Source organism: Homo sapiens, chromosome 2 (assembly GCF_000001405.40).
Source record: "Homo sapiens chromosome 2, GRCh38.p14 Primary Assembly".
Classification (NCBI taxonomy): Eukaryota; Metazoa; Chordata; class Mammalia; order Primates; family Hominidae; genus Homo; species Homo sapiens.
Window position 1 is genome coordinate 216,815 of NC_000002.12, and position 141,439 is coordinate 358,253.

At 42.1% G+C, this 141,439-nt stretch overlaps 3 protein-coding genes and 3 long non-coding RNA genes across 51 annotated transcripts, besides 9 other annotated features; 3 read left to right on the plus strand and 3 right to left on the minus strand.

Annotated features, from left to right (window-relative positions):
- Window positions 1-1,321: 1,321 nt before the first annotated feature.
- On the minus strand, window positions 1,322-48,010 carry SH3YL1 (SH3 and SYLF domain containing 1). 9 transcript variants are annotated; one of them, NR_104223.2, is made up of 12 exons: window positions 47,889-47,929; window positions 45,387-45,972; window positions 43,271-44,316; window positions 36,191-36,301; window positions 32,917-33,030; window positions 30,724-30,788; window positions 17,346-17,458; window positions 16,287-16,415; window positions 14,209-14,377; window positions 13,152-13,230; window positions 8,050-8,106; window positions 1,330-2,187 (listed from the first exon to the last, which is right to left on the minus strand). NR_104223.2 is itself a non-coding variant. In NM_001282687.2 (12 exons), the coding sequence occupies exons 6-12, from the start codon at window positions 25,984-25,986 to the stop codon at window positions 1,997-1,999; spliced, it is 741 nt and encodes a 246-aa protein (NP_001269616.1). In that variant the 5' UTR covers window positions 25,987-26,057; window positions 26,689-26,748; window positions 30,724-30,788; window positions 32,917-33,030; window positions 36,191-36,301; window positions 39,393-39,526; the 3' UTR covers window positions 1,330-1,996. The 9 variants fall into 9 exon arrangements, 4 of the variants coding, with proteins under 4 accessions (NP_001269616.1, NP_001269611.1, NP_056492.2 ...); NM_001282687.2 differs by lacking the exons at window positions 43,271-44,316; window positions 45,387-45,972; window positions 47,889-47,929 and adding exons at window positions 25,984-26,057; window positions 26,689-26,748; window positions 39,393-39,526; NR_104226.1 differs by lacking the exons at window positions 8,050-8,106; window positions 47,889-47,929 and adding an exon at window positions 26,689-26,748 and having other exon boundaries at window positions 1,322-2,187; window positions 43,271-43,888; window positions 45,817-45,972.
- Window positions 21,102-21,302: a silencer, noted in NCBI's record as "peak3578 fragment used in MPRA reporter construct". NCBI's record gives its function as "represses an SCP1 promoter by STARR-seq MPRAs in K562 erythroleukemia cells {active_cell/tissue: K562}" and the evidence as "EXISTENCE:reporter gene assay evidence [ECO:0000049][PMID:32103011]".
- Window positions 36,361-36,561: a silencer, noted in NCBI's record as "peak3579 fragment used in MPRA reporter construct". NCBI's record gives its function as "represses an SCP1 promoter by STARR-seq MPRAs in K562 erythroleukemia cells {active_cell/tissue: K562}" and the evidence as "EXISTENCE:reporter gene assay evidence [ECO:0000049][PMID:32103011]".
- Window positions 47,114-47,693: a silencer, noted in NCBI's record as "silent region_11098". NCBI's record gives its function as "represses an Ori minimal core promoter by ATAC-STARR-seq in GM12878 lymphoblastoid cells {active_cell/tissue: GM12878}" and the evidence as "EXISTENCE:reporter gene assay evidence [ECO:0000049][PMID:35858748]".
- Window positions 47,764-47,843: a silencer, noted in NCBI's record as "silent region_11099". NCBI's record gives its function as "represses an Ori minimal core promoter by ATAC-STARR-seq in GM12878 lymphoblastoid cells {active_cell/tissue: GM12878}" and the evidence as "EXISTENCE:reporter gene assay evidence [ECO:0000049][PMID:35858748]".
- On the plus strand, window positions 48,133-61,469 carry ACP1 (acid phosphatase 1). 4 transcript variants are annotated; one of them, NR_024080.2, is made up of 7 exons: window positions 48,133-48,193; window positions 55,052-55,125; window positions 55,223-55,251; window positions 55,378-55,491; window positions 58,326-58,387; window positions 60,166-60,271; window positions 60,413-61,469. NR_024080.2 is itself a non-coding variant. In NM_004300.4 (6 exons), the coding sequence occupies exons 1-6, from the start codon at window positions 48,151-48,153 to the stop codon at window positions 60,488-60,490; spliced, it is 477 nt and encodes a 158-aa protein (NP_004291.1). In that variant the 5' UTR covers window positions 48,133-48,150; the 3' UTR covers window positions 60,491-61,469. The 4 variants fall into 4 exon arrangements, 3 of the variants coding, with proteins under 3 accessions (NP_004291.1, NP_009030.1, NP_001035739.1); NM_004300.4 differs by lacking the exon at window positions 55,378-55,491 and having other exon boundaries at window positions 55,223-55,336; NM_007099.4 differs by lacking the exon at window positions 55,223-55,251.
- Window positions 48,194-48,243: an enhancer, noted in NCBI's record as "active region_15215". NCBI's record gives its function as "activates an Ori minimal core promoter by ATAC-STARR-seq in GM12878 lymphoblastoid cells {active_cell/tissue: GM12878}" and the evidence as "EXISTENCE:reporter gene assay evidence [ECO:0000049][PMID:35858748]".
- On the minus strand, window positions 62,744-71,277 carry ALKAL2 (ALK and LTK ligand 2). Of its 4 annotated transcripts, none has more exons than XM_047443980.1 (6): window positions 71,199-71,277; window positions 70,769-71,078; window positions 69,476-69,529; window positions 69,309-69,389; window positions 66,297-66,361; window positions 62,744-63,335 (listed from the first exon to the last, which is right to left on the minus strand). In XM_047443980.1, the coding sequence occupies exons 2-6, from the start codon at window positions 71,019-71,021 to the stop codon at window positions 63,333-63,335; spliced, it is 456 nt and encodes a 151-aa protein (XP_047299936.1). In that variant the 5' UTR covers window positions 71,022-71,078; window positions 71,199-71,277; the 3' UTR covers window positions 62,744-63,332. The 4 variants fall into 4 exon arrangements, with proteins under 4 accessions (XP_047299936.1, NP_001002919.2, XP_047299938.1 ...); NM_001002919.3 differs by having other exon boundaries at window positions 62,744-63,338; XM_047443982.1 differs by lacking the exon at window positions 69,309-69,389.
- Window positions 67,852-69,051: an enhancer, noted in NCBI's record as "CDK7 strongly-dependent group 2 enhancer chr2:284666-285865 (GRCh37/hg19 assembly coordinates)". NCBI's record gives its function as "activates an origin of replication core promoter dependent on BRD2, BRD4, P300/CBP, MED14 and CDK7 cofactors, with strong dependence on CDK7, by STARR-seq in HCT116 cells {active_cell/tissue: HCT116}" and the evidence as "EXISTENCE:reporter gene assay evidence [ECO:0000049][PMID:35650434]".
- Window positions 69,115-80,017, plus strand: LOC101927262 (uncharacterized). 7 transcript variants are annotated; one of them, XR_007085889.1, is made up of 4 exons: window positions 69,115-69,810; window positions 73,864-73,937; window positions 74,171-74,402; window positions 75,334-80,017. It is a non-coding gene; the product is annotated as an uncharacterized LOC101927262 (long non-coding RNA). The 7 variants fall into 7 exon arrangements; XR_007085917.1 differs by lacking the exon at window positions 74,171-74,402; XR_007085954.1 differs by lacking the exons at window positions 69,115-69,810; window positions 74,171-74,402 and adding an exon at window positions 71,151-71,228.
- Window positions 70,792-70,841: a silencer, noted in NCBI's record as "silent region_11100". NCBI's record gives its function as "represses an Ori minimal core promoter by ATAC-STARR-seq in GM12878 lymphoblastoid cells {active_cell/tissue: GM12878}" and the evidence as "EXISTENCE:reporter gene assay evidence [ECO:0000049][PMID:35858748]".
- LOC105373346 (uncharacterized) lies at window positions 74,127-97,561 on the minus strand. 26 transcript variants are annotated; one of them, NR_189069.1, is made up of 7 exons: window positions 97,429-97,561; window positions 96,143-96,343; window positions 94,674-94,845; window positions 93,401-93,579; window positions 92,156-92,535; window positions 89,257-89,426; window positions 74,127-74,306 (listed from the first exon to the last, which is right to left on the minus strand). It is a non-coding gene; the product is annotated as an uncharacterized LOC105373346 (long non-coding RNA). The 26 variants fall into 26 exon arrangements; NR_189070.1 differs by having other exon boundaries at window positions 93,401-93,685; NR_189078.1 differs by lacking the exon at window positions 96,143-96,343 and having other exon boundaries at window positions 92,158-92,535.
- Window positions 92,553-93,445: an enhancer, noted in NCBI's record as "NANOG-H3K27ac-H3K4me1 hESC enhancer chr2:309367-310259 (GRCh37/hg19 assembly coordinates)". NCBI's record gives its function as "activates a minimal SCP1, AML or CMV promoter by ChIP-STARR-seq in naive H9 embryonic stem cells {active_cell/tissue: H9 hESC(naive)}" and the evidence as "EXISTENCE:reporter gene assay evidence [ECO:0000049][PMID:30033119]".
- Window positions 97,861-98,430: an enhancer, noted in NCBI's record as "H3K27ac-H3K4me1 hESC enhancer chr2:314675-315244 (GRCh37/hg19 assembly coordinates)". NCBI's record gives its function as "activates a minimal SCP1, AML or CMV promoter by ChIP-STARR-seq in primed H9 embryonic stem cells {active_cell/tissue: H9 hESC(primed)}" and the evidence as "EXISTENCE:reporter gene assay evidence [ECO:0000049][PMID:30033119]".
- LINC01865 (long intergenic non-protein coding RNA 1865) lies at window positions 99,470-120,240 on the plus strand. The gene is made up of 4 exons (NR_146953.1): window positions 99,470-99,931; window positions 101,029-101,249; window positions 104,868-105,002; window positions 118,959-120,240. It is a non-coding gene; the product is annotated as a long intergenic non-protein coding RNA 1865 (long non-coding RNA).
- Window positions 120,241-141,439: the final 21,199 nt, after the last annotated feature.

Sequence of the window (141,439 nt, forward strand, 5' to 3'; positions counted from 1 at the left end):
TATTCTGCTTGTTCATAGTATTCTGCTTGTTCATGTGTTTATTCTGTTTGTTCATAGTAATTCTGAAATCTGTAGCTCAACGTCTTTTTAAAGTTTTGGAATATGCTCTGGCATTCTATCTTCATGTAGAGCATCTGCCTGATTTTTCTCTCCACTTTTTGACCAGAACCTTCGCTACTCATTTTCTGTACCTTCTTGCCTTATCCCAGTTTCTTTTGGTTTTTCTAGTATTTTCAGTCAACTCTCAGTCTGGATGTATGTTTCTGATCTGCTTTCAGGTCAATGATTCTTTTTTCTGCTGTGTCTAAATGATTGTTAAATCCATTTATTATCTTCTTAAGTTTATTTTACTTTTCAGTCTCATGTTTTTCATTTAGTTCCCTCTTATAGTGTCAAATTTCTGCTGAAGTTCTCCACCTTTTAATTCGTTGAACGTATAGAGCATAGTTTCTTTACAATAAGTCCATTGTAAATGAGTGAATTTATTGTATCTTCTATAAGTTTAAAACTTTAAATTTTGTAAGTTTAAATGCATGGAAGGAAATACCATATAGTGCTTAAGGACACAAACATACGTAGTAAAAATGTAAAGAAAATTATGGAATTAAAAACAGCAGACTCAGGGTGATGATTCCCTTTGAGACAGCAGTGATTGGAAAGGGCTTAGAAAGTAGGAAATAACTGTTTTGCTTCTCTCTGGGTGAAGATAACATGTGTCTTCATTCTCCTTCTCCATGTCTTAAGAAGGTATAATCAATAAAAAGGCAAATGCACGGGTGTGTGTATGACGTAAGGCAGTGAGGAGCAAATAGCAGGACAAACAGTGCAATGTGCACCTGCTCCTCTCAGGAGGGTTTGCTGGGTGAAGCCAGGGCTGAAGCAAGGAGTCTACGCGGGAGCTGGGGCTGAGCGGGCAGCTCGCTTCAGGGTGGGCATGGGGGAGCGCAAATATTGGGTCAGCGAGTGTCTGAAAGGCAACAGAATCTCTGGTGGATTTAATAGAGGGCATGAGATAGAAGAACGAAAGTTGGCTCTGAAGTCACCCTGAGGACCAAGGAAATCCAAGGATGGAATTTCCATTTACTGAAGAGGAACACTGTGGGAGGGGCAGGCTAAGTGAGGAGAAAGAAGAGCTTGGATTTGAGCCCGTGAAGGCTGAGGTGTTGTTCCTTGTCCAAACGGAGCTGTAAAGTGCATAGCTGGAGAGGGGAGTCTAGAGTTCAGGAAGGAGCTCAGGCAGCCCAGAACGGAGGTGGATTTCACCCTGCATATGAGACATAGGACTTCTGCCTACCTTACAAAAAAAATAAGAAAAACAAAATTGAAATATTAACTTAGTAAACATTTAAAAATTTTATTTAGAGACAAGTCTACCATGTCACCGTAAGTTTATGCTACTGCTGGAAATGAACAAATGTAGCCCCATAAGGAAGAAAAGTTGAGAGATGCCATATGTTTAAAGACATGGTAGTCAGACTTCTTTGTAATCACATTTCTATGATAAATGCATAGTATAATTTTTGAAGGTATAAAGACAATTTCTAAGGATTTATATTCTAGTTAATACCTACGACTCTAAACATTACTTAATACCTCATTTAAGCTGATTTCTTTTTCTCTAGTCACTTTGCAAATGGAAATGTAAGAATTGAAATTTGTGGCTCTACCCTCAAGATTCTCAAATTAAAACACAGCTACCATATACATGGCCAGATCAAATGCTTAGCGATGTTTGAAGTGTTCACAAGAGAACTATGAGCGTATAAACTGTATGATATTCTATGACACAGTAAGTGTGATAAAGTTAGTACAAAGTATTTAAAGATATGTCAGTCAGCTCTTTTTATATAGAAAAACAAAATCTTTTACATACGGAATGGAAATTTTGTAGAACAGAAGTTTTTTAAAATTTATATTAAACATTGCTTAACTAGTAAATCCTGTCAGTGTAGAAATAATTTTTTTGTAATTCTCAAAGAAGAAAATAGTATACGCTTTAATTCATGGTTACGTAGTTGGCTGGAAAAATGCCAGTTTGACCTCGAAGTTTTCCTTCCCACCAATCAAAATGTGAATCTGTTTTTGATATAACTGTGATTCTGTCTCCAGCTTGAAAATTCAAATCCCCAGGCTGCTGTCCTTCAAATGAATACAGCGCTGTCACTTCTATGGGTTGATTCAAATTGCCTGAAACAAGAAAAAAGTATTCACGTTTATGTTCTTTAAGGGAGAAATTGGGGGTATCTGCTGGTAAGATAAAAATTAACCACTTAGGGCTTGGCATGCTGATGTCTTGGAGGCTGGCAGAAACCACAACAGTCTGTGTAATTTTCATCACATTATTAAACTTATTTTTCTCTGCACATTCTATACCTAAGGATTTAGCACATGCTTCTGGTTACAATCGTCTAAATTTTGAATAATCTATGAGATAATACAACTTACATTTTTTCTATTTTAATATAGTCATTGCTGTGGTCTGAATGTCTGTGTCCCCCTGAGATTCAAGTGTTGAAATCCTCAACCCCAAGGTGATGGTGTTAGAAGTGGGGTCTCTGGGGGCTGATTAGGTCATTACGTTTCCCCCTCATGAATGGGATCAGTGTCTTACAGACAGAGCCTGAGGGGAGCTTCTTGCACCTTCCTCCTTGTGAGGACACAGCCAGATGGCACCATCTCTGAGGCAGAAACCGAGACCTTGCCAGACACTGAGTCTCCTGGAACCTTGATCTTGGAATCCAGCCTCCAGAAGCGTGAGAAATAAAATTCCATTGTCTATGAGCTGCCCAGACTATGGTGTTTTGTTACAGCAGCTGGAAGGGGCCAAGATAGTGTGACAGTTTCATGGATGGCAGATGCTGGAGAAAGGCAGATATGTGAGCTTATATCAAACCCTAGGAGATTCAACTTTAAAACCTGGCTCTTTACTCACTGGGCTTGAAGATTGCAGCCCAGTTATATTTTGCTGTTTCCTCAGCAGACATTTCTTCTCCCTGGGCTTTGTGGCTGTTTACATTTCTGTGCTTAATTGATCCATCCTCTCAATATCAGAGATAAGTTGGAATTAGCACAGGTAGGAGCATTTCTACATGTTTCACAAGTACTTCAATGCAATGTGTATATCCATGTATTGCAGAAGGAAGAAAATACTTTGAGAACTGAGCAGTTAACATGAATAAAGGACATTAAATATTATAAACCACATAACATCATAAAAATATAATTAAACAGTTTTTGAGCACTCAGCTACATGGAGTCTGATGCTTCTATGCTTCATATAATTCTGTGCATAAATTAGGCAACTAGATGTACAGACATACAGAAAACATCAATAACCAGACTCTAGAGCCAGGTCCTATTTGAACCCATAATACAATAATAATAATAATAATAATAATAAAGTGAATTTGGTCCACCCATAAGAAATAAAAATAGTCAACACTTTAAACTACTCTGACTAAAACACTGAATTTGTAGCTCTCACAAGATGGTGCTACCATTCTTTCTTTAAAGTATGTGCCATTTAGTTGAGTTCTAAAGAAATAATCCTAATAATAATTACACTAGAGATAATACTGGTATAACTACTTTTTTCTATAATAAAAAGAATTTCTGTATATTTTATTTTGTCCTATATTTACTTTTAGTTAACAATTTTAAGGAATAAGGATAAAAGAATGTCACCAAAATAAAATTTTGACATAGTCTAGAAACAACAGAAGTTAAGTTAAACGTTCTAAGTACACGATTAAATTCTACACGTTAATGAGCAGTCGCTGCCATGCACTGTGAAAGGAGCTGTGCTCTGCCCTGGGTGGGGTACCGGGCAGGCGCTCACGCCGTGCTTCCCTGTCATCAGATCAGGATGCAAGCTAATGCTAAAGAAAAATCCATCCTGGAAATCTCTTATTCATGATTATATTTAGGATATCCACATATAAAGCTGAATCTTAATTAACCAGAACAAATCAGTGAAGAACCTCCAGGAACTCTGTTCTCCTCCCTCTTGTCTCCCAGACACGTTAGATAATAGGAAGAAGTGAATTAAAAGAGTGCTTGTGAACATCAGGGAATGTTCTGGGAGCCACAGCCATCTTAGCTACCATGCATTTATACACTTGCAGTCTCATTTATAAAATCAAAAATGCATAATAAGGACGACAACAATGATAACAGCAATCGATGTGCATCTGGGAAGAGCAGCCACCGCGAACTGCTCAGGCACACACATGTGCTCCTCTTACACCGCCCACTGCAATGAGCCAGCTACTCCTATCCCACATCACAGAATTTGAAACTGAGCTTCAGAGATAACAAGTAATTTGTCCAAGGTCAGGAATGAAGCTTGTCTCCAGGTCATCCAAGACCCTCAACAACCTCATAAATATGAAATTGTGCTCAACAGACCAAACTGACATTTATCGGAGCATTTTACTTTTATGAGGCAAATGTTCAAGGGGGATTAATGTGGTGACCTGCCTCACTGGGTTTCCAGACTGTACAAATAACAGCATCTGATGCTATGGTTCTGGGTAATCCCTGATAACTGAATTGGTTCTAAGCAGTTTCAGGAATATATTTTATGAGGAATAATTAGAGAAATAAATATATTATGAACTAAGAAAGAGAAAGAAGGCGAGATCACACACCTGGTTTGGTCCCTGCCCTCACAATCAGGTGTTGGTCTAATTTTCTCTGAATTGCAGATTCCAAATGAAATGAGGATAAAGCAGAGTGAGAGAGGAGGGTAGAGGAGCAACGTGGGTGGTTTTCAGGTGCAGCTGAAGGGAAGGCCACCACTGAAGGTCTGAGGGGGCCGGGATCTCACATTTCTCCTTTACTGAGGCTAAGATGTGTGTTGACTGTTCCTTGTGCCCAATTCCTCACCCAATTGACCACAAATGCCTCTGCCTCCTGGGGAGGAGTACAAGAGAGTCAGGAGTTGAGCTGTTGTTGGAGAAACTCCATCCACATGAAAATCACAAGAGTGAGGCCAGCAGATCCAGGAGCCTATCTGCTTTCTCAGATAACAATCCACAAGCCAGTTAGTGCTGTGCCCTGTTAGTTTTTTTCTTTGAAAAACTCCAAATGACTTAAAGTTCCTCTTTAATGTAAATATTAGAGATAATTTTCACAAGGAGAAGTTTAATGCCCACAAAGAATTCACCAATAAAAGGTGAGTCAAGTAATGATTCCTTCCATGAAGAAAAACCTTCCTGGTTACCGGGAAGCAAACCCCACTGAGTTACTAAAAAGCTAGGCATTCACAGATGCCTTTCCTTCTGCACAGCATATGCCTTTCAGCCTTATACTCATGTACTTAAAAAATCGGAAGGATCTTTGAGGGAATTGGCCATTTCCTTTATAATATTCAAGTTTAGTTGAAGTAGGGGTTATTTTTCCCAAACAGGAAGCAGAATTAGATCACAGTCAGCATTGGTGACTGGCAGCTGCCCTGAGGCCCATGATTAGAAAGGCTGGTCTGTGGATGTCCCTGTTTCACTTCCAGTCCACTTTCTCATGGAGCCTGCATGAGGCAGACCCTGTGCAGCCAGCACCCCTGGCCTGACTGTTTCAGGAAAAAAATCACAGCCTTGGGAAGGTCACAACTAGGAGAACACAGCCTTTGCTAAGCACCCTATGAGGCACAAGATAGCCCCTACAACAAAGTGTTATCCAGCCTAAATTGTGTGTAGTGCCCAGGTTGAGAAACCCCATCCCAGACAACTATGGGATGGGTAAGAGGACGGGGAAGAATGCTGACGCTGGAGGGTCCAAGCTTTTGATTATGAAACCATTCCTTCCAGAGTCCCTAGAGGGAAGATCAGAAAATTGGACTGTGCATTTGCAAGCCTTGTCTCTCTCAGAGGCCCAAGAACTACACAGCTGGACCTTCCAAAGGGCAAAGCCAAAAGATGGTGGGAGGAAAGTACAGGTGATGTAGCTGATCATCACACCCAGCAGCCCCTCCGTGGGGCTGAGACAGATTCAGGAGCTCGCACGTGGAGGACTCAGTGTCCTGCTTCATCAGGTTTTCAATTTAAGGCTCGGGCCCTGGGGCCATGTAACTGTGACTTTTCTCTGCAGCGATGGTAAGCAAACATGAGGAAATCCTTGGTAAGAGGTTAATGCCTTCACAGCTGCGTTTAAAAAAATTCCGTAACGTAAAGTGAGTTTTATTTAAAAAGTGGACTGTAAATCTTCCCTTTTAATTTTTTCTTCAAGAACCTCTTTGGAGAATGGGCTAAAGGAATATTAACTCAGTTGTAACTGAGTTACCATTTACCTTGTCCTGTCCTCAAATACAAACACAGAAGCAACGGAGAAACCAACCATGGCAAGTGATGTTCCCTTTGGGTCCCACAGCTGGTAAGTGAAAGTACGGGGGTTCGAACTGGAATCTCTGTCTCCACAGCCCACTTAGAGTTTAATTTCTTATCAGGAAACGTTTTTCCTTGGTGCTGTTTATAGGAAGTTTCTAATAGAGAAAGGAACTCTAGTTCCCAATGTCACATTACCAAGGCATTCTTTGGGGGATCTGTGGCCTCAGCTCTTTTTCAGCCAGCTTCCCTCAGCTCTGTCTCTCTGTAGGGATCCCCTCCCTTCCCAAGCAAGTGCAGCCAGTCAGCTGACCTTGTCAAGTTTAGGAGCACTTTAACAACCAGATACCTAAGTCTAAGTCTAATCTTGAGTCTTTAAAAGTAAGAGGCTGTGTAAGATAAAAATCTAGGTGTTTACGCTGTCTTGGTGTCAACATTTATACCTTAACCACTTTTGCTTCTACAGGATGTGTATCCAAAGGCCAAACTTTTCATGTCTCTTTAAATCAGCCTGTAATGTGGGTGTGAACTTGATGTCTCTTTAACATGGCCTGTAACATGGGTGTGAACCACAAAGGGTGAAACACATTTTTAAAACCTCTCAGAGCTTTCTCTGCATACCTAAGACCATGGCACAGCATCTTCTGTAGGTGAGCCCCCGACCATCGCACCTGCTCTCCATACAGGACTCTAGGAGCAGATGCTCAACCCCCTCGGAGGAGAAACATCTGGGAAAAACACTGGAGTGGGCTCCCAGAAGGGGAGGCCAGGGTGAAAAGAAAGGTCACCAACCCTAAATCCATCAGGAACATGCTGACCTCTCTTCAGGGGATGCTGCTTAAGAGACCTTTTCAACATATTTTTATCTGCATGATATAAATTTTTAAAATATGCTTGAGTACCTAATTTTTGGTATTTTATTTACATGAAATGTTTAATTCTCCGACAGTTTTATATCCAGCAGCATATAGCTTTGTGACTCCAATGACGAAAGTATTCAATGTGAAAAAATAAACAGGCTATTTTATGATTGTTTAACTTTGCCCTCAATTTGTGTACCACTCACATTTGCAAATAATTGCTCAATTCTCTTCAGGGAAACCTCTGAAGAATATTTAAGTAAGACAGATTGAAGGACCATTTTTACTATGGTAAATCTTAACAAGTTTTATAAAGTAGTTTCCAGTAATAACAAAACATTTGAATGTGAAAAATAAAATTCTTAGAAATATAAAATTTATGGTGCTAAAACACAGAGAAAATGGAATAAGGATGAAATTGTAATTCAGAATTAGCAAACTTTCTCATTTTATCTCCATTGTAAATTCAAAAGCTTCCAGACAGCAAATGTGGAGGAGATCACATGCTCCTCAGATGATGCCATGGCTCCCGGGGCTCAGCAGCCCTGTCCCCAGCACACACTCCCTACACAGATAACACTGACGGTTAGCTCCTATCCGGGGCTTAGCAGCGCTGTCCCCAGCACACACTCCCTACACAGACAACACTGACTGTCAGCTTCCTATCACCCTCATTACCTTAAAGGCAAGTAAGATAACAAAAGCATAGCATTTTCTAAATGAAGTACTTCTCAAAAGAATGTGAATATTCTATAAATTAAAGGGCTGAACACTTCCCAGAGATTTTCATAACCTGTCAGATTAATTAGGAAGTTTGTGATCACAAAATGAATATGAATCATTTATAACATATAGATTTACTGATTTACCAACTCTCTCATGATAGCTGGAAAGTCCAGGATAGAGCTTATATTCATTTCTGTTACCTGCCAAAAAAGAGGAGAGTGGTGATTTTGAAAACTGATTAGTATATATCATACAAAATACACAAAATTGCCAGATCCTGCCCTTGCTGAGCAAATATTTTAAATCACTAAGTTGATAGGATCATCATCATTTGATTGCGCTTTAAATCACAAGGTATACCTGAATAAAGCCAGAAGATACATGAAGTATAAGGTAGATGATAAATACCTGACATCTGTATGACACAGAAGTACACACACTATTCTCATTATAAATTCAGATGACAATTCTATTAGGTTCTTCTTCAATTGCATTGAAGGCAAAGAAACAGAAATCACTGATTCATGGAAGGATTTACACTGCATAAGAGCCATTCACTAACTGCATCCACATTTCACACTGGATTCCCGTTCTGACGCTCTGGGGTGATGTAGTGTAGAAAGAGGCAGAACGGTCTGGGGGTTTGCTTTTCTTCTTCAACTGCAGAAAAACTGATTCTAACAGTACAGAAGACGAAGAGCACACCTTGCACATCATGTTCAGCTTTAAAAAGAACTTATCCAGGAGCTGGAGATCTGGAGATGGTGTCTCTTAAGTGGCCTGTGCCCACACCCCCTTTTGCAGTCTCTGCGTACTCCTAAAGACAGGCACACACCAGTGTGAAGGCCACTGGCCTAAGACATTTATGAAAGTCAGAATTTAGAAATAAAGTTTGGTGGGATGGGAAAAGGATACAAATATCCTCTGAGAATCTATTTTTAAAAACTGACTAGAAATAGTTTTGAGCAAGTGACGAGATATAAGACAAACAAAATATATGCAAATTAAGATTTCCTTCACTGTGAAAATTGGTACTTAAGTAGAAATAGAAAAGTGCATTCCATTCACCTTAGCAGATCAAAATCTCAAAGTACTTGGGAACAAATTTAACACAAAAGGCACAGAAATTACAAAGTCTTATTGAAAGACATAAAATCTCAACAAATGGAAAGCATGAAATGGTAAAATTATTATATCTCAAAGTAATAAATGTATACATGTAATGTTACCATAATTAGCATTGAAAAATTATAGAATGGATACAAGTACATCATACTGTTTCAACTAGAATTGTATATTGGGGAGGAGGGGAAAATTAGGAAAATGAGCTCAAATTATGTGAAGACTAAGTATCCAGTAAATGCAAAGATAAAAAAATCACAAGAAAATCTAGGAGACTATGAACATACTCTTGTGTAGGAGGTGGGAAGACCTTAATCATGACCAAAGTATCCAAATCTATAAAAACTAAATGATAGACTTATTTTTAGATAAAATTTAAAACTTTCATGGAGTAAAATTATGAAAAACAAGATCAAAAGAAAAATGGTAAGTGTAGAAATATGCTGCAATCCAAATGACCAACAAAACCTATAATATAGATAACATTTCCATAAATTGAGAAAGCAACAAATATCCCAATAGGAAAAATAGACCAATGAAATGAAGAGACTTTTCAGATAAGATTAAATCCAAAACACCAGCAATTTATATGAAGAGATGTTTACATTCACTAATAGGAATAAATACAATCCAATTAACAAGGAGATGTGACAAGCCTTGACTGGCAAAATCTTCTAGATGCTTCCGCACTAATAGTGGTGGGGAAGGTATATGCTGAAGAATGTCATAATGGATGTAATAGTTGAAAATGCACTTGGTGGGGAATGTAGATGGTGGAGAATGTATATAGTGAGGAATGCATACAGTGGGGAAGATATATGGTTGAGAATGAAAATGGACAGTGGGGAATGTGTATAGTGGGAATGTCTGGTGGGAAGCCTATATAATGAAGACTTGGGAATGTTATTGGGGAGTGTATATATGGTGGGGAGTGTATATATGGTGGGGAGTGTACATATACTGGGGAGAATACATATACTGGGGAGTATATATGGTTAGGATTGCACATGGTCGGTAGTATACACGGTACAGAATATGGTGGGCAGCATAAATGGTGGATAATTCATATGGTGGAGAATGCATATGGTGGATAGTAACCATGGTGAAAAATGCACATGGTGGGTGGTACACATGTTGGGGAATGCATATGGTGGGTAGCATACATGATGGAGAATGCATATGGTGTCTAGTGGGAAATGTGCATGGTAGGAAATGCCTATGGCGGGAAGCAACTATAGTGGGGACTATTATGGTGGGAAGGTTATGGGGAGTGTATATATGGTGGGGAGTATATATGGTTAGGATTGTACATGGTGGATGGTATACATGGTGGGGAATGCATGTGCTGGTGAATGTTACGGTGGGGAAATGGTTGATGAGACTCTAAGTAGTAAAAACTTTTGAAAAGTAATCTGCTAAATCTGTTAAAACTTTAAAAATATATTATTTGACCTATTATGTCCACTCCTGGTAACTATCTCAAAAAAAATAAAAGTGCCAGTATATATAAATATTAATTTAGAAGTATATCAATTGTGACACTGTTTGGCATGGAAAAAAATCTGAAATAAAGTTAATATACATCAATAGGAGAGTGAATGAGTAAACTATATACATTTGTGCCATGGATACTGAATAATTATTAAAAAGAAGCAAACAGAACTATACCAGTTGACTTAGGGATTTCTACGCGGAGTTGTTGAGCAAAACAAACCAACAAATAACAAATAAATAAATAAATATAAAGAAGATATAGTAAAGCACGTATAAGATGATAGCATTTTTATGAGACAAAAATATTCTGGCCATGTTTATGTATATGTTTGTACATGCCATGTGTAGGACTACACAAGAATGGAGAAAACAACGTGAAAGTTCATAATTTATGTTGTGAACGTGGGTTTCCTGAAATCAGGGTAGAGGAAGGTATCTTGAAAGTGAAAACATAGGTGAAATGGGAAAAGGAAGCAACACAACAAAGGAAAAGAAAAAAAATACTGCCTTCACAGACCCTCCATATGAGCATACGTGCATTTCCATAAAATTATGTGTGTGTGTGTGTGTGTGTAAGGATATGTAAATAAATTGAAAATACTTAGTTTTTAAATAAAGAACTTAAGAAAAGGTCAGATTTAACATAAAACATTAAAAGTAGTCACTAGTTTTAAATTTTTAGTTTACTGAATTAAAAACTGATATTCAAAACTTGAGAGATACAGCACATGAGAAATGATGGTATCGCATGGAAAAACTGTAGTGGCCTAGCCACAAAGGATGAAGCTGAAAAGGTGGAGGGAGGAGGAGTGTTCACGAGTGTGTCGAGTGAGGCTGAGGCTGCAGAAATGTGGCCAGGCTAACCTGTCCACCGGCAGGGACACAGCTGTGGCTGTGCAAAATGGGGAGGGCACTGCCCATCTCCCCAAGAAAGGGTTCGGGGAACACACGTGGTCACCGTGGGAAACAGATCCGCAAGCTGGCACAGGCAAAGGGCCTGTTTTTAGAAAGCTCACACAAGGGGGTTATATGGCAGAAACAACCTTCAGAGCTTTTCAATTATTAACGGAAAGGAATTTTTTGAGGTAAGGTCCACAGTCATTTTTAAATCCGCACTGATAAGGACCTGATACTAAGAGGACTAGAATTTTTATAAATGAGAGGATTTCATACATGCATATGCAGGTATCCATTCTCAGTGAGGACATTTTATATATTTTAAAACATACATATGGGTCAAATTCTATATAATCACTCAGATCTAAAATAAAAATAAATTCAGTGCTCATATCTCATTAGTCACTGCAAATATGAGTTTCAGTAAATCAATCATCTGAACATGAATCAGCAGTGGACCACGGCTTATCCCAGAAGAACAGGAGACAGACGCAGGGGCAGGAGGCAGGTTGGTAATGAGGAATAGGCCTGGTTCCTGAGCATCTTCCTGGGAGGGTTACATTTAGACCAGTCAAAGGCACAGCCAAGAATCATATGAGGGACTTGGGCTCAAAACTGGGGAAAATGATTACAGAAAATTAAGGAGGAGGCCGAGGATGCGCTTCCCGCCTTCTGCAGAGCTTTACTATTTACTCCCCGCAAAACTTATATGCCTTCTCCCACTAACAGCAGTTATGTTTCTACATGTAATCTCTCTCCTCTTGTTCTGAAAGTCCTCTAAAGGCAAGATCTACGTTAAAGTCACCTTTGTGCACCCAAAGCCACAGCACAATGACTCTTGTATAACAGTCAATCATCACATGAAAGTCCCTACTTCAATGTATTCCTATTTACTGGTAACCTCCATATACGAAAAACAGAAACACAAGTGATTCACAAAAATGAATGATAGAGAGAAAGATAAAGACCAAAACCTGGTGCTTTATAAATGTCATCTAGTTTAAAAACCACCTTATGAGATCCTGAGCTCCAAAGAACATATGTCAAAACTGATATTCAGAATTATAAATATGAGTATGATAAGAAAAAAACAGGCTTATTTTGTTCTCATTTCAAATCAGAAGGATAACGGTTTTTGGAAGAAATGGCACAGAAAATAAATGAGAAAACCTTTGAAGATAAATATCTTTGTAGATTTAAGAAAGTGTCTTATGGGCCGGGCACGGTGGCTCACGCCTGTAATCCCAGCACTTTGGGAGGCCGAGGCGGGCAGATCACGAGGTCAGGAGATCGAGACCATCCCGGCTAAAACGGTGAAACCCCGTCTCTACTAAAAATACAAAAAATTAGCCGGGCGTAGTGGCGGGCGCCTGTAGTCCCAGCTACTTGGGAGGCTGAGGCAGGAGAATGGCGTGAACCCGGGAGGCGGAGCTTGCAGTGAGCCGAGATCCCGCCACTGCACTCCAGCCTGGGCGACAGAGCGAGACTCCGTCTCAAAAAAAAAAAAAAAAAAAAAGAAAGTGTCTTATGAATAGAAAGAGAAGTTTTCATAAATTATAGCAATGACAATTTGTCTCATGTATTTAGAAGAGGCTGAGCACTTATTTTACTCTTAAATATGTTAGTTCTTCTATTTAACTCTAAAGTTTAACAATGTATCTTGATTTCTTAATGATAACATTTAATAATTACTTAATTACAACTGTATTTGAATTGCAACAAAAATATTTACTTTGAGAGCCAGAGTTCAGCTGGACTGGTGCAGATGACTGCTGTGGTCTTGACAATGGCTTTGGAGGTAATTCTTTAGCCTGGGAGAAACAAAAAGATAAATACACATAATTTTAAAATCTTGTTTTTACTTAGGCACATATAACTCTTTTCTAATGAGGTTATGTAGCAAACTTTTATCATGTGTGCTTATTAATGTGGCACTCTCAAAGCTCACATGCACCCCTCTGGACTCTATGTAATTGAACTGGATGACAAGACTCAGATGTGGACAGGGTGTGCTCTTCTCATGCCTGGAAGCTAACCTCCCCCAGGCACCTCTGACCACCTGTGCAAGGTCTTAGGGAGCTGCAGGGACGGTGGTGTAGTAATTGGTTTAGCAAGCAACTGGCAGAGGCAGTGACAGACAAACTCTAGGCTTCAGTTTTTATTCCATGAAACAGGCATCATACCAACTCTGAAAGGTGCTGTGGAACATCATGAACAATGCACACAAATCCCTCGGTGCCCCAAGGCCTGACATACAAAGGCGTCAGTATCTGCAACTATTATTCATATATTATTATTGAGATAAGGTCTTACTCTGTTGCCTAGGCTGAGTGCAATGGCATGATCTTGGCTCAGTGCAACCTCATGGGCTCAAGCGATCCTCCTGTTTCAGCCTCCTGAGTAGCTGAGATTATGGGCACACGCCACCATGCCCAGCTAATGTTTCTATTTTTATGGTAGAGAGGGGGTTTTGCCATGTTGGCCAGGCTGGTCTGAAACTCCTGATCTCAAGTGCTCCACCTGCCTCAGCCTCCCACATATTATTTGTATTATTGATACAACAAAGTTCCATCCTTGGAGAAATGCAATCACAGAGGACAAATTATGTTTTTCCCTGAAATCTGTACAGAGGAAATGTCAAGGTAGCATGACCTTTTCACAAGAATGTGAAGTCAGTGAAACTACGAAGGAGGCTTAGTAGGTTCTTAGGAACCTGATATCAGGGACAGAATGTTCTACAGAAAGAGATTTTCTGAGAATACTGAGTGAAACATAAAACCAAACGGTACAGAAGACTTCCTCTGCTCCCTTGCTGCTTTTCTTGCATTGATTCGTTGTCCTTCATTTTCATACTTTTCAGTAAAGGAATCAAGAATTTCATAAAGATCTTCGGCTTGAGCAGGCCGCGGTGTATCTCCAAATAAAATGTCATAAGCTCGGATATCTTGACAATAAAATCTAATGGGAAATATAAAATTAAAAACATTTTAATATACACAAATCTTTTCTAGAGTTAAACATAGCATGTGCGCACACACGGTGTGTATATATAATCATTCATACATAGCACTTCATATACACTACTTTTTAAACACTAACTTTAAGCAATATCCCATGTTCAAGTCTTAAATGTACCCCAAAGTTCACTTCTACAGGCAACTACCATAAATATCCTTATATGTATCCTTTCTTTATTAATATAAAAAGCACATCCACATTATCATGGAAATACTTATACTTGCCCATATATATACATACACATATTCATATATAAACACATATAAATATACACACAAGCACATACATTTTTATAGGTTTTTACTTTTTAAATTTCTTTAAAAAATGGTACCTATAACTGTGGCTTTGTAATTTCCTTAAAATATTTATTTTTATCAAGATTAAATAAACATTTGCCTTACATGCTTGGAGGTCCTGCCATTCATTAAGCAACATATTTGTTTTAGTTTATCCAGGGTTTAGTTGAACTTTAGTGGGAAGGCCTGCCAACGGGCTCGAACCAGAAGTTTCTAAAAGCATTCTTTTGTTAACTGTTCTCAAATTAATAAAGCCAGGAGTTAACACATCACTTTTGATTTTATAAGATGAATAGTTCTGAAAACCTTATTTTTCCCCATCCCTCCTATTTTCTACCTCTTGTGGTTTATATTTAGCTTTATTAAATAGTGCTGTTCAGTTCCTGAATGACTCGGTGGGGTAAACACTGGATGCTTTGTCTCGGATAGTGGCGGGTCTGTCTGCCACGCGTGGCGAATTTGAATGGCCAATGCCAGCAGTGCCAGCCGATCAAGCTGGCAATGATGGAACTTCTGCAGGTTCTGGAAGAAGTCCTGCTGTCAGTCTTAGCTCTTTATCTCTTTCTGGGCCTTTACACATATTTTAGTGGCAATTTGTAAGAGCCACTTAATTTGCATCTTTGGGAAAAATCAGCCAGATGCCAATTTAAAGTAGAAGTTTCCCTTTACCTTTTAGGATACTTCCAGATTCTTTTTTTTTTTTTAAATCAAACTGTATTTTAAATTGCTCTCTATTTGACATGAGAAAAGACAAAGGTGGAGTGTAGAACAGGAAACCTCACAACAAGGAATACTGACTGACACATGAGTTGTAACTGGTGTGCCTTCCACAAACATCTGAAAATCACTGAAATCGGTGCATCCAACTAAGAGTATTACTAACTTATGTTTAAGTTTCTTTTTTTTTTAATATACTTTAAGTTCTGGGGTACATGTGCACAATGTGCAGGTTTGTTGCATAGGTATACATATGCCATGTTGGTGTGCTGCACCCATCAACTCGTCATCTACATTAGGTATTTCTCCTAATATTATCCTTCCCCCAGCCCCCAACCCCCTGAAAGGCCCCAGTGTGTGATGTTCCCCTCCCTGTGTCCAAGTGTTCTCATTGTTCAATTCCCACCTGTGAATGAGAACATGTGGTGTTTGGTTTTCTGTCCTTGTGATAGTTTGCTGAGAATGATGGTTTCCAGCTATCTTAAAATGCGAAGTGGAAAAAACAGCATTTACAACTGAATATATATGGTGATTATCATCATATATGGCAAAACAAAAAAAATTATGCTTAGGAAAATGTTGGAAGGCAGTAAAGCAAAATGTGAATTGTGTTAGTCTTTTAAAGGGATCGAGTTTTTTTTATTTCTTTTTCATGTGTCTTCTGCATTTTCTACGAGCATATATTATTTGTATATTTAATTTTTAAATGTAAGATACACACTTAAAACCACATGTTGTAAAAAGAATATATAAATGTACTCTGCAAATTATATCAACTTTTGAAGTACTATTTTCTCATCACACTTTCAATTAAAATCACTTTAACTTGAACTGACTTTCTATTAGTTTCTTTCCTTTCAATCAAACAGCTCCCTTCTAAAGACACGCCTGCAAAGAGTCCCCTTGACTTGCAGTACGTGAAGACGGCAGCGGAGCTTCTCAGGGCCACGTTTCCTTCCAAGTTCCTGCAAAGCACAAGATTTTGCATCACAAAGCTGTGAGCAGCTCCAAGCCGAGGATCACTATTTAAATAGCACTCCTTCTAGCTCAAATGAATTATTTTGTTCTGTACCTTCTTCAGCTGTTTCTATGTTTTACTTACTGTAGGCCTAAATTAGATGTTTTAATGTGGCCTAGAGGAAAAACAGGCCGGGGGAAGAACATACATGAAATTATTACAGAAGGCTCTGGTAACATAGAACTGTGTTGAAAAAGAATACAGTGCAGCATGTGTAAATATATTTTAAAAATTTGTAAATCTGACATTTTCCAACCGGATCTTCCTCTCTTAAAACTGGGAAATACATCTCAAGAGTGCTAAAGAATTTGGATTATTTTTGCATTGAGTATTTTCATGGAACCAAGAAACATTTTTAGATGATTTTACTGTGTAACTTCTATAAATAGTGTGGGTATAAAATATCTCTACATTGCACAATTAATCCAAGACTAGCATTTCATTAATAGAGAAGAAAAATACACTTTAAGTACTGTAAACACGGCTCAAAAAAAACACATCCATATCCAATTTTTATGATTTACTTTGAAAAAAGCTCTTTCTTTCCTAATCGAAGCTTAACTTTATCATAAAATCTGACTTGTGTTTGGCTCTCTCAAAGCTTAAGGTGGATTTTATGTTCAAGTCTGACAGATACAATGGCCTATGCTTCCAAAACATTTCATTATTTCTTGTGTGTTCTGGTTTCAGATTTTCTAGCTTATCTCACTGGCTGTGTTTTGTGAATTTCCTATTTGTGATGACCTCAAATCTTTCGGGCATGTATAAATCTGGGGATGTACAAATCTGTTCATTTTAATTCAAGTTTCCTATTAATGCAAAATAAAATATGCAGTTGTTAAACCTTTACTGTCTAACATCTATTTAAAGAACTCACCTTCCCAAGGGCCCAACCGCCACAGTCAAGTTCCCTCCGAGGGTCAGATTTCCGCCTTTTGCAAAAGCTTCTACAGCACGGTCATAATTCAGAATTATCACCAAGTCTGATACCTAAAGTGTAGAAACCCATGGATTTAAAAATCGTTAAGACTAAATATCATTTAAAATTCATCTTGACTAACACTCAACTACACCATATGCACTGTAGCAAAACATCAATAGAGACAGGAAAGAACGTGAGACAAGAGCCATATTTTTATTTTGAGCTGATGAATTATGAAGCCAATATTGCCACAGGTAATTACAACAAACCTCAGCGAGCATTTACTGTGCACCATGTGTATACTATGAGGTTTACCTGCATCATGTCCTTCAATCTTCCACACAACCTGGTCATGTAGGTGGTGATCCTAAGGTTTAGTGGGGTTAGGTAAACCGTCAGTGCTAACAAGTCAAACAAAGGTTGTTGGAAGGGATCCAACATGCTCTCTGATCTCATCAGACTAAACTTTGTAAAAGCCAAGCCCGAAGAGCACAGCACCAGGGACGATGGTGCTGAAGGTCCTGAGAGCCTTTCTACACTCTCCTCCTGGCCAGGGGTGTGCTCCTTACCAGGAAGCTGTGAACCTGGGCCACTTCACTATAGGTCACAGAAGCTCAACACACCAGAAAGCAAAGCAGTTTCCATTAGGAATGCCTATTTCCATGACTTAATTTTTCTTTTTTTTTCCTTGAGAAAGAGTTTCACTCTTGTTGCCTAGGCTGGAGTGCAGTGGCGTGATCTGAGCTCACTGCAACCTCCGCCTCCCGGGTTCAAGTGATTCTCCTGTCTCAGCCTCCTGAGTAGCTGGGATTACAGGCACGTCACCATGTCCGGCTAATTTTTTGTATTTTTAGTAGAGATGGGGTTTCGCCATGTTGGCCAGGCTAGTTTTGAACTCCTGACCTCAGGTGATCCACCCACCTCGGCCTCCCAAAGTGCTGGATTACAGGCGTGAGCCACTGAGCCCAGCTGACTTAATTTTTCTCTAAATAAAAGAAGAAACTACAATGAGATTCAACTGAATGCTCAAGGCAGGTCAACACAGTGAAAGCATTTGTTACTCAAATTAATCACTGCAATGTGGAAGTCCAAAGTTAGAACTGAAAAATAATATGACCCATCAAATGAGAGGCAGCATGGGTCAGGGGAGGCAGCATGGGCCAGGGGAGGCAGCAGCATGGGCCAGGGGAGGCAGCATGGGCCAGGGGAGGCAGCATGGGTCAGGGGAGGCAGCATGGGCCAGGGGAGGCAACAGCATGGGCCAGGGGAGGCAGCAGCACGGGCCAGGGGAGGCAGCATGGGCCAGGGGAGGCAGCATGGGTCAGGGGAGGCAGCATGGGCCAGGGGAGGCAACAGCATGGGCCAGGGGAGGCAGCAGCACGGGCCAGGGGAGGCAGCATGGGCCAGGGGAGGCAGCATGGGTCAGGGGAGGCAGCAGCATGGGCCAGGGGAGGCAGCAGCACGGGCCAGGGGAGGCAGCATGGGCCAGGGGAGGCAGCAGCATGGGCCAGGGGAGGCAGCATGGGTCAGGGGAGGCAGCAGCATGGGTCAGGGGAGGCAGCAGCATGGGTCAGGGGAGGCAGCATGGGCCAGGGGAGGCAGCATGGGCCAGGGGAGGCAGCATGGGCCAGGGGAGGCAGCAGCACGGGCCAGGGGAGGCAGCAGCATGGGTCAGGGGAGGCAGCAGCATGGGTCAGGGGAGGCAGCATGGGCCAGGGGAGGCAGCAGCACGGGCCAGGGGAGGCAGCAGCATGGGTCAGGGGAGGCAGCAGCATGGGTCAGGGGAGGCAGCATGGGCCAGGGGAGGCAGCATGGGCCAGGGGAGGCAGCATGGGTCAGGGGAGGCAGCAGCATGGGCCAGGGGAGGCAGCATGGGCCAGGGGAGGCAGCATGGGTCAGGGGAGGCAGCAGCATGGGCCAGGGGAGGCAGCAGCATGGGCCAGGGGAGGCAGCATGGGCCAGGGGAGGCAGCAGCACGGGCCAGGGGAGGCAGCAGCATGGGTCAGGGGAGGCAGCAGCATGGGCCAGGGGAGGCAGCAGCATGGGCCAGGGGAGGCAGCATGGGCCAGGGCACCCCTGGGTGTGAAGAACCAATGTCCATCCCAGCTCCGCTTCTCGAGAGCTGTGGACTTTGGGGTCTTTTAACCAGTCTTTGTGTCTCTGACTGTTCTGTGTTTAAAATTTGCTTACTAGGACCTACACCTCATGGAACTACTGTGAGAATCAGATATAGGCGTCAAGTGTACCTGGGAAGTTGAAACAGTGCTGGCATGGGGCTAAGAATTTGGGCTCAAAATTAAAAATAGTTAGGTGGGAACTCCATTACTCCCTTTTGCATGCTGTGCGACCTTGGGCAAATCACTGAGCTGCTGAAAGCTGCAATTTCCTTCTCTGGAAAATGGGTGTAATAATAGTGGCACACATTCAAGGCTGTTTACGGATGAATTGAAATCAGTTCAATAAAACATGCAAAGGTCAAGCAGACTCGTGCTTAAAATATGCCTTCATTATACAGTTATTCACATTTTTTAATCAAATCAATGCTCTCAAGTCAACATTTTTATATGAGTGACAGAAAAATCCTGTTATAACCAAATGAGATTATACTTGAAAGGCCCTAAGAGAGTTCCTGATGCAAGTATGTTCTTAATAATGTTCAATTTGAATCATTTTATGAAATAAAATACACTTCAGATCTGTAGGTCAAACTAAATCTACCAGAGAGCTGACCCACACAAGATGCTTCAGCTTGACGCTTGCCAACTGTTCATTTTATTTTACATATAGACAATTTCTGAGGGTTATGGTGCTGAATGGCAGATAATTATTTAGCTTTTCTTATGCAAAGTTAAGCATTTTCACCAGTGATTGTATAACCTGTATCTTGTATGTATTTTTAGATAACAAATTTGCCTTCCATAATGCTTCCCACATTTCCCACTCGGAAAATACAAAGTACTACCCATGACCTTGTAGCTACACTGGTTCTTATGTTCCGCTTCTGCTTGGTACATCGTGGTACAGTTAAGTAAGGCCAAGCTATGAGAGGCAGCTGAAGGAAAAACAAAGTCTTTTGATTTTTTTTGGTCTGATCTCTCTTTAGTTCTTTTGAAATAAGAATAAGAGAATATTGTGTTTTTTGGTGACACTACCAATTAGCCCGAGAACCAGGTCAAAAGCTCTGCAGACAGCTTGGCGAGCATGTGAGCAGCAATGGCCCTCAGTTTATTTCCACAGCTTAGAAGAAGGAGCAAGACAGATTTCCTGCAGGAATCTGGAGGAGCTGAACAACACATTGGGACGGCACTCTCAGAAAACCCTGTAAGCATTTGATAAGACTTCTTTAGAAGTCTGCATTAAAACTCAACTACATAACAGTCTGATCGAAGAAATAAGACTTGTGTTTTATTTATAAGATCAGTAGGGTGAGTATGGTTCACAATAATCTATTGACTATTTCAAAATAGCTAGAAGAGAACTTGAATGCTTCCAGCCTAAAGAAATGACAAATATTTAAGGTGACAGATACCCCAATCAGACTGATTTGATCTTTACAAATTGTATGCATGTATTAAATTATTACAAGTACCAGGAAAATATGTAGTCCACTATAAATCAAAAAAAAAATTAAAAAATAAAACTGAATAACTCAGATGCAAGTGTTTCAATTAAATAAATTCTTAAACATTAGAATGTGAAAAACCACAGCTGCCATGCAGGGGAAGCTGCGGGAGAGAAATGTCCCTCTTCTCTGCGACTGAATTTCCTGAAAGCAGCTGCTGAGAGGGTACCACCCCATCTCCCTCTTGTGTGGTCAGCCTGCTTCACACCCACACAGCTGAGTCCCGGGCTGTTGTCCTGTCAGAGCATCACCCCCTTCTGGATGATTGACTGCTGTCAGCCTTCAAGCCCCACATCTGGACAACCCGCTAAGAAAGCTGGGCTTCCTCCTCCACCCTGCCGTTCTCTCACGCCACTCTTGGGCTGGCCTTGGAGCCTGCCCCAATCTCCCTAAAAGCCTCACTACATGGGGAATAAACCTTTTCCTCCCTCCTTGTGTGTGTGTGTGTGTGTGTGTGTGTGTGTGTGTGTGTGTGTGGCATGGCCAGTCTCAATATGTAAACCAAGCTTAAGTGGAGCGTCCTTCCAGCAACAACACCCCCTCCATTCCTCAGACCAACAGATCTTTTCCTTACATCCCATTCTTAGGGGGCTTAGAAACTGGACTCTGATCTCTAACAATAATTTATCCTCAACTTAAACCCAAATACCTTCCTCTTCAGTAAAGTGAAAGGGCCCATGTAAATTCTCCCTGGAAAAAGCAGTCGTTTTTGTTTTTTCAAATTCCAATCTTGAGTAAAAGCCAGACTGCTCTGGCTTGATGACCCAGTGTGAGCTCTAGCTCTGGAAACACAGCAAAGGACTGTACATGTCCAAAGCCAAGCCAGCAGCAGGACTTTCTGAGCTTTGGGCTTTGCTACAACTGTCATCCAAAAAGAAACCGTTAGTGGTATTTAAAGCAAATGTAGCATTGTCTTTCCTCAGACCACTGACTTTCACGACTTCACTTCTCACAATCTCAACTCTCTTTACTAATCTCTCTCTCTTTACCACAAAAACTTCCCCCTCCCCCAAATTAATCCCTAATCCAGATACACGTATTCAGTCACTAATTTAGACAATTATTCAGTACCTCTGATGTTCCAAGAACCAGGGAACTCTCCACCCTGTAGAATCTGGGAGTCTAAAGGTTGAGATTGTCGAACATAAATTAACCCCACGCCGGCCTTCTGGCTAAGCTTAGGGTCACTTACACTTATGCCCCTGGAAGAATGAGTCTGACATTCACTCTCCAGTGAAACCACAGCACGATGCAATAAGCTATCCAGGAGCAGCCTCAGACAGCAGTGGCTGTTAAGCAGCATCCTTTGCACAACTAGACCTTGTTAGTTAAGAGAACTGACCTTAAGAACAGGCCATTAATGAACACACAATTAAGACTGCAATCTTTTTCCACCAGGATTCTCTAGGAGAATTAAGCACGAATGTCCTAAGGCATCCATTGCAACTAATAGGTTAGCATCTCCCCAGATATTCTAGAATAATAGTACAAATAATTAAGAAGGTGGTACTCCAATCCCTTTCTGTGTTTGGAAGGTCAGATGAAGAACCTGGAGCAAATGTAACATTTTTGCAGCACTGGATACACCACGTGGAAGGTACGGGAGATGTCCGGAGAAAAACTGAGACTGACCCAGGCAAAAAACAATGCGCCACAACTTTAGCCCAGAACAGGCAAGCTTTGTTGCCAGTCACAAATATCAGAAGTGAAAGGGGGTATTTAAGGACCATTTTATTCAACTTAAAAATTTTTTATTTTACAGATTTGATTCAGGAAGATTAAGTACTTTGTTCACTGTTCTATAACTAACAAAAGAAGAGCTAAAACTTAACAATTACAGTTGAATCTCCATCCCACTGTAGAATGTATCTACAAATCAGAATGACACTGCAGTGGTGGCATAAAGAGGCCACAGACCCTCTCCACAGCAAAATAACCGTAACTGGTAAAAATTATTTTAAAAATTAACACTTCTGGAAATTGTCCTAAGGGCATATGGCAAGTGAAGAAAATGAAGACACATTGATTCAATGAACACTATTAAATATTGGTAAGGAAGAGAGAGTTGGTGACATTTGAGCTATAACCTGTGCCCCGCTGCAGGTCAGCCTGATGGAAGCTCCTCTTGGGGAAGGGGGTTTGCAAGAACACAGACTTCCTTCCCCCAGCCCCTGGTCAGGGCTGCAGTATATCCACAGGAGAGGCTTCTGCCAGCATTTCTCTTCCCACAGCTCCTTGTACAGAAGCTCCATTCCAGGCAAGAGCAGCTGAGAGGTCTGGAGCTTCCTTCCTCCACCCAGAACCCATGTGTAAGTGAAGGCTCCAGCCTAGCACAACAGTCCAGGAGCACCAGGACCCCACTCACTCTTGCCCCAGTTCACCTGTGGGGCAAAAGCTCCACCCTGACAGAGGCAAGCCAAGCTACTACACCACCCAAGGCTGCAGGGATGTCACTCCAAGAGAAGGGAGCCACTGCCCCAGCCTCCAGCTCTGGAGCAACGGCACAGAGATCTTGGGCAGACAGAGAGACAGGCTGCAAGAGCAGAGAGCTCCAAAGCTCTCCCCAAGGGAAGTGAAAGCTTTTGGAACACAGGGTGGGGAAGTTCAAAGGTGCTGTCAAAAATGATGCTTTTGGTGATAAACAGGTAAGATGAGGTATTTAGCTCCATGACAGCAACAAGCTAAACCATTGGTGGTCTAGAAAATTATCAGGGAGAACCAGGGACAGAGATAGCTAAGAAGAGCCCTCCTGAAATAGAAATGAGCCTCAAAGACTACCTGTGCACAGGAGCACAATTTTAACTGGATCAAACTGTGGAGCAATTTATGTCCCCAGGGCATTGTTGGAAACAATGGAGCAATCAGCAGGCAATTAGTGGAGGCTAACAACAGTGTGTAATACCAATGGAGACAAACAGCTTAACAGACAGGTCACGGACAGGGACAGTCAGAACACCTGTCATCTCAGGAAAACTATATGCATGCCCATAGACAACATTGGAGGCTTCACAGTAGTGGGGCACAGAATTCATTCAAACAGTCCAGCCATATCTCTAAACAAACAGCAAGCAAACAATAAGAGGCTCCTAGGGGGAGAGGTTGAGCACCCAGAGTTGATACAATATAATATCTAAAATTTCTGATTCTCAACCAAAAATAATAAGACAAAGAAGTGGGAGAGTGTGACCCATACATAGAAAAAAAATTTAAAAAGGAAGCAGACGAGAATGACTGCTGTTCAGATGGTCCAGCTATCAGATTTAGCAGACAAAGACTTTAAAACAGCTGTCATAAATATGTTCAAAGAATTAAAGAAAACTATGGTTAAGAAGTAGAAAAACGTACAATGAGAATATCTTATTGAATAGAGAATATTGATAAAAACATAAAATTATATAAAAGAACCAAATGGAAATTCTGGAGGTAAAAAGTACATTAAGCAACATGAACAATTTACTAGAGAAGTTTAACGGTAGATCTGAGCACGCAAAATAAAGAACTGGTAAATTTGAATAATAGAAAGTCTTAAAAACTAAGAGAAAGAGAATGAAGAAAAATTGACAGAAACACAAGAAACCTGGGACACCATTAGGTGCACCAACATATGTGTGATGTAAGTACTAGAAGGCAAGGAAAAAGAGAAAGAAGCAGAAAATTTTCTCAAAGAAATAATGGCTGAAAATTCTCAATCTGATGAAAAACATGGATCTACACTCAAGAAGCTCAACAAATTCTGAGTAGAATAAATGTAAAAAGATAACACTCTGGATAGATAATTGTAAAAAATCTTAAAATGCAAGAGAAAATCTGGAAAGGAGCAAGAGAAAAATGACTCATCACATAAAAGGAACCCCAATTAGAATAATAGATAGATTTCTCTTCAAAAACAGTAGACTTCAGAAAACAGTAGGATGACAAAATGCTGAAAGAAAGAACTGGTCAACTTAGAATCTTATAATCAGCAAAAGTATATTTCAAAAATGAAGGGGATATGAAGACATTCCCAGATTAAAAATTTTTTTTTAAGTTGAGAGAATTTGTTGCTAGTAGAACCATTTTACAAGAAATATTATAAATTCTAAACAAAGTCCTTCAGGCTGAAAGCAAGTGACTCTAGAGAGTAATTTAAATCCACACTTTAAAAAATCACCAGTAAAGATAATTATCTAACCATAAATAATAGTATAAATGCATAGTTCTTCTCTTTTCTCTTAATTGGTTTAAAAATAAATTTTTTCTATATTTTAAGTCTGTAACTATAGAAATATTATATACTAGACAATAACCGTACAAAAGAGTCAGGTGGGAGCAAAGTTGTCTTGGAGTAAGGAAATGACACCAGATGGTAACCTGAATGAACAGAAACAATGGAACAGAACAAAAAATGGGAAATAAAAAAGGTTAATATAGCAAGTTCAATGAGTAAATACTTGCTCTCAATTATTCTCTGAGTTTCTCTAAAAGACATAAAATTATATACATTATTAACTATAATCATGAATTGCTGAGTGTGTATCATATATAGATTTAATATGTATAACAGTAATAGCACAAAAAAGGAGAAAAAAAACTAGAACCATATGAGAGTAATGTTTTTGTATCTTATTAAATCAAGTTCCCATAAATTAGAAATAGTTAAGACATATTGTAAGCTCTGGAACAACCATTAAGAAAATGACTCAAAAATAGAGTTAAAAAATCATAAAAGGAATCAAAATGCCATAGTACAAAATGTTCACTTAATTGAAAACAGTAAAGTGGAAACAGAGGGACAAAAACGGCATGAGATATAGAAAAAAGTAAAATGGCTGATATAAATCCAATGATATCAATAATCTATTAAATGTGAATGAATTAAACAACCAAATAAAAAGGCAGAGATTATTAGCATGGATAAAACAACAATAACAACAACAACAACAACATCCAATTATATGCTCCATAGGAGACACGCTTTAGATTCAAAGTTACCATTAGATTGACAGTAAAAGGATGGAGAAAGATGTGTCATGCAGATGGCAACCTAAGAAAGCTGGAGTGGCACTCTTTATATCAAACAACAAAAAATGTAATTAGGATTAAACAGGGACATATTATAATGATAAAATGGTCAATCAACCAAAGAGATATAACAATTATAAACATAGTAATACACATATATTTATACAAGCACATAATATCGGAGACCCAAATACATGAATCAAAAACTGACAATCTAGAAGGAAGACATAGACAATTTAACAAAAATAGCTCGATGTGTCAATAACCCACTTTTAATAATGAAGAGAACAATTAGTCATAAGATTATCAAGGATATGGAACAACTAAACAACCATGTAAACCAACTAGACCCAATGGACTCCTGGAGAACACTTTACCCAATAACACAGAACACACATTCTTCTCCAGCACACATGGAACATTGTACAGGACAAAAGTCTATATTTGAGGCCATAAAAGAAGCCTTAACCCATTTAAAAGGACTGAAATTATACAAAATGTTTTCTTTGACCCCAATGGAATGAAATTTGAAATCAAGGACAAGATAAATTTGGGAAATTTATAAATATGTGGACATTAAGCAACACACTCTTAAATAACAAATGGCTCAAAGAAGAAATCACATGAGAAATTAGATAATATTTTGAGATTAAGGAAAATGAAGACACAACATACCCACACTTATGGAAGGCAGCCAGGGCAATGCTCAGAGGGAATATGTAGCTGTAAATGTGTCTATTAAAAAAAAAACAGACCTCGAGTCGGTAACCTGAACTACCTATCAACATGGACGAAGAAGAGTTTAACTAAACTTTAAGCAACAGCCTTGCTTGGACCTTTCCCCTTCTTTCCCTTAGTACCTTAAGTTTCTTCCCCGGAAGAACATTTGCTCAGTATATCACATGCACTTGAACTGGTATCAGGCTCCGCTTCTAGTGAACCATATCTGACAACCACACACTAGCTGTGTGATCTTAGGTAAGACACTAATGTCTCTGTATATTGAAAATAATGTGTGTTTTGCCTACCTTGTATAGTGCCCTAAAAACAGTGGCTTGTTATTCAGAAGAATGTTACAGTGAGGTGGGCTTTACCACCCAAGCACCTGTGAAACCAAGAACAAGTAACTTTCCTGAACCTTTCTTTTTTCCCTATTGAGGGATGTGCAGACAAGACAGACTACAGGGAACTCTGTCTTTCGAATAACATGCTGCCTGGATGTGGGAGCAGACGCTTCCCAATCTGCCCCTCTCTGGCTGCCTCCTACTGGAGAATTCTCCTGGCTTAGCTATTTTACGGATAAAATGAGAGCGATGACAACCACCTTCCATGGCTATGAAAATGATTCCATAATAGCATGTGTACAAGTTTTGTAAAAAAAAAAAATGGCCTGGAGCGGTGGCTCACGCCTTTAATCCCAGCACTTTGGGAGGCCGAGGCAGGCGGATCACGAGGTCAGGAGATCGAGACTATCCTGGCTGACACAGTGAAACCCCATCTCTACTAAAAATACAAAAAATTAGCCGAGCATGGTGGCGGGCGCCTGTAGTCCCAGCTACTTAGGAGGCTGAGGCAGGAGAATCACTTGAACCCAGGAGGCAGAGGTTGCAGTGAGCTGAGATTGCTCCACTGCACTCCAGCCTGGGCGACAGAGCAAGACTCTGCCTCAAAAGAAAGAAAGAAAGAAAGAAAGAAAAGAAAAAGAAAGAAAGAACGAAAGAAAGAAAAGAAAAGAAAAGAAAAAGAAAGAAAGAAAGGCAGATAGTTAAATTATTCAACAAATATTGGATAGTACTAACCGATTACGTGTGTGCCATCTATGTGCTTGAAAGGAAAACCCTGTGTGGTTACAGGTCCTGTCATTGTCCCATTTTACAGAAAAGGAAGCATTCATGGGTGTCTCGTCAGTCTCTGTGGACGTAGGTGTGAAGTTTGAGAAAGTCTCGGCCTTCCCGGTACTCACAGTGCACTTGAGGGCTGGTCCTTACTATTTGTGGCTGCTAGGACATGGTAGGGGCAAGTTCCCAGAGAAGCCAGGTCCAAAGGGGATGCTCAGCTCAGCCAGTGACCTGAGTCAGAAGTGCCCTCAGAGGTTGGTCCCTTCAGGAAGGACGTGTCTACCCTCCAGCCCCTCCGTGGTCTCAGTGGGCACCAGATCTGCTGTGATGAGAACAGCCTGAGGGAACCACTCTGGATACCCCATGCTCCCGTTCTGACTCCCTCCCTCATTAAGACAGCAGGCGGGAGTGCTCTGTTAGGATGGAGGCTCAGACAGAATCAGAGAGTGCTTCATGGAGAGCAAACAGTGCTTTCTGTTAACATTGAAAAATAGCCGACTGCTGTGACATCACTGCACACTCACAATTACACGCAGAGACTTATCTGTGGGGCTCTGAGAAGCAAAGTCAGATCATGGTTAAGAAGTTTAAAACTCATGTCTCCAATCCCTAGGAGATGCTTCTTATCTCTGTTTGAAATTGACATTTAAAAGTTAATAGTTATGTTATTTAAATGAAATTCCATAGTTAATTTCCATACTGTCATGAAGACAGGCTTTGCAATAAAAAGTTTCTGTAAATGGCAAGCCTAAATAAGCTGCAAAGATGAAGAAGATATTAAAAATAAAATTATATTTTGTGTCATTTCAAGGGCTTTTACTGTATAAATCCATATTTAATCATCAATATAAGCCCAGAGACTCATATAAGGCTATCTTTAACTGTGTTTTGCAGATGTAGAAGCTGAGGTGTGGAGAAGAAAAGCTACTTCCTAACATCACAGACTGGAAGCACCCAGGTCAGAATTGGAGCCAGAATGGTCTGACCCAGTCTTCTCTCTTACAGCTCACCACTGTCTCGTATTGTCTTTTAAAAATAATACTGGTTTGAGAGGAGAAGATTGATTATTTATGTGTAAAGTAGTCACCCCATGGCCCAGGATGGTCTTATTTTGTCAAAAATATGAACAGCAATTCCACTGTGCAGCGCACCAGTCTTGAGAATTGTTAACAAAACAATAAACTATTGAATCATCACAACTAAAAAAAAATAAAAATAAAAATAAAATAATACTGTGTATCAGTCTAAGGCCCAGCACGGTGGCTCATGCCTGTAATCCCAGCACTTTAGGAGGCCGAGGTGGGCGGATCACCTGAGGTCAGGAGTTTCAGACCAGCCTGACCAACATGGTGAAACCCCATCTCTACTAAAAATACAAAATTAGCTGGGTGTGGTGGTGCACGCCTGTAGTCCCAGCTACTCGGGAGGCTGAGGCAGGAGAATCGCTTGAAACTGGGAGGTGGAGGTTGCAGTGAGCTGAGTCCATGCCATTGCACTCCAGCCTGGGTAACAAGAGTGAAACTCCATCTCAAAAAAAAAAAGAGAAAAAAGAAAAAAAATACTATGTATCAGTCTATAAAATGCTTAAAGTCTTTCTATTTCATTTACTGGATGAAGGGACTACATTTTACTTGCTCTTGTTTTTCAGGGCTTCTAATGTGCCCTATGGCTAAAAGTCCAAAATTTTCAAAGAATTACCATGGAAACTCTCAATTTTTGGTCTCTAATATATTGAAATTTAATACAGACATCATTTCTGAGTCTCTCATCATTTTTGAAATAAATGCTCAAAGCATGCCCCCAGCCTCACAAGGAGCCAGAGGGTTGTGGGAAGAACAGGTTGTGACTTAGCACAGTTTAGCAGCATGATCTATTGAGAGAAAAAGGCCCTTCTACAAGGAGGGCCAGGGGACTGGGTGGAGGTGGGGAAAGGGGAAGAGAGGGGAGGGAGGGAAGGGAGGAGGAAGGGGAGGGAAGCCACAATCACTGATGAAAATGCACTTTCCACCAGAGGGCGATATTTTTGAAAGCTTTGATTTGGTTGCACATGGTACAAAAATGCAGTCATGATAAGCAAAACTAAAATATGTTCCTTTTATACTACAAATTTATACAGCAGTGAGTAAGAAAGATTGAATAAAGATGAAAAAAGAGTTAGAAATACTTCCTCCTAATAAGGCTGAGGGAATTTACAACTATGTCAACAGGGCAAATCTACAAAGGATAGCTTAGGAAGAAATGGACTGAAATTTGAGAAGAAAATGAGTTGAGCATACCAGGAGATTCAATTTCCAGGCCCTTGCAAAACGACAGACTGAAGATGAGCATCAGCCCTAAGAGGATCCCCGTGTAGGAGGCCTCTGTGAGTGTGCATGTCTGCCCGACAGACGCCACAATCCCAGGAGCAACATTATAAACTGAAATAACGTGAAGTTCTTCTTTACTTAAAGAATGTGGAGGGATTTGAATATCATATGTTACAAAACTGGATTTTGCCACAAATGATGATGCACTGCCCACGTAATTTCAATGCCCACTGAAGGAGAACAGTGGCTTTGCCATGAGCAGTCCATAAACTGCCAATGACAGCTGGCCAGGTGTTGGGATGTGCCTGTTATACAAATGTGCATGAGACAGAAGCAGATAAAATGGCGAATGAAAGAAATCCTACTACTAAGGAAAGAAAAGGAAAGTAAATGGGAACCATCAGATAGCTTTAGTTAGACATTCATCGAGAAAATAAAGGAAACAATTTTTCCTAAGTGCCAATGGTAACAATAAGAACGCTAGGAAACCTCTCAGTTTTCACAGGTTGCATCTTAGGTGTCTTCAGAGGATATGGCAGTTGTATGGACGTGCACAAGCTACTTACCTCAATTCCTATTTCAAATCCTCCACCAAGGCCAGCTATCCCAATGGCTGAGGGTGCAGACCATTCTAATAAAAAAACAAACGAACGTTATCCTAACATTAAAACACCCTCGACATGTAAATATAGGAAGGAAAAATGCTAAAATCTAAAGAGTGCTTCTATTGAAAATAATGAGACTTGGTATTTCCCCTGATTTTAAAGTGATCTTCAAAAAGAATATGTAATTTTTAAAAAGTTAAAAATATTTTTAAAGTATTAGATATTCATTATGAGTCTCATAGCCTCACAAGCCCATGTCCTCTAATCTTTCTCTACCAACATGCATAAGACCACCAACTACTGGTTCCCTAACCATTAGCCATACAGAGCACTTGGTAACTTCAACTGTCAATATTTTTATAGAACAACTTAGCTGTAGGTCTAGTCTTCAGCTAGAATTTTGTCACAGATTTAAGAGATCAGAAGGATTCGAGAGAGTTGATTATCTAACGGTAACATAATAATTGTTTCCATTGTAAATTTCTGAGGGCAAAAACTGTTTTAACACCTCTCGTGCTTAAGCAGAATAAATAGGCTATAAATTCAAGGTTATTAAAATTCTAACAAGATAAATCACATTTAGAAACTAAGTACAGTAATTCCATTTGCCATGATACGGCACATTTTAGGATTACTATATGCTTATTTTTCTTGATATAGAAACTCATGTTAAACAAGTCTAGAAAAATGTATTTTCAATTTGGTGGGGGGATGGTCTGGCCAAAGCACTTTTTGAAAATGGTTGCTACCATGCATGCTAGATACTAGAATATTGCTGAAATATATCCAGAACTATCCTACCCAGGCTTAGAGAAGTTTGGCTTACAGAAATTAGTGTCTGATAATTTTTCGTTCCCTATGTTAGGAACTGTCCCTGTGTTAAGATGGCTGGTCTTGGCCAGGATCCTGGGGAACATGTTGTGTCTTATTTGGACAGTTTTTAAATTACTCTCAGCAGAGTCAGCAGCTGCAGCTCAGGAAGAAGGGAGAGAAATGTAGGTTTTAAAACCAGTAGAAAGGTTTGCTGGGGCTCTGAGAGGAGCCCAGGGCTTGGTATTGACTGTCCCTACCCTTGGTCAGCAAGTCACCCCATCAATGGAGCAGTTGGGGACCTGAGACATGCAGGGACTTTCTCACAGACTCTGAGTCCCATCTGACAATGGGCTCCCTTGGAATGTGCCTCTACTTTGTTTGGTTTTACTGCTGAGAAGTCTGCTCATGGAAATTTGGATAATGCTTGAGAAAAAGAGAATTATTTTCTTCTCATTTTCAAAGCCACACATTGAGCTATGAAAACTGATCCACATAATAAGGAAGAGGTTTTTGTTGACTGCGGGGATACCTTGGTAAGAAATGGTGAATCTGCTGACTGCTATTTCAAGGCCATATATTTCACAAATGTATATATTGTATATTTATTGTCTGTAAGTGTCCCATGCTCTCTCAAAATAAAATAAAATTATGCTAAAAAACTGCTACTAATAGAAAAACGTGTTCACTGAACAGCAAATGTTAAATTGGTATAAAAAACATTTTAGTTAGTTTTGACACACCTGTGTCCATTTTAAATACTACTATAAATGTTAGTACTTGGGATTCATGGCAAATATTTTGATTTCATCTCTAAAGAATCAAGTAGTAGATTTCATCCCAGAAAGTAAAACTCGATGATACTGCTCTTGATATGATTCTGCCTTGGGGAAAACTCTTCAAATGTCACAGTTTTTATGATCTACCACAGAAACAAAGAAATTCACATATGGCCCCTTATTTTCATATCAATTTCCATAAAACAAAAGAAAGCAGCTACACCATGAAGTTGAGGAATAAGAATTCATATTAAACAAAAGAAATGCACATACTGCCATGTTTCAATATTTGCTCCACGGAAGAATTACAAAATGCATGCAAAACAAAGTTATATCTACCTGTCTTGTCTTCTCTAATATTTTGAGGACAGAGAGAGACGGAAAGGCTGGTTCCTGTGGCTTGTTCACTGACACCAAACTGCACGTTCAGTCGAGTAGCCCTTATTACATAAGTTTTAGTTGATATGCAGGAAACCTGTCCTACTCGCTATGCAATGTGTTCACATGAAAACAGACAGAACAAAGAATGAAGACTCTCTACTCCAGTGAACAGACGCCAACTTACTTCCATCTGGAAGGCGCGCCACTACAATCCCGCTGCCTCCTCTGGCAGTCACCAGGAACCCGGCTTTGATCACAGACAGAATTGCAAGGCCTTTAGCCTTCGCAATTACGTGAGCTGTTAACGTGGAAAACAATGGGAAGGTAAGCATTTTGATCTATGTGCCTGGATAGACGAGCAAGTGTTAAACAGAGTCAGTGTACACAGAGGTTATCTCTAGGAATTCGGGGCACACAGGAGCAATGAACAAAAGTCAGTCACTCAACAGATGGGCACGAGGCCTCTCTATTCCCATGAATGTTTTTTGTGTTTGCTATTTTTGCAGTGCTAAACACAACATCATAAATATCCTCACATCCTGTAACTGACAAAATAAATTAGATATTTGAAAGAGATTTTATTGCTATCTATTAGCAGGGCAAATATTTTGGCAATTTCAATTAATTTAGGATATAGTACATAAAAGATAAAAGCTACATTTTCAAAGAAATTAAGATCCATATAGTATTAAGGAGAAACTTTAAAAATTACAAAAAGGCAGCATGAATTAGAACTTTGATCTTAAAGCCACGTAGCTAAATTAACCTTGTATTAATATAAAAATTTGGATTCAAAAACAGAAAAATTAAGTAATTTTCCAATGTTAAAACATTTTCAACTTTATAAAATGATCTGCTATAGCATTTGAGTACCACTTAACTATTAGTACACTGATAATATAATTCCATTTAAAAATATTGGTTTATTCACATGTCAGAGATGTTCATTACATAAAATGAGGGTTATTGGTATATGTATCCACTGAATATAGTGCCACACGATTCTGTGAATTTACGACACAATAACACCTCATTCAAACTAACGAGGGAAGCCTAACATATAACTTTAAGGTAGTTTAACTTATTATTATTTTTATCAAATATTCTGCCAAGGAAGTGAAGTCAGACATGGGGCTCTAGTACACAGAGCAAAAGCTTTGCAGATGACCCAAGAGAACACTAAAATTCTCATGTAATTATGCCACCATTTCAAAGTTTAAATTAAGAACCGACTCTTGGAAATAATTCATCCAACACCATGAAGTTTGCATGCAGAACATTTGTGGAGCTGTTCTTAATAAGAAAGCTACAGAAAATAAGGTTGCATCCTGGATGGCTGTCTACTAAGTGTACTTTATTTTTGTATTTTAAAAGGTTATAATTATATTGTAACAAGATTGAAAGCTGTATTATATGTTGTGCAGATTTATTTTTACAGCCACCTGTTGGCAGAATGTCTTCCTCACATTCTGTTCTCGATGCTTCTAGAGTTGCTATTGCCCCTATTGGGAATATTAGATATTAACAAAAGCACATTTTAAAATGGACATATTCCACATGTCAATTATATTTTTACAGATTTCCACTCAAATTCAGGGACACTAACATATTAATAATCCCTGAATAATCTGCCAATTAGCTTTTGATTTATAACATAGAATGTACCAATTATAGATTTAATTGCTAAATTAAGTTTCACCTACTTCTTAGAATCCTAACATTAGAGGAGGCCAAACACACCACTGGGAAGGTTTTAAGATCTAGATGTCTTGTTTAAATATTTTGTAGATGCAACTGTTTATCCTATGAAATAGCATCTTTGTTTTAATGTAAACATAATGCCCCCCACCAGACTCCCAGGAGAAGTGGGCCTGGATCTCTGTTGGCTGTGGAACTTCCATCGTTGCCACACCCATGCTTTGGGGCAATCTCTTACTTAGACTAACATGCAAACAGAATTTCTTTTTCTGAGCTTCACCCACTGAGACGGGCTCCTTCAGAATACTGATACTGAAAATCTAGTTTTTCTTGTTGAGTTTTCTTTAAGCTCTAAAGCAGCGCTTCTGAAACTAGTGTGTGTGTGCACCTCACTGGGACCTTGGGAGGAATGCAGACTGATTTGTGACGTCTGAGCAGATTTCTCACAAGCTCCCAGGGGATGCCAAGCTGCAGATTCAGACTATACCTGGAGCAGTAAGGCTCTAACAAGCACCGTTTCCTCAAGACAGGAGAAGTCACCGGGCCAATGCAACAACAATTAATATCATGATTAAGATTATTAAAACAACAACAAATTTTTAAAGCATTAAAGTTCTATTAAATAACTTTAGATATCTGGCTTAGAAAAATTAACTTTATCTCTTTAATGCAGGACCCAGAGTCATGCACTCTGATTAACTAAGAGGGAGGCTGGTCTGTAACACTGTCCAGGCTAACTGGCATGAGACAAGTATGCTATGAACACCCTTTGGAAATAACTAGAAGTGGTGATGAACAGATAGTGGTTTTCAAAGGCTCCCCTCTGGACTGATCTTATGTGTCACTGACTACTTAAGAATTACATGAGAAACATGTTTAAAACATGCATTCCTGGACACACTGCACTAAAAGTCTGATTCAGCAGGTTTGGAGTGAGGTTTAAGAACTGTGCCTTTATGGTCTAGGGGATACTGATGCACATCTGTGTTAGGAATTACTGATTAATGTCTTAAACCGCTAGAGAATGTAAATGTCTTATGTGGAAGGAGGAAACACAAAATTAAAATTTATGTATGAGATTAGCTGGTGAGTTTGCGAGGTTAGCTTGCAGAGTTCTTAGCACGCGATGCAAAGGACAGGCGAGGCTGCAGAGAGCTCAAGTGGAGCAGGAACATGTGGTGTTTAGGGCGCTGGCACCCTGGGATGGGAGGCAGGAGAAAAAGCCTATGCAAAAGGGAGAGACAGGGAGGGAAGAGGCCCTGCTGGTTTGCCTGGTCTGCAGCTGGCCCTGTCCAGACCCCTTCCACCTGGAGTAGCAAGGCCTTATGATGACTGTTTTCTCATGATGGGAGAAGTGGCAGGAATGCAACAATAATTAATATCATTATTTTATCATTATTAAGATTATTCTATCAATAACAAATTTTTAAAACAGAGCTCAGAGTCACGTGCTGTGATTAATTAAGAGGGAGGTTGGTCTGTAACATTGCCAAAGTTAATTGGCATTTGGATCTCCTTTGCATGAAACAAGTTATGCTGTGAACACCCTTTGGAAATAACCAGAAGTTGTAATGAACAGGTAGTAGTTTCCAAAGCATCCCTGGATCAGTCATGAGAAAAAAGGTGGTGGAACAAAAGGTGGCTGAACTACTTGTTGGCATTGATGGAGGCTTCTGCCTGAAATGGAGTGTCGAACAATGCAAAAAACAACTTAGGAAAAAGACATTTAGAGACAAACAGCACTCATCCTATTTACCTACCAGGAATGATCTTATCAGGTCCATTTCTGGAAGTTATTTCTGTGAATTCTCTTAATATTTTGGCAGCCTTTTTTGCTTCTGATTTCAAATTGGAAGGTATAGGGTTATTCACTGAAACATAACAAAAGATATTTTAATGAAAAATTCTGCTAAATAGAAGTGAGAAATTTATTATTATTTCATTCTTCTCATATACAATTGTCAGAGGTGTTCAAACCAGAGGGACTCCATTTTGAATAGGAGCTGGGTGAAATAAGGCTGAGACCTACTGGGCTGCATTCCCAGAAGGTTAGGCATTCCAAGTCACAGGATGAGACAGGAGGTCCGCACAAGATACAGGTAACGAAGACCTTGCTGATAAAACAGCATGCAGTAAAGGAGCTGGCCAAATCCACCAAAACCAAGAAGGCAATGAACGTGACCTCTGGTCATCTTCACTGCTCATTATACACTAATTCTAATGCGTTAGCTGCCAAAAGACACTCCCACCAGCGCCATGACAGTTTACAAATGCCATGGCAACATCAGGAAGTTACCCTATATGGTCTAAAAAGGAGAGGACCTCTCAGTTCCGGGAATTGCCCACCCCTTTTCCAGAAAACTCACGAATAATCCACTCCGTGTTTAGCATATAATTGAAAAACAATTGTAAGTATCCTTAGTTGAGCAGCCCATGCCACTACTCCACCTATTGAGTAGCCCTTCTTTATTCCTTTACTTTCTTAATAAACTTGCTTTTACTTTATGGACTTGCCCTGAGTTCTTTCTAGCACCAGGTCCAAGAACCCTTTCTTGGGGTCTGGATCGGGACCCCTTTTTGGTAACACAATGAAGCATTACCACAGCATAGCCTATCAAAGGAAATGACTGGAAATCCTCATTGACAGTATCATCTCTATTTCTCCTAATAAATCAAATCTATGCTGAGAGTCAGAAACTCTAAACTCTCATCTCAGAAATTATAAAATCCTTGGGCCCCAAAGGATGTTAAACAAAACCTGGCCAAACCTCCCTGTTATGTATCTTCTTCCTGCAATTAACAGACTTCAATACTAATTTAAAATAAGAATTTAAAATTTAAAAATATATTTTGTAACTATCTATAATATATAGTATAAATTTAATATATTTTGTTGTTCTTGCCAAAAATGTTGGAACTGGCTGCCTGTAGACTTTCTGATGAGTAAAACTCTAGGAAGACTTGGGAATTGAGCCTACAAGTAACGCCGGCCTGCATTTCTATGGCACTTTACGTTTACAGTGTTGCCTGGACATTCATACACTCATCAGAGGGCTTGTCATAACAAAGCTCACATAATTCTTCCAGCTCTGAAGTATATCGAGAAGATAGACTATTCTCTTGTTACTGGACGAGGGATCAGCAGAGCGAAGAAGCTGAATAGCTTCAGTGTAGGACCACAAGTGCCCTGAGGCTGAGAAGTTCTTGTCTCACTGTCTACAATTAGGAGGCACATGCGTGACTGACTGCAGGATGCCAGGATCTGGAAGGTTGAAGGCATTCATTTCCACTGTTTCGCCTCAGTAATTTACAGAACAGAGATGAAGTACGCTAATGGAAGCTTGCTTTTGTAAAAGGAAAATAAATCTCAGGACCCCAGAATCACTGAGCCAAGGGAAAAGTCAAGCTGGGAACTCTGTGAGGCAAACCTGCCTCCCATTTTATTCCTAAAAAGATAGCTACAAAGGTAAGAAGCTACACACCTCCCTCACAATTTGATCACAAGGAAATTCCCTGTGGACAACAGATGGAACTCAGACTCATCCCTCTGCTCACGTGAGACAAATGCATATCTGATTGTTTCCTTTGCCCTGTTGTTTCACTAAGCCAGACTACAGCCTAAGTGACTATTCCTGTAAATCACAAAGGCTAATCAGACACTCAAAAGAATGCAACTGTTTGTCTTCTATCTATTTATGATCAGGAAGCCCCCTACCCACTTCAAGTTGTCCCGCCTTTCTGGATCTAATCAATCTTACATATATTGATTGATGTCTCATGTCTCCCTAAAATTTATAAAACCAAACTATACTCAAATCGCCTTGAGCACGTCATCAGGACCTCCTGAGGCTGTGTCATGGGCTGTCCTTAACCTTGACAAAATAAACTTTTAAAATTGATTAAAACCTGTGTCAGAGCTCATGTATAAACTCATGGTTTATTCTTTCGACAGATCAAATGCTGAAACAGCAGAGAAAAAAATCCCTTTCTTTTATTCAGCAAAATATAAATATCTCCAATAAAATGTGATATATTTTGGTGCCTGGAATGTTTGAAACATGTAATTTATCTTAAAAGTGAAAACTGGCTGGGTACTCCCAGCACTTTGGGAGGCCAAGGGAGGAGGATCACTTGAGGCCAGGAGTTCGAGACCAGCCTGGGCAACATAGTGAGACCCCCATCTCTACCAATAAAATGATTTAAAAAATTAGCCAGTCATGGTCCTTGCTGAAGTCCTTGCTACCCAGGAGGCGGAGGCAGGAAGATCACTTGAACTCAGGAGATCAAGGCTGCAGTGAGCTATGACTGGGCTACTGCACTCCAGCCTGGGCAACAGGGCAAAGCCCTGCCTCAAAATAAAATAAAATTTTAAAAAGTGAAAACTGACTTAGGGTCATTTTGGAGTTCTATTTAAATTTCTTTAAAAGATGTCAGTATCAGTTCTTTGTGGCTCAACACAGGAGTATTAACAAGATCCAGACCAGGAAAAAAATCCATCCCAAGATTCATCAATGGTATTAAGTCAGATAGAGGAAGGTATTTCCACAGATACTTTATGCAAAATTAAGTGTGCATGATGCATGTGTGTAGCTCTTTACTCCTTTTAAAAACAAGTGGCATCACAGCATTAGTGTATTTTGGCATGTTGCATTTTTTAATCAATGTTATCTCAGAATAGTTAAAATACTGCCTCTCAGTGTAGGCTTTTCAAATCAACTTCATGAGATACAATTTACAAAATGAAATCTACCTGTTACAGGTATAGCTCAGTGTGCATGGACAGAGGTAGAGACCACTCCTGATCACAGCATCCGTGCCCTCTGTAGTGGTCACTCCTATACCCAGCCCCTGCCTCAGGTTAGTGCCAATCTGATTTCTGTCATTAAGTATGAATTTTGTCTGTGCCAGAACTTCATATAGTCATCAGTGTGTGTTCTTTTCTGTCTAGCTTATTTTACTCACCATGAAATTACTGAGACTCAAATTGCTGCACAGATCAGCTCTTCCTTTTTGACTGCCAACTGGTATTCTAATGTGTGGACATAGCACAATTTGTCCTTCCAGTCACTGTTGATAGACAATTGGGTTGTTTCCAGCTTTTGGCTATTACAAATAAAACTGCTATAAATATTCCTTTGTAAGCCTTTTGTAAAAAAATGTTTTATGGCCGGACACGGTGGCTCACACCTGTAATCCCAGCAATTTGGGAGGCCGAGGTGGGGGGATCACCTGAGGTCAGGAGTTCAAGACCAGCCTGGCTAACATGGTGAAACCCCATTTCTACTAAAAATACAAAAAATTAGCCAGATGTGGTGACGTGCGCCTGTAATCCCAGCTACTCAGGAGCCTGAGGCAGGAGAATCACTTGAACCTGGAAGGTGGAGGTTGCAGTGAGCCGAGATGGCGCCATTGCACTCCAGCTTGGGCAGCAAGAACGAAACTCCATCTCAAAAAAAAGAAAAAGAAAAAATGTTTTATTTCTCTTGGGTAATTACCTAGGATAGGAATTGCCAGTTCATGTGGTAAATGTGTATTTAACAATGTAAGGAGCCACCTAAGAGTTCTCTAAAGTGATTACACATTTCAGGCTTCCACCAGAAACTTTTATAAGAGTTCTGGTTATTCCATATCCTCACCAACACTTGCAATGTCCAGTTTTTAAAATTTTAGTTATTTTAGTGGTACACAGTGGCCTTTCACTGTGGATTTAATTTTCGTTTCTCAGATGACTAATGATGTTGAACACTTTTTCCTATTTCTATATCTTGTAAAGTGTCTGCTTAAATCTTTTGTCCACGTCCTTTAACCACTTATTATTATTATTATACTTTAACGGAGTTGTTTTTTTGCTTGTTAATTTGTTTAAATTTCTTATAGATTCTGAATATTAGGCCTTTGTTGGATGTAGAGCTTACAAATATTTTCTTCTATTCTGTAGGTTGTTTTCTCTGTTGATAGTTTCTTTTGCTGTTCAGAAGCTCTTTAGTTTAAGTAGGTCCCATTTGTCAATTTTTGTTTTTGTTGTAATTGCTTTTGGCATCTTTATCATAAAATCTTTGCCAGCGATTATGTCCACAATGGAATTTCCTAGCTTATCTTCCAGAGTTTTTACAGCTTTAGGTTTTACATTGTTAAAACAGGCTAAATGTGACCTGAGAAGAACTCCATACTTCAATATTTGAGTCCTTGTAGATGAACTGCCACCTAACTTAATATGTAGACAAGATTGAGAACTTAACTTAGGAGTATGCATCTGTAACAATAGCTCAGTCTTGGCCAATCCCAGCAGCCATACTTCAACCACTCATACACTGCTAAGTGTTCACATAAGGAAAATGATGAGCTGTAACCAATCCAGTTGTTTCTGTACTTCATTTCTGATTTCTGTACGTCACTTCCCCTTTTTTGGTCTATAAATTTGTTCTGACCACGAGGCATCCCTGGAGTCTCTCTGAATCTGCTGTGATTCTGGGGGCTGCCCGACTTGCATATCATTCATTGCTCAATTAAACTCCTTAAAATTTAATTTGGCTTAAGTTTTTAACAACATTCAAGTCTTTAATCCATCTTGAATTGTTTTTTTGCATATGGTATAAGGAAGGGGTCCTGTTTCAGTCTTCTGTGTATGGCTGGCCAGGTATTCCAGCACCATTTATTGAATATGGAGTCCTTTCCCCATTGCTTATTTTTGTTGACTTTGTCAAATATCAGATGATTGTAGCTGTGTAGCATGAATTCTGGGCTCTCGATTCTGTTCATTGTTCTATGAGTCTGTTTTTGTACCATTACCATGCTGTTTTCATTACTGTAGCTTTGTAGTATAGTTTGAAGTCGGGTAGCATGATTCCTCCAGCTGTTCTTTTTGCTTAGGATTGCCTTGGCTATTTGGGCTCTTTCTTGGTTCCATATGAATTTTAAAATAGTTTTGTTTTCTAATTCTGTGAAGAATGATATTGGTAGTATAATAGGAATAGTATTGAATCTATAAATTGCTCTAGGCAGTATGGCAATTTTAATAATGTTGATTCTTCCTATCCTTGAACAAGGAATGTTTTTCCATGTTTGTGCCATCTCTGATTTCTTTCAGCAGTGCTTTGTAATTCTTGTTGTAGAGATCTTTCACCTCCTTGGTTAGCTGTATTCTTAGGTATTTTATTCTTTTTGTGTAAAATAGGTGTTTTAAATTGTATAATCTGCCATTTCTCGATCTGTTTTTGACTGATTCTTCTTCCAGCTATGGGTTATGTTTTCCTGTTTTTACTCCTTTCTAGTAAAACAGGATTGTAGATATTACCATGTTGAGTGCCTAGATTTCATTGCTTCCCTTAAAAGTGTTAACACTTGTGTTAGCAGGCAGTGAGTTACTTGTAGATCAGCTTGATCACTTGTTGGCTTGTTGTTGTGTTCTGTTTGTGTGTCTAGAGTAGCCTTTAGAACTATTTTATCCATCAAGGTGTGTCCCTTCTGGGCTCTCTCCTGGGTGCCCTGGTTGTTTAATAAGCTGTCTCCATTGTGGCTGTTTCGAATGGCTGTCCCCAGCCTGATGCAAGCACTGTGAATAGTTCACCTCAAAGCTTCATGGCAGTTGTTCTTGCCTGCTTTGCAAATTTCACCCTACACAGCTAGCACTTAATATTCAGCAGAAGGCTCAGGGGGATCCCTCTGCAGATTTCTGGAGCTCTTTCTCTCAGCCGTCCCTCATTGCTAGTAACATGCTCTGCAAATTCCAGTTACCTCAGCCTCTTCAGACTCAATTTCTGCCTCTTCTTTTAAGCAGGAGCCTGGGCTCTGGGTGCCCCCTCCTTGTCCTGCAGTTTAGGAAGTGCTCCAGGCAGAAAACGGTCACTAATGGAGTTCACCTCCTGTTCCCCTTATCTTGTGGATCTCAGACATGTCCACCATGTGCAAAAAGTGCTCTACACACAGCTGTCCAGTTTCCTAGCTGTTTACCATGTGTGAGTAGCAGGAGCCATTTCGCTGCCCTGGCCAGTAGCTCTCAGTGCATTTTCCATTTGTTCTTTTATGATGAGCAATGCTGACCACATTTCACTCTCTCTATCAAAGGTTTCTCATGCACCTTGTTATTTACAGGGGGTTTCTCTCTGTTTCTTATTAATTTATACATTAAAAATTAATATTTTTTTGGAATATGAGTTAAAAACATTGACTCTCTGTTACTTGTCTTTTGAATTTGCTTTTTTTTCTGTTTTTTCTTAATGAAATCAAATCTGTCTTCTATCTTACAAGGGTCTTTTAATAAAACACAGTAATTTTGAAGTTCAAATGGGAAAATAAACAAGCAAGAAGAGCTAGGAAAAAATATGTAATAGGAGAACAATGACAGCCCAGCCTTGACAGAACCTGTGACACATTACAAAGCCTCAATAATTAATACATAATAGCAGATGCAAATATAGGAGAAAAATCAATTCACAAAGAAGAAAATTCAGAAATTAACCCAAATATATTTACAAATTTAGTATATAATAAAAATGACACCTCAATTCTATGTTGAAATGATGTATTGCATACTAGATAATGTTCATTTGGGGAGAAAAACAAAAATTCATTCACAGCTTTGTGTTACAGAAAGATAAACTCCAAATTCATTGAAGATTTAGAGTGTCAAATATCAAATTATAAAAGAACCAGGAATTATAGAATTTTTTTTCAATTTCATAGTGGAAAAGACCCAAGTATGGCAACAAAATTTCTATATTTCTATATTTTTACATGATCAGCAATTATTTGTACAACGTACAAATACATTGTAAAATACAGGAAAAAGTACAGATATGAAAATATGAAGGATAAAAAGCATCTATAACATTAATACTCACCAATACTACTGTCTGCATTTTGATGTATGCTTCAATTGATTCCTATTGCGAAACATGTAGACTGATTCCACTTTTAGCTTTTATAGCCATTACTATCAGGTGGTAATTATCTTGGGAGAGATGCTCTAGATGCTCAATATGTTTTAATTACATTTATACATATATCTAGATGCTGGATACATTTGAATTAGTTCACTGGAGTGGAAACTTGTTCTTTCTGCTGCTGAATATTTCATCTACTTTATTTCAGAGGCAGCACAACTTGTCTGCTTACATTGATGCTGCAGCCATAGTATCTGGAGTGGATTGGGTGACCCGAGGCTGCTGTATCAGGACGACATTCCTTTTGGTGCCACAGCAGGGCTTTATAACCAAAGCTGGTCCAATACCAGCATCTGATGGGGGACTTGTATAGGAGCTGCCAGAATAACTTTTTCCAAGGCACTTCTGTTTCCACTTGCTGTGGGATTTTTGTCTCCACAAGGGGAGAGTCTGAGAGCAAAGCCTTCATAGGGGAACCTGGCAGAAGGTGGAGAGAGCACCTGGGCTCTGCAAAGCCAGACTGAAGTCACAAGCCGCTCTGGACTTCTTCGTCAAATGGACCAGCAACATCTTTTTCTGTTAAAGCAATTTAGACTAGATTTTCTGATACATGCAACTGAAGCACTGTAAATAATACATGAATCTTATCCCCTCAGAAGACTTTCTACTTTGAACTCTCTCAACCAAGCAGTATTAGAGCAAATAAGCAAATTCCTCAGTTGAGAGTTAATCTTGCAAACATCCTGCTGTAGGGAAAGGTCATGGCCTGATCTGTAAACACGGGAAGAGAGCCATTGGACTTGGGAATCAGATGCAGCCTCACACGGCTGCAGACCGCAAGACTCATCCTAGACACAGCTTATGTCACTGTGATCCAGCTGTTGACAAGGCTGGTCACAGTGAGGACATCTTCAGTGTGTCAGCTGAACTACAGAAAATGTTACAGATTCTAATCAACTTCTGATAAAATCATGCGTGGTCATAGTTACATGCAGTGAATTTCTCTGTCAGAACAAAAAGAATATGCAAATAAAAATTTAGACATAAGCCTCAAATCCCATCCTCAGCATCAAATGATGGCTCACCCATTTTTCCTCTGCTGTACCATAAGGCATATAGAGCATGACCTGATCAGAGTGCTGATGTCCCATTCTATCATACTGATGAAGACACAGGTCATTACTAATGAAGCCTCTTAAACCTCACATCATGGTTAGCATCTGCACTCTCATAAACGTCTTAAGTCCCTTGAATCAGGCAAAATCTCTATAAATATTTAAGTTTTTTCTAAAAAAAGAGTGGCTGCCAAACCTCAAGCTAAGAAACTTTCAAATAAAGTTTTCTTTAAAACAAAAGTTAAAATGTTTTAAATTTTCATAGTAACACATTTTTTTTTTAAATTAGAAGGTCTTATAAAATACCGGAAAGACAATTTTTACTTTGGAAACCTCAAAAGCATAAATCAGCTTAAGATCTGGAAATAATTTTAGGTATTGATCGCAGTTCTATAAACTCAATGCTAGAGTCACTGGGGACAAACAGGGACATGAGAATCCTACTCGGAGTAAATTGCCACCTGAGGTGACAAAGCTGACTACGGTTTCCAATCTAGTTGTACACGGAGGGTCAGGAATGAAAGCAAGAAGACCCAAGGGCCCCTCTCCACCACTTTCCTTACCAGAGTTCAGATTCCCAAACTTTTGCTTCCCTTATATTATTTTCTTCAATGGACTCTAATTATGAAAGGAATACTTACAGGAAAGCAAGCTTACTAAATTTGGTTTTCCAAGTTCTTACTGATTACATATTAATCAAATTATTAAACCTTATACTTTATGTGAAATGGAGGTTAACTCATTAAACTGATAAAATTCCATCTAAGATCAAAGGAACTTGAATGCTGCTAAAGGTATATTTAGAATAAACTAAAGAAATCTTAGCCAAAAGAAAGTGTATGTATCTAATCTTTAGAGAGGCTTTCAAATGTTGCTTTAAGCTACTTTTATTAACAAAACTGCATTTTGAACTCCACTGCTTGACAACTATGGCCTTTGTTTCTTAAGTCAATTCTTACCTTTCTGGGGCCTTGGTTTAACTACTTCCTTTGTTTTAAGGACACAAAGCTTGTCAGTTCTCAAAATAAAAACCTGTCTCTCTGGTCAGATCATTAACTCCCTAGTCAAACTTTCAGACTACCGTCTGAACATCAAGTGCTAGCCTGAGCTTGTTTCCAGTCCCCCAACCCCAGGCTGTGGCTGGGGAAGGAAGAGGACAGCGAAAGCTTTCTCTGCTCCCTCGGGAGACAGGAAAGCCCTTTATTTATTCCTGCCCTTCCTCTTCTCCAACTGAAGAGTGTGATCTTGGTACAGAGCAGTTCCACACATGCCACACTGGTCTGATCTTTTAGAGTAAAAAATGGGATCTTCTCAGAGAAAATTTTTTTAAAAACTTCATGTGCTTAGGTCTCAGAGCAGAGAATTTTGTCTTATCATGACGCCACTCACTGGCAAACAAGCTGGCGTGCACAGGGACTTGTGAGGCTCTCAGCAGAGTCAGGGTAGCAGTTATTTCCCTTTGACTGCCTCAACTTCCTATGTTTGTGTTGACATGCCAGATCCTTATTTCTGCGGAATGAGAAATCTCTTGAGAATAAAGTTTTCCTAAACAGAACAAAAGTATCAAATCACTTTTGATGAGCAAACATTATTTTAAACTTTTTTTTAACTTACAAAAGATGAGGGGTAACATTTACTAGTTTTACAGAAATTTTCTTTAAACAGAACATTAGTGAACCAAATAACCAATTCTCCTCAAACATGATAGACAGGATGGAGGTTATCACTTTGATCATTTTAACCTCCAACATAGTAATTTGTAAACATCAGTCGCTGCACAAGTATTTTAATAACAGGCCAGCCCACGGGAGTAAACAGCACCTTAGCCTCGAGACCTGTTCTCTCAACTGTGTGTACAGATTTTCTAAGTCGTTATGAATTCAGATATTCCCTACATCTCAATAAAAACACCTAGGAGAACAAGAAATCAGGACATGCATCTCCTGTAAGCAGAAGAGAAACCGAGCACCTGCTCTCTTGCGGGGGGGCAGCTTCGTGTCACTTTCCAACTCAGCCTCCACAGGAGCATGGGCATATTGGTTCAAATGAAGTGTAAAGGACACATCTCTGTCCACAGTGTAAATCCTATTTCCTTAAGGTGGTCAACCGATTGAGACCAGTTCCACACTTCCTTAAAGAAGGAAAAACTCAGCAGCCAGCGCCAAGGCCCAGCGATCAGAGAGGACCCGTGCTCGCCGCGACCCCGCGCTCGCCCTGTGGCCCCGCGACCCCGGCGCCAGGTGTTGGGGGGACCGGCCCTTCCCTTCCGGGTGTGAGGGGCTGGCCCTTCTCTTCCAGGTTGGGGGGCTGGCAAACTCGAACCTCGCCGGCGCCCTAGCCAAGGCCTCCTCCCCGCGCCTGCCGCGGGTTCCACGCACATTCCAAGCGCGCGCATTCGACCCAAACTTCAGAGACGCTTCTGTGGAACGGAAGGATGGTCGCTGACACCTCGCCGTTCAAATATCAGGAAGTTAAAAATAACACGACCATCGTCATCATTCCAAACTTCGGAATAGCTTTTCTAAAAATGGAAAAGACGGTGGCTAAACTTCAATCAAAATCGCTGTGGTCAAGAAAGTCCTGGAAGCTGCTCTATCTTAACTTTGGGCGGTTTGCGGTTAACAGACGCGCGACCTAGAAACCCCAGAGGCATCGCCGGTTTTCCCGTCCTCCTCCTCCCACCACCGCCCAGCTCTTGAGAGGGGAGGGTGCTGCCGGACAGGTGGGTCCCCGGGTACTCACTGCTGCCCGCCCGGCCGCGGCGCCCCGTCCCGAGGCTGCCCAGGAAGAGGAAGGCGCGCTGCCCCGCCCCGCGGACAAGGAGGCCCCAGCGAGGGCGTACCTGCGGCAGGTGACGAAGGAGGCGGCGCAAAACACCCGCCGTGTACGTTTCGCGGGACAAAAACCACGCGCCCGCCGGGCCGCGCTCAGGCCTTCGCCCTCAGGGACTTCGGAACCGCCCCGTCCTCAAGATCGAAAAGCCCAGAGCCCCGCGGCGGCTCCAAGCACGGTGTTGGGGGTGGGGGTCTCAGGGAGCGCCCAGGCCCAAGGCCGCCCTGGTCCGGCGTGGACCCCGCGGGGCTCAAGGCAGGTTCCCCGCGTGACCCGCCCAGCCCCTCTATGCGAACTCGAACGACAGGCACCACAGCCCGCCACGTGCGCGAGACTCGCGCTGTGCCCCAACCCAGGTGGGCGGCCCGCGGAGCCGCGAGGCCTGAGCCCGCCCTGCAGGTGACCCGCGGCCCTTCCTCCTCCAGGTACCCCTCTCCTGCGGCCCCGTCCCCTATAGGTAACCTTTACCTCCCGCGGCTCCTTCCCCTCCAAGCGACCCGCAGCCCCGCCCCCTCCAGGTGACTCCCCCCCGCCAACCCCCGCCACCACACACACACACCCCCTCGCCTTCCGCGGCCCTACTCCCTCCAGGTGACCCCACCCCCGCAGCTCCTCCTCCTCCGGACAACCTGCAGCCCCGCCCCTGCAGGTGAACGGCGGCCCAGTCCCTGCAGGTGACCCGCGGACCCTCCCCGCCCGTCCTACTACCGTCATAGGACCGCCTCCGCAGGCGCACTGGAGCCGATTGCGCAGGCGTGGCTCTCACACGCGCTGCCCTGTTGGCGTTGGTGCGGGACTGCGCAGGCGCGCGGGGCAAGAGGGTGGCAGTGCGCCTGCGCCGCGTCGGCGTGCGGAACGCCGCGGTGTCTCGGCGCCTCTGCGCGCGGGAAGATGGCGGAACAGGCTACCAAGTCCGTGCTGTTTGTGTGTCTGGGTAAGAGGGCGCCGACTTACTCATGTTCTGACGTCCTCTGGAGAGTTGGATCGGGCTTGTGCGCTGTAGGTTGTGCCGCCGGCCTAGGAACCATGAGGGGGAGGAGGCCAGGGACTGGGAGGCCTAGGGTGTTCTAGGAGTGTGCCGCAGCGCCCCTGTTCCCCATCCGCCCCGTGCACCCGCCCAGCCTGCCCGCTAAACCTGGGTCCCCTCGCGCCTGCCATATATCCGGGGCTCTTGGCATCTGCAGCCACAGCCCCTACAAGCCAAGGTACTTTCTTTGCGACTACTAGAATCCCTCTCGTTCCCCTCCAATGGGCCCAGGTAGGCCTGGAGGTTGTCGGACTGATGTGGTCTCTTAGGGGCCTCCTGAGTCCTATGACAACATTGTTTTGTTTGCTAGTTTCCTTAGCCCATGCTTAGATAGGGATCTGAGTTAAAGGGAGATGAAGTTTTACGGTTTCGGGTTTCTTGATTGTAAAAGCCAAGCAAAGGAGACCTGGAGGTCCCTATATAACTTTGGCCCATGAAAAATGAAAGTGTATTTTATTAATGGCTTTTCAGGAACTTTCCAGCTTAAATTATTTTCACTCCTAGAATTTCAACACTTAGCTTGCCTTACTTCAAACATAATTTATTTTCCGTTTGGTCTTCAGGGATCTTCCTTTGGTGTAGCACTACAAGGTTATATTCCTCGGTGCCTCCACCCTGAGAGGAAGGCCTAAATTGTCAGTAGTCCGGTTACTTAAAACCTTCTGTGAGTTTGCATTTCCTGCAGTTTCTGTTTATTTTTACAGACTCCTCACTTTATCTCCTGTACCTTTTCCTGCTCACACCCTCGGGACACTGCCTTCCAGAACCTTTCGTTGTTCGGTAGCACTTCACATGCTTACTGAGCCTTCATCGCTGGGTGCCCATTATGCATTTTGCCTGGAAAGCCTTTTTATTTTATAAAGTCAAACCTAAATATTTCCTCCTTTGCTTTCCCAGATCATGAGTTGCTTCCTTATCGACATCTTTTATTACACAAATTTTACTATAATTTGTGTAATATAGTAAAAGATGTAATACAGAAAAGGTGTGATTCCTTATCGACATCTTTTATTACACAAATTTTACTATAATTATTTGATAGTCTGTTGAAATCCCAGCTGAGTTTAATTTTGTCGATGGCAATAACTGTGGCTTATTTTTCATTTTGTTTTCAGCTTTAGGACAATATATGATAAACGCTGACTAGGTTTTGTAGAAGTTAACTTCTGTGAAAGACGAATTAGAAGGCTTACCTTGTTTCACATTGGTAGTGGGCATCATTTGATTTTTAAGACTCATTGAAGGCTGAATGATGAAATCAATAAGTTTATTAAACAGTAGTTTGGTTAAGGATGGTTACTAAATAATATTCCATTCCCTTGTATAGTTTTGGTTGGTATTGTCGATTATGCTGGCATAATGCATCATGGTTGCTGTTAATGGGGAAGTGTATCCTTGCATATACAGTAGTCCCACTTTAGCTGTAGGGGATACATTCCAAGACTCCCCAGTGGATCCCGAAACTGTGGGTAGTACCAAACCCAATTGCTGTCAATTGGAACATGTGTCTGCTCGTTTCTTACACCCACAAATGTAATACCGTTGCCACCTTAACTAAGCATTTAAAACTGTGGTCGCAACTTTTGCAGTTTGAGGCAAGACAGCAGACGATCAGGAATTTCTTTTTCCTTGTTTACATTTTCATGGATAGAAGATTTGTTCGTACTGTAGATCTTAGTAACCTCGGTATAAGTTTTTTTTTTCTTTCCATAAGAAGTCAAAAACTTTCACCTTTTTACTTAAGGGTAGTGCTTATGGCTTCTCTTTGCCGTATCTGAATTGCTAGCTTCACTACTCTTATGATTTCGGGCCATTATTAGTAAACTAAGGGTGACTCGAACTCAGGCACTGTGATAGCATCACAATGGATCTGATAAGCTAGAGGGCAATAGGTGGATAGACAGCATGGATATGCTGGACAAAGACGTGTTTCACTTCTGGGGCAGGACGGAATGGGATGGCATGAGAATTTATCCTGCTACTCAGAACAGTGCACAATTTAAAACTTAGGAATTATTTGTGGAATTCTTCATTTAATATTTTCCAACTGAAGCTGACCATGGGGTAACCATGGAAAGCAAAACCTTGGAAAAGAGGGGACTATTGTATTTCAATACAATTCAGTGATTTTTTGTTGTTGTTGAGCATCTACTATATGGCATGCATTCCTCTAAGTGGTGTGGTGAACACAACAGACAAAAATCCCAGCCTCTCTGGAGCTCACGTTCTCTCAGTCACCAGCAAGTATTAATTGATGTGCTCAATCGGTTGATGTGAAGATTAAGAAAAATAGAGCAGAAAAGGGGAATGGGAGTGGAGTGCAGTTTTGAGTGGGATGGTCAGGGAAGGCCCCACCTGATAGATGACTTTTGAGTAAAGACTTGAAGGAGGTGAGGAAGCAAGCCTAGGATATTTTGGAGAAGCATCCTGAACCCAGAGGAAAGCAGGTAAAAGTTTTGAAGGGAGAATACTGGCCATGGTCATGAACCGCAGGGAAGCTGCAGTGGCTGGGCCTAGTGGCCAGATAGTTTTTCTCAGTCAGGATTCCTCATCTATACCTGAAAATTTAGCAGATAATTTGAGCGCCTGTTTTCTCAGTGCTTCCATTGTAGATGTATAGGGAGAAGTTAATTCCTTATATACACTGGTCCTTTAGGGCAGGAGTCTGCAAACTCTTTGTTTAAAGAACCAGATTATAATTATTTTAGATTGGCTTCACATGACATACAGAAAGGGTGTAGCACAAAGTAGCCATCCATATGATGAACCTGGCTGTGTTCTAGTGGATCTTCATTTGTGGACATCAGAATTGGATGGAACTCTGTATAATTTTCACATGTCACAAGGTACTCTACTTTTAGATTTTTTCCAACTACTCAACAATGTAAAAATTATTCTTACCGCTGTGGGCTGTACATAAAGGCAGTGGACCATGAGCCGATTTTCAGACCCCTGTTTTAGGTCCAGATCTTGGGAGGCCATGTGAAGACTTGGGCTTACTCTGAATAAACATTGGAGGGTTTTGAGCAGAGGTGGGAAGTGATCAAATTTAAGTTTAAAAAAGAAGAGTTTCAGCTGTTGTTTTGAGATGAAACTGGAGGTGGAGCATGCCTTTACTGGTTGCATTCTGAGGGAATTTGAGCGGTAAATGGCATTTTACTTGGTAGCCATATAGAGGACAGTAAGAGTTGTATGCTTTTGAAATGTAAAAAACTTTGTTCATTCAAAGCATTTGTTTGGACCCTATTGAGATTGAAGTGTAGAAAAGCATCAGAGGTTTTTCATTGGTGAAGCTAATGATGGAAAATAATTGAGCTCCTTACTACAGCACAATTATGAAGGGTGCTTTATGTTTTTGCAATAGAGACTTATTAGTGAAGATGATGCAGGAGCCATGACCCAGCCAGCATGGTTGGTGGAGATAGCACATGCTGGTGGAGTCACTTTACTTCTGGGCTACACCCATACTGGGTGCTGGGTCTCTTACCAGGTATAGCAGACACAGCCCCACCCTCCCAGAGCCTATCTGCCTTTTATGAGTCTCCATCCTTGAATTGAAGATGCTGAAGAAGGGTATAAAATAGTCTGCCTAATTTGGAAAAGACAAACTTGAGACTTTACAGATTGAAACATTTTTTAAAGGCATTTGAAGATGGAATGTTCTGTTTTTAGAACTTGTTTGATAGGCGAAACCTGAAGTACATGCAGTGTTTCACTGATGACCGGGGTGCTCCATTTTTTCATAACAAAATTTGGTGGCATCAACTTTCGAAATCAACAGGGCAAGCTACTGCTAGCCTTTAGGACAGTTAATAATGCAAGTTTTCATATTGTTGTGGGGAAAGTAAGCTGTTATTTTACAGTTAAAGATAATTATTTGTAAACGTGTGGGGCTAGTCTTTATTATATTTTTAGATGCTGAGATACTAGGCATCTGTTGTTCTACAGATCCAAAATAATAATTGTCTTAATTTGGAATACAATGTTTGCTGTTAAAAATATTCCCAGGGTATATGGTGACAAGTAAAAGAGTTACACACCCATGGGAAGCCTTTCAATAATTAAAATAGTGCTGATGACAATACCTGTTTAGAAAACTAAACAAAATTTAGAATGTCGAAAGGAAAAACTTCACAACACAAATTAGCATATAGAGGGTATTCAAGGCTAATTTGTTGTCTTTCCCTTTATGGTTTGTAGGTAAGATTTTTTACTGCTGTGGAAACTACAGTCTCTGTGGGAAAAAAGTACGTAATATGCTTAGGTCTTACAATGTAGAAACTGAAGGCTGTAGTAAGGCAGTGAGTTGGTTTTCTGAACTAGGGAATTAGCTGTGTTTTACAACACTAGAAGATCCTCATTGTATTTGTTTATCATAAACAGAAGACCCTAATAGTGATAAAGAGTAAACTCTTAGTTAGTGCTGCCTATTCTCACAGTTCCTCTTTTTCGTATCTGTTTCCTAAATTCAGCTCCTAATGTCTGGACTCAGTGTGGTGCTTTGGCATTAAGGAGACTGGAAGGCCTCAGAGCAGCCCCAGAAGCAAGGTCGTAGAAACCATCATTTATCTTCCCCAGCGCAGATCATAGAAACTAGAACTCCTCTCCTGCAAAGCAAGCCATAAAACCTAGAAAGATCACTCTCTCCCTTTTGCCTTCTCTTGAAGACAGCATTTCAGAGGGGCCCTGCCTCATTCCTGGGGGAGGAAATGCTGTGGCCCTGCTGGGTTTCCCTCAGTCTGCTACCATTGGATCATTTCCTTTTGTCCAGTGCCATTTCTACACAGCTGTGCATTGGTCATCTAAGCATCAAAACCGTTTCCCTGGGTCTTTGGGTCTTCATTTCTGAAGGCTCTTGTTAACCTGTCTTTTGTTACAGGAGTATCTTCCATGACCTTTATGATGGGTGAGGAAAGCTGCCACACCTTTCCACTCTGACACTGTCTTGTATTTGCTCCTTCATACGAGCCTCTTACAAGGTCTCTCCAATTCAGTCATGTGCTCTTCTAGTGTTTCCTTAGCTGTGCCGGTAATTTTGGTAACTTGTAGGAAGGGTCTGTGTTTTAAACAACTTTCTGTCTTCAGGTTAGGGCACAGTGCTTGGCACATAGAGTTGGCATACAAAATATGTTTGTTGAATAAGTCATATTACCCTTTTCCATAGGACTTTCTATTTCTCCTCATAGTGGCTACGCAAAGTTCAAATGTTGGCCCAGTGTTTTAGGGCTCCTGTATACCAGCCCGTCAGTTTCCAGACACTGGCTCTCTGTACCTGAAGCATCGCAGCCTCACCTGCTTAGTGCCACAATCCCTCTGAGTTAAATGCCTTTCCCTTCCTCTGTCCATTAAGATCCTGATCATCCTTTTAATATCATCTCTAATCTTTCTTTTTTCTGGTAAGAAATTTTCTTATATCTTGTTTTTGCTTTGTAGCATCGTTCTTTTTCTGTGCTGCTGTAGTGTATTGTTTATCAGCATTCATTTTCCCACTTTTATTATAATAAATATAATAAATAAAGTGGAGATAGAGTTCAGCTGAATGGCCAGTGATTCAACCCATTGTGTCTCCCTCCGAAAACCCCAATAAAACCTCAGAGCACTATGGCTCTGAGGAGCTTCCTGGGTTGGCAGTGCTCTTTGAATATTGTCTCATGTTGATGACAGGAGAGTAAGGTGTCCCAGAGGACAGTGGAGCTACCTGTTAGGGAACCTCCCAGAATGTGCCCTATAGGTCACTTGCTTTGGCTGTTTTGTTTGTTTGTTTGTTTTTGTTTTTGTTGCTGTTACTATAATGAAATTGTAATGGTAAGTGTTCTGCTTTCCTGAGTTTGGGGAGTAATTCTAGGGAATTATCAAACCTGAGGGAGCCCTGGGGAACCTGGATTTCTCACTTGCTGGTCTAAAGTAAGGATGGCCCTGATGTCGACATCGTGGTCTGGAGAGTGGTGTCCCTGACCTTGGGCTGCTAATGCCTGGATCTGTATCCCTGGGCTCAGGGCTTTGCATGTGATCGCTCAGTAAATGTTGGTGTTGAATCGCTGTTTATGCTTAAATGCATGTTTGTGTGTTTGTGTATTGTTTTGTGAAACAGTAGTCATCCTTATGTGTGATATACTTGAAAATACATACAGTTGACCCTTCAGCCACAGGGGTTTGAACTTTGAAGGATTTATTCGAGGAATTTTTTTAATCAAGCACAGATGGAAAATACCGTGTTGTCTGAATGAGAAACCCATCTGTATGGAGGGCTGACTTTTCCTATACTTGGGCTCCACATTCTCAGGGGCCAACTATAGGACCTGAGTATGCACGTTTTGGTATACTGGGTAGGGGTGGGAGGGTGTCCTGAACCAGCTCCTGAGTCTACTGAGGGACAGACCACTGTATTTTATTTTTATTCTGTTGTATTTCATTTTAAAATAAGCTGGTTGCAACCCACTTCATTTTCGTGATTCACTCCTGGATCATTAGTAGCAACTCTTTAAACAATAATTTTTGTTGAAATTGTTTTTCTGATATCTTTGTCATCTGTACTTGGAGTACTTGGCTGGTTGGTGTCAAATCACTGAACTTGAGCCTGATAGGCTGTTCTCCAGCAGGGTCTACCCTCACTGGTTGGACAAAGGCGTCAAAGGATAGTGTTGGCCTTTGTTTTTCCTGAGGGATAGCACAGCCCCCGTGTGTCAGGTGTGTAAAGAAGGGGAGCTGGCATGTGCCCTTCCATCCAACCTAACCCTGTTTCCCCACCCCTCCCTTTTTTTAAAGGTAACATTTGTCGATCACCCATTGCAGAAGCAGTTTTCAGGAAACTTGTAACCGATCAAAACATCTCAGAGAATGTAAGTACCATTCATTATCTTAAAGAGGCCAACCTGAACTCCTCTGGGCAGGAAATTGCAAAAAAAAAAAAAAAATTCCATGTTTCTTCCCCTGCAGTGGAGGGTAGACAGCGCGGCAACTTCCGGGTATGAGATAGGGAACCCCCCTGACTACCGAGGGCAGAGCTGCATGAAGAGGCACGGCATTCCCATGAGCCACGTTGCCCGGCAGGTACCGTCCTTGGACTTGAAGTTGTGTGTTTTGTGTTTCAGTGGGTCATTGACAGCGGTGCTGTTTCTGACTGGAACGTGGGCCGGTCCCCAGACCCAAGAGCTGTGAGCTGCCTAAGAAATCATGGCATTCACACAGCCCATAAAGCAAGACAGGTAGACAAGCTCTTGTTCAATTTCTAATATATAGAGTCCAGTAACTTGAGAAGTAGCGAAAGGATTAACCAGACTTGTATATTAATGAATGTGTTTATTTAGGGTGAGCTTAACCAGCTATGGTGTGTCCATTTTGTTTCACTTCTGGTTGCACGGTGTTGAAAGACTTGCCTGACTTTGGAATTTACTTATTAAAATGCACATAAAAGCTAGGTAATTTATAATGAGAGAGCCTGACTGTGAGCTGGGGCTGAGCGGTGCTCTGTCTTCTGTTCCTTCCTGCATAATTTTTATTAAACATTTAGGCCATAGTAATCATCCTGCTGATATTGCAAGTTTGTTGCTAGAATGAGGTTATATAATATATACAAAAACATTTTTTCAACTGTAAAGTGCCTTAGTAATATAGGGTAATACCAGCAACATTATGGATATATAATTATAGTCTATTGGGCCACACTTAAGTTTGGAGTCTAATAAAGTCACAATCAAATTCTGCAATTTCAATTGAAGATAACCTTGTCTTTATATTATGAATTAGAAGCTAAAGTTGATTTTTCTAAGAGTTCTTTATTTAAATGAAGTACTCTGGGACTGACCTTTTCGGAAATGGAATCTTCATTGGTCAGGTGATTCAACATTTTTATACAATTTATCCATCCTCATCTCTTCAGGATTTGCATACCTTGCCAGTTTCTACTGGCCATTGTTGAAAATACATTTATTTGGAGAAGTCCAAAGCCAAGGGGCTCATGGGGCTGTGAAGTCCTTCTTGCTGCATCGTCCTGTGGTAGAAGGTGGAGGAGTCAAGAGAGTGCCCCAGAGTGAGTGAGAGCGAGAACTAGAAAAACGGGAAGAGGGAAACAGAGGAGAGAGAGAGAGAGGACCCATCAGTGTCAGGAGCCCACTCCCAAGATAGTGGCATTAATAAAGATCCTGCGTCTCACTATTGTTGCATTGGGGATGAAGTTTCCAACAAAGGAACTTTGGGGGACACATCCAAACCATAACATAGGATTTAAATAATTTTACAGAGTTCAAGAGTTCTGCTACTGAACCGTTTGAGATCCCTGTTCTGAGGTCTCATCACTTTCCAGTTTTAGCAGGAAGAGAAGTGGCAAGTGGCAGGAGTCTGCAGATTGGGGCCTGCACCTTTTTTTGAGGCACCTTTTTTATGAACAGTGTTTGTTGGAACACAGCCAGACTCACTCATTCACCTGTAGTTCGCGGCTGCTTTTGTGCTAGAGCAGCACAGCCAGAGCGGCCTGGTGGCCACAAAGCCCGACTGTCTCTGCAGCACTGGTTTTTTATATGGCGTTTCTAGTTGTTTTTAGTAGTAGGGGTGATTTGCCACAAGCTGTTTCATTTATAGCTGCAAGTGGAAATCCTTTATTGTGCATTTGTTACATAAGTTATAGCTGTTTCTTTCTCAATTATTGTAACATCTAAAAATTATGTAACAGTTACTAAGTCTTTTTTTATGAAAAATTTACAATTAGTCCAGAATTTAAAACAAGTTTAGTATTAAATCCTAGGGAATTTCTCACATAACTAATTTGGAGAAATAATATAATACTGTTCAGGCATGGTGGCTCACACTTATAATCCTAATAACACTTTGGGAGGCTCAACATTGCTTGAGCCTAGGAGGTCAAGACCAGCCTGAGCAACATAGTGAGACCCATCTCTACCAAAAAAATTTTAAAAATTAGCTGGGTGCTATGACATATGCCTGTAGTCCCAGCTGTTTGGGAGGCTGAGGTAGGAGGTTGGCTTGAACTCAAGAAGTTGAGGCTGCAGTGAGCTATGATCACACCACTGTACCCCAGTGTTGGTGACAGAGTGAGACCTTTTCTCTAAAAACAAAAAGAAAAAATTCAGTATTGTACTTATTCTCAATTTTGAAATAAGTCAATGTCATGGGAGTGTTGACGAAATACAGTCTTTTCTAGCTACTGGAAGTGCATACTAAAAGCCAAAGTTTCTCATTTTTTAGAAGAACAGGTATACACTTTCCACCTTTGTTCCGCAGTACGTATGTTTATGTTTCTTATTCTGCCATTATTTATAGTAGTCGAAATTCACAAAATAATCTTTTCATTTGTATTTTAAGTAGGTGTGTTTATAGATTATATCAGAAAACAATCATAAGCTTTCAGGTTACAATCAGTAGAAATACTGAGTGGCATTCTCTTCTGTGTGAGGTTTAAATTATGGATAGTCAATCAAAATAAAGGAGGACTGTCAGTTATCACTCCTGTGTTTCTTTCTTAGTGACCACCTCTGACCACCCAACTTAATACTTTTACTCCTCCCTGCCCCAAAGCTGTATGTATCTCCTCTCTGCTTTATTTCCTCCAGGGCATCTGTGCCTCCTGTGTGTTGCCTGCCCCCATGTGGAAGGGCAGCTCCATGGGACGCGGCTCTGTCCACTTAGCTTGGTGTTTGTTACTGGGGCCCAGGATGTTCAGTGCTTGTGGAATGAAAAATAGAGTAGAATAATGAAGGGGATTAAATATGTGACATTTTAGTATGTTGACTGTATTATACACTGCTACTAAGGAATTGAAGCCGATGTATAAACATTGTGTCTACACATTATACTATTTTATGATTATTGTATGGAACTTTATAATACAAAATTTCTTTGCAGTACAATTTTGAGAAATAGGTTAACTCTATTTTAACTTAAAAGTACCCTAAAAATTATTTAATTGTTTATTAGTGAGTAACAGGCTCAAATACAGCAGTTTTTTTTTTCTTTTAGTATTGCTTTGCATCCTCTAGGCTTGAATGGTATAAACACTGTGTTTTGACTTCTTATTCAATTTTAGATTACCAAAGAAGATTTTGCCACATTTGATTATATACTATGTATGGATGAAAGCAATCTGAGGTAATCCTGTTTTTGAAGAATATTTCTGTTCAACTCTCAGTTCAGCAGTGGGCCAAGTAATTTGTTGTCCAGATTTACTTTTTCTATTTTAAAGGTTTTAATAGTCAGTGATGGTCACCATATGTAGAATTATTTTATTTAGAACAGCAAAAAACTTAGTAATCTAGAATTGTCTCTTAGGTATTTACAAGGAAATACACCTTAGAAAAGGGAAAGTCTAGTTGTTAATAGCATGATTTAATTGGAAAACTAGCTTGGCTGTTATAGTTTTGTATCAAGCATATTGTTCTGCATGAGAACGATTTTGATATTTTTGCTGTAATGATTCCTGGGCAGGGCAGTGTTTTATTGATTCTCAGGTCAAAGCTCTGCAACCATAGGTTCCTATTATTATCCCATCTTGTAAAAGAAGGAAGTGAGAAACGGTAATGTTAGGTTATGTCCCCGAGTTCACACAGCTAGCATGTGGTGGATGTCATGGGATTTAAGCCTAGGCTCAGTGAGGAAGGGCCCTGCTGTATGCACCCCTGCCTCAGTCACCACCCTCCTGACCTGCCCCAGTCCCATGTTCAAGGCGTCATCGGGAACGGATCATAATTTAATGTCACTCCAGGATTCTGACTTGCATCACTACTTATTCATAAATATCTCATGTTTTTGATGAAGATAAACTATTTGTGCTTTTAATTACTTTTGTACAAATGAACAGATAGGGATGCACCAGTTTCAATTATTTTTTATTAATTAGGACCTTCATTAAAATGCATGTATTTTTTAATTTTTATTTTTCAGTCCTTATTCTGTTCTCATTGTTTTTGCTGACACCATAGCCCATAGGCATCGTAAAAACACCTTTTTAGGAGACCCCATTTGCTTTGACTGGCACTGAGCACCGTGTTTCTTTGCGTGTGGGGCAAGTGGAGTTCCTGCAGCCTCACATTTGCACGTGCTGTTCCTCTGCCTGGAAGCTCCTCCTTGCTTCTTGGGTCATTCGGCTCCTATTTGCCCCTCGTGGGTCAGCTTAAATTCATTTCTTGATAGAGGTATTCTGCTGCCCTGTCATTAGGCCAGATTGTGCATTAGACTTAGGCCTGCCTGCAGTTCTCATTCCTGCACCTAATCCTGAGCTGTAAAACTTCGTGCATGGGAGCTCTTGGCTGTTCCGTTCCCACATAAAGCACGTACCTGACTCATCAACTCATCTGTCGCAGGTGCTCAGTCGAAATTTGTTAAATAAATGGAGGCGCTTAGTTAAGTTTGCCTTTTTCTTTTGTAGCAATGTGAAAGCTAAGGGTGGAAGTCTAGAGTGAAGCTGAGTTTTCAGCTTGGGCAGAGGCTTAAGGAATAAAAGATGGAAGAGTAATTAAGGAGTGGGTCGTGCTGTGGGAAGTGCTGTGTCAAGACACCTGAGGATGGAATTGGTAGCCCTCTGTTTTGGGACTGGTTCAGATGGTGTTTTGGGTTCCTTTCTATGACCTTTATCTCTGAAACTTGATTGTCTTAAAATGTATTTTGTGGGAGAAAATATAATTATTGTATATTTTGTGTAACAGAATCAGTGAGAATAAGCTGCTGTCGCAAACTGTCTTGCCTAGAGAGAGGGCAGTGGCATACAGCTGCAGAAGGGGCCACACGGGCCTGCTGAGTGTTCCGTTTCATTTCAAATTAGGTCATTCTGTCTTGATTTTGATATGGATGTTTCAGAACACCCTAGCAGATGTCCCTGTTTAACTTGAAACCATAGATCAGAAAACTAAGTTCATATTTCAATTTTACAGAGATTTGAATAGAAAAAGTAATCAAGTTAAAACCTGCAAAGCTAAAATTGAACTACTTGGGAGCTATGATCCACAAAAACAACTTATTATTGAAGATCCCTATTATGTAAGTACAGTTCACGTTTTAGGGCTAATATGAAGACCCAACACATTTGTATCCTGCCATATTAAATAACAGATGAGATTGTGTTAAGGATGTTTTTGTTATGCAGGTTTTGCCATTTTCTTCTTTTTCCTGTCCATTTAGGGGAATGACTCTGACTTTGAGACGGTGTACCAGCAGTGTGTCAGGTGCTGCAGAGCGTTCTTGGAGAAGGCCCACTGAGGCAGGTTCGTGCCCTGCTGCGGCCAGCCTGACTAGACCCCACCCTGAGGTCCTGCATTTCTCAGTCGGTGTGTAATCACGTTCCAGGGCCCAAAGCCCAGCTCTTTGTTCAGTTGACTTACTGTTTCTTACCTTAAAAAGTAATTGTAGATGGAAATCAGTTGTGTTTGGCAGGAGAATCAATAAAAATCTTTGATTCAGACAGCTTATGGGGTATTTTAAGCATTCTTAGACTAGTTGAACATCTCACTTTGCCCCAGTTACAAAAATAGTAGAACAAGCAACATAAAACAATGAAGGAAAACCTCACTTGAAGGCCCAGGTCAACATCTAAGCCTGTTGAGACTTAGATAATCGAGTCTACCTCTTCAGTAGGTTTGTGTGGATGGCCTGGAGGGCAGGTGCCCTCTGCTCCCCAGTGCTACCTCTCTCTTCCCTAGGGCCTTTTGTGGATTGACAGTAGTCCCCTCCGTAGGAGCTCACAGTCTAGATTAGAAGTGTTTTAATTTCTACACACCCATAGTGCACACTTGTATATTGAAAAGATAGGGAAGAGAGAAACATTTATGGAATCAGTCGTTGGCACCTTCAATACTTCATGATTTTTGTCGAGTTTACTTCATGAGGAGGTCAGCCCATTGGCTCCCATCTGAACCACTTTGCCTCTGAAACTTAATTACATCCAGAAAGAAGGACACTTGTATGCTAGTCTATGGTCAGTTGAGGAATATGACTGTTTTTATATGCACATGTAACCCAAATGTCCAATATAAATTGGCTTATTTTTTAAAATAATTTTAAAAGTTGGGAAAAGTGTTATTATTTGGCATGCTTAAATATTGAATAAGTATTCTTCATCAGCATTTAATAAATGTATAGGCAGATGTAAGGTAATTTCTGTGTATTTTGAGATAATGTCAAAATCATGAATATTTCAAAATAAACTGGGGAGTTATAAAAATACAACTAGAGATATAAATCTGGTGTCTGCCTGTTTTTTTATTGACAGGTAAGGAAGCATTTGAAAACATTGTATTGTCCTTTTTACATGATCTGTGATGTTAGGTGTGCATATTTTATCTTCAGGATAAGGAAGTAAAATGATGAAAATAAGCACATTGCTGCCCCATGTCATCATGTCTAGTTTCTGAAGGAAGTTTGAGGTTCTACAGCTGGAACTGTCCTTGCCCAGTACCATCCTCTGGACATGTTGCCTCTACGCTGTGCCCTCCTGTGCAGTGATGCACAGCTGCCTGGCCAGGACATCTGCACTCCTGACCTCAGTATCATGAGGGTCCCAGGCAGTGCCATGGGGAGGAGACACGTTTGATCCTTGACTCCCTAGTATCTGGAGGATAAGCTGTTGCCAGATGAAAGTGAGTAGTTTCCCCACTGTACCATGTGGAAGTGCCAGGCTGTCTTCATAGGAAGAAAGTTTGCAAACCCAGTGAGTCTTGCTCTTGTTGGAATTACTCAGACATACAGAAAACTGAGGGGATTAAATATTAATAGATTGGATATTTGAACATGAAATCCTTAAAACATAAAAAATGGGGAAGGAAAGGTCAAGTAATGAGCTGTAATTAGAAAACAGGATTAAATAAGAGCACTTCAAAAGTTACACCCTGTTCTCTTCATTCAGTAATTGCTTTTAATCTCAAAGTCAAAATTTCTTACTCTTCTATTCCTTTATGTTTGGAAATAAAATCCTATAGTTTTTCTTTAATGTTTATCTCTATAAATACAGATCCTCAAACAAATCCTAGGACTCTTGACTATTCTGTCCTTATGGCTACACCCAGACGATACCATCTGCCGACAAGGGCTCATATGAATGGAGAAACTCATTGCTTTGCCGAATTCAGCTTTTTAAATTGGATCCAATTAGATTTGTTTAAAATACATCTACATCTAAAATTCTGAGACTGCTTAGAAGTCTTAAGGTTTCTCCTAGTTAAGCATTTTCATGATTACAAAATCGCTTGGGAAATAATGGATACAACCTTATTTGGAATATTTCCCAGCAAATCAGGGACTATCTTAGGAAATTATGTCACCAATATATAGTAGCCTTTACTTTAAAAAAAATGCTAATTATCCCTTAGAGAAATTCTTAGGCTTCAAGTTTTCATTTGTTTATGGCTTTCATATTCTATGACCTTTTGCCAGTGTCATGATCTCTCAGTAAATCAGAAGTCACGAATTCCCAACAGTGAACCTGTTAAAGAGGTAGAGAGTCACTTTGAAGACTAGTCATTATAACAAACACTTCATTTATTACTTGTGTTTATTTACACTATTTACATATTGCACAATAGCTGGAATACTATTTTACATTTATAATACAAACGACCAACAGAATTAGCCACAGATTTACACTCCACTGTCTCTAAAACATGACCGAAATTTTAATTTTTCATGCCGTTCCAAATAATACTCTGAGAATTTAACAGTGAAAGTAATACAGAATATCAAATTATGTTATATGAAAATATACTTTAAGATTCTGCTTATGTTTCTAAAGAAATATTTTTTGCGATTTCACCTAATGAAGACAATGAAATATTCTGTGTTTTATAGCACTACACGTCAAATGTGGAGCATTCCTTTTGTGTTTTTTTTTTAAATAAGTGACAGATAACACTGTCAAGTACACTGATTTATCGAATATATATCTGCAAACTGTCAACAACATACAAAACTCAAAGGACTTATGGAAGAGTCTGTCTGCAAAAATAAATCTCTTGTCCATGAGGGGATGTGTATAAAGATAGTTCTGTTTCCCTGTTGGTTTCCAAGGCACTTCTCATGGCTCCTGGTGTGCTGCTCCTGTACGGTCTGCTCACTGCTGAAAACAAATACATTGCGTGTGATATGACTATCCACACTTCTTAATGTCAATTCCAGAAGACCTGTCACTTCAGTTAGGGGACACAACATGTTTATAAACATAGGCAGTCTCAGAGTGCATCTGTATTTCTCTGTGATCCAAAAAGTGTAGTCTATTGTATTTTTAAAAATACCTTCTTTCTGCAGTTGTTACATGGCTGCAATGCTAAAGCAATGAAAATCATCACAGATACATGTGGATGCTTTATTACAGCTTGAAGAGTGCTTAGTCTTACATGTGCTATCAGAATCCTCAGTAGTCTAGGCCACAGGGATTAACCTGGCAGTTCTGCAACCTCAGTGTTCACAGGGTTGGTAAAGCTAATAATCGAGATTAGACATTTGTTTCTAGCATTCTTTGTTGGAATATCTAAACCATTGGTATTCTATTTATTTTTAAAGAATGATAAACTTCAAGGTTACTAAGATTAGGCTGCATTTGGGAGAGTACACCATGTACTCACTACTCAAAACTCCATTTCTTTGACAATATTCCAGAGCTCAGGCTTCTGATTAACTGACCTGTAAGTCCGGACAATGAAGTGTATCTGTGACTGTTAGGGAGGGTTGGTGGGGACATTGTTCTCTTTGGCCTGAGGAGGTCTATTAATGAGCTTCAGAACGCGGCAAATGGATTTGCTCTGAGGTGAGGAGGGCAGAGCCCTTCCTGCTAAAGGCCTGCTTTTCTCAGGCTCTGGGCCTTTCTTTACAAAGACAAGGTCATGGTTTACGGTCTTGCCCTGCCATCCTTGTGTGTCAGGACAGAAGTGCATGTGGCAGGTTAACCAGCAGAACTGGGACTGCAGGGCCTGCCTGATGCCACACCGTCACACGAGTGTGGGCACCCTGGGACACCTGCCCTGCCCTCTGGTGTCTCACTGAGGTCTGCAAAGCACAGAGAAAGCCCGGACTGTATCTACACTGTGGTGACCAGCCACAGTAAGAGTTTGCTGTTGCTGTTTAACAATTTGTTAACACCAGTAACAATTTGCTGTTGCTGTTTAAAACTTTTGGAATTTGAAGAAATTATCTTTAAAAAATAGGAGTTATGAAATTATAGTTAACAGGGTATCAATATTTTAAACTTTACCTATCTCTTGGCCAAAATGAACCCAGTTACAGCTGTGACACCTGTGGCTGTCAAGCAGGTGGCCTTTTGGGGACAGAAGCTTGCGAGCCTGGGCCTTGTCTTGTTACCTTTACCTGCATCTCATCGTCAGTCAGGCTCTGATGTGGTTGTCTGGTGATGGGGAGAGTGATGTGAAGAGTGCTGGGGACTATCAAGGGGATTCTGCCACAGCTTTTCTGCAGGGCATCACTGTGGCGTTTGCAAAGCAGGACGTGCGCACGCAGAGACCCATACAGGAGCCTGAGTCCCACTGACATGACCACGTCCTTCAGTGTAACTGCACCTGCCTCCAGCAGCAGCCAGCGGAGGGGAGGCAGGGGTCGGCTAATGGGCATGTGGACGGAGTAGCTCTTCCAGTGGCTGAGACAGTGGGGAATTTGCTCTCCTCACTTGTAAGTAAGTGGAAAATTTCCAAGGATGTCCCTGGCCCATCTCTGGGAACACTGTGTTTAATTATAAAGAAATACCTAAAAAAAAAAAAAAATTCTCATCTCCCCTGGCATATCACCTTGGGTGACAGGAATGTACATCTGTTCACTGATTTAAACAGAAGAAAGTCTGTGTGACACATAGGCAGTGGATGAGCTGCTCGAGAGAATTGGAAAGAGCAGGGATGTGGGGAGACATTACTACACAGCACTTCCCAGCTTTGACTGACATTGACACCTTCACTATCTCCAAAGAAAAAGTGCAGTGAAACTGTGCAAAATGCAGTCTCAACCCGCCATTACCCACTGGCCTCCCTCCCCCAGTGCCATTCCTCTCATTAGCAGCAGTTTCTTCTACTGGGAAAGATGGAGTGGGGGATGCATGGGCAGGACCCGCCATGCCTCCTGCCGGTGTTGGGGTCATGCACACAACCCTTCTGCTGCTACCTAAATATTCATAAGCACTGCCTCTGCATAGAGAGCACATCTATATAGGAAAGAGCACTACCCTACCCTCATCCATTTTACATGAGAGAAACTAGAGTAACCACTATAAAAATACTCCCTTTTCATGAATGTGCTCCGGACAGCTATCAATGGACAGGAAGCCTGTCTTTCTTGTGCTGGTGTAGCCAGCATCTGGCAGTGCCCACATATACAAGACACATAGTAAGTATAAAATTGGTGAAATTACAGTTGCATCCTGCTGTCTAAAGTGACTGGATTCTGTGGCATTTGTGTCAGGAAAATAAAACCTTACCCTTCAAAACATCCGCTGATGGTTGGTGTTAAATGTTGCATATCAGCCCTCAAGGGGCCAAGGTGCAAAGTTTAGTTCATAAACGTGGTATGCATTTACATTTTTACTATTAGAGGCTGTGAAAAAAAAAAACCATTGATAGAAACATTTAAAGAGGATAGCTGTTCTTTATGAGCTTATGACTACAACTCAAACATGTACCAGATGTGATAATCTGAATTTGCAGGGACAATGTTGGTCATCTACTCACTTGTGTTAGTGAATGAATGAATGCCTCGAAGTAAACGGACAATTTTAGTCTGTTCCTGACTTACGCACTCAGTCACATGCTGACACTGGCTGACTTGCTGTGTTTCAGAGCAGGACCCACTTAGTGCCCGTGTGCCATGCAGTGAGCAGTTAACAACAGCTGCCGGGGCCCTGTAGACAAGCCAGTAGGGTGGCTTTCAGCACTGTGAGATGAGTGTTGTGCCATCTCTACTTAGAATATGGCTACTTCAGCCAAAGAATGAGTGTTCCTAAACTCCCATGAATTTTTCATGTCCCAAGCGGGATTCCCATCTTTGGTATGTGCTCCAGTGTGTGTCTGTCCAAGCTTACCTTATCCTCCATGCACACTGGACTGACAGCCAGCCGGGTAAGAAGCCTGGCGCATCTTTTATAGTCTACGGTGAAAATATATCAGACTCTTGTCAGTTACTTAAAAAACAAATAAATCGCATTTTTTTGCAAGTATATCAGCTACTAAAGCCATTTATTTCTTCAAATATCTGAATTCCCTGGAAGCAATACGGAGTCTAATCTGCAGGCATGCATTCTAAGTTGTTGACTTAATAATTTATGGTGCTTCAAGGGCTTGAGCTTCAATGGCAGAAGTCGGATGATGTAAGTGGGGCAGCGGAGGGAAGAGGGACAGACACGAAGGCTGCATGGCTGAGCTGGCTGCCCATTGCTTCTCTCAGAAATAACTTCATTTCGCTTCCTACGTGACAATCCTTCCGTACCCTTGTGCTACTTTCAGGTCATGTGCAGGCTGAATCCCAACTTGAGTTGACCATGGGACAAAGCCTTCTGCCTGTAAATTCTAAAGAAAGTGGGTCAAAAGTCAGGCAGCAGAGCAGAGGCCTGGAGTGGATGGCGAGCGGAAGCAATGTGCCCGTTTCTAAGCGCTGGCTGATACTCCTTGGTATCGTACACAGTCTCCCATTCCACTATTCTGACCGTGCTGCCTATAGAAATTAAGAAGGTGTAATGGGCATGGCCATAAGGGAAAATATGTCCTCTGGGTGAAGATCTATGGAAAGCTGCAATAGTTTGTAAATTATTACAGTTTATTTCTCAATAACAAAATCCTACTTAAAAGTGGAAGAATTTATACCCAACTGAAAATCTGAATTGAATGGGTAGATTGACAATGACAAATGTGTACGATATGTTAGTTAAGGAGCCAGCTCTACTTCCAAAAATACGCCTCCTAAATATGGCATATATTGTTAGGGATTTTTCAAACAGAAAATGTTTTTCAAAGGGCCAAACAGTGGCACTGGGTCATCTGACCGCCTGGCTTTCTCTTTCATAAGCAGCACCATGCTTTTTAGAATGTAGTTTTCCTAAACAGATTCCACATCATGGAGGCAGTGGAATGTGTGATTTCAATGGCTGATCTAATCAATGAAGACTTCCACTTGGGCCATGTCCAGGGTCCCAGCTGACCACATCCTGCTCAACCCAGGTGTTTTCAGCAATGTCTTGCAAACCTTCATGTGCAGACCAATCATCTGGGGATCTTATTAAAATGCAGATTTTGTTCAACAAGTCTAGATGGGACTTAGTTCTGCATTCCCAACAAGCTCCCCATGGGACCACACTTTGAGAAGGCACTAAAGTTCCTTCAGGTCTGATATTCCAGGATCCCAAGGATTTTCTTTTATACAGCCTGACGCAGTAAAAAAGTGGTCCAACTTCAGCTCTGCAGTTCTTTATGGGCTAAGAAGAGGCAGAAAGCAACAAAGTGGCCACCCATCTCAAGGCACAGATCTCTCAGCCTTCTCCCTCTCCATGGCCCAGGGTGAGCTGTGATCAGGAGCTTAGTATCACAAAGCCGAGCTGCTGTGAGCAAAAGGAGGTATCGAATGCAGGCACAGCATGATGCCTTGGAAAAAGGCCTGCAGAGTCAACCATGAGATCTGTGCTTTAGCTTTGCTGATATCTGACAGCACAAAAGCAATTCCTCATCCATAAATGAAAAGATGAGACTGAATGACTCAGAGGTCACTTCCAAATTTGGAATCTATGATCCTATTACTGTAAGGAAATAGGTAATATAAAATATATGTACATCAAAACAATACAAACGACAAGATTTTCTGGCCCCAAGAGCCACATTAATGATTCCCAAACAGGTGATTACATTCCAAAAGAAGAAAACAGGAGAGTACTAGTGTGCCAGGTGCACATGGAAGGGTGGGGCCCAGCACCAAGAATATAAAAACTCTTCAGGAAGTGTGTGCTGCTGGCCTTGGCGTGAGGATGATGTTGCTAAAGGTATGGTCAGAGGGGCCGAGGCTGCGTTCCATGCATCTTTGTGCGGTGATGTGAATGCTAAAAGTGCATGTGCCTTAGCCTTGTCCAAAACGCGCTGGTGACGCTACTTCAGTGGGCCAAGGTTCATTGGCATGCACCCGGCACACAGAAGCAGCTCTATAAATGATGGTTATTATTATTTGAAGTAATTTTGCTGCCTAAACAAAGAAAAGCACTTATACTTCGTGTACATTGGCTTTTCGTTTGTTTGTTTTTGGAGAGGGAAGGCAGGACAGCAAGTCCGGAACGCTGCCTGGTCCAGCTGGAGAGCCCTGATGACAGCAGTTAGCAGGATGCCTAGTGTTTCTGCATGACTTTTCTCCTGTGAGCCTTAAATAAAATCAAAGTTGGAGTCCGAATTAAAAAAAATGGGTTAGGGCCCTATCACTGTAGCTAATAAGGCTTCAGTGAAGAGAACAAGGAGCTACTTTTGGAGAAATAAAATGTTTTGTTATGAATAAATAGCCAAAAGCAGGTTAGGAAGACTGAAAAGAAACAGGAGAGAAAGCTACTGCTGAGAGCTATGTTGATAAGGGCAGCTCTGCATTTCTGAAGGAGTGATGGAGCCAGCCAGAGAAACAGTTTTGAAATCACAATGAAATTCCTGGGTGATGAGGTTATAATTACCAATGGGAAGAAAAAGTCTCTGGTAAGAGCAGTGGAGATGATCCAGGTCAATCTTATTCTTGGAGTCAGTTTAGCAACTCATTCTTAACATCTGACTGCCATAGTAGAGTACACACAAACATGGGCATTGGAGGAGAATTAACAGGAGGAGAATCGGAGTTCAGCCCATCCCAAGAGCCTATTATTCCAATGACTGTAAATAATTTCCAGTTTGGCGTTAGCTGATGCAGAAGTTAGTTATCTTCTGCAATGGTCTGGCGATCTTGGCCCCTAACTCCATAGTGAGGAAGGAATAGGCAAATTTGAGCTAAGAAGGCAGGGGCCTATATGAGGAAATGGAAAGAGGGGAACCGCTGCCTGCACTGCTCTTGCATTTTATAAAAATCCAATGCTGTTACTTACATGCAGGAATGGTGCAGTCTCTGGTGTTGTGATAAAGTCTATGGAAGTGTTTGCTGCACTTTGGACTAAAATAAAGAGGGCCTGGAACACGGAAGAAGAAACAGATCATGAAGACTCACAGGTGAAAAGGAGCTCTGGGAGACGTGAGGAACGAGGAGAAAACTTACCTGTAAGGTGTTTTAGAAACTTGTCCTTCATCCTCAGATCTCGAGGAACAATTTCTGTTTCAGGGAAAAGAAAGTATTATATTACCTGAAGGACGCATTTTTTAAAAATGTGATCTTAAGTGAATGTTGAAGAAAATTGGAGCTCCATATTAGCCAAGTTGCTTTGCACAAAATAAAAAAGACTGGGGCCCTGGATTGCAACACACGACAGTGAAGAAGACTCAATATCAGGGACATTTATTTTCCTTGAAATAACAGTAACTGCTCCTGAAGCTCCAGGATTATGTCGGCTGTCTACCCCGTGGGATGCAGACAGAGACCACGAAGTTACAGAGGTAAGAAAACTGTTTTTTTTTTCTTTTAAACATTTAACTTCCAGTGAATAAGTCACTTTTAGGCACTTTAGTTTTAAGGACCTTGGGAATCAAATCCCACAACATTTCAAAGTTTTTAGAGAAAACCTGACCCTTCAAACAAAAAAATGGGTTACAGAACATTACTTTATCTAGATACATATTTAGAGTAAGGATTAAAAGACCACGTTTCAGTGAGGTGTAAATTAGTGGGAATATGCATGAACCTGGTTTGTAGGGTAAGAATCCCAGGGAAAGACTCTGCCAAGCAAACTTCTTCCACCAGGGTTCTCCGCACACAGTGGGTGGGGAGAACCCTGCAAGGGCGTTCTTCTTGAGTTCAGCTTTGTTTTTGCGTATTTACAGCCCTCTCCATCTTCACTCCCCCGTTCAGGGCTCCTGGCTGAGCCCCGACTGTGTGTGAAGTCACGCCCTCTGAAGAGGAGCATTCGCATCCACAGCTGACCCCCTAGTGAGTCTTCATTCACTCCTAACTTGACGCAGCCGGGATAAAACTGACCTTATCATGTTTGACCTGATTGTGTCACAAAAGCATTAGACGCTTTCATGCTTTCCTGGGAAATTCCCCGTGGGCCACCACTCTGGGCAGGGCCATGAAGGAGCCTGGATGCTTCCTTTTCAGTTGGGAAAGCTTTGCTGGAAATGCTTCCATTTCCAAAGTGACGGTTGACAGTTTAGTGTGGAAACCACCGACCCGCGCCGCAGCTCACGCGCGCCAGAAGGAGACCAGGCGCTTCTCCGCCAGGCCTCATGCGCGGACCTATTGCTGCTATTTTCTTTTTCTTAAAAAAAAAAAAAAAAAAAAAAGGAATCCTGCTGTTCAGTGGTCAAAATTGATGTCTCTTTTTGAAACGTGTTTCTCAAAGACAATTCTATTTCCCAGCAGCCCCGGCCCTCGGGCGCGCTCGGCCCCACTCACCCACTCGCTGCTCCGGCGAAGGCCCCAGCCCCGCCGCCTCCGCGCGGCCCAGGGCGCAGTCCCGCCCGAGGAGCTGCAGGCCCTTGTGCTCCGCCGAGTGGTGCTTCCGCAGCTCCTGGACGAGTTCCACCACCAGCCGCAGCAGCGCCTGTCCGTCCGCCGGCTCCCGGGGCTCCGCGCCCCCCCGGCCGCGCCCCGCCGCCCCCAGCACCAGCAGCAGCCCCAGGAGGAGGGGGTGCCCGGGTCCGCGCATCGTGCGCTCGGGGCCGCGGGGCTGGGAGACTCCGACACGCGCCGAGAGCTGGGCTCGCTGCGAGAGAAGGGGCGCGGGGGGCCGGAGAGAAAGTCAGCGGGGGAGGGGGACGGAGCGCGGGGCGGGGGAGGGGAGGGGAGGCGGGAGGAGCCGCTGGCGCTGGACCCGGCCCCTCACCTCCGCGGACCCCGAGGAACAAGCCGGCAGGTGAGGGAGCCGCGGTCTCCTCGACGATCACGCCCGAGGTCCCGCCCACGGGGAGCGACCGCCGCTGGTGCGGAAAGGAGCCCCCGGAACCCGCCCGCCCGCCAGCCCGGCCCCTCCTAACTTTCGCCCGAAAGGCCGCGTCCGCCGAGCGCGCTGCGCCTGGCGCGGGCGCAACTTTCTTTCCCCTTTGGAAGCCGCGGGTGCCAGGCAGCTCCCCGGCCGCGGGCGGACCTCGGAGGGGCCGCGCTCCCGCGCCTACCGCTCTCCAAGAAGGCGGCGCCGCGCGCCGGGCCCGGCGGCCGCGCTCAAGTTTCCAGCGTCGCCTTTGCGCGGTGGTCGCCGGCGAGCGCCGAGTCCCCGAAGCCCACGGAGGAGGCCGGGTGCGGACCCTCGCGCTGGCCCCGGCCGCGCCACGTGCTGGAAGCCCCTCCACCTCCCGGCCATGGCGCCCTCCCGCACCTGCCCGGCGCCACCCGGGAGCCACCTGCGCGTCGTGGCCGGGCCGGTTACCTGGAGCCGCCGGAGTCGTCGCCGTCTGTGCGCACGTCTGTCCCCGCGCCCCGAGCTGCGCCACTACTCCATGCCCGGCGGGCGGAGCGCACGGGACGCGGGGACTCGGCCGCTCCGAGCGCTGGACCCACGGCCGACCTGGGGTGCGCCGGCTCCGAGTCCCGCCTCAGACCTCGGGGAGCTTCTTATCCCCGCGCCCGCCGACGTCAGGCGGGTCCCCAAGGGCTCCGAGCGGGGCTTTAATTAGAAGCCGCTGAAGTGTTAGTACCCCCATGCGGATCTTCGTCAGTCCCCCCGCCTCACCTCGCTCTCGCCTCCCCCCGTCTCCCGCTCCCCCTCAACTCCGCCCCCGCCCCCGCCCGGTCCCCCCACCCGCATCTCCACCGCGTCTCCCCCTCGCCCGCGCCCCGTCTCCCGCGCCCCTTCCCTCCCCACCTTCCCCATCTCCCGTCTCCTCCTCTCCTGCCCCACCTTCCCCCACTCCCCGTCTCCTCCTCTTCCCCCTGTTCTCCTCCCCCCGCCCCTCCCCCAGTCTGTTTCCCTCCGTTCCTGTCACTTGTGACAGGATGAGAAGAAACGCCTTTACCAGGAACTCGGTTCTGTTTTTGTCTAAATGTAGATCTTGGGCTATTAAAAAGGGAGCTGCCTGATTGCTTCGACATTTAATAAGTCAATTAGAGTCCATCCGTTTTGGAGGGATCCGCTCTCCGGACCTCGAGGGGTCTGCCCCGCCCGAGCCCAGTCCCCAGGTTCGGGTCCCCAAGCCCTGGTCCCCGAGGCGGGGCGGCCAGGAGGCAGGAGATGGGCGGGTGAGGACTCTCCACGGCCCCCGAGGTGCGCACAGCTGACCACCCGAGGAGGGGCAGGACCTGCACCCCCTCCCCAGACCCCCTGCGAGAGGACGAGCGAAGGTCCCTCCCCGGCAAGGACCGCGCCATCTGCGCGCTCCTCTGCGCTGGACCCTCGGCCCGCGGGTCCCTCGCGCCCCGGCAGGGAACGCCCGCAGGAGGGCACTTGCCTCCCGGACTCGTCTTTAAGAAAGTTTGGCTCTTTGGCCGAAGCCCGGCACATCTGTGAAAGTTCAGCAATTTGCCTCTTTTATTTTATTCTTGTAAAATGTATTATCAATCAGTTGCGCACTTTCCCATTCGATTGGTGCTTTCTGGGCAAGAGCTGGACGTCTTCCAAGTCCGCGATCTGTTTGGGAAAGGTGTTCTGAGTGCAATCAGAGAGGCGGAGTGGGCGAGAATTAAAGGCCTGCACCATGATCGGGGCAGTCGCAGGACCGCGGCGGGAAGGTGCTGGCCCAGGCGCACGTGAGCGCGGGCGGTGCGGGCGGAAGGCTCCGCGCCCCGATCCCCCAGCTCCCGGAGAGGCCCCGTCTGCGCCCGTCCCCGCGTCCTTTCTCTCTTCCTGCACGGGGTCTGTCTCCTCAGGAGGAGAAAGTGTCCGGCAGAGCTGGGCGGGGAGGCAGCGTGGAGAGAGAAGATATGAAATGTGCCGGTTCCGGACCCCGCCCCACACCCTTGGGATCTGCGTTCTCTCCGCTCCCTTGAAAAACAGATGGTTTGATTTCACAGCGAGGCTTTTCTTTTTCTTTTTGCAAGCTACATGACTGAAATGTGAACATTTCTGCTAAAATACACTCAGGAAAAAGTAAAATTTTATGTCAAACAGACCTTAGGCACATAAAAGGAGGCATTTTTCGTTTCTCTCTTTCCCCTTCCCATGTCCAAGAAGACACTTGAGTTCCACGGGCAAGAGCGACGCCTGGCGATGGAACCGGCCCTCCCCGGCCCTGCTCCCGGTCCTGCTTGCCGGGCCCACCTCGCAGCTGGTGGACACCGCAGTTCCCAGAAAAATAGAACCATGAGAAGATTTTACTGTTGTAAAATAGCTTGGTGTAAGACAGTTTTTCAAAAAAATCTTTGTATGGTAAAAAGAAGAAAACACATTTCACGTATTATTTTAAATTTACATAGACCTATTAGAATAGTATTTTATAAAATCAAAAGCTAAATTTCTTCTATAAAATGCTAGTAGGATCTATTTCCCCCAACACACACAAATTCTACCTACCGAGGAAGCCTTGCTAGTAATTAATATTATGTCTTTTCTTTTGCAGTTTTTAATGGGACAAATGGATTCCTTGAATGAGCCCTTTCTACCATCCAAGTGTGGGCCAAGACTTCCGCCCAGGTTAGTAGAGGTTTGGTGGATAATCAACAGCAACAGAGCTGATGCTTGGTTGGTCTTTGGATTAATGAGATCTTACAATTAAGAGTCAGACAATTTATGTGTTCATTTATTTTTACAAAGTTCTCTGCCAAAATTATCTAGGTGCTGCTCATTTTATATTATAGAAACAATTTTTACAGACTAACAAACTTAGAGTGTACCACCGATTTGTTAATCTTTATTGAATTTTTAAGTTAATGGTATTGTCAAGACGAACCCCTTGGAGTTCTCCAGTCATCAGAAATAGGTGTGCAGTCATCCCTTGGTATAGCGTGGGACTGGTTCCAGCAGATACCGAAATCCAGGCACATTCACGTCTCACAGTGGGGCCTGTGGAACACGCAAATACGGAAAGTTGCCCTCCCTCTGTGTGCGTTTCGCATCCTCCAGCTGCTGTGTTTTCGACCCACGTTTGAAAAAAAATATGTAAGTGGACCCCTTCAAACCCGTGCTTTTCAAGCAGGAAGCCAAAAAGAAAAGAGATACAATTAGCAACAAACTATATTCTAGAATTACTGGAAAAATTTTTTTCTAGATTTGATTTAGTTTGGTTATCTTTTTGAGAAAACTGTGTTGGATCATAGGAAGAAAACCGAGCAGAGGAAAAAAACCTGTATTTAATCTACCCTAACAGTACTATATATAGGTCCTGAGATGGGTGAGTTGATTTTTTCAATTCATAAACAGGTTAAAGTTCTGATGTTTTGACTGCAATCATTTTTTTTCTTCATCCAGAGGGTACGTATTTAATTTTAGATGAATATTAGCTGCCCTCAAAGACTTCTAAAATACCTGTGTTAACCACATGCTTTAAAATGAATTGTTATATTTTTCAATCATTATGGCAATCATTTAACAATCTAACGAAGTTTGTATTGTAGAAAAAAATCACCTTTCATAAAGGATAACATCATGTACTATAAACAAATATTGCTTACTGTTTAATATTTACCAATTCTGCTTTTTTAAGCTATCAAAATGCTATTAGTGTGCTAGGCACGTACTAGACAGTGTTTAAAGCATTTAGGAAGACAAGCTTTCTAACAGGATTAATTTTCCTAGTATAAATGTAATAAATATAGACTCTTACAAGTGATAATGTATGCATGATATCTGCAGCTTATTCTAGATCAATGAAGTACAGCATTCTATGTAACACTTCTCCCCTTCTAGGGAGGAAGAAGATGATTCCAAAAACATGGTCATCCACCCCTTCCCATTCTTCAACACTGCTTTTGCATCTGCAGATGCACACGGCTATGCATGTTCAGGAGAGAAATTAGGTGAAAGTTGTATTTAAAGGGTTGGGATAAGATAGCATGGCTGATTTACTTTTTTAAAAAATTTATTGTTCCAGGCCAAGATAAAGAGGACTTTTCATGGGGAAAGGCTTAAAGGAAGTATGGACTTTACGTTGTTCCTTCAAACTGGATTTTAGTTATAAATTCTGAAACCACTGTGATGCTTACTTGCCATTTGGAGGCACCAATCTGACATCTTTTGATGGAAGTAGTAAGAATAAATTTGAAAGAACACACCAATCATCAACATATCAGAAAAATATTATCCATGACAATATTTCAACAAAATATAGTCATAGATGCTGAGTAACAACACCAATATATCTGCATTCCATCTGTTTTCTGCAGGAAATCAGATATCCTGATCAGAAGTGACACACACAATGATCTAGGTTCATCACAGAGACATCCAAAGTGTCATAAAGGCACCACCTACCAAAGTGGGTTGTTGTTTGTTTCTAGGATAAGCTAAGCACAGTGATGGGGATGCCTCCTGGATAGAGGGAACTGCATATGCAAACTTCCAAGGAGGAGGCCCCAGAACCTCTTGGATCTGCTGGGAAGACTGGGCTGTAGGAAGAGGGTGGGAGGAACAGATGGAGAGTCACCTCACCTGAACTCCACTTTCTTTCAAGAATGCAGCATAGCGGACTGCAAAGGACGTGGGCTTCAAAGCCACAGAAATGGGCTCAGGTTCTGATTCCTGCTCACATCTGTGTGAACCTGGGCAAGACAACTTCTTTGAGCCCAGTTTTTTCATGTCGGAAATGACAGGAGTACGTACAACCTCAGAGGTTTTATAAACATTAAATAAGATAAAGTATGTTAACTTTTTAGTATAGTTTAAATTTCTTTTAACTGACCAATTATTGCTATTACTGCCTTTCAGAGTGTCTGCTGTCATAATGGCCTCTTTTTTCCTGTATTTTATCCCTTACAATATGGCATGAAAGAGAGCATTATCCAATCCTAGAGAATGTCTGGGGCATCAGAATTTGGTGACTTGTTCACAGCTGCATAGAAAATCTATAGTTAGAAGTGGACTGAAATATCCTGAATTAGTAAGTTTCCATGTGACCAGCACTCAGAACAGTGGGTGAGGGCTCAGTCCAGTGGAGTAGGATTCAGACCTGTGGGTGAGGGCCCCTGCTGCTGCCCCAGGCCCAGTGCCTGTGCTGTTAGGATGGTATATAAGTGTGGTTGGCTAGGATATACTAGGGCTATGAATTCATAAGAACAGTCTATATTTTGCTCACCTGACCCTTCCTTAAAACCGTGGGGACATTTCAAGACTGCTGTCTCTGATATTTTTGCCACTATTATAATGCAGTCCATTAGGCAAAGAGTGCTTGAGACACTGTCTTAGTCCATGTGTGCTCCTAGAACAATATATCATACACAGGTAGTTTATAAACAACAGGAACATATTCCTCACAGTTCTGGAGGCTGGCAGTCCAATATCAAGGCAGGCTGGGTGTTTGATGAAGCTCCCCTTCCTCGTAGATGGCGCTTTCTCTCTTGAGTCCTCACAGGGGCCCACCTTCCTCACAGATGGCGCTTTCTCACTGAGTCCTCACGTGGGGCCCGCCTTCCTCATAGATGGCGCTTTCTCACTGAGTCCTCACACAAGGCCCCCCTTCCTCATAGATGGCGCTTTCTCACTGAGTCCTCACACGAGGCCCGCCTTCCTCATAGATGGCGCTTTCTCACTGAGTCCTCACACGAGGCCCACCTTCCTCACAGATGGCGCTTTCTCACTGAGTCCTCACACGAGGCCCGCCTTCCTCATAGATGGCGCTTTCTCACTGAGTCCTCACGTGAGGCCCGCCTTCCTCATAGATGGCGCTTTCTCACTGAGTCCTCACACGAGGCCCACCTTCCTCACAGATGGCGCTTTCTCACTGAGTCCTCACGTGGGGCCCGCCTTCCTCATAGATGGCGCTTTCTCACTGAGTCCTCACACAAGGCCCGCCTTCCTCATAGATGGCGCTTTCTCACTGAGTCCTCACACGAGGCCCACCTTCCTCACAGATGGCACTTTCTCACTGAGTCCTCACGTGGGGCCCGCCTTCCTCATAGATGGCGCTTTCTCACTGAGTCCTCACGTGAGGCCCGCCTTCCTCATAGATGGCGCTTTCTCACTGAGTCCTCACACGAGGCCCACCTTCCTCACAGATGGCGCTTTCTCACTGAGTCCTCACGTGGGGCCCGCCTTCCTCATAGATGGCGCTTTCTCACTGAGTCCTCACACAAGGCCCGCCTTCCTCATAGATGGCGCTTTCTCACTGAGTCCTCACACGAGGCCCGCCTTCCTCATAGATGGCACTTTCTCACTGAGTCCTCACGTGGTGGAGGGTGCAAGGGGACTCTCTGGGGTCCCTTTTCTAAGGACAATAATCACATTCATGAGGCTCCATCCTCAGGACCCCATCACCTCCCAAAGGCCCCACCTCCTGACACCATCACTCTTGGGATCAGGTTTCGGCACAAGCACTTTGGAGAGACACAGACGCTGAGACCACAGCAGACAGGCAGCACCAGTGTAAGGCAGACCAGTTACTGGCCCCGGGAGAAACGGGAGGCAGGGGTGCCCAACCGTTTGGCTTCCCTGGGCCACACTGGAAGAAGAAAGAAGAAAAATTATCTTGAGCCACATGTAAAATACACTAACACTAACAATAGCTGATAAGCTATAAAAAAAATCACCAAAGAAATATCATGTTTTAAGAAAGTTTGCAAATTCCTGTTGGGCACATTCAAAGCTGTCCTGGGCTGCATGTGACCCATGGGCCATGGGTTGGACATGCTTGGAAATGGACGTCAAACAGAAACAGTCTGCACCTCCAGGAAGGAAGGGAGAATTTGTGCTGAGAACTTTTGATTTGCTCACACATCCCATAGCCATTGCTTGAGTCCTCGGGTGCTCAGGGACAGAGGGGAGAAATTCTGTCCACAAGAAACCTGCATTGTTTGGTGTAGTGTGTCCCGTGTGTCGTGTGCTCCTGGAGTCTGGACGGAGTGTAGGGTGTGGGGCCACTCCCTTGAGGCTGGTTTATGGATGAAAGGGGCAGGGAATGCACATGTAAAGAAGCCAAGGTGCCGGGTCACAGTGCGCTTGGAATGTGTGAGGGTCCCTTCTGCAACAGAGTGTAGGAGAGAGAAGAGGACAAGAGGCTGTTCTCAATGCCACTCTCAGTACTCTGAACTTCATCCTGCAGGCAGTGGTAAATGATTGACAAGCCTTGAGCAGGGACCAACATCATCAGATCTGTGTTTTATGGAGGTAGCTATGGATGATGGACCAAAAGGGTTTGGGGCCGTAGGCAGACAGACCAGTCCTGCCTCCTTCTGCCCACCCTCCCCCATGGGCAGACAGGCGAGCAGGGGGCTTTCTGACCCTCCCTCCTTCCGTCAGATGCTGTCACTAAGTAGAGAGATGCGAAGTGTCCCCCGTGTCCAGCACTGCACCAGGTGTTGCAGGTGTGACAGTCCCTCCTGCATGGTTCACTTGCTGCAGAAGGTAAACACCAGCAAACAGATAACTATATGAAATAGTAGGAAGTTATAAAAAGAGCATGGAAGAAAGAGGGAAGAAGGAAGAGAGACAAATGCTGAGACAGAGATGAGATGGTGAGGGCGAAGGGGACCTACGTCTGATAAGGTGGTTGTAGAATCATCTCTGAGGACAAGGTATCAAGGTATTTGAACTGAAACCTCAGCATGGATGCAGCCACATTTATAGTGATGCAGGCGAAAAAAGGAGGAGGCTCAGAACTGGGGCATGGAGATGAGGATGGAGAGTAGAGAAAGTCTTGGCTTCCTAAGAAAATCATCTTTTTTAGAAATCACCTGTTTCATCCTGACATTGGCATTCCCAGTATGAACATTTCTGTAAGAGCATTTAAAAGTCCCATTGAAAACATAGCCGTGATCTTGGGACCATGTGTAGGCTCCAAAATTTAATTCTTTCCTCCATTCAGCAAAAACTGACCATGTGCCGGCCACATCCTGAGCATAGTTCTAGGAGCAGGCACACATACTGCGGTGAGCAAAGTAAGTTCCTATTACTTGGCTTATTGAAGATGTAACTTTAGCCTACGTGGACAAAGAAATAGACAATTTCTAAAAACAGATACAATACAAAATGAAGCTTTAAATATGAGCACAACACCCTATTCTGCTTTGACTGGGAGCTGAGAATGACAGTTGTTAAGCCAGACTTTTTTTATTGCTACACACGTGAACGGGAGGGCATCTCAGAGGTGATGCAGTGCTGACAACCAGGTGTGATACCCTCACATGTACAAGCACTGTGCATTTCAGAGGTGACCTTGTGCTGACAACCAGGTGTGCTGCCCTCACCATGTAAAAGCACTGGGCATCTCGGGGTGACCTTGTGTTTACAACCAGAGGTACTCTCCTCACTGTGCAGTTAGGCACTGGGCGTCTTAGAGGTGACTCTGTCCTGATAACCAGGTGTACTCTCCTCACTGTGCACAGGCTAGGGCTAGACATGGCAGGGACCCAGGTGTGTGCAAGGTGCAGCGTTTGTGCCATGGGGAGGACCTGCAGGTCCATCCACCTCCCTATTCCAGTCCTCAGAAATGCACTAGGGCACAGTGGCAGTGGGGCAAAAAGCTCTTTGTGTGCTGTGATGTGAACCTCAGGGTGACTCCAAACCTTATCGTGCTCCACGTTCTCTTAGGCTGCTGTCAATAAATGTTTGAACAATTTCTCGTAGATGTCTTTGAATATTTCTATGTCTGTACCTCCTCTTTTGGCAATGAGTTCCATAAGTTTACTCTTCATTACATAAATTACTTTCTTTAATTTGTCCTCAGTATAAATCAGATGTGTTTAAACATGACCCTGAGGTTTTCTCTTTGTCTTTATGTGCTGGTAGCTGACACCTTCAAAGTGAAGGAGGAGACTTCTGTTTTGTCTCAAAATGAATGCAGGTACTCTTTTGTTTTTAATTCTGATAAAACATATGTAACATAAAACTCACAATTTTAACCATTTTAAGAGTACAGCCCTGTGGCATTAGGTAAATTCACAATTTTGTACAACCATCATCACCACTGTTCAATTCCAGAACTTTTCATCATCCTGACCAGAATCTCTGGACCCGTTAAACATTAGCTCATCATTTCTCTCTTCCCCAAAACTCTGGCAAAAGCCATTCTACTTTTTGTTTCCATGGATTTTTTAAATTGACATGTAATAATTGTATTTATGGGGTACAGTGGGATATATTGGTGCATGTGTACCATGTATAATAATCAAATCACTCTAATAAGCATATCCATCATCTCAGTTATCGTTTCTTTGTGTTGACAGCATTTAAAATCCTCTCTTCTGCTGCTTGAAAATATATAGTCAATTACTCACCCTATGAGAAGACCAGAACTTCTTCCTTTGTAATTGTAGGTTTGTTCATGTTAACCAAGCTCCCTCTGCCAGCACCCCACTCCCATAACCACTGTTGTATTCAGCACGTCTGTGAGCTCTTCTTTAGCTTCACATATAAGTGAGACCATGCGGTGTTTTTCTTTTTGTGTCTGTCTTATTTCACTTAGCACGATGTCCTTCAGGTTCATCCATGTTGTTGCACATGACAGGATTTTCTTCTTTTTAAGGCTGAGTAGTATTCCAGTGTGTATTTAGCCACATTTCCTCTGTATTCACCTGCTGTTGCTGTCAACTTGGATTGAATCCGCATCGTGGCTATTGTGAATAGTGCTGCAATAATCGCGGGGTGCAAACATCCCTTCCATATTGTGATTTCCCTCCCCTTTGATAAATATTCAGTAGGAGGATTGTTGGATCATATGGAGGCTCTGTTCTCAGTTTTAGCTTTTTAGTGGCTGTACCAGTTTACACTCCCACCAGTCATGTGTAAGAGTTAAGGAAAGGCTTTGAGTCAGAGAAGACCAGCCAGGGCAGCTGATTTTGATTCCTACTCCGACACTCATTGTGGCCACAGCCAGTCCCTGAGGCTCTGGGGTTTTAATCTCCTCATGAGCAAAGTGGGGCTGCTCTCCCTTTCTTTATAGTGTGTAGGTCTTTTTAAAGTATTGAATAAATTAGTAAATATAAACTTTCTCTATAAACTAAGCAGCTGGCTATGTTTTTTTTTCATACTGTTCATAATTTAGTTGACTTTGACCAAATACATTCCTGGTTTTCCTTTAAGAATCCTATGTCTCGGGGACTGTGTTTATGTGGTAACATTTTGTGTTTTTGTTGTCTTAGAACCTGTCATGGTGAAGTAGCGATTACAACTTCATTCAGAGTGTCACAATGCATATGCCACCACTCAGGAATTTGGGTCCCATTTAGTTGTCATCTCTGCTTTCACAGAATCTGGGGCCCCCATCAGTAGTGACTCCCAGGCTGTGCTGCTGAATGGACAGAAATCAATACAATACATCAGATGTAGTTCATGTATTTCTCTCTATATATGTTCAAATGGAAATTCACCTTTCTTTACAGTTTTGAGGGAGCATTGGCAGTATTTCTGCTGTGCTGACACCATCAACAGGCCTGGCTTTCAGCGGCGCAGTCCCTCCCCCAGCTCGCAGGTTTAAAACTTCTGTCATTGACATGATTGTATATTTAGAAAACCCCATAGTCTCAGCCCAAAATCTCCTTAAGCTGATAGCAACTTCAGCAGTCTCAGGATACAAAATCAATGTGCAAAAATCACAAGCATTCCTATACACCAATAACAGACAAACAGAGAGCCGAATCATGAGTGAACTCCCATTCACAACTGGCACAAAGAGAATAAAATACCTAGGAATCCAACTTACAAGGGATGTGAAGGACCTCTTCAAGGAGAACTACAAACCATTGCTCAACAACAAAAAAAAGAGGACACAAACAAATGGAAGAATATTTCATGCTCATGTTATGTTAGAAAGAATCAATATCATGAAAATAGCCATACTGCCCAAAGTAATTTATAGATTCAGTGCTATCCTCACCAAGCTACCATTGACTTTCTTCAAAGAATAGGAAAAAACTAATTTAAATTTCATATGGAACCAAAAAGGAGCCCGCATGGGCAAGACAATCCTAAGCAAAAAGAACAAAGCTGGAGGCATCATGTTACCTGACTTCAAACTATACTACAAGGCTACAGTAACCAAAACAGTATGGTACTGGTACCAATAGTTTTGATACTGGTACCAAAACAGATATATAGACCAATGGAACAGAACAGAGGCCTCAGAAATAACACCACACATCTACAACCATCTGATCTTTGACAAACCTGACAAAAACAAGCAATGGGAAAAGGATTTATTAAATAGGGAAAAGGATTCCCTATTTAATAAATGGTGCTGGGGAAACTAGCTAGCCATATGTAGAAAGCTGAAACTAGACCCCTTCCTTACACCTTATACAAAAATTAACTCAAGATGGATTAAAGACTTAAATGTAAGACCTAAAACCATAAAAACCTTAGAAGAAAACCGAGGCAATACCATTCAGTTCATAGGCATGGGCAAAGACTTCATGATTAAAACACCAAAAGCAATGGCAACAAAAGCCAAAATAGACAAATGGGATCTAGTTAAACTAAAGAGCTTCTGCACAGCAAAAGAAACTATCAGCAGAGTGAACAGGCAACCTACAGAATGGGAGAAAATTTTTGCAATCTATTCATCTGACAAAGGGCTAATATCCAGAATCAACAAAGAACTTAAACAAATTTACAAGAAAAAAACAACCCCATCAAAAAGTGGGCAAAGTATATGAACAGACACTTCTCAAAAGAAGACATTTATGCAGCCAACAGGCATATGAAAAAATGCTCATCATCACTGGTCATTAGGGAAATGCAAATCAAAACCACAATGAAATACCATCTCATGCCAGTTAGAATGGTGATCATTAAAAAGTCAGGAAGCAACAGATGCTGGAGAGGATGTGGAAAAATAGGAATGCTTTTACACTGTTGGTGGGAGTGTAAATTATTCAACCATTATGGAAGACAGTGTGGCGATTCCTCAAGGATCTGGAACTAGAAATACCATTTGACCCAGCAATCCCATTACTGGGTATATACCCAAATGATTATAAATCATGCTACTATAAAGACACATGCACATGTATGTTTATTGTGACACTATTGACAATAGCAAAGACTTGAAACCAACCCAAATGTCCATCAATAATAGACTGCATAAAGAAAATGTGGCACATATACACCATGGAATATTATGCAGCCATAAAAAAGGACGAGTTCATGTCCTTTGCAAGAACATGGATGAAGCTGGAAACCATCATTCTCAGCAAACTATCACAAGGACAGAAAACCACACACCTCATGTTCTCACTCACTGCATGTTCTCGCTCATAAGTGGGAGTTGAACAATGAGAACACATGGACAGAGGGAGGAGAACATCACACACTGGGGCCTGTCGGGGGTGGTGGGAGGCTGGGGGAGGGATAACATTAGGAGAAATACCTAATGTAAATGATGAGTTGATGGGTGCAGGAAACCAACATGGCACATGTACACCTATGTAACAAACCTGCACGTTGTGCGCATGTACCCCAGAACTTAAAGTGTAATAAAAAAAGTCAACCTCATGAAAGACATAAATAAATAAATAAAACCTCCATCAGTGTGTGCATTGTCACCACCCATATCCTCTTAGATGCTCAGAAAATATTCATTTTATATCTACCTTTTTTCCCCATCTATGAACGAATTACCACAATAATATGGCAGCTATTATGCCCTTTGATCCTTTTCAAAGCCTTTCAGAAGATGTGCAGTGGCCTGAGGATCTCCTGGTTCCTGCTGTCTGCACATTGACGCTGGGCTCCTGAGTGGGACATGACATGCCCTCGTTAGGAGTTAACCTTCCTTGCCGTGCTGACGTACGACAGGTGCTCACCGTTTCCCACATCTTGCCTTATTGTGCTTCACAGACAGTGTCCCTCTAACAAATCAAGGGCTTGTGGCCACCCTGCATCCAGTGAGTCCATCAGCACCATTTGTCCACAGCATGTGCTCACTTCACATCTCTGTGTCACATTTTGGGAATTCTTGCAATATTTCAAACGTTTTCATTTTTATTATGTGTGTTATGGTGATCTATGATCAGTGATCTTTGATGTTACTATTGTAACTGTTTTGGGGCACAATGAACTATGCCCATATAAGATTGCGAATTTAACTGATAAATGTTGTGTGTGTTCTGATTGCTCCAATGAATAACCATTTCCTTGTCTCTCTCCCCTCTCTTCAGGCCTCCTGATTCCCACAAACACAGCAAGATTAAGATTAGGTCATTTTTCTTTTCTTTTTCTTTTTCTTTTTTTTTTTTTTTTTTTTTTTTTTTTTTGACTGAGTCTTGCTCTGTCATCCAGGATAGAGTGCAGTGGCACAATCTTGGCTCACTGCAACCTCCAACTCCCAGGTTCAAGTGATTCTCCTACATCAGCCTCCCAAGTAGCTGGGATTACAGGCATGTACCACCCTGCCCAACCAATTTTTGTATTTTTAGTAGAGACAGGGTTTCACTATGTTGGCCAGGCTGGTTTCGAACTCCTGACGTCAAGCAATCCACCCGCCTATGCCTCCCAAAGTGCTGGGGTTACAGGCATGAGCTACCACACCCAGCCTAAGATTAGGCCAATTGATAACCCTGCAATGACCTCTAAATATTTCGGTGGAAGGAAGAGTCTTATGTCTGTCACTTTAAATCATAAGCTAGAAATGATTAAGCTTAGTGAGGAAGGCAGGTCAAAAGCCAAGATAGGTTCAGAGCTGGGCTTCTTGCACCAGTTAGCTAAGTTGTGAGTGCAAGGAAAAGTTCTTGAAAGAGATTGAGAGTGCTACTCCAGTGAACACATGAATGGCAAGAAAGCAAAACAGCCGGATTACTGCTATGGGGAAAGTTTGAGTGGCCTGGACAGAAGATCAAACCAGCCACAACACTCCCTTCAGCCAAAGCCTCATCCAGAGCAAGGCCTCTAATTCTTTTCATTTCTGTGAAGGCTGAGAGAGGTGAAGAAGCTGCATAAGGAAGGTGTGGAACTAGCAGAGGTTTATTCCTGAGGTTTAAGGAAAGAAGCAAGAAACCATCTCTATAACATAGAAGTGCAAGGTGAAGGAGCAAGTGCTGATGGAGAAGCTGCAGCAAGTTCTCCAGAGGATCCAGCTGAGATCACTGATGAAGGTAGTGATGCTAAACAACAGATTTCTCATATGGACAAAACAATCTTCTATTGGAAGAAGATGCCATCTAGGACTTTCATAGCTAGGGAGGAGAAGTCAATGCCTGGCTTCAAAGCTTAAAGGAAAGATTGCCTCTCTTGTTAGGGGTTAACAGAGTTGGTGACTTTAAGTTGAAGCCTGTGAAGATTTACCATTCCCAAAATCTCAGGGCCTGTAAGAATGATGCTAAGTCTGCTCTGCCTGTGCTTTATAAATAAAACGACACACCTGATGACAGCTCTTCTGCTTACAGCATGGTTTAGTGAGTATTTTCAGCCTACTGTTGAGATCTACTGCTGAGACAGAAAGATTCCTTTCAAACTATTAATGCTCATTGACAATGCACCTGGTCCCTCATGAGCTCTGATGGGGATGTACAAGAAGACAGACATTTTTTTCATGCCTACTAAGACAACGTCCACTCTGCAGTCCATGGATCAAGGAGCAATTTTGACTTTCAAGTCTTATTATTTAAGAAATATATTTTACTAGGCCATGTCTACCATAGATAGTTGTTCCTCTGATGGAGCTGGGCAAAGTAAATTGAAAACCTTCTGGAAAGAATTCACCATTCTAGATGCCATTCAGAACATTTATGATTCATGTGAGGAGGTCAAAATATCAACATGAACAAGACTTTGGAAGAAGTTGGTTCTAACTTTCATGGGTGATTTTGAGGGGTTCAAGACTTCAATGGAAGAAGTAACCAGATGTTATGAAAATAGCAAGAGAACTAGAATTAGAAGTGGAGCCTGAAGATGGAACTGAATTGCTTCAATCTCATGATAGAACTTTAACTGGTGATCGGTTGCTTCTTATGGATGTGCAGAGAACCTGGTTTCTTGGGGTAGAATGTGCTTCTGGTGAAGATGCTGTGAACATTGTTGAAATGATCACCAAGGATTTAGAGTATTTTATAACCTTAGTTGATAAAGCAGTGGCAGGGTTTTGAGAGCATGGACTCCAATTTTGAAATAAGTTCTACTCTGGGTAAAATTATATCAACCAGAATCACATGCTACCGAGAAATCGTCTATGAAAAAAGAAAAAGAGTCGATCTATGCAACAGACTTTATTCTTGTCTTATTTTCAGAAATTGCCACCACCACCCCAACCACCCGGATCATTCATCAGCCATCTACGTGGAGGAGACCTCCACCAGCAAAAAGATTATGACTCACTGAAGGCATTGTTAGCATTTTTAGCAATACATTTTAAAATTAATGTTTATACTTTTTTTAGACATAATACTATTGTGTACTTAATAGACCACATTATAGTGTAAATATCACTTTTGTATGCATTGGGAAACCAAAGTATTTGGGTGACTTATGTTATTGCTATATCTCTTTATTGGGATGACCTGGAACTGAGCCTGCACAATCTCCAAGGTGAGCCTGGATATTGCTTTTATTTTATATGTAATCATTATTTCACATTAAAAAATAGACATTAGAAAATTTTCATACTACGAATAATAATGGTCAGCTCTAGCATCATTACATTGAGATTTGAACAATATCTGGCATGAGTGGGGTGTTGACAGATGGCAGTGAGTGATTATTGCTTTCCCCAAAGTGGGAACATTTAAGTTGGAGAAGAGATTCCACCTTTAAAAGGGACATTTTATTGTAAAGCCTGTATCTTTAAATTGATATAACTTTACTAAGATTAAGATATATTTTAACTGCTTGGCACATTTTAGTAATTGATCTTATATTGCATTTATATTATAAAATAGTATTTGTATAGCAGAAAGTAAATGTGGCTTGCACTATTCAGCACCTTTGATACTGATTTCTTTAGGTAGGGCCCTTACTCAATGCCACCAATAACCATGACATTAACGCAGATGTGGCCAATCCAGTGAAGGTCCAGACTGAAATGACACCTGGCACTGAAGGGTGTCATGTTAAAGCCATTTCTAGTTGAAGTATTAAAAATAAACAGTTCTCAAGGGACTGTTTTTGCCAAAATTAGTTGATGGCTGTTTAAAATGGTTGACAGCTCTTCTTAATGCTTGTGATTTGTCCTTATTCAAACCTTAATGAATGTTTCTAATGGTGAGTTTCATGTGCATAAAAACATAGGAAGAAGTTCCGTTCTTATTGTCAGCAGATTGCAATCACAGAGTCATAGACAAAAGTGGAAACAAATTTATAAAACTCTAAAGTTGTAGCTTTCATTGGGCCCAGCTTATTTCCTATATTAGTATAACTTGTATGTACAAGAAGGGAAAGAGCTCATTACATTTTTGGCTTTTATTTGAACCCTTATGATTAACAGATTTATGAAAAATAGTCCCATATGCAAGGGTTTAGTAATTATAATTTCCTCCTTCTTTTAAAATGCAGTCAGTTCTGAGAAACTGTTATATACAATACCATTGTCTATGCCACATGAGGCAAGAGCATTTGGACGTAAAATGAAACACAGGATTCATCATCCTGATGCTTCCCAGTGTTTGGTGCCCCTGAGAAATCCCTCCTGAGCGACTGGCTGGACCCTTTACAAAGCATTTCTCCAGAGTTGACCCTGAAGACATGCTCATAATTACTTATGTGTGTCCCTGAGAAATGTAGGTGAAATTTAAGTTGAATTGAACCTCACATGTGCTAAGGATGTTTGTTATTTAAAGAACCTGTTGTCTATTTATTTTTAAAGAAATCAGCACTTCGTAAGGAAAATCACTATTCATTATTTCTTGGGTACATCTAAATTTTTTCTTTATGTCACTGTGTAGAAATGGAGTTTCAAAAGCATTTGTGGGTGTTTCAGAATTATTTTGATTATTCTCGTACATTTTTACTTTATTTTACAGTAGTTATTTTAGTATTAATATTTAAGTTTTAATGGCTACATAAGAACATTAGGACAAAGAGATGTTTACTGCTCTGAGATTTTACATTTCCAAGCCTCATTAATTCCAAGCAGACTTTAGCTAAACTTGACCTAGCGCTTTGGAAAAATAGGTAAAAGTGTACTGTAACTCCTTTTTGTTATTCAGGAAACACGCATTGTTATAATCCTCACCATCATCATTACTTTCTACAAAACATTTGAGGGTCGAAGAGAGACTCCGTTCACATTACATAAGTAATCATTGTCTTTGTATATACGTTGTCCTTTCCAAAAGTGGTGGCATATATCGATCTCATCAAATAAAAAGTCTCGAACAGATCTAAGCCAATACACACACAGGCACACACACAGAAACACACATGTACAGACACATACACACATGTGCACACATAGAAACATACATGCACAGAGACAAACACAGGCACACACGTGCACACACAAATGCACACACACGTACACACCCTGATTTCTTTCACATTCAACATCTGACTTAGAGGCTGTTCATTTCTTGAGACGATTTCTACAATTTTAGTGTCTGTCCCTGGTGCTGGCGATGCCATTTGGGACCTTAACCCTCAAAGTCGGGTTCAGAGTCAGCTTGACACCCTCGGGAGCTTCTCTGCCCTCAACTTCCACCACACACAGATTTAGTGAATCAGAAACTAGCTTTTAGTAAGATCCCCAGGTGATTCGTGTGTACACTGAAGGTTAGCAGCACGAATTTAGATGATTTCAAATAGTGGCTGTTGATTTCTGGGTATGATAAAGATTTAGCTCCTGCACCATTCACCCCTGCACCCTCCCAGGGCCAAATGCAATTCTTTCTTCATTCTTTGCTTCAGTGAGGTTCTCTTGGAAATTTCACAATTCACACACCTTGACCTTCATATTCATGACAGGCAAGGTCACCTGACCTTCCACTCTGTTTACTCTCTTTTCTTCTCACATTTCTGCATCTGGATTTCCATATTCTTATTTTCAAAGTTGAAAACAATATATTCTGTTTAAACCATGGATAAGTCTATCATACTCAGGCCATAGTTGATCTGAAAGTTGAAATGGAAAGATTTAGCAATGATTTTGGTGACAAGTAACAGGAAATTCAAAGGTGGCTTAAAGTAGACATGTATAAAGCACATGTGTCTAATACACGCAGGTAGCGAGGAGGCCGGGGTGTTAATACACACAATAGTGAGCAGGCCGGGGTGTTAATACACACACAGTTGGTGAGAAAGCCGGGGTGTTAATACACCCACAGGTAATGAGGAGGCCGGCGTGTTAATACACACACAGGTAGTGAGGAGGCCGGCGTGTTAATACACACACAGGCAGCGAGGAGGCCGGGGTGTTAATACACACACAGGTAGCGAGGAGGCCGGGGTGTTAATACACACACAGGTAGCGAGGAGGCCGGGGTGTTAATACACACACAGGTAGTGAGGAGGCCGGGGCATTAATACACACACAGGTAGTGAGGAGGCCGGCGTGTTAATACACAGGTAGCGAGGAGGCCGGGGTGTTAATACACACACAGGTAGCGAGGAGGCCGGGGTGTTAATACACACACAGGCAGCGAGGAGGCCGGGGTGTTAATACACACACAGGTAGTGAGGAGGCCGGCGTGTTAATACACACACAGGTAGTGAGGAGGCCGGGGCGTTAATACACACACAGGTAGCGAGGAGGCCGGGGCGTTAATACACACACAGGTAGCGAGGAGGCCGGGGCGTTAATACACACACAGGTAGCGAGGAGGCCGGGGCGTTAATACACACACAGGTAGCGAGGAGGCCGGGGCGTTAATACACACACAGGTAGCGAGGAGGCCGGGGTGTTAATACACACACAGGCAGCGAGGAGGCCCGGGTGTCTAATACACACACAGGTAGCGAGGAGGCCGGGGCGTTAATACACACACAGGTAGCGAGGAGGCCGGCGTGTTAATACACACACAGGTAGTGAGGAGGCCGGCGTGTTAATACACACACAGGTAGTGAGGAGGCCGGGGTGTTAATACACACACAGGTAATGAGGAGGCCGGGGTGTTAATACACACACAGGTAGTGAGGAGGCCGGGGTGTTAATACACACACAGGTAGCGAGGAGGCCGGGGTGTTAATACACACACAGGTAGTGAGGAGGCCGGCGTGTTAATACACACACAGGTAGTGAGGAGGCCGGGGTGTTAATACACACACAGGTAATGAGGAGGCCGGGGTGTTAATACACACACAGGTAGTGAGGAGGCCGGCGTGTTAATACACACACAGGTAGTGAGGAGGCCGGCGTGTTAATACACACACAGGTAGTAAGGAGGTCGGGGTGTTAATACACACACAGGTAGTGAGGAGGCCGGGGTGTTAATACACACACAGGTAATGAGGAGGCCGGGGTGTTAATACACACACAGGTAGCGAGGAGGCCGGGGTGTTAATACACACACAGGTAATGAGGAGGCCGGGGTGTTAATACACACACAGGTAGCGAGGAGGCCGGGGTGTTAATACACACACAGGTAGCGAGGAGGCCGGGGTGTTAATACACACACAGGTAGCGAGGAGGCCGGCGTGTTAATACACACACAGGTAGTGAGGAGGCCGGCGTGTTAATACACACACAGGTAGTGAGGAGGCCGGGGTGTTAATACACACACAGGTAGTGAGGAGGCCGGGGTGTTAATACACACACAGGTAGCGAGGAGGCCGGGGTGTTAATACACACACAGGTAGTGAGGAGGCCGGGGTGTTAATACACACACAGGTAGCGAGGAGGCCGGCGTGTTAATACACACACAGGTAGTGAGGAGGCCGGGGTGTTAATACACACACAGGTAGTGAGGAGGCCGGCGTGTTAATACACACACAGGTAGTGAGGAGGCCGGGGTGTCTAATACACACACAGGTAGCGAGGAGGCCGGGGTGTTAATACACACACAGGTAGCGAGGAGGCCGGCGTGTTAATACACACACAGGTGAGTGAGGAGGCCGGCGTGTTAATACACACACAGGTAGTGAGGAGGCCGGGGTGTTAATACACACACAGGTAGCGAGGAGGCCGGCGTGTTAATACACACACAGGTAGTGAGGAGGCCGGCGTGTTAATACACACACAGGTAGTGAGGAGGCCGGGGTGTCTAATACACACACAGGTAGCGAGGAGGCCGGGGTGTTAATACACACACAGGTAGCGAGGAGGCCGGCGTGTTAATACACACACAGGTAGTGAGGAGGCCGGGGTGTTAATACACACACAGGTAGTGAGGAGGCCGGGGTGTTAATACACACACAGGTAGTGAGGAGGCCGGGGTGTTAATACACACACAGGTAGTGAGGAGGCCGGGGTGTTAATACACACACAGGTAGTGAGGAGGCCGGCGTGTTAATACACACACAGGTAGTGAGGAGGCCGGGGTGTCTAATACACACACAGGTAGCGAGGAGGCCGGGGTGTTAATACACACACAGGTAGCGAGGAGGCCGGCGTGTTAATACACACACAGGTAGTGAGGAGGCCGGCGTGTTAATACACACACAGGTAGTGAGGAGGCCGGCGTGTTAATACACACACAGGTAGCGAGGAGGCCGGGGCGTTAATACACACACAGGTAGCGAGGAGGCCGGGATGTTAATACACACACAGGTAGCGAGGAGGCCGGCGTGTTAATACACACACAGGGAGCGAGGAGGCCGGGGTGTTAATACACACACAGGGAGCGAGGAGGCCGGCGTGTTAATACACACACAGGTAGCGAGGAGGCCGGCGTGTTAATACACACACAGGTAGCGAGGAGGTCGGGGTGTCTGCTGCTGTTCCCATGGCCCCGCTGTGCTGCGGAACAGTCCCTCGAGGTAACAGGTTGGCTGCCTCACACTTGAGGTTTTGTTTTTCCAGCCCTCAGGTGGAGTCTTCATTATTCTTCTGTAGTTGGACCTGATCTGGCCACAGCTGGCATCCCCAGAACGTCCCTACACCGATTCTCCCGCTCAGGACTGGACATGTAGCGTGTGGCACTTCCAATCAAGGCCTCCACCAAGGCAGGTGTGACTTGCTGAAGGGCAGTTGGCTTCCCTTGAGGCTTGCAGGGCAGTGGACTGGCATAACCATGCCTGGTCCCCATGAGAGCACTTCACTTCATCTGAATTCCTGGAATGTGAGCTAAAAGCAGTAGGTGGGTGAGAGTTTTGTGAGGCGTTGAGGTCTGGCAGTAGGTGGTCTGTGGAAGAGAAGCGGTTTGTCTGCTGGCTCCTTTGTTGCCAGAATACTCAGGGGAGGGGCTGGTGATGTCGTCGTCTACAGAGTGGAGGGACAGGCTATAGGGAAACAGAGCTGTTGTAACACCCAGGGGCCCCACCCACTTCCAGACCAGAAGGGGTGAGGGAGGGAATGGCCAGGAGGGGTGATCTCCAGTGTGGAGACAGTGTGCTGGGGTGGCTCTCCAGGGAGCAGTGAGAACAGGCGGCAAGGTTTGGGGACCTGTTTAGCCCACAGGAGCGCCCCAGGGGATGTGGGCCTGACTGTGGTCACACAGCTGTTCAGCACACCTGCCTGCAGGTAGCCCTTGCCTCCTTACTCACCGAAGCCTAATTGTGAGGGTGGTCTTTGGGCAGCTGCACACACGATCTCTTATCACACAAATCAGAGCCACTTTAAAACCATTAAGACAAAAGCTAAACCCAGGGTGTATGAAGCAGAAAAACGTTGGGACTTGAATGAATTGTGGAGCTGCTGTTTCAGTCTGCCTTGCCTAATTGTGGGCTGCTGATTTTATGCAAAAGATAATTATTGATTTGGTCAAGCCACTGCAAGTTGGTTTTCTGGTACATATTACCAAACTCAACCCTAATATACACGAATTTAACCCATCAGTGAACCCACCGACTGCTCAATCAATTCATGTGACTTAGCGCTGCTGCTGCAAGTATGAATCTGGGTTACTGCCTGTGAAAATGACAACTTACTCTTATCTTTTCCATGAATATGAATCTGGGTTACTGCTTATGAAAATGACAACTACTCTTACATTTTCTGTCGTTCATCAAGGGCTGAGGCAGCTCCGCTTTACAGGCAGCAGGATTTCTTTGTGCTTGAAAGTCTTTGTGTAGGAATCTCCATTTGTTTCTCTTGTTGTCGAGTGAATTGATCTGATCCTAGAACTGCACCGGAACTAATGCCTGGGGTTGCAGGAGCTCCAGGAAGCCCCTGTCGGAACAGGGAGATGGCTCATTGGAACCAGGTCGCCAACCCTCGATGAATCTACAACAACTCTGCTTTTCTTTTTATATTGGGTTTCTGCCTAATATTATACCTAGGAAAAAAAAAGCGTTTCACTGCTTAAAAAAATATTCACTGATTTATTCTTATGCTCTCAGAGAAGTTAAATTACTTAAGATGGCACCTTTTACTAAGCAGCAGAATCAAGGCTTTTGTTTTTTATGCTGGCTTTTAAAGGTAACTATGCAAACAAGATGGTAAAAAGGCCTATTTTATAAAAGAAGGAGGCTGGGACAGCTGAGTGGATAACGATGCTTTTGGGGGACCAGCCGGGTAAAGATGGAGGAGGGGCCCAGGTGGTGTTTCTGGCCTTCCAGAAAAGCTGCAGAAGGAAAGGTGAAGTCCAGAGTCCCCACAGGTGAGCCCTGAAAGCTGTGAATGGGGCTCCGGAGCTTGAGCAGCTGAGAAGCCAAGGCTGCCAAACAGGAGTAAATTCACCCCACGGTGCCCACCATCAATGGGCCGTGAAGTGCATGAGTTTGAAATCGGCAGTCCATTGAACTGTCTTCTATGAACATAGTATTTTCTGAGTTTACTTCTTAATATAATCTATAAAATGCTTTGTTCCACTATGATCCCACCCATTTGAGAGAGGGCAACGTGCTGTCAGGTAAGGGTCTGTGCAATGGATTGTGAAGATAAAGTGATGCACAGGTGTGCAGTGTGGGGACGCAGACACCCTTAGCTCCTTCTGTTGCTATGGTGACCACTTGTTAACTTATCCTTCCTGTTAAATGAAGCTTTAATTAGCATTAAGTTCTACTCTTTCTGCTGACCATGAGACTTCGATCTGGGGATTTTACAGTCAGCCATTGCTCTGCTTAACGTAGCATGTCTTCCCCTCCTGAGTATTTTTTCCAGTGTATACAGTTACTTATTGTGCTGTGTCGGTGGCTGGCCTTCACAGAGATATGCCTAAGAGAACACAGCATGATATAGTATTTACTTTTGTATGTTGGTAAATAACACCAGTAACATGAAGAATACGTTTTCACTGTAAAAGAAACACAATTTGTATTTACATTGAGTACATCAGGACTCTCCCACCCATGGTCCCTGCGCCGGTCTCAACGCTGTTCCTGAGCAGCAGAGGCAGATGCAGTTCCCCTGCGTCTTCTCCGTCTCTCTCTTCCGCTCCTGTCTTGCCATGTCCCCGACCCCAACCACGAGCACTACGTCCTGAATCTTTTATATCTAGTTTAACAGAACAAAACTCATCTATTTTGCCCAAGCATTTCTTCTGCACATTCTAACTTATCCAGAGATCAGTATTTCTCCTTGTGACTCAGAATTTGATTGGAAATCCATGTTGAATGAGATTGACCGTTTAATTCAAGAACACGCCTCTGATGTACACGATTTTTCTCCTCTAGAGGCTAACATGTCTCCTTAAACAGTTTCATAAAAATATCAAAATAATAAAATGAAAAGGGCATTAATTAATCTCACTAATAATGGAGGTGGTGTAATTCTGTGGGTTTTACACAGTGAATGGATTCCCTTGGAAAGGTGATGATGTCAGAGGCTTGGGGCTGAGGCACTGCTTACTTCCCAATTTCATTAAGCATTTTGTTCTCATCAGAAATACTACCCACCTCGTAAAGGTGATGAGAGAATGGCAAGTTTTCCTTAAAGTGGATTAGAAATAGTCAATGTTAGTCTTAAGAATTGATCTGCTGTTACCTGTCAACACCGTCCACATCAGATCAAACATTAGAGCCCCAGGCCTGCGATTTAAAACCTCCACCTGAACAGGGAGTTAGATGACTCTACTTAACATCTACATATTTTAAATTAAATAATCATGACCCCCATCCTCCAGAGTGACTTGCTTTCCTGAGTTCCCAGGACTCTGTGCCTGGACGCGTTTGTTCGGCCTCTCCACTTACATTTATGTATTGTAATAGAAGTCTCATGGCTGTTAATGACCTGGATGTATTATAACCACAAAAGAAAGTATGCTTCCCAAAAGAGATTGTAAAAGTTATTTACATTTGTATCAAAGTTCTACCCACCCAAAGTGTTCTGCTGCCTTCAGCTCCACTGAGAGGGGGCCTGTGGTGCTGACGAACACCTTTAGCTGTGGTTTGGCAGCAAAGAGTCACAGTGATTTGTTGGCCTGATTTTTCTGCTATGCTGACATGCATGCAGCACTTGGCCAGTTGCTTTCTGTTGCCTGACATGTTTCCGACTATGAATACATATGAAATATTGGATAACTACATCCTTTTTGGGAAACCAGTGACTACAACCATCTTGAATGTATTTCAATCATATTAAGTGGTCTATGATTTCCATAAAGTAAAGAAGATTTCACTGGAGTTGAATTTCTAAGTTTACTGTACACTGTGGTGCTGGACTGTTGTTACAGAGGCTGTTAACTATTGTTGACTTCTCTCCCAGCTCTCAGGCTTTCCCCATGCAGCGGGTAGGCTTATGACCTCCCCCACCCAGGATAGCCCCCAAGGAGGGGCCGTGAGCAGAGACCCACCTTGTGGGAAGGGACAGGAGAAGTGTCCAGTTCCTCGACAGCAGAGAAGGGGCTGCCTCACAGCTGCCACGCGTCCCTGGGCCCTCAGGGAAGCCATTGCGTTCTTGATGCAAAGTTTAGAGGCTGACTCTGGCTTTCTTGGAGATGTTCCTGACAACTTTTACCTTTAGTTGAGTTTCATTTCTAAGTAGAGTCTATTTTCTTGTTTGTAAATAGGCACAAAGAATGTTAGTTCCTTTATGTTAAGAAGGCAACATATGTTTATAGCATGCCTTCTATATAGAACACCCTAGCATATTTTGCAAAATGTGCTGTCAACTCCTAGCATCAGAAAAAACTGGGAGCTCTTACAATGCGGATTTCTAGGCTTGCTTGGGACAGTTGCATCAAACTGCCAAAGGCCCAGAGCCCTTTATGTTTTAAACAAGCATGCTGGGTATGTCCTATGCAAACTAAAAATGATACCAGAGAGAGTAAGACATTGTTCCTATAGCAGTGGGATCCTATTCAGTAGGGAAGGGGTGTGTGTGTGTGTGTGTGTGTGTGTGTGTGTGTGTGTGTCCTGAGAGAGAATGAAAGAATAAGTAGGGAAGGGGTGTGTGTGTGTGTGTGTGTGTGTGTGTGTCCTGAGAGAGAATGAAAGAATAAGTAGGGAAGGGGTGTGTGTGCGTGTGTGTGTCCTGAGAGAGAATGAAAGAATAAGTAGGGAAGGGGTGTGTGTGTGTGTGTGTGTGTCCTGAGAGAGAATGAAAGAATAAGTAGGGAAGGGGTGTGTGTGTGTGTGTGTGTACTGAGAGAGAATGAAAGAATAAGAGGAGAGAGAATTGTTCACAGCAGTGTTAAAACATACTTAGAAAAACAAATGAGGTGGTTAAGTGGCTTTGGTTTAAGATGGCCAGGTGAACACACATACTTACCTTTTTTCTCGCTGATTTGCTATGAAATGATAGTTGGAAAATACATTTAGAAGAAATCTCCAAAACACAGAGAATGTGATATTTTCTCACATGCCTGGGAGATGGTGGGGTGGGGTGGCTGGGCCATGCGGGTCCCCTGGTCTCAGAGAGACTTCAGCTTGTCCATGGCAGAACCAGGAGGGTGGGAGGGGGCAGGAGTGAGAAGCAGGCTCAGAACGTGACCTGAGCAAGGTCTGTGGACAAACGCATTCGCTGTCCCCACCCCTACCCCCACCCCCGGGGCTGCAGCAAAGCCCTGACTACTGGGCAGGAATGCCTGGGGCTTTCCCGCAGGGAAAGCGGTGAAGCGGGCAGGGCGAGCTGGAGCACCTGTGTGGCATCATCAGCTCCAGCCTGAAGTTGGTCTTGTGGTGGTGTTTTCGTTGCTGCCTTCATCTGATAGCCCTGAAGAAAGTGGCGGCCTCTGGGAGGCGAACGGGGAGGCCTCAGTGGCCAGGGGCTCGGCTTTGTGACCCATGCAGGAGATAGAACTTAGGCTCAGAACAGGAATAGGCATTGTCCTATCGAGACGATTCTATCAGAGTAGATGGAAAAGCTGCAAAGTGGGTGACACAGACTCAAAATTTGGAGCGGATGAGGGGCAGGAGCAGCTCACTGATTGGGCCCCGACTTTCCCAGGTGTCTACACTGCTAGAGCTACGCTCACAGCTGCGGACGTGCACGCGCTGCCAGCAACTGCACCGAGCACTCAGCGCACACCTGCTCCCACGCGCCACGCACTCGTGCAGGTGCCGGGAGCTCCGTCGTCAGCAGCCAGAGGAAAGCCCTGTTCTCGTGGAACCTCCATCCTAGCGAGGACAGAATGAGGACGCACAAATCAAATCGAGTCCACAGCGTGTCAGGTGACAACATGCTGAGGAGAAACGCAGAGCCAGACGAGGGGCAGGCAGAAGGGCGGGCGTTTGTGACCCGAGGCCGGGCGCGGGCCCCGCCGCAGGGCTGTGAGGCCGCCGTGGGACTGGTTCCACCGACACTGGAGGCCAGGCGTGGGCCCTCCGTAAAGTCCCCCGTGTGGGATTACGGGACAGGCGGCGGAACCCCAGTTTAACCCTGGGTGTGTTTGGGCACGCAGCCATGCCGACTAGAAGGACCTGAGATGGATTCGGTTCGCGGGGAACGGAGGTGCCCTAGCTCCCGTTCACGACCGCATCTTAAAAAGCAAAGTGAGCCAGTTTTTCGCAAAGATGATTTCACTGGATTTCCGCGTTTAGCGTCACGATATGGGGGCCTCCGAGCGCCTCTCTGGGCTTCCACACAATGGGCCACATCACGTTTCTGACCAGAGAAACACAGGTATCTGTGCTTGTAAACATCTGGAATTTAATTCGGTGGAAAAAATAACTTGTGGGGAGGGTGATACACATCTAGGTCTGTGTTCAGCTTGGGGGCTTGCCAGCCAGTGGCTTTTTTATCGTCTTTAATCCTGGGAGAGTTGTTACTGAAAGAGGTAGCATTTAGTGCAGCTCACAAATGCGTAACAATCCCCCACTTCAGTGAATCCAAAGAAAACACAGAGATTACAAAGCACCGTTTGAGGCCGGGATCAGGAGGCAACCAAGACAAATAGGTTTCTGTCCATTTGGACAGGAGCTTTGGGGGCTCGCCTGTACTTCCTCTCTCACTGGCTTTAGGTGACTAAACCTTGGGGCTATTCTGTCACTGCTGTGTAGAGCTGGCATCGAGGTCGAACCTGTTTCTTCTTCGAAATCTCTTGAAACAACTGCTGCTGACTGGGAAGGTACGGAGAGGCTTGGCTGCAGTGAGTGAAAGGCTGTCTCTCTTGACGGTGTGGCTCTGTTCCCCAAGTTGAAAACATTGAGGCGTCTGTCTGCAGCCCAGACACCTGCTGGGGGTCCCTCACCACCGTGGCCAGACCCTCCTGTCTTCTGGTCCCCTGTCCTGGAGGCATCTCACTGCCACCAGGAAGCTTCTCTGGGTGTGGGGGGGCAGTGGCCCCTGGACAGCTGACTTGTCAGGCTTAGAGGTTGCTTTGGTTTTGGCTTTTAGTGTATTTGTTCTTGGATATGGTTTGGCTCTGTGTCCCCACTCAAATCTCATCTTGTAGCTCCCATAATCCTCACGTGTGTGGAAGGACCTGGTGGGAGATGATTGAATCACAGGGGTGGGTCTCTCCCATGCTGTTCTCATGGTAGTGAATGGGTCTCACGAGATCTGATGGCTTTAAAAACGGGAGTTTCCATGCACAGCTCTCTCTTTGCCTGCTGCCATCCACGTATGACGTGATTTGCTCCTCCTGGCCTTCTGCCATGTTTGGAGGCCTCCCCAGCCACGTGGAACTGTGAGTCCAATTAAACCTCTTTCTTTTGTAAATTGTCCAGTCTTGGGTATGTCTTTATCAGCAGCATGAAAACAGACTAATACAGTTTCTACATGCATTTATTTAACACTTAACTAATTTTCTCACTTGGTCTTCATGAAACAGGTGTCTTTGAATTGAGGAGAGGAGAAAGAAGAGGAATGATTTTTTAAAAACCATAAAACAGAGGTTACCCAGTGCCTTCAAGACTAAACTTTATTATAGTTTCCACAGCAAGTAGCTGGAGAAAGTGCAACCAAGGCTGCAAAGTGGACAGCCGTGCAGTGCGCAGGGTGCGGGAAGGCAGAGGGGTGGCCCCGTGGCCCCTCAGCCCAGGAGTCTCGAGCCAGTGGCTCTTGGGGCTGTGGGTTGAAAACAGGCCAGCAGCTTCTAGCACGTCCCTCGCGGTGTTCTTCACCTTCTCCCAAGAATGCATCCCTCGCAATGCTCTCTCGTGTTCTCTTGAGGATACGCGGCTTTTGGCCATGGCAGCAGGTCAGTGCCCACAGGCTAGGATGCCAGCAAGCACCTGGGGGGCTGTGGGGTCAGCAAAGCTGTGTGGTGAGACTGGAATGCACCTACTGTGTTTCTGATAGACTGCTCTGTTTAGCTGAATGTTTGAAACATGGCAGATACTCAATAAATACTTTTAATGGTTAAATCAATTCATTTACTTCATTTGACCAAGAGTGGAAATTTTAAACAGGACATTGGGGAAAATTTTCCATCAGAAAGGTTTTTAATTATCTTTAAATCAAAATGGTTTACTTAGGTGATATTGAAGGCCCTGTCTTAACACAAAAAGCTATTTAAACAGTGTTACAATGGTTATTGCAGAAAGACTGTTCAGAAGAGCCTCATTAATAAAAATAGCAGTTAATATTCCGAGAGGAAGATTCTCTTATTAGGACAACCAGCAAGCACTCACCAAAAGACAGGGTAGGCCCAGAGTGTGTCTATTTGTTATGGGGACCCAGACAGTGTTTCCTGTATGAAAACTGAATAGCGCTTGTAACTTAGGGCATATGCTTTGCATATTATGGAATAGAGTTCAGATGGGATTTTTGTCTCATTGCTGAATAGATGGTTATGGGGCGGAAATAGGGGGTGCATGAGGGTCACCGCCCACCTTGGTCTGAGAGCATCCTCGGAAACTTGAATGTAGGTGGCCTGAGGGAGGCCTGGATGGTCCTGAGCTGCCCGGCATGGGCCAGTGTGGCTGAAACAAGTGATAAGAAATTTAATTTAACTCCCTGAATAGTGGAAAATGGACGAGTTTTGTCGAGCTGAGTCAGGGAGGAGTGTTGTAGGAGGCGGCGCTTGAGCGGCGAGAGAGATGCAGACTCGTTTCCTGAGCGCGGTGGAGCCGGGTCTTGACCCAGCGGCTCTGCACAGCTCGCCTCATTCAAGGCAGGTTTTGGTCCCAGCTGTTCCACTAATTAGCACATGACCCCGGCAGGCAGCATGACCTCCTTGACCTCTGTCCTGTAGGACCCCTGCAGGCTCCGTGCAAATTCAGTTAGAATGACTCACCATTCTCCCAAGTAAATGGTATTTTTCACTTTTTGGCAAAACCGTTTTCTCTTGTACAGTCAGAGCTGTCAGCCCACACAAAAGAGGAAAGTCTGAGGCTTTAGTTTGATGAACACATTTATATGATGGGACGAACATCAGAGCCCGCAGCTCTCGGCCCTGCTGGTGGCAGAGGCTTTGTACTGTGTGACAATGACCTGGATATGGAAGCAGAAGGGAGCTTCTAAGGACCGGAAGCTGAGAGTCTGTCTCCTGTCCCGGCCCGGACACTGGGGTTCAGGTAAGAGGGTGGAAGGACATTGGCCAGGTCAGGGCTGCCGCGATGGTGCTGTGATGGTTACGGCTGCATCAGGGTCTGGCAGGAGCTGGGCTTCGCCTGGAGGCTCCCAGCTTCTCACAGCCCCTTGCACCAGCTTTCAACAGGGGGATTGCAGGAGAAACACTTGATGAGTCAGAGACGGGATGTGGTGTCAGGGTGACACACACACTTTCTCAGTTTCAGGAGAACTTGTCTGTCATTTTGGCAAAAAGTTTTTCTGTGTTTCTAAAGAGACTGGTTCTTTCTTGTTATCCCCGAGGATCCAGTTCCTGTTGCCCTGCAGCTAATCAGCTTCACCAGACATGGACCTCCAAGCTTAGGGATGCATGAATCTGAAATCCAAGCCATGGTTGTAATAGTGATAATATGAGGAAAAACTAAGAAACCAGATTTTCACATTGCTTTCGGAATGGAGCAACAAGCAGATGCTTGTACAATCTGGTGTCAGCCAAAAAAGAGCCTGTTTCAATAAGCAGAAATAATAAAATACTGAATTATCCCTCTTTTTGAAAAAGAACTAACCAGTTACAGTGCAATATCAGAACACGTTTATTCACTTGCTCTCAATAAACGCGAGTGTGAATGTGAGTGAAGGCGGTGAGCTTCGCTGCTGAGCCCACGTGGCTGAGTGGCGAGGGAGGCCGGCAAAGATGTGCCCTCGTGTGTCCACATTTTAGGAACACAGGAGACAGGCCTCGCTGCCCACGTTCCCCTGCTAGTAGAAGACATCTGCTGGGCATGTGTGTGTGTGTGTGTGTGGTTGTGTGTGTGCGGGTGTGTGTGCACGGGTGTGCATGTGTGCGGGTGTGTGTGCGGGCACGTGTGCAGGCGTGCGTGCAGGCGTGTGTGCAGGCGTGTGTGCATGGGTGTGTGTGCGTGTCGTGTGTGGCCCTGTGTGTGCGGGCGTGTGTGTGGGCGTGTGTGTGTGGGCGTGTGTGGGCACGTGAGTGTGGGCATGTGTGTGCGGGCATGTGAGTGGGCGTGTGAGTGTGTCTGTGTGTGCGCACAGGCGTGTGTGCGGCTGTGTGCGTGGGCACGTGTGTGGGCGTGTGTGTGGGCATGTGTGTGGGCGTATGTGTGTGGGCGTGTGTGGGCGTGTGTGTGTCGTGTGTGCACAGGCATGTGTGCGGCCGTGTGTGTGTGGACACGTGTGTGTGGGTGTGTGCGGAAACGTGTGGGGGCACGTGTGTGTGGGCACGTGTGTGCCTGGGCACGTGTATGCGGGTGTGTGTGTGTGGGCGTGTGTGCGGATGTGTGTGTGGGTGTGTGTGGGTGTGTGCGTGGGTGTGTGCAGGCGTGTGTGCAGGCACGTGTGTGCGGGTGTGTGGGGGTGTGTGCGCGGGTGTGTGCAGGCGTGTGTGCGGGCACGTGTGTGTGTGGGCGTGTGTGCAGGCAGAAAGCACCAAGATGTAAACAGCTGGCGCTCACTTGTGCACCACCAAAGCTAGAATGTTTCATCTCCCCTGGTGGCTTAGTAAGTGACAGAACAGCACCAAGATGTAAACAGCCGGTGCTATGCTTGCAGGGAGGCTGGAGGGGTACAGCCACTCCCCACACCTGCCACAGGGTTGCTTGATTTGAGCCGGCACATCCGGGGCCCACACCCCCTTCACCTTGGACCTCACGTGCAGTCAACGCAGCATGTGCTCATTAGGAAACGGAGATTAGAATGCGGGTTCCATTTTAGATTGGACTTGACACTTCAAACATCCTGAAGAAGTTGTTGTCTAAGGGTGCTGTGCGGTGGGACTGAGCTTTTAATTAAAGGCAGGTGGGGTCACCGCCTCCTTCATGTTCAAAGTTCTCAGCTACACAGTGGAGGAGGAGAGCTCAGGGAAGGAAAACTTTTAGTGTAGTTTTTTTTTTTTTTTTTTTTTTTGAGACAGGGTCTCACTCTCTCGCCTAGGCTAGAGTGCAGTGGTGTGGTCACAGCTCACTGCTAAGTTTTTAAGAGGTAAATTTCCGGTGGGAACTCCTGATCCATGCTGGTTACGGCAGGACCTAGAGCCTGGGATGCTCTTCCTGGGTTTAGGATTCAGCGAGCAAGGCCTGGTCTGGAGGAAAAGCGCCAGGCAGTGCCGTGGTGACTCCAGGGAGGGGCTGGCCACGTAGAGGTGTGCTGAGAAACTGTCTACCGCACCGCTTTGTACCTTTCATTCCATCCATGGATATATTTTAAAAGTTTGATTGTTATTTTTTTTTTATAAAAGAAAGAAAAAAGAATTAGCAAGCCTTTAGTAATAGGAATCCCAACTCTTTTCTATAAACTTGGGCCACTCTTTCTCTTCCCCCATTTATCATCACGTAAAATAAAGAAACAAAAGCAGAAAACATTTTTTCCCTAGGCTTCTACATCTCTGCTCCAACTTGGTTTGCCTGGTGGGCCTGGGGCACTGCGTCTGTATTCCTGGATGAGCAGGTGCCTCCTGACTTCACAGAGTGATGCCAGCTGCCATGGGCTGCTCCCCACATCCTCTCTTCATCTCTGAGCGCTTTTCACAGGGAGGTTTCATGCTTTCACCCCAGTCAATGGGGCTCATGCTTTCGCCCCAGTCAAACCTAGCCTGCTGGTCCTGGGTGCAATGTGACATCTGAATTGTACCTGCCTGGTTGTAGGTACCAACTAATGGATGCTGATCTTGACCACATCCTTCTCGGAAGTGGCTCTGGAGAGGCTGCTGTGGAAATTGTCATCAGGTGATGTGAGGTTAGTCACAATGGGCGATCAAAACTGTTGCTGGCTTAGACCCATATTCATCTCTTAAGCCTGTCAATTCAGAAGCTCTGCACATTGCTGAGAAAGGCAAAGGCCACAGCAAGAGAGAAAAAGACTGGGGAGAGAAAACCTCTAGACATTCAGGTCTTCCTGACAGCCAGTGCGAGGTAGCCCATGTGGAGATGCTCTGTCCTGCAGCACAGATGTCAGCTTCCGCTCCATCTGCAGTGACGGGGACCATGTCTGCAGCTGGAGCCATGGACCAGGCTAAATGGGATAGATTTCCACTCAGCCCCGAGCCCTCAACAGACAAGGATCCCATCTCACTTCTCATTTTTCTGGTGACCAGCACAGCCCGAGACACACAGATATATTATCTGCGGGTGTGGATAATGAACCCCAGTTACACAGCATTGAAAGCCCAGGGTCGTGCTCACTCGTGGATGCTGGATAATGAATCTCAGTGAAATGACCCTGAAAGCCCAGGGTCCCGCTCACCCGTGGGTGCTGGATAATGAACCCCAGTGACATGGACCCAAAAGCCCAGAGCTCTATCGGAGTCACAGAGTCCCTGCAACTGGGAAATCACCCAGCGCTGACGTTTTAGGCAAGAGTTGAGACAATTCATGAGGTTCCATGGCCTACGTAATAATACTTTTGGTAGAACATTTTAACCTATATTTATAGACAATCTGATAGCCATGCCACAAAAGAAATTTAAAAGTATATTAAGCATCTAAAATAATATTAATGTGTAGACATTAAAACACACTTACTTTGGATTTGAAAAGATAAGGTAAAATAAGTTGCATAAAAGTCTCATTCAGGCGATACATACCAATACTTACACCATTTGCTTTCAGGGAAGTGTGCTCTGCCCCCTGTGTGGATGCCTGTGTCCTGTGTGTGGCTGGAGTAGGACTTGGCTTGTGGGTGATCACAGAGACGGAGACTGAGAAGCAGATCGATCCTAGCTTTGCTACTGACAAAAAGCATGGGTAAATCACTGTTCTCTACAGTTCTTGAATCCCACAGGTGAAAGATGGAAATGTGTGTACAGGTTCCACCCACTCCACCTATGGCAAATCATGCAAAAAGGTCAACTGTGATGTATAAGGTCATTTTTTACCATACTCATCTGCGATGTCTGGCCAGGCATAAAGAGAGGCTTTTTTGTCCCCAGATAGAAGGAAGCCATGGATGGCAGAGGATGCGCTCAGGGGGACAGAAGGATGTGAGTGGGGCAGGTGGGGAGGAGCAGGAGGGATGTGGCTTTGGAGTCAGAATCCCAGAGTTGTATTCAGACTATGTGACCCTAGGCAAGTTTTACATTTCAGCTTCCTTGTCTGCAAAACAGGAACAAGAGTCCCTATCATGTAGGGTAATTGTGTACATGAAGTTAGCTCATAAATGAAAAATGTTTAACCTGGTGTCTGACCTAAAGGAACAATTGGTAGTAATTTATCCTCTTTTCCAATGCAGCAGGTAGTGTGGTGTTTCTCTTTCAGGCTAGTAGCCGTGCCATAAAATAAATTTAAAAGTATATTAAGCATCTAAAGTAATATTAATGTTTAGACATTAAAACACATTTACTTTGGATCTAAAAAGATTAGTATAAAACCTGTCTCAGTCATCACGCCCACCTTCACTTGCTGCACCTCCAGGAAGCAGCCGGGTGGCAAGAGAGGCGAGAGGAGCCATGTGACAAGGAGGGTGCGTGGGAAAGTGGGCCCATCCTGAGGATTGGCCATTATAAATACCGCTGTAAGACACAGGGCAGGCTCACCAGGACTGCCCTGCTCCAGGGAGCTCTTGGTCGAGAGCATGCAGAAGGAAGGGCGTTGCGCATGTGATACTTTGATTTTGAGATCACATGAAGCAAACAGATAGGGAAAACGTGTTGCTACTTTGGGAAACTGGTGAGAAGGATGAGAATCTCAAGATGGAGTGGCAAACCTACTTTAAAGGGGTGATCAGCTATGGGAAGACTGTCTTCCTGCTGCAGGACCCTGCGGACCCTGCTGACACGCTCATGTTCCCTTCCCTTTTCTAAGCTACACCGGGCAGTGTAAACTCGCCACCCACACCTGGCCTGTCACCACTCATGTCACCGGCCTCCCAGGAACACTCCACTCAGCAGTCAGTTCTTTGAAGTCTCTAGATGCTTCAAGGCCAGACACTTGAGGGCCTTTTTGTTTGTTTGTCCCTTATAGCACTAGGTTTCTTCAGAAGTCGATTCCCACGAATTTCAACTAGAATTCTCAGGTTCTCTTCAACAAACTGTCCTTGGTGCTTTACAGAAAGAACCTGTGAGTCAGCTTCCCAGATGAGCATCTCAGTGACAATGATGGTGTCTCATGGCTCCTTCAGTTACGAACGGCACTGAGCTGTTCTGGACAGAGAGGGGTCGGCTCCTCCCAGGCAGCCTTCTGAGCCCTGAGGCAGGCTGGACACAACAGGCATTGAGAACAGAAACCTTTAGCGCTACAAGGAAACCTTAGAGACCTCTATTCTTTTTTGGAGTCTTCTTTTTTTTGTAGTTGTTGTTTTTGAGCAGGGTGTGGCAGGCAGACAGAGGCTCCGACGTGATCTCCTGCTCTGGTGCGGTGCTCATACCAATGCAGTGTGCTGTTTCTTTCTTTCTTTTTTTCACTTTTTAAAAATGTATTTATTTATTTGTGTGTATGTGTGTGCTCAGATTCTATTTTTTTTTTATTTCAATAGGTTTTTGGGGAATGGGTGGTGTTTGGTTACATGAATAAGTTCTTTAGTGGTGATTTCTGAGATTTGGGTGCACCCATCACCCAAGCCATGTACCCCATACCCAATGTGTAGTGTTTTATCCCTCACCCCCCTCCCACCCTTTCCCTCAGGTCACCAAAGTCCATTGTATCATTCTTATGCCTTTGCATCCTCATAGCTGAGCTCCCACTGATGAGTGAAAACAAACGATATTTGGTTTTCCATTTCTGGGTTACTTCACTTAGAATAATGGTCTCCAATTCCATCCAGATTGCTGCAAATGCCATTATTTCGTTCTTTTTTGTGACTGAATAGTATTCCATAATATATACACATATATACAACATTTTCTTTATCCACTCATTGATTGAGGGCATTTGGGCTGGTTCCATATTTTTGCAATTGCAAATTATGCTGTTATAAACATGCATGTACAAGTATCTTTTTCATATAATAACTTCTTTTCCTCTGGGTAGATACCCAGGAGTGGGATTGCTGGATCAAACTGTGGTTCTTTAAGGAATTTTAGTTCTTTAAGGTATTTTCACACTGTTTTCCATGGTGGTTGTACTAGTTTACATTCCTGCCAACAGTGTAAAACTGTTCCCTTTTTACCACATCCATGCCAACACCTATTATTTTTTTATTTTTTGATTATGGCCATTCTTGCAGAAGTAAGGTGGTATCTCATTGTGGTTTTGATTTGCATTTCCCTGATCATTGTGATGTTGAGCATTTTTTTCATATGTTTGTTGGCTATTTGTACATCTTCTTTTGAGAATTGTCTATTCATTTCCTTAGCCCACTTTTTGATGGGATTTTTTTTTCTTGCTGATTTGTTTGAGTTTGTTGTAGATTCTGGATATTAGTCCTTTGTCAGATGCATAGTTTGCAAAGATTTTCTCCCACCTGTGGGTTGGCTGTTTACTCTGCTTACTATTTCTTTTACTGTGCAGAAGCTTTTTAGTTTCATTAAGTCCCATCTATTTATCTTTGTTTTTGTTGCTTTTGCTTTTGGGTTCTTGGTCATTAAGTCTTTGCCTAAGTAAATGTCTAGAAGGGTTTTCCCAATGTTATCTTCTAGAAATCTTATAGTTTCAGTTCTTAGATTTAAGTCTTTGATCCATCTTTAGTTGATTTTTGTATAAGGTGAGAGATGAGGATCTGATTTCATTCTCCTACATGTGACTTGCCAATTATCCCAGCATCATTTGTTGAATAGAATATCCTTTCCCCACTTTATATTTTTGTTTTGTGGAAGATCAGTTGACTGTAAGCATTTGGCTTCATTTTTGGGTTCTCTGTTCTGATCCACTGGTCTATGTGTCTTTTTTTTTGTACCAGTACCGTGCTGTTTTAGTGATTTTGCTGAATTCATTTGCCAGTTCTAGGAGCTTTTTGGATGAGTCTTCAGGGTTTTCTAGGTATATGATCGTGTCATCAGCAAACAGCAACAGTGTGACTTCTTTTTTTCCGATTTGGATGCCCTTTATTTCTTTCTCTTGTCTAAGCTCTGGCTAAGACTTCTTGTGCTATGTTGAATAGAAGTGGTAAAAGTAGGCATCCTTGTCTTGTTCCAGTTCTCAGGGGAAATGCTTTCAACTTTTCCCCTTCCAGTATAATGTTGGCTGTGGGTTTGTCATAGACATATTTTATTATCTTAAGGTATGTAGCTTTTATGCTGATTTTGCTGTAGGTTTTAATCCTAAAGGAATGCTGGATTTTGTCAAATGCTTTTTCTGTGTCTATTGAGATGATCATGTGATTTTTGTTTTTAATTCTGTTTATGTGGTGTATCACATCTATTGACTTGTGGATGTTAAACCATCCCTGCATCTGTGGTATAAAATCCACTTGATCACAGTAAATTATCTTTTTGATATGCTGTTGGATTCAGTTAGCTAGTATTTTGTTGAGGATTTTTGCATCTATGTTCATCAGGGATATTGATCTGTTGTTTTCTTTTTTTGCTATGTCATTTCCTGCTTTTGGTACTAGGGTGACACTGGCTTCATAAAATGATTTAGGGAGGATTCTCTCTTTCTTTATCTTTTGGAATAATGTCAGTAGGATCGATACCAATTCTTTGAATGTCTGATATAATTCAGCTATGAATCCGTCTGGTCCTGGACTGTTTTTTGTTAGTAACTTTTTAATTACCATTTCAATCTTGCTGCTTGTTATTGGTCTATTCAGAGTTTCTATTTCCTCCTGGTTAAATCTAAGAGGGTTGTATATTTCCAGGAATTTATCCATCTCCTCTAGGTTTTCTAGTTTATGCATGTAAAGGTGTTTATAGTAGCCTTGAGTGATCTTTTGTATTTCTGTGGTATCGATTGTAACATCTCCCATTTCATTGCTAATTGAGCTTGTTAGGATCTTCTCTCTTCTTTTCTTGGTTAATCTCACTAATGGCCTGTCAATTTTATTTGTCTTTTCAAAGAACCAGCTTTTTGTTTCATTTACCTTTTGTATTTTTTTTTTTCAATATCATTTAGTTCTGTTCTGATCTTGGTTATATCTTTTCTTCTGCTGGTTTGGGTTTGGTTTGTTTTTGTTTCTCTAGCTCCTTGAGGCATGACCTTAGAATGCCTATTTGTGCTCTTTCAGACTTTTTGATGTAGGCCTTTAGTGCTATGAGCTTTCCTTTGAGTGCTGCAGTTGTGTCACTATTATTCAGTTCAAAGAATATTTTAATTTCCATCTTGATTTCATGGTTGATTCAATGATCATTTGGGAGCAGGTTATTTAATTTCCATACATTTGCATGGTTTTGAGGGTTCCTTTTCGAGTTGATTTTCAGTTTTATTCCACTGTGGTCTGAGATACTACTTGCTATAATTTTGATTTTCTTAAATTAGTTGAGACTTGTTTTGTGGCCTATCATATGGTCTATCTTGGAAAATGTTCCATGTGCTGATGAATAGAATGTATATTCTGCAGTTGTTGGGTAGAATGTTCCATAAATATCTGTTAAGTCCATTTCTTCTAGGATATAGTTTAAGTCCATTGTTTCTTTGTTGACTTTATGTCTTGATGATCTGTGTAGTGCTGTCAATGGAGTATTGAAGACCCCCACTATTATTTTGTTGCTATCTATCTCATCTCTTAGGTCTAGTAATAATTGTTTTATAAATTTGGGAGTTCCAGTGTTAGGTGCATGTATGTTTAGGATTGTGATATTTTTCTGTTGGACTAGTCCTTTTTATCATTATATAATGTCCTTCTTTGTCTTTTTAATTACTGTTGCTTTAATGTTTGTTTTGTCTGATACAAGAAGAGCTACTCTTGCTTGCTTTTGGTGTCTATTTGCCTGGAATATCTTTTTCCACCCCTTTACTTTAAGTTTATGTCAGCCTGATGTGTCAGGTGAGTCTCTTGAAGACAGCAGATGCTTGGTTGGTGAATTCTTATTCATTCTGCCATTCTGTATCTTTTAAGTGGAGCATTTAGGCCATTTACATTCAATGTTAGTATTGAGATGTGAGGTACTATTCTATTCGTTTTGCTATTTGTTGCCTCAATACCTGTTTTTTTTTTTTCCTCCATTCTGTTGTTGTTTTATAGGTCCTGTGAGATTTATGCTTTAAGGAGATTCTATTTTGGTGTATTTCAAGAATTTGTTTCATGACTTAGAGCTCCTTTTATCAGTTCTCATACTGCTGGTGTGGTAGTGGCGAATTCTCTCAGCATTTGTTTGTCTGAAAAAGACTGTATCTTTCCTTCATTTATGAAGCTTAGTTCTGCTGGATACAAAATTCTTGGTTGATAATTGTTTTGTTTAAGGAGGCTAGAGATAGGACCCCAATCCTTTCTATAATAGCTTGTAGGGTTTCTCCTAAGAAATCTGCTGTTATTCTGATATGGTTTCTTTTGCAGGTTACCTGATACTTTTGCTTCACAGCTCTTAAGATTCTTTCTTTCATCTTGACTCTAGATAACCTGATGACTACGTGCCTAGATAATGATCTTTTTGTGATGAGGTTCCCAGGTGTTATTTGAGCTTCCTATATTTGGATGTCTAGGTCTCTAGCAAGGCTGGGGAAGTTTTCCTTGATTATTCCCTCAAATATGTTTTCCAAACATTTAGATTTCTCTTCTCCCTCAGGAACACCAATTATTCTTAGGTTTGGTTGTTTAATATAATCCCAAACTTCTTGGAGACTGTGTTCATTTAAAAAATTTTTTGTCTTTGTCTTTGTTGGATTGGGTTAATTTAAATGTCTTGCCTTCAAGCTCTGAAGTTCTTTCTTCTACTTGTTCAATTCTATTGCCAAGACTTTCCAGTGCATTTTGCAATCCTCTGTGTCTTTCATTTCCAGAAGTTGTGATTGTTTTTTTATTTATGCTATCTATTTCACTGGAGAATTTTTCATTCATATCCTGTATCTTTTTTTAAAAAAATTTATTTAAGTTGGACTTCACCTTTCTCTGGTGCCTCCTTGATTGGCTTAATAGTCGACTTTCTGAATTCTTTTTTTGGTGATTCAGAGATTTCATCTTGGTTTGGATCCGTTGCTTGGTGAGGTAGTGTGATCTTTTGGAGCTGTTAAAGAACCTTGCTTTGTCATATTACCGGAATTGTTTTTCTGGTTCCTTCTCATTTGGGTAGACTATGTCAGAGGGAAGATCTGGGACTCAAGGGCTACTGTACAGATTCTTTTGTCCTACAGGGTATTCTCTTGAGGTGGTGCTCTCCCCTTTTGCCTAGGGATGGGGCTTCCTGAGAGCTGAACTGAAGTGATTGTTATTTCACTTCTGGGTCTAGCCTCCCAGTGAAGTTACTGGGCTCTGGCTTGGTACTGCGGAGTGTCTGCAAAGAGCCCTGTGATGTGATCTGTCTTCAGGTCTCTCAGCCATGGATACCAGCACCTGCTCCAGTGGAGGTAGCAGGGGGCTGAAGTGGGCTCTGTGAGGGGTCCTTGGTTGTATTTTTGTTAAGTGTGCTGGTTGTGTGTTGGTTGGCCTCCGTCAAGGAGGTGGTGCTTTCAAGAGCACATCAGCTGTGGTAGTATAGGGAAGATCAGGTGGTGGATGGAGCCATAGAGAGCCCAAGATATTATGTCCTTTTTCTATGGCTACCAGGGCTGGTAGAGAAAGACCATCACGTGGGGGCAGAGTTAGGCATGTCTGAGCTCAGACTCTTCTTGGGCGGGGTTTGCTGTGGCTTCTGTGGGGGACAGGGGTGTGGTTCCCAGGCCAATGGAGTTATGTTCCCAGGGGCCATCTCTGTTGTATCACACAGGCTGCCATGGAGGTGGGTGAATGCCAGCAGCCAAGCCTCACCCAGCTTTTACACAGCCCACAGCTTGAAAGGCTAGTCTCACTCACGCTGTGCCTCACAAAAGCACTGAGTTTATTTCTAGGCAGCTGGTGAGCAGGGCTGAGAACTTGCCCCAGGCTACAAGCCTCCCGCTGAGAAAGCAAGCAGACTCACAGTTCCTCAGATGTTCCATGGAGCCTGCAGCAGCAATCCACCTCCTTTAAAGAGTCTGTGGATTCTCTCGGCTTTCTTGGTATGTTTTTGCAGTAGTTCTTGGAGCAAAAGTTCACAATGTGGGTCTCCACATGCTGTTCTGTTCATCCGAGTGGGAGCTGCAAGTTAATCCTGCCTCCTGTCTGCCATTTTTTTTTATCTCCTCCGCTTCTGTCTTCCTCCTTCCATCCGTGTGGTGTTTCTACAAAATCTTGATAGTGCTGGTGTGAAAAAGCCAACTTATTTCAGAAATTTATAGACATTTGTGTGAAGGATAAAGTGTTTCATTTCTGTCCTCTTCATGTCCCAGGGCCCACATTTGTTTTTTATGTCTTTTGTCATTCTCTACATTTTGGGAGAAAATGGAGGGAAAGAAGGATATGCAGAGGAGAGTAAGCCACATGACCAGATGAGTGGACATCAGTGTCAGAGAACAGCAACTGCTGAGCTCAGAGAGAGCGTGCTGTCAGGAAACATCTTTCCTTTAGATGGAGCTTTTGTGTTCTTGTGTGGATTTTTTGGTTAAGCATGGGTTCCCAGGCTCTCTAAGAGTTTTGCAGATTGGCATTTGGTACCTAGAACAAGATTCTAAAAATGGTTTAAACTGATCCTGTGCAGCTAGGCGACATTGTCTCTACCTTCAGTCCTTCTATGCAGGTCTCTAGACTTTACAGGGTTATATAAATAATTAGAATACCTAAAACAATTATTGGGTGTTTTAGAATCTATGAGGGTAAATATGAAAATGAATCTCTGCTTGCTGAACTTAGCTTAAGTTCTGAAGTTCCATAGTTATGCCCAACAGCTATCATGAGAAGAAGATGGATGAAGAGATATTTCTTCATAGAGCCAAATTGGCTGGCAAAGATTACTTATAGGCCTCTGTCAACTTCTCCACCCCTGTCTTGCAACATACAGCTCAATGTTTCCAGATGTACCAAGTTTCATGGTTTCTTATTTTCCACACCCTTGGGATGCCTCCTGCTGAACCTGGAACTCTCTCTTGCTATGTCAGGTCCAAGAGAAACATATCAAAAGTGGAGTGATGGTGTGGGATTGGTGGCATGTATTAAGTATCTTTGCCACGTCTATCATGATATTGTTTTAAAAGATGAGAGTCATGAAGGTCCCATGAACACATTTTGAGCTGGTAATTTTTGAACTCCCATGACTCAAACCATATCTGTTTGTTTTTGTTTAATTTTCCAAGTTTTATATAGAGTTCCCATAAATAAAACATTGTGCTTTGAGAATGCGAGGGCATGAAAACAAATATAGTTTAGCCAACAGCAATACCTCATATTCTGGTGTTTGGAGCTGTTTCTCAGGCACCCTGAATTTTATAGTAAAAAATTATTCTGGGGCTCCAAATATGTTAGTAACATGGAAATTTATATATACATATACATATATACATATATATATATAAAATAAAATGATAAATGCATTTTTGTGCAAAATCTTGTTTTATGCCATAATCAGCAAGAACATGGGACTCTCACCAGTATTGATAGCATGTGACTGCAGTTGAGTGCCCTCTGCACTGGCTGTGGCAAAGTTCTCAGTTTATATCCTGATTTATCTGTAGGATGGAAGTAAGCTTGAGAGCTAGTTTTTCTCATCAGTGACATATATTGACGACAATGTGCCCATGACCTATATCCACAAACTTACTATGTTTAGACATATTTGTGGGTTGATGACCAGCAACACTTTTTAAAGGGTCTCATTCTTTCCCTGGAATATTTTCAGGATGACCATATATAAATATACAAGTATTCCCATGTATTTTGATTTTCAGGGCCATTAATTCTTAGCAACACTATAGTCCCTACCTAAGTACTGATTCAATTGTAGACATGAGTGAGAGTTTTGGTTGCCTAGGTAAGGTGCTATAATTGATAAAATATTGAAGATACGTTTTTGAAAGGATGGGAAAGGTAAAGGATGAGTAAATATAGTAAAAGAAAAATAGGGCTCCTAATTATTAGAATGAAAGCTTAGGTAGGTAAAGTGTGATGATCTGAGAAAACATGTCATCTCTCAAATATGGGAAGAAGTCTTAGACATCAAACAATCTCAAACAATCTCAAATCATCCACTAAGTGAAATTTAGGAAAAATTTTTTTTAATCAAAAAGTGGGCTTGACAGATTTTTTGATAGATCCATAATGTGGGAAATTTATCAGGCAAAAAAAAATTTGGACTAAATTAGAGGTGGGATAATCAGAGGAAAGTATAATTAAATTAGTCAATTAATTGAACAGTAGTCAGTGAGATAGTGTATCAGCTAATTTTGGCTAGGTAACAAATGACTTCAAAACTTAGTAGTTAAAATAATAGTCATTGTATTCAGCTCACAATTATGTAGGTTAGACAGGTGGTTCTTCGGCCACTCTCTGGAGGGCTCTTTCATTCAGTGGATAGTTGGCAGGTCTGTTGGTGGCTGGGGGCAGCTGATGCATGATGTAGGATGGCCTCACTTAAGAGTCTGGTGTTTGGCAGGGTGTTGGCCAGGGGTTAGCTAATTATTAGCTGAGGTTTTTTATTTATTCACCATCTGTTTTTTCACTTATCAAGATAGCTTAGCTTCATTCGCATGCCAGTCTTAAGATTCCAAGTTGGAAACCCAACTATATCAATAATTATGGTAATTGTAAATGGGCCAAATATTACAATTAAATTGCAGAGATTGTCAGACTGAATAAAAATGTAAGACTTAATTACATGTTGCCTGCAAGAGACTTTAAATATAAAGAAACATAAGTTGAAAGTAAAATGATGAAAAAAAAATACCAGGCAATCAATATAAGAAAGTTAAATTGGCTATATTAGTACCAGACAATGTAGACTTAAATGCAGGAATTATTACAAGAAATAAAAAGGAGTGTTTAATGGTTATAAAAACTTCAAGTTTGTAGGAAGACCAAATAATCATTAGTGATGTAGGTAGCTAAATATAGTGCCTCAAAATAAATGAAAGAAACATGATAGAATGAATAGGAGAAAAAGCCAAATACAAAATTATGGTGAAGATTTTTAACATCGTTTCTCAGAAATTGATACAACTGCCCCCAAATCTAGAAAACACCCAAATTCTTGGAAATTAAATAAACACATTTTTAATAACTCACGGGAAAAGGATGAAAGCCCTAGAAACATTTTTACAAATATTTGAACTCTATGAAAATAAACATAGCAATACCAGTGTTTATAAGAAAATCCAGAGCTTTTAATGCTGATATTAGAAAATAACAATAAATGTATTCTATATTTCCACCTAAGGAACTAGAAAAAGAAAAAAATTAAACCCAAATAAATAGAATAAGATAAATAATAAAGAGCTGAAATAAGTAAAATAGAGAAATGTAAACAATAAAGACAATTATAAATACTGTAAGTTGGTTCTTTGAACAGAAAAAAAAATACAAGCCTCTAGAAATACCAATCAAGAAAAATGGGAAAATGCAAACTTACTATCATCAGAAATAAAAAAGCAGATCTCACTGCAATTTCTACAAAAATTTAGAAATATTATGAGGGAATATTATGAACAAAATTATTCCAGTAAATTTGATAACTTGGAGAAAATGGAGAAATTCCTTGACATACAACTTAATAAAAATGGCACAAAAATATGTTAAAAATTTGAATAACCATATGTCTAGTAAAAAATTTGAACCTTTGTATTAAAGGATATTGAAGCTTATAAAAACAACCTTGCCATAAAGATGCTTTGAGTCTAGGTGGCGCTATCTAGAATAATGCTGGAAGGAATAACAGAAACTTAAACTCTGACAGAGTAGAGGACAGTAGAGGACACGTTGCAGTACATTCTGTGAGCCCACGCAGCCCTGATACCAAACATGACAAAGGCATTATTCTCCAGGAACATAATCTCAAAAGCCTTGTAACAAAATACTGGCAAATAAAAGGATAAAAGATCATTATCAAGTGGGATATATCCCAGGAATACAAGGTTGATTTAATATTTGAAAATCTATCAGTAAAAATCAGTATGTTAACAGAATAAAGAAGAAAAATGATACGATCATTGTAATATATGTAGAAAATATTTGATGACATTAAACATGCATTCATGTTAAAGAAAACTTTCAGCAAGAGTAAACATAGAATAAAAGGAAACATCCTTAATCTGTTAATGGGCATCTATGAAAAACCTACAGCTCATTTAATGGTGAAATGCTGAAGGCTTTCCTCCTACAGTCAGGAATGAGACAAAGATATTCTTTCTGATTATGTCAAGTCAACATTGAACCAGAGCTTTTAGTCAGTGCAATCACACAGGAAAAAGAAATAAAAAGGTATATAGATTGAGAAGAAAGAAGCAAAACTGTCTTTGCTCACAGTGTCACAATTATTTATGCAAAAAATTCTAAGGAATATACAAAATAACTATGAGAATTAGTAAGTGAATTTAGCAAGGCTATAAGACACAAAATAAATATAAAAATTGATGCTTCCATATGATAGCATCAATCTTGTGGAAAATGAGATTAAATGTTATTTCTAATAGAATGAAAAAACAAAGTATTTAGGAGCATATTTTATAAAAATGAGCAAAACATATATAGCGAAATTAAAGGAGACCTAAGCAAATGGAGATAGAACTATTTTCATTAATTTAGACATTCAATCTTGTTAAGAATTCAGATATCCACAAATAGATTTTTAGATTCAATGCAACCCCAATCAAAATCTCAACAGTATGCTTTTGAAAAAAATTACAAGCTAAATCTAAAATTTATGTGGAATGCAAAGGACTCAGAATAACCCAAATACTTCTGATAAGGAAGAACAAAACAGCAGGACACAATCTACCTAATTTCAATACTTACTATAGAACTCCAGCAATAAAGACAGTGTACACCAGTTAGAATGGCAATCATTAAAAAGTCAGGAAACAACAGGTGCTGGAGAGGATATGGAGAAATAGGAACACTTTTACACTGTTGGTGGGACTATAAACTAGTTCAAACATTGTGGAAGTCAGTGTGGCGATTCCTCAGGGATCTAGAACTAGAAATACCATTTGACCCAGCCATCCCATTACTGGGTATATACCCAAAGGACTATAAATCATGCTGCTATAAAGACACATGCACACGTATGTTTATTGCGGCATTATTCACAATAGCAAAGACTTGGAACGAACCCAAATGTCCAACAATGATAGACTGGATTAACAAAATGTGGCACATATACACCATGAAATACTATGCAGCTATAAAAAATGATGAGTTCATGTCCTTTGTAGGGACATGGATGAAATTGGAAATCATCATTCTCAGTAAACTATCACAAGAACAAAAAACCAAACACCGCATATTCTCACTCATAGGTGGGAACTGAACAATGAGAACACATGGACACAGGAAGGGGAACATCACACTCTGGGGACTGTTGTGGGGTGGGGGGATGGGGGAGGGGGGAGGGATGGCAATGGGAGATATACGTAATGCTAGATGACGAGTCAGTGGGTGCAGCGCACCAGCAAGGCACATGTATACATATGTAACTAACCTGCACATTGTGCACATGTACCCTAAAACTTAAAGTACAATAATAATAAATTAAAAAAAAAGACAGTGTGATATTAGTACACACATGGACCATTCCATCAATGAAACAAGCAGAAGCACTGAATAGACACCCACATGGGAGGTAAATTTAATTCTGACAAAAGTTCTAGAGAAGTTAAATGGAGAAAGGAATATTTTCTTTTAGACGGTGCTGGAGTAACTGAAAGAAAACGTGGAGAAAAAGCAACCTGTATCCCTACTTCTCACTACACATGTAAATTATGGTTCATAGATTAATACAAAATATAAGCTATCACTATTAAGCTTCTAAAAGAAAACATAGGAGAATATTCTGGCAACCTTGGAGTAGGCAAAAGATTCTTACAGAGAACGAAATGAGGCATTTACCTAAGGAACAAATTGAAAAATTAAGCTGTATCAAAGTTAAAAATTCTTCTATTTAAAACAGATCATTAAGACAACACAAAAGCAAAACAGGCTTAGAGAAAATATTCATAATACACATATCATGCAAAACATTTCTGTAAAGAACATATAGAGCTCCAACAAACAAAAATAAATAAATACAAATGACTCAATGACTTATACATATATTCCACTAAAGAATATATTTGTGTTCAATAAAAACATTAAAATATCAAAAATATTAGATATGAGGGTAATGTAATTAATGTCAGCTGATAGCACTTTGCATAGTGTATACCATTTGCTAAGATTAAAAATTCAACCACACTGATTGTTGAGGTGGTTGCAAAGCACCTTAAACACTCACAGATGCTCAGGAAGGGCCATAGAACTTGCAAGCACTTTGGAAACGGGCATTTTCTCATTAAGGTAAAAATACACCTGCTCTATGACTCTTTTACTGCACTGATATTTACCCCAAAAGTATAAAAATAACCATCCACAAAAATACTTGTACAAGAATGTTTGTAGTAGCTTTACTCATAATTGCCAAAGACTTAACCAATCCAAGTACCCATCAATCTGAAAACAGATTTTAAAAAGATGATACAATCATACATACAGCAAAATACTACTGAGCAATATAAAGGAATTGCACACAACAACACAATCTGAAAAATATGGTCGGGAAAAAAAACCCAGGCATAAGAGTAAGTATTGCATGATTCTCTTGATAGGAAGTTTAAGAACAGACACTGTCTTGACAGGAACCAGAGCCTCAGTGTCTGCAGGAGTTGCTGGCTGTTTCCTGATGCAGTTGGAGCAGAATGGGATGTCCTGGGACAACAGAGATGTTTACCCATCTTGACTAGTGTGGTCATCTGAAGAATGGCCTCCAAAGACATCCTGAGAACCTGGGAATGTTGCATGGATGAAGGAATTTGCAAAAGTGATTAAGTTAAGGAGCTTGAAATTTGTGGATCATGCTGGGTTACCCCAGTGAGCTCTAAATGTAATCACATGTGTCTTTATGAAAGGGAGGCAGAGGGAGATTTGCAGACAGATGAGGAGGAAGATGAGAAAACAATGGACACAAGAAAGAAAAGGTGATGCAGTTCAGGGACCCAAGCCAATAAATGAGGTGACCTCCAGATGCTGGAGAAGGGAAGGAAGCAGATGGACTCTAGAGCCCCCAAAAGAAGCAGGGCTCTGCCATCACCTTGATTTTGTCCCAATGAAACCCATTGGTCATTTAGCTGCCAGAACTGTGTAAGCATAAATGTGTGTTCGTTTAAGCCATGAAATTTGCAGTAATTTGTTAAAGCTGCCATGGGAAACTAACACAACTGGAGTGGTAGTTCCGTGAATGCATGCATTCACCAAACCTTAACATGTACTCTTCGGATACTGGCATGATAGGTCCATGAATGCATATGTTCACCCACACACTAATATATACCCTTCAAATACTGGTATGATAGTTCTATGAATGCATGTGTTCACCACACACTAACATGTACCCTTCAGATACGGGCATGGTAGTGCCCTGAATACACGTGTTCACCAAACCCCAACATGTACCCTTCAGATACTGGCATGATAGTTCCATGAATCCATGTGTTCACCAAATCCCAACATGTACTCTTCAGATATGGACATGGTAGTTCCATGAATACATGTTTTCACCAAAAACCAACATGTACCCTTCAGATACTGGTATGATAGTTCCATGAATGCATATGTTCACCAAACTAAAATATGTACCTGATATGGTTTGGCTGTGTCCCCACCCAAATCTCATCTTGAATTGTAGCTCCCATAATCCTCACATGTTGTGGGAGGGTCCTGGTGGGAGGTAATTGAATCACAGGGGTGGATTTTTCCTGTGCTGTTCTCATGATAGTAAGTCTCACCAGATCCGATGGTTTTATAAAGGGCAGTTCCCCTGAACATGCTCTCTTGCCTGCTGTAATGTAAGACATGCTTTTGCTCTTCCTTCACCTTCTTGCCATGATTGTGAGGCATAGCCAGCCATGTTGAACTGTAAGTCAATTAAACCTCTTTCCTTTATAAATTACCCAGTCTCAGGTATTTCTTCACAGCAGTATGAAAATGGACTAATACAGTAAATTGGTACCGGGAGTGGGGTGCTGCTGTAAAGATACCCAAAAATGTGGAAGTGACTTTGGAACTGGGTAACAGGCAGAGGTTGGAAGAGTTTGGAAGGATCGGAAGAAGATAGGAAAATGTGGGAAAGTTTGGAACTTCCTAGAGACTTGGAGAGCTCAGAAGACAGGAAGATGTGGAAAACTTTGGAACTTCCTAGAGACTTATTGAATGGCTTTGACAAAAATGCTGATAGTGATATTGACAATAAAGTCCAGGCTGAGGTGGTCTCAGATGGAGATGAACAACTGTTGAGAACTGGAGTAAAGGTCACTCTTGCTGTGCTTTAGTGAAGAGACTGGTAGCATTTTGCCCTTGCCTTAGAGATCTGTGGAAATCTGAACTTGAGAGAGATGATTTAGTGTATCTGGTGGAAGAAATTTCTAAGCAGCAAAGAGTTTAAGGGGAAGCAGAGTATAAAACTTTGAAACATTTGCAGCCTGACGATGCAGTAGAAAAGAAACCCCATTGTCTGGGGAGAAATTCAAGCTGGCAGCAAAAATTTGCATAAGTTACAAGGAGCCAAAGGTTAACTACCAAGACAATGGGGAAAATGTCTCTTGGCATGTCGGACACCTTCACAGCAGCTCCTCTCATGACAGGAGTGGAGGCCTAGGGGGAAAAATGGTTTCCTGGACTGGGTCCAGGGCCCCCCTTTTGTGTGCAGCCTTGGGACTTGGTTCCCTGCATTCCAACTGCTCCAGCCATGGCTAAAAGGGGCCAATGTACAGCTTGAGCCATGGTTTCAGAGGGTGAAAGCCCCAAGCCTTGGGAGATTCCACGTGATTCCAGTCCTTCAGGTGTGCAGAAGACAAGAATTGAGGTTTGGGAACCTTGGCCTAGATTTCAGAGGATGTATGAAAGTGCCTGGATATCCAGGCAGAGGTGTGCTGCAGGGGCAGAGCCCTCATGGAGAACCTCTGCTAAATCAGTGCAGAAGAGAAATGTGGGATTAGAGCCCCCACACAGAGACCCTACTGGGGCACTGCCTAGTGAAGCTGGGGTCTAGGCAGACCCCAGAATGGCAGATCCACTGACTGCTTGCACCATGCACCTGGAAAAGCTGCAGAAACTCAGCACTAGCCTGTGAAAGCAGTCAGGATGGTGGGCTGTACACTGCAAAGCCACAGGGGCAGAGCTGCGCAAGGCTGTGGGAACCCACCTCTTTCATTAGCATGACCTGGATGTGAGACATGCAGTCAAAAGAGATCATTTTGGAACTTTAAGGTATAATGACTGCCTATTAGATCTCAGACTTGTATGGGGTCTGTGGCCCCTTTGTTTTGGCCAATTTCTCCCATTTGGAATGGGTGTATTTACCGAATTCCTCTACTCCCATTCTATCTAGAAAGTAACTAACTGGCTTTTGATTTTATAGGCTAATAGGTGGAAGGGACTTCCCTTGTCTCAGAGGAGACTTTGGACTGTGGACTTTTGAGTTAACGCCGAAATAAGTTAAGACTTTGGGGGACTGTTGAGAAGGCAAGATTGGTTTTGAAGTGTGAGGGCATGAGACTTGGAAGGGGCCAGTGGCAGAATGACATGGTTTGGCTGTGTCTCCACCCAAATCTCATCTTGAATTGTAGTTTCCATACCCAATGAGAGGTAATCAAATCATGGGAGTGGGTTTCCCCATGCTGCTCCCTTGATAGTTAATAAGTCTCACGAGATCTGATGGTTTTATAAAGGGCATTTCCCCTGCACATGCTCTCTTGCCTGCCACCCTGTAAGACATGTCTTTGCTCCTCCTTCACGTTCTGCCATGATTGCGAGGTATCCCCAGCCATGTGGAATGGTAAGTCCATTAAACCTCTCTCCTTTATAAATTACCCAGTCTCAGGTGTTTCTTCTTAGCAGCATGAAAATGGACTAATACAGTACCCTCCAGATACTAGCAAGGTAGTTCCATAAATACATGAGTTGTTACCAAACTCAAATATGTACCCTTCAGATACGGGCATGGTAGTTCCATGAATGCATGTGTTCACCAAAGACCAACATGTACCTTCAGATACTGGGATGATAGTTCCACGAATGCATGCATTCACCAAACTCAAACATGTACTCTTCAGATACTGGCATGGTATTTCTATGAATGCATGTGTTCACCAAACTCCAACATGTACCCTTCAGATACGGGCATTTGACTGCATGAGTAGTTTACTTCAATGAAAAAGAAAAACTCTGAAAAACAATAATAAGTAAAAACAAAAAATAATTAAAAATATCTCAAAAAATAAGTAAAACCACAAAAAATAAGTAACAGCATCTGATCTGTACTTAGATATAGAAATACATACACACACACACTCACACAAAATAGGAGTCCACAATGTCTGATGCACACTTTTGAAGGGAATTAAGACACGTTACTTTTGTGTTTGGTTCTTATGCTTTAAAGTGAAATAAATCCTCAGCTGGACCTGTCAAATCTCACTTTCTTCCAATCATCACATCTTTGTTTAATATTCATTCTTATTTTCTCAGACTCCCCCGCACTGCTGGGTTCCATCCCAGTTTGTGTTAACCAGTCAGCTCCCCACTGTAGGAGTAGGGGGAACAGTGCTGTGCACCTCCCTCTCCCCTGTACTCCCTCCCCTCCATCCACTTTCCAAACTCTCACGATGACATCCAAGTCCACAACGTCTCTCTTCAGCTGAGGCTCGCAAAGAAGCAGTGGAACCACTGCATCCAAGAGGAGTGAAGATGAAGCTGGAAGGAGTGAGATTCCTTGAGAGGCGGCCCAGGCAGTGGAACAGCAGAGGTGAGGCCTGAGCACAGCATGGAGGAATTTAAAGGGGAAAGAAGATGCATCCAGGATGGAAGATTCCTAAAGAATGTTTACGAAAACAAGATGCTACTCAGTTTTTATTACATGAGAAAGCATGAATAGTACCCCCTCGCCTACCCCAAATCTAGCAGTGAAGAGGCTCCAGAGTGCAGACTGAAACCACCCCCTAGAGGAGGCCAGGCTCAGCAGCAAGAGAGAGTGCAGTGGGGCAACCACCAGCAATGATGCAGTCTGGTTTGCAGGGGGAGAAACAGAGGACAAACTTGAAAATCTAAGATGCTGCTACTGCACGTCACACAGATACAATCACTGCAGGCAGACATAAGCTGGGGCCAGTGCCCCAGGCCAGCATGGGAACAGAATACCAAGGGGGTCACAGCACAGGTGATACACTGGAGCCAGGGGCCATGAGAACTAGGATGGGGTCTGGATGGACAGTGATCCAGGGGGTTGTCCGCCGCCTTGGCCCTTTCCTGTCTCAGATGTGTCCCTCCCCTGACCCAGCTGTGCCCCTCCCCTGCCCCAGGTGTGTCCCTCTCATGACCCAGGTGGGCTCCTCCCCTGTCCCAGGTGTGCCCCTTCCCTGACCCAGGTGTGCCCCTCCCCTGTCCCAGGTGTGCCCCTTCCCTGACCCAGGTGTGCCCCTCCCCTGACCCAGGTGTGCCCCTCCCCTGACCCAGGTGTGCTATTTTCACTCAGGTGTGCCCCTCTCTCCTTGGAATCAGCTCAGAGGCTTCCCTGCTTGTGGTGGCCTCTTCCTCCTTCATTCACAATTTGCAGTTAAGTGTCCTCTGCATTCCAATAGTTAATGAAGGAGGAAGAGCTTTAAAATAGCCTCTGAACAGTGAAAACCAGAAAGGAGTATAAAAGGTTAAAAATAATCTTGAACATGTTTAAAAATGTAATTCTATGGATACACAATCTGTACCTCTCAGCTGGGTCTCCTGAAAAGCCGGTGCTTTGCACTCCAAGGCTGTGGTGCCTCTGTTTACTGCGATTGAAGAAAGGGCAAGCACGTTGAATGACAGCCCTCCGTGCTAGGCAGCACAAGTGTCGCTGGACTGATCCCTATTTACAGTATTGATTCTGTAGAATGTTCCACCTGACAGTGATTCTAAAACTCTTTGTGTGTATATGAATTTTATATAAAATTTTATTTTCTCTGAAATCGACCAAGCATCCAAATCTTCTTCCTGTTGGCAGCATCTCCCTGCAGGTGCCTGCCTGGACTTGGGTGGTTGCCAGCGTACTCTGGGTGGGCTGGTGTGGAGGCTTCAGGAAGCTGCATGGCTGATCCTGAGTGCAGGGACCAAGTCCCTTTCCGGGCATGCCAACCTGCACTTGAGCTGTTCCCCACCCCCACACTCTCTCCCCTCTCCCACCTACACCCACTCTTTTTTTTTTTTTTGAGACAGAGTCTTGCTCTGTCACCCAGGCTGGAGTGCAGTGGTGCAATCTCTGCTCACTACAACCTCCACTTCCTGGGTTCAAACGATTCTCCCGCCTCAGACTCCCCTGTAGCTGGGATTACAGGCGTGTACCACCACGCGCAGCCTCCCACTCCCTTAGAGAAGTTTAACTTGTAGTTCTTCTTTTTTACCAAGAGACGCTTCAGGCTGCATCCCAGATGATCCTGGGACAGATGAATCTCGGCATCATGGATGGCAGCGTTCACTCCACTGGCCCCAGAGGAAGAAAGCTGTGGTTGGAGAGGGGTTAATGACAGCCTCCCAGCCCTCAGGGAGTCGGTCGCCTTAAAGAAGGAAGCAGAGAGGCTGCGTTTTCCAAATCTAGTCCTGGAGATGCTTGAAGAGAAAGAACATTGCTAGAACTCAGGTTTCAATGAGCAACTGAAGGGAAGTCTGTGCTCCGCCTCTGAAGGACTGAATGTATCTGGGGCCCACTGCAGGGGGGACACGGTGCCTTGGAATGCAGTGTGTCTGTATTTCCTGATCAGTCAGCTGTTTAATACTTCTCATTTAAACTAGGAACAGAGCACCAACAGTTACTGCGCATATTAGGAAAATTCATAGCTGGAAAGATAGAGAATGGAATAAACAATAAAGAACAAATACAAAAATTTGAAGACTTTTTAAGCAGAAGAAAACTAAAATGCATAATCATTAATATCCCGAGGAGGGTTAGAGATGATGTCATAACCATCAAATGAGAACAAGATGTTATTAGAAACATTCAGAGGATAAAGAGGAGCTGTTAGAAATTAAAAACCTGTGATCACAAGTTAAAATTTGAGTTGAAAAATATTGTTGAAGAAATCTTCTGGAAGCCAGAGCTAAAAGGCAAAGACAGAAAATATGAAAGGAAAAATACAAAACTTAAACAACTAGTCCTGGAGGTTCATTATGTTAATAAATAAGGAATCCAGAAGGAGAAGGCAGAGGAAATACAGGGAATTACATCATTAAAATAATTCAAGAAAAAATTTCCAGAACTAAAAGACATTATTTTTCTGATTGAAATAAAAAAACAAGAGCCCAACCTAAGACACAACACTGGGAAGCTTCAGTTTAGTGTGCAAAGCTGTGGAGGCTGCAGATAAACGCGTGGGCCCAGCAATGAGCCATCTGCAGGGCAGCCATGAGGCCAGCCCAGCGTGGCCGTGAAAGGGTTTCCACCTGCAAATTCTACAGCTAGCCCACTCTCAATCAGCCTACACACATTCTCAGGTATTATCAGGCATTTTCAGACAACATTCACCTCTACACTCGTTTTGAGGAAGCCGCTGGAGCAGGCACCTCACCAAAGTGGAGGGAAGACCAGGAAGGAAGGAAGCAGGGATTTGAGAAAGGGGAAAGGGCTTTCCCAGGATGGTGGGTCAGGGAGGTCTCAGAATGGTGTCTGTGCATCCAGTGGAGGATAGCTTGTCTAGATGCTTCCCTCTTCAGGAAGAAATGGGAGAAATTGCATGTGTTTGAAATCTTTGAGAGAAGATTTAGCATTGTATTAGTTGAGAATAACCAAATTAAAAACAATTCTTAACTCTTGAAACAACAAAATCCTTGTTAAATAACAGGCTCATGGTTTATTCTGCATTGTATCTGTCAACTGAATTTGTACAACCACAAAAGCGTAAATGTTGAATATTGATCTAACCCAAGTTACAGTGCAACCATTTGAGGATGATGGGGCCTGGGGGCGGGAGCAGGCTGAGTCCTGGGCTGCCTAGGTAGGAGCTCAAGAGAAAAGGGTCATCGCAAGCATGTGATATAGAAAGAGGGAGCTATTGTCCAAAGTGTTGGTAAAGGAGGAAGAAGGGTTGCCTCTGTGCAAGGATAGCTTTGGTAAAAAATAAAGATTAAAACTAAAAATACATGAAGACAAATGAAAGATAAACCCTCCTGACAAAGTTGTTTGTGTGTATGTGAGTGTGATTTCATTATAGACTTTGACTTTTTCTGCTCAGGGATGCTAGACAGCACTTCAGCATCAGGCCTGGGGAAGGCACGCCAGACAGAAATCAGCAACAAAAAGTGCAAAAATGCAAAAATGTGGCAGGAAATATGCTGCAAAAGGATGCTTGTTTACAGAAGGCAGCAGAAGCAAGAGGCAGGCGTGTGAACATGCATGCGGGAGGCTCAGAGTTTTCACCACTCTGCACTTGGCCATGAGTGACCCAGGAAGTACTGCAAATGTTGATGCTGGGGTTGCCACCAAATTCTAGTGAGCAGGTGAATTCGCAAATACCTTCTATCCTAGGGCCAAAGATGGGGTCAGTTAGTGCCATTTTCTGGTTTCGTTTTTCTTTTCTGATTCATTTCTTCAGTTTATTTCATACTTGTATAATTTGACAACTTTATTCTGTTAAAGTTTATTTCTCCAGTATATGTCTAAGTAATGTAGAATATATAATATGTTTACCTGTAGCATATCGAGAGGAAACAGGCATCATTGGACTAAGTCTCGATGTGTGGACAGCGTTGGTAGAATCATACTTAGGGAGCTCATCTTCGTGAGTCACAAATTGGGTTTCCTATTCCTGCTCCTCCTTTCCCACCCTCTCTTCTTTAAAGTTTTGAGGTTTGTCCCAGGTGGCTCTGTACAGCTCCCCACAGAATGGTTATTTTATGCAAGAACAGAATCCTTGTCTATTTTTTCTTCAAAGTAGTAATTTTAACCTGTGGCATTTATCAGAAAACAAGATTGTCTTAAAAGGAAAATTTAAAAAATATTCCATTTCCATTTATTTATGTTTTTATCAAGTTGAAATTCACATAACATATAATCAACCCTATTAAAGTGGAATTCAGTGATAGTGCATTCATTATGTTGTGCAATTTCTAGCAACTTGTATTTTAAAAACGTTTTTATTACCCCAGAAAAACACTTTGTACCTAAGTAATCATGTAATGCAATGAGATATTATGGGACAGAAACATTCAGAGAATAAAGATGAACATTTAGAAATTAAAACCATATATGACAAAAAGTTATGACTCAGTGAAAGAGTTGGAAAACATTGTTGAAATCTTTTGGAAGCTAGAGCTAAAAGACAAAGAGATGAAAAATAGGGAAGAAAAACATACACAAATTAGACGACTAGTGCTGGCACTCCACTATGTTAATAAACCAGAATTCTAGAATGAGAGGATGGGAAATAGAGGGAGTCTCTTCTCCCTGGTAATGTCTAATCCACTTTCTGTCTCTATTGATTTGTCTGTTCAAGATAAACCGCATAGAAGAAATAATTCACTATGTGACCTTTTGTACCTGGCTTCTGTTACTGGGCATAATGTTTTTAAGATTCATCCATGTTATAGCGAAATAATATTTATGACTAAGTAATATTTAATTGAATGTGCACCACAATTTGTTCATCCATTTATCTGTTGATGGACATCTGGGCTGTTTCCACCTTTTGGGTATTGTAAATAATTCTGCTATAAACATTTGTGTGCAAGTTTCTGTGTGGACACATGTTTTTATTTCTCTTGGATATATATCTAGGAGAGTAACTGCTGGATTATATAATAATCTCGTGTTTAACGTTTTGAGAAGTTGCTGGGGTGTTTTCCACAGCGATTGCATCATATGACATTCTCATCTGCAGTGTTCTTGCTCCTGTTTCACCACATCATTGTCCACACTTTTTATTCTTCATTTTCTTAATGAAAGCCATTCCAGTAGGTGTGAAGCAGTAGGTATCTCATTGTGGTTTTTGATTTGCAATTCTTTAATGACCAGTGACAGGGAACATCTTTTCATGTGCTTGTTGACCGTTTGTATATTTTATGTGAAGAAATGTCCTTTGCTCATTTTTAAAATATTTTTTGCCTTTTTTGTTGTTAAGTTGTAAGAGTTCTTTAAAATTGCTCTAAATATGAAACCTTTATGACATATATAATTTTGCAAGTGTTTTCACCCATTCCGTAGATTGCCTTTTCATATTCTTGATAATGTTCTTTGATGTTCAAAAGTTTTCAATTTTTATGAAGTCAAATGTATCTGTTTTTTTCTTTTCTTGCCTGTTCTTTTCATGCCAAATCTAAGACTTCATTGCCAAATCTAACATCAGAAGGTTTACCTGTGCTTTCTTCTAAGAGTTTTTTGGTTTTAGCTCATAGTTAGGTCATTGATTAACCTTGAGTTAACTTTTTGTGTATGTTAGGTAGGGATTGAAGAGTCTTCTTTCCCCATTCAGTCTTGGTACCCTTGTGAAAAATCATTTGGCCATAGATGTTTGGGCTTATTTCTGGACTGCAATTCTATTCCATTGGTCCACGTCTATCCCTATGCCAGGATGACACCGTTTTGATTACTTTCCACAGTGACTGCCTCATATGACATTCTCATCCGCAGTGTTCTTCTATCTTGTTCTTGACCTTAGGGTGAAAGTTTTGAAATTGGGAAGTGTGAGTCTTCCTACTTTGTTTTTCATTTTCAAGGTCGTTTTAGGTATTTGGGACTCTTTGCATTTCCAGATGAATTTGAGAATCACCTTTTCCATTTCTGCAAAAAAGACAATTAGAATTTTGACAGGAATTGCATTGAATCTGTAGATCACTTTGGTGAATATTCTCATACTAACAATATTAAGTGCAGTTCATAAACATGGGATATCTTCCCATTTATTTAGATCTTTAATTTCAGCATGTTTGGTAGTTTCAGTGTACAAGTCTTTCACTTCTCTGGTTAAATTTCTTTCTAGGTATTTTAATCTTTTGGATACTATTGTAAGTGGAATTGCTTTCTTACTTTCCTTTTCAAATTATTTATAGCTGTTGTATAGAAGCACAGCTGTTTCTCGGATATTGATCTTGATGTTGAACCCAGAAACATCACTGGATTTGTTTAGAAGCTCTAGTAGATTTTTGCTTGTTTGTTTTGTGGGCATGTGTGTCGTGTGTGTATATTCTATGGGATTTTCTGTATACAAAGTCCTGTCATCTGCAAATATAGTTTTCCTTCTTCCTTTCCAATTTGAATGTGATGCTCTTATTTCTTTTTCTTACCTATTGCTCTTAAGATATCCAGGAAAATACTGAATAGAAGTGTGAAATGTTCATTCTTATTTTGTTCTGGACTTTAGGATGAAAGCTTTCACAATAAAATATGAGGTTAGTTTTGGACTTTGAAATTGTCCTTTATCATGTTCCCCTCTATTCCTAGTTTGTTGAGTGTTTTTATCATAAAATGTCATTGAACTTTGTCAAATGCTATTTCTGCATCTATTGAGTTGCTTGTGTGTGTGTTTCCTTTATTCTATGAATGTGATTACATTGATTGATTTTTTTGTATTGCGCTACCCTTGCATTCTGGGGATAAATCTCCTGTTATCTAATCCCTTTATGGTATACAATCCTTTTGATGTGTTGATGGATTCAGTGTGCTAAGTGATGGTGCTAATCTTTAAAAATGTTAACATCTTTGTCATGTCACCTAGACTGAATTGTATTTAAATAATTCAGGTGAAGACCCAAAGCTAGTTACTTGTGTAGCCATTGGTCACACATTTGCTAGTTGGGCATTTCACAGAAATGGATATTAATCAAATTAAGGAAAACAGGCATTCATAAATGGATTTCTGTTTCTAGGCATTTTCAATTCCATAATAGATTATTTACTATACGTGGTCAGCAACTCTGTAATGCTGCAATGAATACATACTAGATTTATAGGTTTTAAAATATGAGAATAGTGAAACATTTGTCTTTTTTATCTAACTTCTTTTACAGACCGTATAGACATATGAAATGTGACTTAATATGAACGGTTACTTTTTCTTTTTTCTAATAGTAATTTCGAATCACATTTAGCTTTTTTCTCGTTAAATATTTCCTAAGTATTATTTTATTATGCTTTTGTTTTGTATGTATCAAGAGCATAACATTCGTTGACTTTTGATTTTTCTCTGTAACATTATCTTCAGCTATTGAATTAGTTTTCCTTTTGAAGTTAATTTCCACTTATCACTTGGGTTACCAAAGTAATGATTTCTTACAGTTATGTCTTTGTTAATAATATTTAGGGCTTTATAAAAAATAGTATCTTTCTTAAAGTAGTTATATTTTCCTAAGATGTTCTTTAAAAAACTGTTGTGCATGCATATAAATTTATATCTATTTTCTTTAAGTTGGTGTATTTCTTCTTTCTTCATATGCTTCTGAAGATATTACAGGGTAAAACTCTCATTTTACACTTTTGAAAGTGATCTCTTCCAATAATAGATGAAAATCAAATACAATTTTTAATTTTCTTTCATTTTAGGTAATTATCTGTTAGAATTTGATTTATCGTACTATACAGTTTCGCTATGAGGACAATTAAAATAATTAAAATGAAATGTGTGTGTATGTAAAGTCTTTTTCCCTCCTTACCACACTGTATTGCTGTGAGTTTTTCCAGTGTCTGCCACTTGGCTCCAATGTCAGTTTCTTAATTTCAGGGCTGGGTCTTCACTTCTGTCTCCCCTTCTAAGTTAGTGCAGGGCTTGGCATGCGGTAATTTCCTTCTTTCTTCCTCCTCATCTTCTGTTTCTTTTCTTCTTATTTTTTCTTTGTTTTTCTTCAACTCTCCCATTCTTTTGCCACCTTTCCTTCCTAGATGTTTGTTGAAAAATCGTGTACCTTAAGTAGTGATTTTATATCTTATTCCCATCCAGATAATCTATTTTAATATATGCCTTTGATTGTATCCTAAAATGCTATGATATTTAGTTTGCTTGATTGAATTGAATAATGAATTTTATAAATTCTGAAGTTCCAGATATCGTTGTATAAATTCTGTAGTTCCAGATATTGTTTGAAATACTTTCCTTTTCATAGTATCCCTATACTTCTCATACAGTATCTTGCAAAAATAAAAAATAACATAATTGAGAATATAATAAATGTACCTTGATAATCCTGATTTGTTACCAGAAGAAAATTTGGTAACTGCTTTACATCCTTTACATTCTGGTTACATCCTCATTCTTAGGCTGAAGCCTGCTTGTTTTGACAACTGAGATATAATTGGTTGGGTATTAGAAAACAGTAAAATCTCCTCACCCCCAAGAGGGCACCTAGGATGAAATAGACCCTTTCAAACATGATTTCTTGTCGGTGACTCTATGGCTTTTCCACACGTGAGTCAAACACAGCAACAGCATATTTTATCTAGGACATTTCCTTTAGTCACAAAGAACTGTTCGTCTGATGCAAATTTGAGTCATGTGCCTTTGACCTTCAAGAGCCCTTCAATGCCTAGGAGACATCCCTCATTTTTTCTCAAGTTGTTCTTAGAACAAGGAATTCACAAGAGTAACGAATCCAAACCTCAGATGTCAGAGGTCAGACCGAGAACCAGAGCTGGCTGTATCTCACACTTGGTCAGACTCTTCCCCTCCTCGCCATTCTTCATATTCTCCGAGGACGCAGGCTTAATATCCTCATTATTTTGTCAGCTGCAATTTACCAAAACCATAAAAAACCACACCACCCATGTGTCTTTGAAACAGACAAATTCTTTCATAAAAATATGCCCTGGAAAATGGGAGCTGTATTTTTGAAAATAAATATTCAAACTCTAACACTCATATTGAAGTAAAAAATAATATTTTTCCAAGTCTGGCTGAGGAAGATAAATTATCTGAATAATTAAGAATATAATAGCAATTCTTTTTGATGAAGACTATGTTTTATTTGAGTCCTGAAGGAAGGTAGAGGTGGAGCTAGAAGAGAAGTGCAGGGAAGAGCGGTGGCTACATTACAGCCCGACGTCACCATCAGTTCGTTCCCAGAGAATTCAAAGACGCCGGGCATGGGGGCTCATGCCTGTAATCCCAGCATTTTAGGAGGCTGAGGTGGAAGGATCGCTTGAGCCGGGAGTTTGAGACCAATCTGGGCAACATAGTGAGACCCCCATCTCTAAAAATGTCTGTAAAAATTAGCTGGGTGTGTTGGTGTGTGCCTGTGGTCCCAGTTCCTCAGGAGGCTGAGGCAGGAGGATCACTTGGGGCCAGGAGGTCAGGGTGACAGTAGGCTGTGATCCCACCACTGCCCTCCAGCCTAGGCCACAGAGAGAGACCCTGTCTCAAAAAAAAAAAATAATTCAAATATATGAAAATACAAAGAACCTGAATCATAGTGCACTGCAGGGTCAGCATCATGCTCGGGAGAAAGCTGGTCTATTTGCAGTGACGCCATCATGCAGCCTAGGAGATACTGCCTCACCCAAAACCCCAATGTCCGGTTGTTTACCTAAAATTTATCTCTGCATGTCAAAATAATTTGTCAGATATGCAACTTTAGAAGTAACAGAACTCCAGATGACAAAACCCAGACAAATCAGTTTTTACTGCATTTTCTTGACTATGATATTATTTTTCAATGACCGTTTTATATTGCATTGAAATTTTTAACATTAGTTAATTTTTTAATTGTAAAATTTATATATTTATGATGGGCAACATGATATTTTGATACATATTTATATACATACATTGTGAAATGGCTAAATCAAGCTAATTAACACATCCATTGTCTCACATACTTACCATTTTTTTGTGGTTAGAACGTTTAAAATATACCGTCTTAGCAATTTTCAAGTATATGTTAAGTTGCTACTAATTATAGTCACCGTACTGTGCAACAGACCTTGGAACTCATTCTTCCTGTGCAGCTGAATTTTGCATCCTTTGACCAACATCTCCCCTGCCCTCTCCCTGGCCCTGGTACCCACCCTTCCACTCTCTGCTTCTCTGAGTTCAGCTGTCTTAGGTTCCACGTTGAAGTGGGATCATATGGCATTTGTCTTTCTGTACCTGGCTTATCTCATTTAACATAATGTCCTCCAACTTCACTCATGTTGTTACAAATGACAGGATTTCCTTCTTTTCAAGGCTGAATGGCAATGGTATGCCATTGTGCACCATGCATGTTTCTTTGATCAGTTCATCCATTGGGGGCACTCAGGTGGATGCCACACCTTGGTTATTGTAAACAATGCTGCAATGAACACAGGACTACAGATATTTTTTGGATCCTGATTTATTTCCTTTGGATATGCCCAGTAGTGGAGTTGCTGGGTAATATGTTTGTTCTATTTTTAATGTTTTGAGGAAACTCAAAACTTTTCATAATGAGGGCCAGGCACGGCGGTGCACACCTGTAATCCCAGCATTTTGGGAGGCTGAAGTGGGTGGGTCACCTGAAGACAGGAGTTTGAGACCAGCCTGACCAATATGGTGAAACCTCATCTCTATTAAAAATAAAAAAATTAGCCGGATGTTGTGGGGGGCGCCTGTAATCCCAGCTACTGGGGAGGCTGAGGCAGGAGAATTGCTAGAACCCAGGAGGTGGAGGTTGCAGTGAGCCGAGATAGTGCCATTGCACTCCAGCCTGGGGGACAGAGCGAGACTCCGTCTAAAAAAAAAACAAAAATATCACTTTTCATAATGGTTGTACCAATTTACATTCTCACCAACAGTGTGCAAAGATTCCTTTTCCACCAATTCCTTACTAACACTCATCTTCCATTTTTTGATAATAGCCTTTCTAACAGGTGTAAGATGATATCTTATTGTGATTTTTATTGTATCTCCTTGATGATTAGTGATGAACATTTAAAAAAATATAACCGTTGGCCATGTGTATGTCTTTTTTGGAAACGTGTCTCTTCAGATATTTGCCTATTTTTAAATTAGGTTATTTGTTTTATAGCTATTGAGTTTTTGAGTTCCTTATGCATTTTGGATGTTAACGTCTTATCAGATGTATGGTTTTCAAATATTTTCTCTCATTCCATGGGTTTTCTCTTCATGCTGTTGTTTCCTTTTCAGTATAGAAGTTTTTTTTTTTTTAATTTGATGCAATCTCATTTGTCTATTTTTGCTTTTTTTGCCATGCTCTTAGGGTCATCTCCAAAAAATCATTACCCAGATTAATGTCATGGAGTGTGTCCCCCATAATTTCTTTAAAGCAATCTGTAGATTCAATTCAATCCCTATCAAAATTCCTCTGACATTTTTCACAGAAATGGAAAAAGTATTCCTAAAATTTAATTTGGAACCCCAAAAGACCTCAAATAGCTAAAGCAGTCTTGAGCAAAAAGAACAAAGTTGGGCACATTACATTATCTGACTTCAAGATATGTTACAAACCTGTAAATATATACACATCAAAACAGCATGATACTAGTATAAAAACAGACACAAAGCCCAATGGAACAGAACTGAGAGGCCAGAAATAAATTCGTGCATTTATAGTTTATTGGTTTTCAACAAAGGTGCCAAGAGCACACAATGGGGAAAGGACAGTTTCTTCAGCAAATGGTGTTGGGAGACTGGATGTCCAGAAGAATGAAGTTAGAGCCTTTTTTTTCATACCATGGACAACAATCAATGTAAAATAGACTAAAGATATGAGGCTTAAAGCTATAAAACTTGGTTGGGATTTTTTTAAAATTAAATTTAGGATGAAAAAGAATGTGGAAATTCAATTGCCTTTTTCTTTTTCTTTCATTCTTTTTTTTTTTTTTTTTTTTTTTTGAGACAGGATCTGGCTTTTCTATCCAGACTGGAGTGCGGTGGTGTGATCACGACTCAGTGCAGCTTCAGACTTCTGGGCACAAGCAGGTCTCCTGCCTCAGCCTCCCAAGTGGCTGGGACCACAGGTGCCACCACACCCAGCCAATTTTTATGTATGAATTTATTGACTGGTAGAGATGGAATTACTTTCTATTAAAGCAGGGAACCACAATCTTTTGAAAGCAGTGGCCTGTGTCTTAGATTTTTGGTAAGGTATATATTTTAGGGCTTAGGTATATATAGCAACCAAACATCAAGGTTTAACATATATTACAACTTAAAATCTGTCTTCAAAACATCAAAACAGTTTTAAGAATGAATAATGGATTAATAAAAATATTTGTCCATATGCAAAACAGAAATGTTAATTTCCATAATATATAATGAACCATTGCAAATTAATAAGAAAAATACAAGTGAATCACCAAAAATTTCAAAAATAAAATAAATTGCTTTAAAAAGTAAGAAAACATGTATGCTTCTTAGAAATAAAATACATTAAAGTTAAAATCTGGCTACATCACCAAGTGGACGGTTCTCACAGTAGTCCTCATCAATGTGCTGCAGGACGCAGCGGAATGCACATTCTCATAAACAGCTGGTGGGAATGCAGATTGGTCAAAATTTTGGGAGGTAATTAGACAAAATATTTTTAGTCTTAAACATGTGCACACCTTTTGACCTAGTAATTCCAGTTTTAGAAATATATCTTAATAGTCAGAGGCGTGTGCACATCTCTGTGGGTTTATATATTTACGAAGTTGTTCAGTGTTGCATTTTTGTAGCCTAATGCATGGAAAATCACCTAGCTGTCCAGCCATGGAAGAAAAAGTAAAAATAATATGGCATAGCTTAAAATGGAATGCTGTACAGACATAAATATTTTTTAAAACCATTTAAAGCCATGTGTAACTGCTCATGGCAGATTGCCTAGTAAAAAATCAGAAAAAATGTATGCAGAGCAGTTTTCAATGACTTCCAAGATGCCTGCAGGATGTGGGGATGCTGCTGTGGCTGAGTGAGTCTGTGGTCAGAAAGAGCTCTAAGTGTGGCTCCCAGCCCCAGCACCCTGACTGAATGGAGCCTCGCTTGCCTCCTGAGCCTCAATTTCCCCATCTGCTACCTACATCCTTGAATTGATGTTGCATTAAATGAAATCACAGACCTGGCTTCCAGTGCACAACAACTCTTCAATGAATGGTAGTTTTTATTGTTATTATAGTTCTCATTACTATTATCATTATTATTCCTAAACAAAAAATACAAATATACCCAAATATTAGCAAAGGCTACTCTGAGAAGTTAGCTTACTCTTTTTTACAATGTTTATTTTTACAATTACACTGTAAATTCTTATTTACAATGTTTTTTATATTCTTACCTTATAGTTTCATACAGGTTGGAGATCTTCTATAATCAATGAGTTCTTTTATCATCAGAGTAAAATTAAACAATTCTCGTTATGTGTTTCCTAACAGCTCCACAGTCTCATTCATTTAGACTTTTTTCTCTTTTCAAAGAAATGAATCTGTCATTCTGAAAATAAATTCCTTACAGTTAGACTCCATAGTCATGAATCTTTTTGAAAATAATTTTAGAATTTTTCGTTTATTATACTTAATGCTTTAATTCATGTTATATATTGAGAGAAAAAACTATATTAACCATATAAAAACATTTATATATTTCCTTGGATGTATTTTAAGTGTGTTCTTTTTATATATTTATCAGTTACTGTACAATTATAATACTTTTAAAATTATTACAATGTTAAAATACATTTCAATATCAGTTTGTATATGGGTCAACTGCTTGCATTTTAAATAATGATTTAGAATTAACTTTTTACCATGGCCTTTCCTCTGTGCACCTCATCTCTGGTGTCTCTTTCCCTTCTTATGAGGACGCTGGTCCTGTTGGATGAGGGCCCCACCCTTATGCTTTCCTGGAAGCTTTATGCCTCCTCAAGGCCCCGTCTCCAATAGGGCATTCAGGACTTCCACACAAAAATCGCGGGGAGGCAGACGCAATCCGTTCCTTAATAGAAAGTCTGATATTTCTCATCATCTAGTGCATGATTGAACAGACTTCTGAAGTCTGAATCTGCCTTTGTAAACAGATTTCTTTAGACATGTCTATGTTAAATTGTTTCTGATTTTCACTAGTAGTTGTTTCCTATCATGATTTCTTCATTCTTGGTCTTTTCACTTTGATCCACGTCATGGTGGAGGGGAACTTCCCTTAGAGGATACTTTTCAGGAAGGGCCCACGAGTGGGAGCGTTTTTGAGCACTGCTATCTATGCTTATTGGATGAAACACATCTTGCTGCTTAAAACTTTCTGTAGTCATGCGTTCTCTTCCAAATGTTGGGAGGCCTTGTTTCATGACATTTTGACACTTAACTTTTAGGGGAAAAATGAAGTTTTGGTTGCTGGGTAGGCAATTGTCCTCCTTGCCCAGTTGCTGGTAGATTTTAGACTTTTCTTTGTTATTATTGTACACACGACTCTATTTGTTGTCAGTCTTCACTGATCTTTTATTTTTGGTTTGTTTTGCTTTGGTCTGGAATGACGGCACACATTCTTTTCAGCCCAAGATGGTTGGTTTTTTATTTTCTTATTGATACATAATATTGTACATATTTGTGGGGCACATGCAATATTTGCATACATGCATAGAATGTGTGATGATCAAATGAGGGTATTTAGGATGCCCATCACCGTGAATACTTACTATTTCTTTGTATTGGGAACATTGCAAATCTTCTCTTCTAGCTATATTGCAATACACGATATATTGTTGTTAACTATAGTCACCCTACTGTTCTACAGACACTAGAATGTATTCCTTTCATCTAACTGTGTCCGCTAACCAGCCTATTTTCATCCTTCCACTCCTACACCCTTCCCAGCCTCTGGTATCCATCGTTCTACCCTCTACCTCCATGAGATCGTCTTTTTCAGCTCCCACATGCGAGTGAGAACATGTGATGTTTGTCTTCCTGTGCCTGGCTTATTCCCCTTAACCTAATGCTTCCAGTTTCATCCACGTTGCTACAAATGACAGAATTTCATTCTTTTTTTTGGCTGAATAGTATTCCATTGTGTGTGCATGTGTGTGTCTGTGTGCATGCATGTGTGTGTGTGCATGTGTGCTTGTGTGTGCGCACGCACAGGAGTGTATGCGTGTGTGCATGTTTTTGTGTGTACATATGTATATCACATTTTCTTTACCCGTCCATCGCTGGTGGACACTTAGGTTGATTCCATGTCTCTGTTATTGTGAACATTGCTGCGCTGATCGTGGGGTGCGGGCATCCTTTGACATTCTGATTTCCTTTCCTTTGGAGAGATGTCCAGCAGTGGGATTGCTGGATCATATTTTTTCTAAGTTCTATTTTACTCTTAGTTTCCTGAGAAGCCTCTATAATTCATACTGGACTAGAAACACAGCATCAGATGCAAGATTTTCCCCCACAGAAGGATAATTAATCACCTAATAAACTATGTGCATTGTGAAAATAAAAAATAAAGTCTTGCAAGTCAGGTGACAATGAGCAGAGCTGTGCATCATCTTAAAGGAGGAGAAGAAATAACAGGGTACGATCACACAATCCACCCTTCCAAGAATGATTTCAGAAAGAGAAACTGATTGGGTGTCTTCAAGGGGATAATTTTGCAATGAGAAGGTCAACTGTTAGGTTACCACTTTTCTTCTGGCCCAAAAGAGGCTTACAGCTGTGGACATCTGATAGAAAAGTTGCTGGTGCACCGCCGGCGGGAATGTGAGTGAACGCCGGGGAGTCGCCCGTTCTTTGCCTGTTGTCTTTCCGTGTCTCCAGTCCCTTTCCATGGATCACAGGTGATCCTGGGGAAGATTCTATTTCCTGTTCTTACAGATGCCCACTTCATTCTCACGACTTTCTGAGCATGCCTCTTGCTGCTATGGAATTCTTGCTCATGGTCCCCACACATGCTACTGCCCCTCTGGTCTCTTCCCGGCCCCGGTACACACGTGCACCTGTGGTGACTATCTCTCCCTGGGGTCCGCACACTGCTGGTCCACACCACCCTCGTGGCTTTCACACACACGCTCCTGCCCAAAGTTTGCTTGAGGTTGTGGCCTCTGAATAGTCCAAGAAAGGCTGTGCAGGCCAAGAAGCAGGTGGTGTTCTGGCTGCTGTGAGAGCTCAAAACATGACAGAATGAGGATGACAGGCATCTGGACATAGGGAGGGAGGTTTGCTGAGAGCTCCAAGGCTCCTTTCCTCTCTGTAGGAGAAGGAGTTCTCGGAGGGAGGAGGGACAGCTGGGCATGTTTTCTGTACTGCGGCTCCGTCGGCCGCACGATGAGGAAAGATGCTGTGGGTCTGTGCCCTGCAGGGTGGACCCTGCCTTCCGTGTTCACACTTCTGGCTTCTCCTTTCACTCATGGCTTCATGGGGAGGAGGGGGAGACCTCAGGGAGTCTGGAGAGGTGTCACGACTGCATTTACGTCGCTCCCTAAATTCCTACTTGCCGCTTCCGGTGTCACGACTGCATTTACGTCGCTCCCTAAATTCCTACTTGCCGCTTCCGGTGTCACGACTGCATTTACGTCGCTCCCTAAATTCCTACTTGCCGCTTCCGCTCACTGTCTTCTGCCCACACCCTTTCTCACTTGCTTGGGTTGGGGAACTTAGAGAAGGAAAAGACAATTGAATTAGGTCAAAATTCTATTGATATTTAGGAAAACCTGGGCATGTAATTATTTGATAAATGTCAATTCATATGACAGAACTTAAACTTTTAAAATATTTTACTACATAAAAATTTAAGTGTTTAGAAACAGTAACATTTTAAATTTCTAATGATAAAGAAGAGGCTTTCACTATTTGTTTGAGCTACTTTGTTAACTTGATCCTCCAAGTCTAAAATTTGGGGTTTAGTTTATAATCTAGAGAGAACACAGATTACATTAATAATTTTAACTGGCTGTGTGACTTTTGACAGCTGTGTCAGCCTCTCTGGATTTCTAATTAAATCTCGGATACAGGCTGCAGCAACTGACTTACTTACATGGGTACGGCCAGTTGCACTGGGCAGCAGGTACTGGACTCATTTCACCTACAGTCTGCAACAGCAAGTGGTCTTTTGAGCATTCGTGTGGGGACAAGGACTTGTGTTCACCTTTGTCACTCTGTGGGAGGGCAGGTAGGGGGCTTTCTTCCAAGGGTATGGGGCATGTAGTCATTCCATGTAATCCAGGGGTTCCCAACTATGGGCAGGTTTGCCAGGAGACATTTGGCCCTTTTTAGGGACATTTTGTTTGGGAACGCCGGGGGCGGCACCGTCATCTACTAGATGGAGGCCAGGGATGCGGCTGAACATCCCCCACAACAGAGACGCATCCAGTCCAGATGGTCAGCAATGCTGAGGCTGAGAGGCAGATGTGGGTCGATGAACTGTGGTGTGGTTCTTTCTGCCTTTGATGACTCCAGTGTCTGTCATTTTGCTGAGAAACTGATGCCTTTGAATTTATCTTTGATGGAGCTATAAAGCTTCAATAGCACAGAAGACCAGTTCAATTTTTTTAGTATGTATATTTTTTCCACAAATGCTCAAAGTACACATAAAAAAATGCTGTAGTTGTTCCAAAAAATAATGCAGTTTGTTCCCAAACCCTAATATTGTACTTGAAAGTGACTCTAAATCCATATGGTCCACATGGAAAGGGGGAAAAGGCTCTTTCATGAATATTTTTTAGCTTGAGACTTTGCCAATATCATATTACAAATGACAATATTACCAGGAATTTCAGAGGGTGATGTAATTAGAATCATGAAAATTTTGAGCTGCAAAAAGGTTTAGGGATCATACAAAATTCAAGATGCTCAGGCAGACTGTCCCAGTATCTTAGGTCCAGTATCTGGGTCCAAGAGGGTAAGTCCTAACAGCAAGTCCTAAGGTCAGTCCCAGCAGTACCCAGGGTGCAGCCAGGGCCCCAGAGCCTGCAGGTCATCTCCATCCCCACTGAGCTGCTTCCTCTGTTCCGTCGTGAAAAAAGAGTTTTAGGAAGCAGACTCACTCCTGTGTGTGTTTTCAAAACTAATTGACATTACTTGATCCTAAAATATATTTATTGTATCTGAAAAACACACATCAAAAATGTGGTTGTTGAGAAAATAGAATTTTATGTCAGGATGCAGTAGGATTTGTAACACAGCTCATTATTGTAAGGATTCCTGTGTTTTACGGGAGCCAGGCCCCTGATGTCCTGCTCAGTG

Bases quoted from the DNA above. Each gene is read 5' to 3' on its own strand.
- ACP1 (NM_004300.4), top strand. From the start codon at position 48,151: ATGGCGGAACAGGCTACCAAGTCCGTGCTGTTTGTGTGTCTGG. The intron at 55,337-58,325 runs GTACCGTCCTTG...ATTCAATTTTAG, and splicing joins TGAGCCACGTTGCCCGGCAG to ATTACCAAAGAAGATTTTGC. The intron at 58,388-60,165 runs GTAATCCTGTTT...TCAATTTTACAG, and splicing joins ATGGATGAAAGCAATCTGAG to AGATTTGAATAGAAAAAGTA.
- ALKAL2 (NM_001002919.3), bottom strand. From the start codon at position 71,021: ATGCGCGGACCCGGGCACCCCCTCCTCCTGGGGCTGCTGCTGGTGCTG. The intron at 69,530-70,768 runs GTGAGTGGGGCC...TCCCTGAAACAG, and splicing joins TTCGCCGGAGCAGCGAGTGG to AAATTGTTCCTCGAGATCTG. The intron at 66,362-69,308 runs GTAAGTAACAGC...TTTTCACCGTAG, and splicing joins AGACTGCACCATTCCTGCAT to ACTATAAAAGATGCGCCAGG.
- SH3YL1 (NM_015677.4), bottom strand. The intron at 30,789-32,916 runs GTAAGTTGGCGT...TTTTTTTATTAG, and splicing joins GGCGCGCCTTCCAGATGGAA to AATGGTCTGCACCCTCAGCC. The intron at 8,107-13,151 runs GTAAATATTTTT...CTTTTTTGGCAG, and splicing joins GCTGAACTCTGGCTCTCAAA to GTAACAGAAATGAATATAAG.